This window comes from Engystomops pustulosus, chromosome 3 (genome assembly GCF_040894005.1).
Source record: "Engystomops pustulosus chromosome 3, aEngPut4.maternal, whole genome shotgun sequence".
Lineage (NCBI taxonomy): Eukaryota > Metazoa > Chordata > Amphibia > Anura > Leptodactylidae > Engystomops > Engystomops pustulosus.
Window position 1 is genome coordinate 150,136,085 of NC_092413.1, and position 144,179 is coordinate 150,280,263.

The 144,179-nt window shown below is 43.4% G+C and overlaps 1 protein-coding gene across 2 annotated transcripts; it reads left to right on the plus strand.

The window, feature by feature from the left end:
• The first annotated feature begins 23,573 nt into the window (after nucleotides 1–23,573).
• Nucleotides 23,574–77,852, plus strand: TPRG1 (tumor protein p63 regulated 1). 2 transcript variants are annotated; one of them, XM_072142556.1, is made up of 6 exons: nucleotides 23,574–23,728; nucleotides 28,996–29,157; nucleotides 30,549–30,640; nucleotides 41,493–41,669; nucleotides 75,970–76,123; nucleotides 77,295–77,852. In XM_072142556.1, exons 2-6 carry the CDS (start codon nucleotides 29,005–29,007, stop codon nucleotides 77,487–77,489), a joined length of 771 nt encoding a protein of 256 aa, XP_071998657.1. In that variant the 5' UTR covers nucleotides 23,574–23,728; nucleotides 28,996–29,004; the 3' UTR covers nucleotides 77,490–77,852. The 2 variants fall into 2 exon arrangements, with proteins under 2 accessions (XP_071998657.1, XP_071998658.1); XM_072142557.1 differs by lacking the exon at nucleotides 23,574–23,728 and adding an exon at nucleotides 24,199–24,222.
• The last annotated feature ends 66,327 nt before the right edge of the window (nucleotides 77,853–144,179 follow it).

Genomic DNA, 144,179 nt, shown 5'->3' on the forward strand with positions numbered 1-144,179 from the left:
CTTAGTCAACTGGCAGATCAGTCAGTATATAAAAAACTAGAAAGAGATCCAACCACTGAGTTTAAAATATATATTGATGGTGTACTGGAAGAAGCCCTGAATTCTGGAATAATCACGGATGACATATATAAAGCTTTGATTGTTGATCTTCCCAGGGTCCCAATCCTTTATTTGCTTCCGAAAATACATAAGGGGCTAAACCCCCCCCCGGGAAGACCGATCGTGTCAAGTGTCAGCTCTATTCTTCAGCCTTTGTCTGTTTATGTAGATTCGTTTCTGCAAAAAATCGTTACTAAATTGCCAAATTGCTTGAAAGATACGAACGGTTTCCTGATAAAGCTTGACACTGTGAATTGTTCAGAGGTTACATGGCTATGCACACTGGATATAAAAAGTCTATACACCAACATACCCTATGAAGAAGGGACTACAGCTGTTTTGGAAGCCTTGAAGAAAGAAAGCTCCCTGAATAATAGAGACATCAGATTCATCATGTCATTGCTAGACATTATCCTTAAGAAAAATTATTTTAGATTTGGCAGTGATTTTTACTTGCAGCTACAGGGATCCTCGATGGGGGCCCCTGTGGCTCCAAGTTACGCCAATATTTTTATGGCGTTTTTTGAAGAGAATTTTGTTCTACACAGTCAATGGTCCAGACATATTGCTTTATGGACCCGTTATGTGGACGACGTCTGCTTAATGTGGACAGGTCCCGAAGAAAGTCTAGATGAATTTATTTTATATTTGAACCAGTGTCATACTCTTATTAAGTTTGCAGCAGAAAAGAATAATAGTATATTGCATTACCTAGACGTGGAAATCAGGAGATCTCAGGACTGTTTCATTACTACACTTTACACAAAGGAGACCGATCGCAATAACTTACTTGCATTTGACAGTCATCATTCCCCACAGACCTTTAAGGGCATCCCCAAAAGCCAATTCACTAGGGCTCGTAGAATATGTAGCAATAATGAGGAATATGAAGTACAGAGAAAAAAACTCGTTAATAAATTTGTAGAACGGGGGTACCCACCGGAAGAAGTAGAACAAGTGGGATTAGAGGTGGCGAATATTCCACGTGATGAAGTTAGGGTATCCAAGACGAATAAAAAAGAATATGACGATCGCCCTGCCTTTATTTCAAAATACGACAAACATGCACAGTTAATTAAAAGATCAATTGTAAAAAATTGGAGCATTTTGACTCATGATCCCAAATATGGTAAATTGTTTAAGGACCCCCCTAAATTCATTTATAGGAAAGGTAAATCTATAGCTAATGAATTAATCAGATCGGATATCGTAGACAAAAAAACATCCCGTCAAACTTTTCTGGCCGCAAGGAGGAATGGTACTTTTCCATGCCTCTCCTGCCAGAACTGTACCGGCATCATTAAAGGTGATTCATTTTGTCATCCCAGCAAAGGGACCAAAATTCCGATAAAAGGTTTCTTTACGTGTAACACCTCCTCTGCCATATATATGCTTAAGTGCCCATGTGGGCTAGCGTATGTGGGCCAATCTTCTAGACCTATAAAGACTAGGCTTAATGAACACAAATCTGTCATTAGACAATTTTTGTCTTTTAGTGCTGAGGAGGTTAAGAAGAACGTTGAAAAAGCTAAACACGAAACGGGTGTAGCTAGGCACTGTTACGAATTTAAACATAAAGTATGTGACATAAGATGGTTAATCTTAGAAGAAATCCCACAGGGTAATGATATGAAAAAGAGGCTGCTACAACGAGAAGTATACTGGATTACTAGATTAGATACGTTACAACCTCGAGGTCTTAATGAGCAGTGTAGTTTTAATGTATTTTTGTAAAGAGTAAATGTTTTTTCTGTAAAGAATAATGTAGGTTTGTGCAATATGTATTTTTGTGCCTTTTGTACGGTATTGGTGATAGGGAAGAGGTTTGTATTGCCATGGGTTAATTGTGGAGTACTGAGGATTTAAAACCCACACCTAGGCGCTACCGCGCATGTCTGAGGAAGGAGGGTTCCCCTCCGAAACGTCACAGGACTCACCTGGCGCTCGTTGTCTCAGTGAAGCCATGGAAGTTTGAGTGTGGACTGTGCAATACTACTACGGCATACTACAACCGAAGAGGGGTGAAGTACTTATGCCAAATGTATTTGTATATATGCTGTTGAACGATAAAAAAGTTTTGTTCTGCAAAAGAATTTTCGTGGTCTAGAATGTAATTACTGAATGTCGACTGTTAGGAGGGTGAGAGACTCCGAACTTTAGACCAGTGTACACACTCAGGAGAAAAGAAGGAGCGTTACATGTTTTAAAAGTTTGTGACTATATGTTTCTCTCAAGAGTGCTCCAATATTAAAAGCTAAATATTAAAAGCCATAAATAATGGCAACATTTACGGAGATCTCAAAATTAACAGAGAATAAAGCAGAAACATTGGCTTTCACTGAGACCGAGCGCAATGCCATTTTACAACAGGCAGAAGAAGCAGGATTTTGTTTTGATGTTATTAAAGATAATGCAACCAAGAATTACGAAAAACTGCTAGAAGTTTTAAAGAAACGTGAAACAAGTTTAACACTGCATGCATCAACTCTAACTGAATATATTAAGACCCAGAGGATCCCGAGAGGGATGAGATGTAGCCTACGCCCTATGCTTCTTAAAGAAGATTTAACTTTTGTTCAAAAATGGTTTGCGTTATGCAATCGCCACTCCATCGACCTCATGTTGCTTACTGTTCAACACCTTCAATGCGCAATTGAAAAGACCAGGTGTGAATATGAGACATTGGATAATGAATTTAAAAAGTCTAGTAAATTGGACATATATAACAAAACACACGAAGAAATGAAATTAAATATGGATAAACTTAAAGACACGCTCCTACGAAACAAGCTCTCGAAGTTTGAGCGAGACATTAAAGACTACCAACTAAATCGTGTGTACACTTGGTCGGAAGAACGGAGAATACACCGCAATAAAAGAAGAGAACCACATGATTCAAATATGTCGGATAGTGATTACACAGATAACGAAAGGAGAGATAAAAGCAAAATGAGAAATAAAAGAAGTACGAAATCTGGTGATTTTTTAGCAACACGCGACGAAACGACCAACGACACGGAAACGTCAAGCGACGGAGCAACAGGAGGGACCCCAAAGGGGATGACGACCAGACAGAAACAAAAGAAGAAGTAAAGAATTTGGTTGTGAATATTTCTTCACGCACATTATCCAGAGAAGAACATCGAGTTATTAATAAAGGCTTAGGGTTCGTCCCTACGCAAAAGATGGACCCATTTGATTTTTCAGTTGACTTTTTTAAATTCTGTCGAAGTTTGAGAATTAAAATGTTTTTCCAAGGGGCTAATAAAAATGACAAGCCAGTTCCCACTAGATTGAAAAAGAAGAGTAAATTTGATCCGTGTATCTCCTCTCCTTTTTTGGATACATTTCAAAAAATTGTTAAAGATGATGTCATGAAGAATTGGGACGCGTGTAAAGAAGCTAGACGTAATAACCTATCGAGACAAGAACGTTGTGCATTATCTAATTTAAAAAAAGATCCATCGATCATTGTGAAAAAAGCCGATAAAGGCGGTGCCACCGTGGTTATGAATAAAGAAGACTATTGCAATGAAGCTCTTAGTCAACTGGCAGATCAGTCAGTATATAAAAAACTAGAAAGAGATCCAACCACTGAGTTTAAAATATATATTGATGGTGTACTGGAAGAAGCCCTGAATTCTGGAATAATCACGGATGACATATATAAAGCTTTGATTGTTGATCTTCCCAGGGTCCCAATCCTTTATTTGCTTCCGAAAATACATAAGGGGCTAAACCCCCCCCCGGGAAGACCGATCGTGTCAAGTGTCAGCTCTATTCTTCAGCCTTTGTCTGTTTATGTAGATTCGTTTCTGCAAAAAATCGTTACTAAATTGCCAAATTGCTTGAAAGATACGAACGGTTTCCTGATAAAGCTTGACACTGTGAATTGTTCAGAGGTTACATGGCTATGCACACTGGATATAAAAAGTCTATACACCAACATACCCTATGAAGAAGGGACTACAGCTGTTTTGGAAGCCTTGAAGAAAGAAAGCTCCCTGAATAATAGAGACATCAGATTCATCATGTCATTGCTAGACATTATCCTTAAGAAAAATTATTTTAGATTTGACAGTGATTTTTACTTGCAGCTACAGGGATCCTCGATGGGGGCCCCTGTGGCTCCAAGTTACGCCAATATTTTTATGGCGTTTTTTGAAGAGAATTTTGTTCTACACAGTCAATGGTCCAGACATATTGCTTTATGGACCCGTTATGTGGACGACGTCTGCTTAATGTGGACAGGTCCCGAAGAAAGTCTAGATGAATTTATTTTATATTTGAACCAGTGTCATACTCTTATTAAGTTTGCAGCAGAAAAGAATAATAGTATATTGCATTACCTAGACGTGGAAATCAGGAGATCTCAGGACTGTTTCATTACTACACTTTACACAAAGGAGACCGATCGCAATAACTTACTTGCATTTGACAGTCATCATTCCCCACAGACCTTTAAGGGCATCCCCAAAAGCCAATTCACTAGGGCTCGTAGAATATGTAGCAATAATGAGGAATATGAAGTACAGAGAAAAAAACTCGTTAATAAATTTGTAGAACGGGGGTACCCACCGGAAGAAGTAGAACAAGTGGGATTAGAGGTGGCGAATATTCCACGTGATGAAGTTAGGGTATCCAAGACGAATAAAAAAGAATATGACGATCGCCCTGCCTTTATTTCAAAATACGACAAACATGCACAGTTAATTAAAAGATCAATTGTAAAAAATTGGAGCATTTTGACTCATGATCCCAAATATGGTAAATTGTTTAAGGACCCCCCTAAATTCATTTATAGGAAAGGTAAATCTATAGCTAATGAATTAATCAGATCGGATATCGTAGACAAAAAAACATCCCGTCAAACTTTTCTGGCCGCAAGGAGGAATGGTACTTTTCCATGCCTCTCCTGCCAGAACTGTACCGGCATCATTAAAGGTGATTCATTTTGTCATCCCAGCAAAGGGACCAAAATTCCGATAAAAGGTTTCTTTACGTGTAACACCTCCTCTGCCATATATATGCTTAAGTGCCCATGTGGGCTAGCGTATGTGGGCCAATCTTCTAGACCTATAAAGACTAGGCTTAATGAACACAAATCTGTCATTAGACAATTTTTGTCTTTTAGTGCTGAGGAGGTTAAGAAGAACGTTGAAAAAGCTAAACACGAAACGGGTGTAGCTAGGCACTGTTACGAATTTAAACATAAAGTATGTGACATAAGATGGTTAATCTTAGAAGAAATCCCACAGGGTAATGATATGAAAAAGAGGCTGCTACAACGAGAAGTATACTGGATTACTAGATTAGATACGTTACAACCTCGAGGTCTTAATGAGCAGTGTAGTTTTAATGTATTTTTGTAAAGAGTAAATGTTTTTTCTGTAAAGAATAATGTAGGTTTGTGCAATATGTATTTTTGTGCCTTTTGTACGGTATTGGTGATAGGGAAGAGGTTTGTATTGCCATGGGTTAATTGTGGAGTACTGAGGATTTAAAACCCACACCTAGGCGCTACCGCGCATGTCTGAGGAAGGAGGGTTCCCCTCCGAAACGTCACAGGACTCACCTGGCGCTCGTTGTCTCAGTGAAGCCATGGAAGTTTGAGTGTGGACTGTGCAATACTACTACGGCATACTACAACCGAAGAGGGGTGAAGTACTTATGCCAAATGTATTTGTATATATGCTGTTGAACGATAAAAAAGTTTTGTTCTGCAAAAGAATTTTCGTGGTCTAGAATGTAATTACTGAATGTCGACTGTTAGGAGGGTGAGAGACTCCGAACTTTAGACCAGTGTACACACTCAGGAGAAAAGAAGGAGCGTTACATGTTTTAAAAGTTTGTTACTTTATTCTTTGTGTCAGTATGATCAGGGTGATAACAAATTTGTATAGGTTTTATAATGTTTTCATACATTTACAAAAATTAAAACCTCCTGTACAAATGTTTTTTTTTATTTTGCCATCTTCTGGCGCTAATAACTTTTTTATACTTTGTTGTACGGAGCTGTGGGTGCTGTCATTTTTTGTGACATTTTATAATATTTTCAATTATATCATTTGTAGGACTGTATGGCCTTTTTATCACTTTTTTCCAAAATGGCAAAAAAGTGCCATTTTTGACTTTGCACGCTTTTTTCCGTACCGGGGTTAAACGCACTGAAAAACCGTTAGTATATTTTGATAGATTGGGCATTTTCGGACACGTTGATACCTAATGTGTTTATGATTTTTACTGTTTATTTCTTTTTATATCAGTTCTAAGGAAAGGGGGGTGATTTGAATTTTTATTATAATGGCGAATACACGGCGGTCGGTCGTGAATCAGTTAAACAATATACTTTAACTCCTTAATGATGAGGCCTAAAAAGGCTGTCATTATTTTTCAGTTTTTTTTGTTTCAGTCATTCAATGGATGAGATTTATGTGCTTAGCTTGGATACTGTTCTTGAGTGTTTCATAACCACAAATATTTATAGCTGCTTAGATCCATGCGCCACCTTGTGGAACTTGAAGATATATGCAGGTGTGCTTTCAAAAGAATGGGGCACATTTACTTACGCAGTCAGTCGCGACCCAGCAGCGGGTTCTCTGGTGCTGATTCGGGTCTGGTCAGCATTCACTAAGGTCCGTGCGCCAATATCCACAAGGTGTCGCTGCTGCACCGAGGTTCACTTGATGTTCACCGGAGTCCACCTTCTAGTTCTTGGTGCAGGTAAGTGCGTGTCAAGTGACACTTTTTAAAAAAAATACAGTGTTTTTTCCGAATCCGCCGGGTTTTCCGAAGCCACGCCCCCCGATTTCCATTGCATGCAACCCGGCATGCCCATTGTAAAGCAAGCTGGTTAGAGGGTGCTTCCACCTGACCAGGGGAGTATAAAAACCCCTGGTGGTCAGGAGCACAAACTGTGCCATTTATGTTATGTTATATAAAAAAAACCCAGTCAAAAACTTGGCTATGTGGGACAATCTCTCCAAATAATTTGATGCCACTGCCTGACATCCTGGGCAAGTCAGGAGACTGAGCCCAAGAGTAGAGGTCCACCATACGGACTCGGTTCCATCTTTACCAGCCCAGCCTGAAGTTAGTACCAGGCTGCGATCAATCATTTCTGCAGACCAGTTATGTTTTTCCAGATTTCCAGATGGCTGATTCTGCTGCTAATGTTTGGTCGTTGCCTGCCTTTTGAAGTTGAACAAAGAACTGTTAGTGGTTTTTCACAACGTACCTCCATGTGATCCCTGGATCAGGCTGCTTCACCATCACAGGCTCCCCATCCTCCATCACCCAGGGATTCCTCAGGGGTTGCCCAGGGAGAAACCTCCTTCATCAGCCTCTCTACTTTGCTTGCACACACTGTCTGCTGGAAACCTGCCAGACTGTAGGCCCATCCTCTGGTCCTAGTATAAAAGCACAGTTACAGCGTGCCCAAGTCACTCCGGTATTCTGGCCCCTAGCTGTCTACAGGGGTTCAGGCCGTACAGTGATTTGCAAGGTTGTTATATATTCCTGTGCTGTAGAGTGCTGCTCCAGCACCTACGTAGTTAATTGTCAGTACTGCTACATCTGCTGAAAGAGCACTGCTGCAGTGCTGAAAGCATTAACCTCTGCAAGCTCTGCGCTATGCAACAGGAAATTCCAGCCCGCCAAAACTCACTGGCGGGAATCCATAGGCTGCACAGACCTAGGCCTGCCCCTGCGCAAGTGTCACAAACCCTGCACAAGGACTATTGCACAGGAGAAAATTCAGCCCGTCACAGCTCTGCCCTACTAGCGCAAGGTACCGCCGAGGAGAAGACCAGCACTGCATCCATCCAGCAGGGAAGAGGGTTAATCGGCCATCTTGGATTCCTCCTTGACATGCCATACAGCCACCGAAATGAGGAACCAAGTGTTGCATGGTCTGCCCAAGACCCTTGGGCACCTGCATCTGATGTACTGCTGGCTGCTGTATTCCGCACTCTGTCTATAATGGCGTATTCTCAACAGTGGCTATCTTCTCCGATTCCGCACCTCCAGAGAACCCCCTCTGATGTAAGAACAATGGCCCCCAGGGCCAGGCCCGGTGCCAGCACACGGCCAACCCGAGCAAGTGCCGGGCCCCGGGGTACTGGAGGGGCCCACTCGGGTCCCGGATCAATTGTACCAGTGTCGCTATAAAACTCACCTGTCCTGGTTCCCACAATGCTGCGCTCCGCAGGGTATGCGACGGCTCTGAAGCCGGCGCACATGATGACGTCATCGGATCACGTGTGCCGGCCTCAAAGCCGGCGCGTACGGGAGGCCCAGGCCGAAGACTGCTGCAGGCACTGCTCTGGGGGAACCGGGAAAGGTGAATTCTTTTTTCTTTCCCGGAGGCGGGGGGGTTCAGTGTGTGCAGGGAGAGGGGGGAGGGAGGGGGTCAGTGTGTCCGCAGGGGGAGGAGGGGGGTCAGTGTGTCCGCAGGGGGGTCATTGTGTCATCAGGGAGGGTTTAAGTGTGTCCGCAGGGGGAGGGGGGGGGTTCACTGTGTCCGCAGGGGGAGGGGGGATTCAGTGGTGTGTCCGCAGGGGGGTGAAGGGGTCAGTGTGTCCGCAGGGGGAGGTTGGGGGGGTCAGTGTGCCCGGAGGGGAAAGGGGGTGGTCAGTGTGTCCGCTGGTGGAAGGGGGGTAGTCAGTGTGTCCGCAGGGGGAGGGGGGGCAGTGTGGCCACTGGAGGGCGGCCCACGGTGGGGCCCACTAAGGCTCTGTCGCCCAGGGGCCCACTAAAACCTGGAGCCAGCCCTGCCCAGGGCCTATATCACAGTGACTGTTACCATTGATCCCTTAGCCCCGGCCTTTCTGCAGATGACCAACATCTCCCTTTAGGAGGCCTGACTACTAAAGGGACTTTTTTAAATGGGCATGATCCTATATTAAAAGACGCTGATCAGCCTGCGGAGTATCCAGGACCACCTGCCAAGAGGCCCATGCTGTTGGATGAGAATGCCCTGTCAGGTACAGTGGTCGGCTCCACATTCTCAACAGCACCCCCAACAGTCTGGGAATAACATTCCTTCAACTGACAGCAACGGAGAAGAATTTAAAGCTCCTGCAATCATCATTATGCGCTCTACAGCTCCCCCAGCAGCTGAAGGTCGGTCAGAGAAGTGCCTGCCTCCTTTCTTTGCTGAGATGCCTACTGTCGCAGATGATCTTCCCACCGTTCCAACTCCAGCTTCTGAGTGTCCCACGTCAGCAGTTCTAGAGCACACCAGTGTTCCTGAGGTTCCTGCTGAGTCGATCCTGTCAGCGGACTATCTCTAGGCAGTGAGAGCTTCTGTGTTACAGGTTGGCATGAGCCAGCCACTCCAGTACTCTGGGCCCCGGCTGTCTACAGCCACCAGTTTACTCTGGGTAGAAACACTGAAGAAAAGGCTAGGCCCCAGAGGGGGATGTTCCAGTTTCATCTGACAAACAGACCTACTGTTTTACAGGTTGATGCTCCAGCTGCATCGCGTTCCAGCGTAATCCTATCCAGCTACAGCCATAGCTGCCCCAGATGACATCCCAGCTGCTTCTGCATTTACCTCTGCAGTTCCAGTTTTCACCACCAGATGTCTTCAAGTGACAGGTCCAGCCACTTCTGTTTTCACCCAGGCTGATGATGTTCCTGCTCCAGCCCCAGCTGCGACAGACACGTCTCGACCGTGCCTGCAGTAACGGGTGTCTACAGCTGGCTGCTGCTACCAACACACCCCAGTCTACATGAACCACTCTTCAGCGTTCTGCCAATGACAATGTCCAGGCTGCTGTTGTTCCTGTGGAAGACCCTGTTGCTCTTAACTCCTTAAGGATGTAGCTAGTTTAAAGCTTAAAGGGGTTTTCCCATGTGGGCATTTACATTTAATTGAATTCATTTGCCATATGTAAACATTTCTTCAATTGGATGTTCCTGTGTGAAGATAATTTCTCATAAATGTAGTGATGTTGAAACGAGATGCCGTCCTCGGATACGACCACCTCTGCTGGAGTGATTGCACAAAGAAACATAAGGTTTTTGTATATGAAATGTATAGCAGTAACTGTATGTCCCACAGCCGTCCTGTGGTAATGATCACTGAAGCCAGGTGGTCAGACAGGGATCAATACTGCAGGTCTGGCCACTGCTGCCAAAATGTGAGGTCGTCGTATCAGAGGAAGCTATCTCGTTTCTAAGGGACAGAATGACTACATTTATGAGAAATTATCTTCACACATGAACATTTATTTTAATAACATCCAATTGAAGAAATGTTTACATATGGCACATGAATTAAATTAAATGTAAATGCTCAGATGGGAATACCCCTTTAAGGCTCAGCCCAATTTTTTGTATTCTGACGTGCGTCACTTTATATGGTTATAACTTTTGAACACTGCTACGTATCGAAACGATTCTGAGATTGTTTTTTCCTCACTTGTTGTACTTCATTTTAGTGGTAAATGTTGGATGATAAGTTTTGCATTTATTTACAAAAAAAAGAAAAAATGATGAATCTTTAGAAAAATTTGCCATTGTCGAAATTCGAAATTATTGCGTTTTCAGGCAGATCGATTTACCACCTAAATAACTTGCCGAATAACATTTCCCATATGTCTACTTTACATTTTCATAATTTTTGAAATGTCTGGATAATTTAATTTGATGTTACGCTGCTTACAAATCGAATAGCAGTTTTCCATATTTTCAGAATTTACTATTTTGGGGATAAATACCCTTTTTAATGAAATTTTACATATTTAGCATTAAAAAACCCCTATATAATCATTCCATTTTAAAATGTGCACCCCTCAAGCTATCAGAAACAGCTTTTAGGAAGATTGTTAGCCCCTTGAGATCTTCATAGTAATGAAATCAAAATGGAGGTGAAATTTAGAATGGTCAAATTGTGCCGGTTATACGTTCATTTAGCCCTAAAATTTACATATTTCCAAAAGGTAAAAAGAGAAAAACCACCATACACGAGTTCAGAGACCCCCCACATGTGGACGTTACTTGTTTTATGGGCGCACAGCGAGGCACAGAAGGGAATCGAGCACCCTGCAGCTGCCAGGATTTAAGTTTCCTCATTGGCCCCTTTTGTAGGCTATACAATTTTGGGGCCATGTGACGACATTTTTGCTGCGGGATGAGGTGCTTTTTCCAGCGTTACCATTTTGGGGTTGGTATCCCCTATTGTTGAAAATGTTGAAATTTTTTTTGAGGGAAGGAGTAGAAAAGAATCAATTCTGTACTGGATTTTTTCCTCTTTTTTTTTTTCGTGTTCACCGTATAGCCTAATAATCATGTTATCCTTATTCTATGGGTAAATGCGATTATGGGGATACCATACTTGAATATTTCTTCTTACGTTTTACTAAATATGCCAAATAAAACCCTAATGTGGGAAAAATCTATCATTTTTGCATTGCCTCCTTCCAAGTTTCATAACATATTCACTTTTTTGGCTACGGAGCTGGTTGATGGCTTGTTTTTTGCAAGAGATGTACTTTGCAACAGTATCATTCTGGAGTACATATGTTTTTTGATCACTTTTTATTGCATTGGGATTCAATAGGTAAAAATAATAATTTTTGTCAGGTTTTTAACTGTTTTTAACAGTTGGGTTGTTACGGACGTGGTGATACTATATATGTGGGGTTTGTGTTATGATTTAGACTTTTTTCAGCGTTATATGTCTCTTTATATGTTATGGGGCTTATGATAATACTCTGCAATACTGATGTATTGCAGGGTATAAGCAGTGTCAGTCTATGCACAAGCATAGGCTGACACTCTGCCTGTAAGATGACGTCATAGACGCCATCTTACTGGCAGTGAGTGCTGGGGACCAGATTGGACCCCAGCACTGCCATAGCAACGATCAACGGCCCCTCAAAAACGGCTCGAGGGTGCCGATCGTGGGAGAATGACCCCCCAAAGGCACGTTAAATGCTGCGGCCACGCTGACCGCGGCACTTAACGGGTTAAAAACCCCCGATCGGAGCTCACTCCGACCGCGGGTGTTTCACTGAGGTGTCGGCTGTCAGTCACAGCCGGCACCCCTTGTGTCCTGATCCCGGTTCGGCTCAGATCTTGAGCTGAACTGGCATCAGCTCAGCGTCCGATATATCAGACGCTGAGCCGCTGCCTCTTGATGTATCGGGGCTGATTGTAGCGCAGGAGATGAGCGGGCATGCAGGAGAGGAGCGGGGGCTGAAGTGGGGGCTGGAGCAGAGCGGGCTGGAGCAGGACCAACAGTCCGATCCAGTGAAGAACACATTACAGATGTTCCGAACATCTGCTAACTTATCGGAAGTCACGCGCACCGAACGGTGTTCTTCACAATAGTAAATGAAGAACATTATGTGTGAAGAACACATTGCAGATGTATGGAAACATCTGCAATGTATTCTTCATACATATTGTTCTTCATATACTATTGTGAAGAACACCATTCGGCGCGCGTCTTCCGATAAGTTAGCAGATGTTCGGAACATCTTCTTTCAATGTGTTTTTTCAGTGAAAACACCTGTAAACATCTGCAATGTGTTCTTCTTTAGTGTTCTTTCAATGTGTTCTTTCAGTGAAAAATTACTTCAATAGGGTTCCTTATTCGATACGAGCACTCGAGCATCGGGAAAAGTTCAACCCGAGTAACGAGCACTCGAGTATTTTAGTGCTCGCTCATCTCTAATAGTAACAAATACTATACATTAGAATGTTTAACCTTTGATAGGATTTGCAGCTATGTGGATAAGACTGTGTCAGACCTTCTTTCTGTACAGGCAGTCCCCAGGTTACATACAAGATAGGGTCTGTAGGTTTGTTCTTAAGTTGAATTTGTATGCAAGTCGGAACTGTATACTTTATCATTGTAACCCCCAGCCAAATGTTTTTTGGTCTCGGTGACAATTGGATTTTAAAAATATTGGATTGTCATTAGAACCAGGATTAACAATAAAGCTTTATTGTTGACACCAGTGATAACTGTTATAGCTGTTTATTGTACTCTAAGGCTAAAGTACAGTAAATTGCCAACATCCAGAGGTCCGTTTGTAACTAGGGGTCGTATGTAAGTCAGGTGTTCTTAAGTAGGGGACCGCCTGTATTTATGTCAGATCCTGACTACAGGCCTACTCCTCAAACCAAAGCTTTGTATTTGTGTGGCCTTTGTAAACCATGGGTCTTTAGGGGACCCAGGTCCAGTGTCACTACAAGGAAGAAGATGTGTCTCAGGCCACTGCCTCACACCCTGGGCAAGTCTGGAGACTGAGCCCCAGAGCAGAGGTCCACCATCCGGACTTGGCTCCATCTTTACCAGCCCAACCTGAAGTTACTACCAGGCTGCAAGCAATCTTTCCTGCAGACCAGCTATCCCCCGCCAGCTTTCCAGCCTGCTGATTTTGCTTCTAATGTTTGGTCGTTGCCTGCCGTTTGAAGTTGAATAAAGAACTGTAAGTTGATTTGCACAACATGTCTCCATGTGATCCCTGGATCAGGCTGCTTCACCATCACGGGCTCCCCATCCTCCATCAGCAGGAATCCCTCCATATAGGGATTCCTATATACACCTCAGGGGTTGCCCCAGGGAGAAACCTCCTTCATCAGCCTCTCCCTCTTCTTTTCTTGCACACACCGCCTGATGGAGACCTGCCAGGCTGTAGGTCCTCCGGTCCCAATACCAAGCACAGAGACCATAGTGTGCCCAAGGCTGCATAAGCCAGCTACTCCAGTATTCTGGGCTGTCTACAGCCACCGAAGAAAGGCTAGGCCCTGGTGGGGGATGTTCCAGTTTCATCTGACAAGAGCCCCTTCTTCTACATGTTTGGTTTGGTGGCTTGTGGCAAACATTAAATGAGACTTATGCATATCTTTGAGCAATGGCTTTCTTCTCGCCACTCTTCCATAAAGGGCAGATTTGTGCAGTATACAACTAATTCTTGTCCTATGGACTGACTCTCCCACCACAGCTGTAGATCTCTGCAGTTCATCTAGATTGTTTATGGGCCTCTTGGCTGCAACTCTGATCAGTCTTCTCCTTGTTTCAGATGAAAGTTTAGAGGGATGGCCGGGTCTTGGTAGAGTTGCAGTGGTCTGATACAATGGTCTAATACTCTTTCCATTTCAATATGTTCGCTTGCACCATGCTCCTTGGGATGATTAAAGTTTGTGAAATCATTTTGTATCCAAATATAGCTTTAAACTTCTACACACCAGGCAGGTCCGTGATACTGTTGTGGAGAAGTTTAAAGCTACAACAGTATCACGGACCTGCCTGGTGTGTAGAACCCTGAGACTATCACAGAGCAAGTGTATTTATACTGAGATTTGATTACACACAAGCGCATTATATTTATCATCATCCGTCATTTAGGATGACATTGAACTTCTGGAGGGAGTTTGCTGCACTAAAAGTAAAGGGGCCGAATATTACTACACGCCCCACTTTGCAGTTTATTATTTTTTACAAAAGTTTAAAATATCCAATAAATTTTGTTCCACTAGTCAATTGTGTCCCACATCTTTTTAGTCTTCACCAAAAAATTATAATTTTACATCTTTATGTTTGAAGCTTGAAATGTGGCAAAAGGTAGAAAATTTCATGGGGGACAAATACTTTTGAAAGGACCTGTATACATATGTGTGTATGTTTTTTACTTGATGTATCCCCTATGAGGTCACCAAAGACCCCTGAAAGCCAGAGACCCGGTTCTCCACATTTACCACAGGAGGCGGAGAAACTACATCGACATTGAAAAACGTTGCTGTAGACTTGAGCCCTAAACCAGTTCACGTCTTTTGTCAGTCGGATTAAGGTAGGTGGAGGCCCCTGTGCACAAAATCTGGTGGGGGCCCCCACTGAAAGCCCAGATAGTGGTACACATTACTATTCTATATTATTATTCTAAACTTTCTCTTATTTACATGTTAGCCTAGCTGTCACAGTGTCAGTTGTGTTAGACTAGCTACTGGTCTAGGAGGTACAAGGACAGTGACAGTAATACTAACTACTAGTCCTAGTCACTACACCAGTCGCATGAGTCACTGCTTCCCTGAGAGTTCTCTCTCCTCCTCTCACAGATCGGGATGAGTAATCTGTGAGGAAGTAAACCTAGGCCCCATGCACATTGCCGTTGTGGTGACTTACACCATGTTCCAAATTATTATGCAAATTGGATTTAAGTGTCGTAAAGATTAAATTTTTTGTTTTTCAATGAACCTCAAGCTGAAGGATCCTTCATGGACTTGCCGTGGTACATAGGCCCACAATTCAGCTACCCCTAACCAGTGCTCACAATCAGAAACATTTGCAGTGGGCCCAGACATACATGAAGACTAATTTTTCAAACAATACTAGGCGCCGTCCAAGGGAGAACAATGGCAGCGCCCGGCATGAAGTTAGTGAAGACAGAAGACGGGCGCCGAAGCCAGAAGAGGACCCGTGCAGACATCGGGGGAACAGCGCTGCAGGTCGGGGTCACCGGAGGGTGAGTATATAAGTTTATTATTTTCTTTTAATGCTGGGCTGGCTGTATACTACTGGGGACAGTGCTGTATACTACTGGGGGCAGTGCTGTATACTACTGGGGGCAGGGCTGTATACTACTGGGGGCATGGCTGTATACTACTGGGGGTAGGCTGTATACTACTGGGGGCAGGCTGTATACATACTGAGGGGGGTCTGTGACTAATGCATTTCCCACCCTCGGCTTATACTCGAGTCAATAGGTTTTCCCAGTTTTTGATGGTAAAATTGGGGGTCTCTGCTTATACTCTTATACTTATACTCGAGTACATTACTTTTAATGTGTACGCAGTTAATGTTCACTGTTAATTTTACATTGCGCTTCAACAAGCTTTACCTTTCTAAGCTTTTAGACATACTTGTATATTAACTTGATGCATATGACTTAATGCTTCCGGGCAAATAAGCTTGTCCAAATGTTTATTTTCTGTATTTGTGAAAATTATTGGAAAACAATAAAAAGATTTAAACAAAAAAAAAAAAAATTACCTTTATGAACAGTACAAGATTAAGGATATAGAGCAGGGGTCCCCAAACTTTTTACATAGGGGGCCGTTCACTGTCCCCCTCAAACAGTTGGAGGGCCGGACTAAAGTTTAAAAATAAATCGCGGTACATGTGACCGCATCCATAACACACTGTCCCCCCCCCCTCAATTAATTATTTAATATACAGTACTGCACCCCATTGTGAACTATTTTATATATTGGGCCAATTAATTATTAAATATACTGGGACCTCTCTCCATTAATTATTGAATATGCCTCCCTCCATTAATTACTAGACTACCCCTCATAATTAATTATTTCCTATTTCCCCACCATTAATTATTTCCTATGCTGCCCCTCCCCATTAATAATTTCCTATGCTTCCCCTCACCATTAATTATTTCCTATGACTCCCCCCACCATTAATTATTTCCTATGCTGCCCCCACCATTTATTATTTCCTATGGTGCCCCTCATAATGGTGCAGCTTTCCTATGGTGCCCGGTACTTACAGCTTACACCGACCATTCTAAATGGTAGGTTTCCTTTAATGATGAACTTCAAACATGCTCTTATATCCCATTTATATAGGAAAGCCAATCACATTCCTTAACTACATGAAACCATCCACCACAACTACTGCCCAGACCAGATCTCCCAGACAGTATAGGAGATCTGGACTACTACCTTTGACTGGCCCAGCGCTCTGCAGCTGAACTCCCCTTCATACTTTAAATACTCGTGTTTAAAGTATAACCGTCATTCTGAGCAAAAAAAAAAATAAAATACATAATTCTGCACCAGGTGTCCCTGGGAATTATTCCTAAAAGTATTTAGCCTCTCGGTCCTCATTTAGTACCTCTTTTGGCCCATAGCAACCAGGGTTTCCAGCTCTCAAAAAACTACAATCAGCAAGATGGAGGGGCGGAGCTTGCCTCCTGTCACCTCATCACAGGCACCCGCTGCTGACCAATGACACCAGATCTATCTATCTATCTTATCTATCTATCTATCTATCTATCTATCTATCTATCTATCTATCTATCTATCTATCTATGTGTCTATATCTATCTATATCCTATCCATATATCTATCTATCCATCTACCCCATATCTATCTGTGTATATCATATCTCTCATATCTATCTATGTCTATCTATCTATCTATCTATCTATCTAAGTAACACTCCAGGACAGCACATGAGGGCGCAGTACATGAGGGCACAGCACATGAGTTTCTGTCTGTGTGGATTATGTGTGTATACACAAGTGTAGGGAAAGCTGAGGGGAGATAAGTGTAGGTGTTTGGTCACTACATTAGTGATGGCTTCTCCCTGCACATGACTGAGTGCTGGGGCAGTGAGACATGAGGTAAGCAGCTGATTGAAGGGAGAGAGATGGGGGAGTGTCTCTCCCTCCGTAGTCTCAGCTTCTTTCGGAAGACGGGATGAGCTTAGCAACAGACATATGTGAGATTGCTGACATCTAGGGGAAGTCTGCAGAATACAAAAGAAAGGAGCAATATTCGGGTAACTAATCCAATTGCAAAAGTGCTTCAATTACCTGCCCTACAACATATCAAATGTTTTTTGAAATGACGGTTACACTTTAAGCAAAGGCTCCTAATTTTACCTAATTTTCTAATTATATAATTTAAAAATGGAAAAAGCTATTGACTTGAGTATAAGCCCTAGCGTAGGGAATAAGCCTTTACTCTAATAAGACGTCCACCAGCAGCCACACTTCAATAATGAAATGTCCACAGCAGAGCTCCCCTTTAATCAAAGGTTCCCAGCAGATGCCCCCTTTTTTTAAATTGTATTTTTATTGAAGGAATTTTTGTAATACAAAACATAAAATCCACAGTATGTATTTGGGTATGATTATACATGCAACATCTTAAGAAACTGTACCTGAAGATCATTTAAAATCACATACATTATGTCACATATATCACATATATATATACCACAAATTGGGAGCCGATGTAGTTAGTTTCCAATAGCATTGCTGTGATGTGGGTACAGGCATACTATTCATACCTGGAGGGAGACGAAACTTGCCTCCAATGCATAGCAATGAGACACCTAGCAGCAGAGAGGAGGTTTAGGACTAAGGTAAAGGTGTACTTCCTAAAAAAAAGTGGAGAAATATATTCAGCATATACCTTTTAGAGCATAGAGGGAAGTCCAGAGAAAGTACCTGCTGAAGGATTTGTTGTACGTCTACCCAGGTGGGTGCGAGAATGGGACAGTCCCAAAAATGTGAAAAGTAGAGGCATTAGGTCTGCCACACATCCAGCAGTTATTTGGCAAAGTAGGGGGAGTGTGGGGGAGTTGAGGAGTATGGTACCAGTGCATGAGCATTTTGTACTGAATTTCTCTGTTTATTACACGTTGCATTTTTTGGTGCACGCCTCCAGATCAGTGACCAGCAACCACCAGAAAGAGTTTCGCCTATATAAGTGCCCTGCTTAGACGTGTAAGGGTTCCTTGGAAATTGATCAGGAAAGGGGTCAGTCAAAATAGCATATAAAGAGGAGATGAGACCCGACTTGGAAGTAGAAAGCTTGCAGAGATGCTCGAAAGGGGTAGAGACAGAGGCCAGGGCTGACTGGTAGAGAGAGGTCACATTGTGTTTAATCTGATGGAATTGGAAGAGGGACAAAGGGGGGTAGATCGTGTTTAGTCTGGAGTTCCGGAAAGGGGATCAGCTTCCTTGTTCCAGGATCCACCAGGTCTGCAATGTGGAAAAAACCAGCATGGTGCCAGACTGCGGAACCAGCCACTGGCAGACTAACTAGTAGATTAGGATGAAACAAGAAAGAGGTCATCGCAGACCTGAGGGAGGCCAGGGGGAAACACTAACTATACAGAGTTAGCTATACAGGGCCCAGTAGGTCATGGGAGGGAGGGGCATAAGGAGCAGACCACAGAAAGGAATTGGGATGGGCCGGAGCAAGCCATTCTCCACTTCCATCCATTTGGATTATGCAGATAATGTAGATCAGGCTGGTATTCTATGAAGGTGAGTGACACAGTAGTAGAGCAAACTTATCTGAAAAAAATTACGTTAAAGTCTCCCCTCAGCTGAAAAATCAGCTGAGGGGAGCGGCCACCCGGGTCCAGATAGGAAGACACCTCAATGAAGGGACAGGAGTGTGAGAATAGTATGGCCACTCCCGCTCTTTTGTAATCCAAAGGAGCTGAATAGGTAAGAGGAAAGTGTCTGCACGCAAAATTGAAAGATTAGGAACTGTCAAAATGAGTTTCCTAAAGAAAAGCCACTTTTGCACGGAGAGTCTTAATCTCATTAGTAAGTCGTCTCTTGGCATTGGAGTTGAGGACTTTAACGTTTAAAGTAATGCACTTAACCATGGGGCATCTTTATAGAAGTGTTGTCGCTTATGTAGTGTAGGCTAGGCTGGGGCTTGGGAAGAAACCAGCATCTCTGGTGACTCACTTCGCCATACAGTGATGGATTGCTAAATTAGGGGGGGAAGGGGGGACCAAGGGTTCCCAGTCAGGTAGATCAGGGGATAGTAGGTCCAGGCATTCGCAGAATCCCCACAGGTCTTCCATTGTGCGGAGGGTGGCTGTCTTCCCATTCTTTCTGGCTGTAAGGGCAAAGGGGAATCCCGAGCGGTACAGGATGTGATTGTCCTCGAGCAGTTGAAGGAGAGCATGTAGTGCTCGCTTTTTCTGAAGGGTTATCCAAGAGAGGTCCAGGTATAGCTGGAAAGGCACACCATCACAATTAAAGTGCTTTAAGGTACAAGCTTTAGCCAGGTTTCCTTAAGTTTGTAGTCTTGTAGACAGCAGATGACATCCTTGGACCTTGCAATGGAGCCCTTAGGCTTCAGGGCTCTGTGAGCCCTAACAAACTTGATGTTGTGATTAGGCCATCATGTTGAAAATTGCTTCAAGGGTTACTTTGAGGTCCTCCTCCCCAGGTACCTCACGGAGACTAATGTTCTGCGACGGCCCCTATTGTCAAGGTCCTCCAGGTGCCTTTTGTGCTCCCTTGTGCTCCCTTAGAGCAAAAGATTGCTTCACCACAGTTTCCTGCACGCAAGCGATGTATTGGCAAGTGACATCAGGTTCCCCTTCTGCAGCGTCTACATGTTCCCCCAGTTGCTTAAGATCTTGCTGAGCCACAAAAATGCTGGCTTCACAGGTCTGTTTCTCCTCCAGTACCTTGTTATAAAAAGTCCTGCTTGGTAGGGAGTTGCATAAGTAAGGCATGCCACTGGGCATTGTCCTGTATAGCAGCTGGAGGTGTTGGACAGTTTAGAGAAGAAAAGTTCTCAGGGTGAGAGCTTGGAGCTTCTGCGGCAGATGACAATTGAGATAAAGCCTGCTGCAACGGGGGGGGAGGGGGGTGCGTTTTTGCGCAGCCCCTTGGAGGGGGATGGCGGAGGCCTTTGAGGTTTTGTTGGCATAGTTGAGAGGCCTACTGCTGGGGACAGTATATGTGCCCGGGTGGACTGCAGGGGCACCTAGTGAGGAGAGGTCTTGTGGGCAGGTAGACTGACCTGAAGCAACTGGAGAGTGGTAGGCCCAGGAGGAGGGAGAATGCCGATGCTGCTGGTTTGAGGCTGGAGGAACAGGGGTGCTGCACTGTCAGTAGAGGCGCTATCAGCACACTTGACTTCCCAGATGGCAGGAGAGTAGTCAGCCAGGCCTCAGGAGCTGCATCCGGCCTTAAGATGGCGGTCTCTCCTCACGTGGCTGCAGGGGCCTTGGAGAAGAGAGCAGGCAGCTTGGTACGCTCCTCTCACTCTGACGACTGTGAGGGAGTCCATATTATGTCCGGAGGGGGCCCAGATGGACGTGACCCCTGAGGAGACTGGGGTCCAGGCGGCACAATATCGGATCTGTGCTGGTGCGCAGGGGCCAAGATGGAAGCGGCCCGCGGGTCAGAGATGGCGGACCCCTGGCAGAGCGGTGGACAAAGAAGTCCAGAGCCGGTAAGGCGGCAAGTGGCCGACGGGATCCTCGGGATGGTTTCCCAATCGATTTCTTCCCAATGCAGGCCAGGATGTGTTCGATTTTGAGTGCCCGGGAGGCGCCCCCCAGACCCTCCTCATTCTTATTGAATTGTTTTTCTAAACTCAATTGAGGCTGTGGTCACACATGGAGGTTGTGCTGCGTTTACAAACAGAATGAAAGCGTATGGGGGCGAGTCTTGGCCCCGGTCAAATATACCTTTAAATGCAGGGTTGCCTCAGGTAGCACATACCCGGTGCCCTGAGGGGGACGGCAGATTGACCGAAGTATGGACCTGCCAAAAGCTGGCAAGTCTGTACTATGAGAAAAAAAATTGCCTCAGCACCTTTAAGACACAGATGCAAATTATGTACAGAGCGATGTAGCACTGACAGGTCAATATGCAGTGCTGTGTATAACACAGGCCAGTGTGTCTGCACTGAAGACGATATTTATATGATTACTATGGGGGCATGTATATGAAGGGAGCTGTAGATTATTAAACTATGAGTGAGCTATATATTAATAAACCTAGGAGGGCTATTTCTTCTTAAGGGGATCTGTATTTAAGTAAACGATGGTAGCTGTACATACTTTAACTATAATGTATGGGGTACTATATTATTTTATTTTGTTTTACATTGTTAATATTACTAATGTTAAAGGCCAAACTACATGTGTGTGATATTGTTGTCCATGTGACATTGCATTTTAAGTAGCTGTGAGATTTTATGGGGCACATTGTGGAGGGGGGTGGGTGTGATATTTGAATTTTCGCCTCAGGCAGCAAAAAAGCTAGAATCAGCTCTGTTTCCATGGATACACATGCGATCAGTAACCAGCACCCAGTGTCTTGCATTGTTTTAATGCAATGCACCAGGTTCTGGTTACCGATTGCATAGGTTTCCATAAGCGCCACGTGTGACCGCACCCTCAACTTTAATGTGAGCACACAGCCTAAGGTGCCACTTGCACTACCATATTGGCACCAACTAGCGCATGGGTTCTGATATTAGTGTACTCGGGAGAAATCAGGTATGAAACTTTGTGGAGCCTTTCTTCATTTAATCCATCATGAATGTTTAATTTTTCGTCCAAAATTAATGTACAGGCGGTCCCCTACTTAAGAACACTCGACTTGCATACGACCCATAGTTACAAACGGACCTCTGGATATTGGTAATTTATTGTACTTTAGTCTTAGGCTACAATAAGCAGCTGTAACAGTTATCAAATGTGTCTGTAATGAAGCTTTAGTGTTAATATTGATTCTTATGACAACCCAACATTTTTAAAATCCAATTGTCACAGAGACCAAAAAAGTTCTGGCTGGGATTACAATGATAAAATATACAGTTCCGACTTACATACAAATTCAACTTAAGAACAAACCTACAGACCCTATCTTGTATGTAACCCGGGGACTGCCTGTATTGTCCAAAAATATTACAATTTGTAGACGGCAACTCCATTTTGTTTTAAGCTTTATAAAACGCCTAAAGGGTTAACAAACTGCATACGTTGAGGTGTGTAGTTTCCATAATTTACTAGTCTTGCTATTATTTAGGCCTCTCACAGTCATATGACTGTCTGCTTCAAAAGTAGAGAATTTAGAATTTCAAGTTTTTTTTCATAACTAAAAGATGCTATTCAAATTTTTAAACTAATTTGAAGTAAGTGGGGGACATGTATTATCGTATCTGCGCCTAAAAAATGCCGGGATCTTTGGGTTTTTTTGGGCGCAGAATTGTTGCGGATCATTTATAATGAGTTGCGCCAGAAAGAACAGATGTTTCCAACTATCCCGACTCCTCCGTCTTTTTTTGGCGCAAGTGGGAATGGCCTAACTTTTCCACATTATCTGTCACATTTATGTGTATTTTGTCTGCATTTTTAGGTGCAATTTTTGGCGCACAATAGACCAGAAAAAAATGGTCAGAGAGCAAAATTAAGGCGCAGTCCATGTAAGATTTTGGCGCACATCTCATTTTTATGGCCCACGACTGATTAGTTCCTTCTACCCATTAATTACTTACAGTCGTTTTAATACATCGGGCTGTGCTTTCAGGAGACTGATATCCAATGCCGACAATCGTGCTTGCGCCAGTATTAGTAAATCCCCCCCAATGTGTCATGAAAACAATCACAAAATCCCCTGGTTATCTTATAGCGTTCCAAAGCTGTAACCATTTAGTGACACAGGGCAGATTTGAAAAATGGGACCGCGTCCTAGAGGGGAAAATAGACTGGGGGTTAAAGAAGAGCGGCCACAGCTCCTGACACTTATGTTTTAGGAACTTCTCAGGCCTGATGTATTTTTATCATAACTCTTCTGAATTCTCATGTTTTAGGGACCACAAGTATCTCCTACAGATATGTCAGACGTCTTAATCCGGAGAAGTGAGCACAGAATGGTGACTGTCGCTTTGGAGTGTGACACAGCAGTGACACTATGGCCATTGTCATGTGTGCACAGCTGCTGACAACACCACAGGCTTCTGTCTGTCTCTAAGGAGAGAACCAGAACTACCACTTTAACGGCAGAGCCGGTCACTTCCTACTAGCACAGATCACAAGGGCGGCTGGGAGGTGTCACCACATCATCTGCCTGCAGTCACAGAGTTCCTCCACACACTGGTAAGACTCTCCTTTATAGCATATACACTGGGGGGCAATACAGGAGGTGCATATAACATGTATGACCTGGGCTGGATGTAGTCATAGCCCAGCGTCCTGTTCTGTGGAAGTAAGAGAAGTCAGAAAACAACTTCATGATGCCCCACCCTCCTCCAGCACAGCCATCTAGCTATACTACTACAGCTTCACCCAGTGCCCTGACCCTCCGCCAGCTGCTGGAACAGTCGAGTGTGACCTCTGACTTGTAGGGATCCTGTATGTAACTATGTCTTACCAGATGATATATGTACATGTATGATGTAATACAGTCCTTCCACACATGCTGCTAAGATAAAATGTATAGAAGTGCTGTCAGTCCTGTGACAGAATAATACTACTACTCATGGCTAATGCTGTAGTCACCACCTTGATCCTATGCCTTATACTGGCACGGAGTGGCCTGTCATACTGTGGTGAAGAGTCTGGAAATCTGGCATTGTTTACAAGCAGCCTAGGTATGTCGGTATTCACATTTGTCTTTGCACTTGGTAACTGCATTCAAAACTAATTGAGAAATATTAGAGTAAATATATAAAAACATATACTGTATATGTATATACTGTACAAATAAAATAAGATATTACAGTACTAACATGATTAGATGAAACAATAGGAGTGAGGGCCCTGCTCACAATTGCTTACAATCTATAAATATTGACACTGGAGCTAGATGGGTAAAAATTGTAGCAAGTGTGAGCCCTCTCCGTACAGACGGGTATTGGATGCTTAATGCAGAAAATACACAGTGTTAAAACCTGCAAGTGTTGCTGGTACCAGGTGTTAAAATTTGCATGCCGCCAACAGTTTTGCATGGATGTTGCCATCTTGGCTATGATGGTCATTCCCCAAAAATGCAATTTACCGTTTTACTCTAGTATGGTAGTATATGGAAGGATGGATAAGATCCCTTTGTGATAAAGTACCCTAGGGGGGGCTAAAAAATAGACAATACAAATCAACCTGGTTTCCCTATAACTGAAATAAAATCATAAACATATTAGGTATCACCATGTCCCTAAAGTCCCACTCTTTCAATATATAAATATGGCTGTTCCAGACGGTAAACCCTGAGTCTGAAATACCAATTTTTTATCATTTTGCAGCTCATAAAAATTTATATAAAAAGTGATGAAAATATTGTACAGTCCCACAAATGGCAACAATGTAAACGTCATCACCACCTGCAAAAAATTACATCTTCGGCTACATTCACACGAACGTATGGGGGACAAATATACGGTCGACGTATATATGGCATTTATACGTCCCCCATAAACTTCTATGGGCTCACTGCCCTCTACGGGAGATGTATGGTGCAGCACAAGTGCGGAACTGTACCGCTCTGTAGCCCGTAGAAAAATAGGACTTGCCCTATCTTTCTACGTAATACGGCGCCGAGCGCTGTATATTCCCAGGAGAGGGACTGGGGTGAGTTGCGTTTATCCCCTGCTCCTCCCCGCAGTGCCGATGTATGCCTGCCATACTAAGGTATGGCGGGCGTACATTATGTAAATGTAGCCTTACACAGCTCCATAAGCTAAGTATGAAAAAGGTATTAGTGTCAGAATCTGGCAAAACGACAAAATCTCATTTTTAAAACATTATAAAACCTATGTCAATTTAGAATAACATAACTCCACCGACCCAAAGAATAAAGTGAAGGTGTAATTTAGAGTGCACTGTAAGAAGTCATAAAAACAGAGTTTACAAGAAATGTGGAATAAAATACCCACAGGACTTGGCTCATGGTTTTAACCAGAGCAGAAAAATATTTGACTTTGGCTGCATTTGGTTATTTATTTCGACCGTGTGGCTCTGGCTCTATTAGATTCTAGCTACCAGTCTTTTGGTCTGAATGGATAGTCCTGTCGCAGACCTCAAATCTGTGCTGGCCCCCCTAAAAGCAATTCATATCAGCCCCCCTCTCCCTAGAGAACACATAAAGGGCAATTTATCACATTTTTTAAAATCTTTTTTGCTCTTCTCTTTGTAAATTTTTGGGTGTATTTGAACTTTTCCACCCGGCCAATAAAGTTTGCCACAACCTAGTGATCCGTCTGTTTTATCTTTGTGATGCAAAAGTTGATGTTCAAAGAGGTTGCTATTTTTTTCTGCAATGGTTGCAAAGAAACCTACAGACTCAGATACAAGATTCATCACCCCATGGCTGAAATGCCGGCTTTTTCAAAATATAAAAATAATTACTCCATACAATGAACGAAAAAAACATCCAAATATCCAAATATGTTACGTTCATATTTGTTATTTTTGGACACTCTCAGCATGTATGCCCGCAATGCTCCAGATGTACACACTGAATATGTCCATAGACATATTGGGGCTTATTTGTCTTGGTGCGCCAAGCTATGATGTTCCCCCCACCCCTGCTACTTGGCAGATATATCAGCAGGCTCCGGCCCTGTTTGGCATAGCATAGCGCAGGATAAAGTTAATGAACAGGTGCGGGGGAAAGGACATCACTGGGGGAACACCCCATTTATTGGCAGCACCCAATCGCCGGCTGCTGCCAATGTCCACTCGCATTGTGTACAGGTCAGCGGTCAGAGCAGTAGCCACATCATCAGGGAAATTCCATGAACTGTCCATATTGTACAGATTGTCTGTAACAGATTTCTTTACTTTGCAATTCTGGTAAGAGACTCTGCGGCAGATTTACTTACCCGGTCCTGTCGCAATCCCCGCTGTGCGTTTTCCGACAAGGATTTGGGTCTGCCGTGTTTCACTAAGGTCGTGCGTCCAATTTCCTTCATATGTCACTTCCCCCCTGAGGTCCGCCGGAGTTCACCTTCTTCTTCCTGGTGCATGTAAGTGCTTGATCTTGTGACTCAATTTTGTTTTTCAATTCCACGGTTTGTCCAAATCAGTCGGGTTGTTCGATGCTACGCCCCCCGATTTCTGTCGCATGCAAGCCAGCACCGTTGTGCCACAATCCGATCGCATGCGGCAAAAACCTGGAGCAATTGGGCGCGAAAAGGAAATATTCGGGAAACCCGACAGTATCGCGGGTTCCCCTTTGTATCCAGCAATAAATTCTGAGTGAGGACATGTTTAAGTTTGTCTTTTACAAATTTCCAATTAACTGCCAATATCAACACATTTGCCAGTACATGGCATGGAATAATAAGTAACGTCGCTGACAAGTAAAATTTCTTACACAGCTCTGTACACGGAGAAATGAAAAAGTTATGGATTTTTGAAGGCCCATGCGTCATTAAGGGGATAAAAAAGGGCAAAAAATTGTTGTTGTATTTCCTAAATTTATTAGCTTCTTGGGTATGGACAAACTTTTAGCCCCTTCAGGTGGGTTATGAAATGACCTTTCTAGAATCCCCACTGTCGTGTGAAATCTCACCTGTTTACCTGTTACGCAAGTGAAAATGAGCAGAGAATAGTCATGTTTGCCATACATGAGTCAAGTTTAGAGACTACAGGGGGATTGTCTCTTCAGATGCCCCTTTCTTTGGCTCCAACTAAAAATATGCTTTTGGTGTCATATTAAAGATAAGTATCTCACCTTTTACATTGCATCAAAACCAGATACACAGTTAAATTCATAGATGTTAATGAAAGCTACAAATAAACATCCATTTCCCCTGTATCTTTAACTATCTGTACCTCTGGTTCTGTAGCTCATAAGAGCACATATATCATAAGTCTGAATTTTTCCATCTGTTTTTTTTTTTAACTTTTCTGCTGTTCAGATGTATCTTAGAGGGTTTTCCTTGCATTTGGTCTTTAGTGAATTTGAGATTTAAAAAAAAAAAGTTGCAACTTTCACAAATGAGTTCAGGTCATAACTCAGGAACACTTCAGAAAACTAAACAATGGTGAACTTTGACTGCCTTAGGTGCAAAAAAGTCACATATGAGCACATGCACCATGAAAAGTCACAAAAAAATTAAGAAAAAAGCTAGCAAACAGTCTGATACATGTGCCCCATAAAACCACAAGCCTGATTTGATTTAAAGATGAGATTATCTTTAATACTATAAATAACTCATGTTTATAGGTACTATAGCACAAAATAAAGGAGCATCTGAAGTGACGCTGCCCATGCAGCCACTAAACTTGACTCATCTCACGAAAATATGACTCTTCTCTGCTCTTTTTACATGACTTTGGAGGAGATTTTTTTTATAGGTGAAAGGGTGAGATTTCACATAAAAAGGACATTATAGAAATGACATTTCATACCGTACCTGAGGGGACTGATAGTTTAGAGCCCCTCTAAAAGGGTTTTTTCAGGGGGTGAAAAAAAGGGCAGTTCCATAAACAGCTCTACACCTGACCGTGGGTAGTGCAACTAAGTTCCATTCCATTTATACCACAGAGCTGCAATGACAGCACAAAGCATGGTCAGAAGTCGTACTTCTTTGGATGAAAGAAGAAATGTTTTTCAATCATCATGCAACCACTTTAGATATTCTCCTAGCTGCCAGTTGTAAATAGATCATTTGAAGGATTGTTCCAAACGAAATCATTTTGCGTACAATCCATTGCATCTGTAGTAGGAGCATTCTGTTTCTTCTTACTGGAAAATTGTCACATCTTGGCATTCCCATATTTTGAGCAACATTTGGCTTTATGTTTACTGTATAAAAGAAATGAAAAACAAATGGGTATATATATACAGAGCTTTATTTTGAAAATATTTTTGGGTCCCCGTGAATGCAAATACCATTTTAATAGACATAAGTGCATGGGAGCCCTACAGTAATCTTCACCTCTAAAAATAACAGTGTATTCTATTTAGCATCTGTATTATAGATACTAAGTTTAATAGCTGCAGGCATGTGTCATGTTTTGTAGATTTATTGTATGTTAAAAATGAATAATTCAGTATCTCGGAGGACAGAACTAAACAATGTAAGGCTGCAACAAAGCTGTGACTGTGACACTGTGCACATTCAATTATACTTAAAATAGACCTTTTCCCAAGGTGAACACCTTCAGTACACAAGTACACGGTGGCTTTTATAGTTTCTCTGTGGCCTGGGTGTGGCCTGGGTGTGACAGGTAAACAATGCTGCATTGTTCCATGCAGCACTGTTCTCTACTACCATGGGTAAGTGAGAATAATAGAGCTACAGTAGTTAATGATTTGATAATGCATGTGACTACCATGTATCTTCTTCATGCCATGACCAGCTTCTGCATCCAGTCTTTATAAAATGTTTCAATGTTGAGCTGATTTTTTATCTTCTCAGTCTTTGGAAATGGCCCAGCAAGGGGGAGACCTGCGTCCGGTAGCACTTGGAGAACAAGATCATCCAGCATCGGAAACCAAGCAGGACACCAGGAGTAAACAAGAGGAGGCAGAAACTCGCTCCGGCCAGCAATATATCATGAGAAAGTTCTTTGTTGCCAGGGTAAAACAAATGTGTAGCTTCTTTAGAGTGCATAGACTATGTACTTAACTGTTGCCAATGTTCATACAGTCAGGCTTAGATTAAAAGCAGACATTTTGCCTGTAATGTCATCCTCTTCTTGTGAATTAACGCACATGTACTGTGAGGCTGCAATGAAATTTGTGCCTTATTTAGATATTTTTGACATTATTTTTCATCAGAAAGAGACCTTGACTAAAGAAAATACAGACATTTATCAATCTGGGCACCCTGATTCCAGCAGTGAGTTATACTGGTGTATTAGGTCCAAATCCAATGGTTGATTTCTTTGAGCCTTTTCCTTTTCTGAAAGGAGACATTTACAACATTTTCAAAATTGTATTAAAGGAAACCTACCATCAAATATCTTCCTATTAAAGGGAACCTGTCACCACATTTTTCACAAATACAGGTAGTGACAGGTTCCCATAGAGCATTAGTAACTAACTGACACCTTTATTTTAGTTAAAAATGATTCCCCTGAGATTCCCATATTCAACTTTATAGTTTTACCTGGTATTTAAGCATGGCTATAGCGAGTCGAGGTGGGCGTGGTCTCCTCCAGCTTTAATCCAGAAGTTCCTTTCCATCCTATCTCTGTATGAAGCAGTAATGTCATGTGACCAGGGTGATGTCATCGCAGGTCCTTTAAATTTTTAGCATTAGAAAACTGTACACCAAGCATATATATCTAGAGGAGAGGCGATTCTACCATCAATATAGACAAAGGTTCTTCACTGTAAGAGCAGTGAGACTATGGAACTTTCTGCCGCAGGAGGTGGTTATGGCAGACGAATGAAAGTGTGTCTGCGGACCCTTAGTAAATAAGCCCCTTTGGATGTTATTGTGTGTGCTCCATAGATTTGATAAGAATAGTCTTGGTCTTTTTAAATTCACACTTTATTATACTGTACTAAAGTATAGCCTCTGCTTTGTAACATGCCAGTGAAGAACATAAGTATTCTTTATATTTATCCACATAACATACAATGCATGCTAGTGTTAGAGATAAACCGTGACTTTCCATCACAAGATAATTTTCCAAACCAACAACATTCCTTTTATTTCTGAGACAGGAATCACTTTATAAATTACTTGTGGGACAAATTCTAAGGATCATGGATGTCTATTGAAGAAGGACTCTGTTATTTGTATATTCAGATGCAAATATTATTTCATATATTTTAGCACTTTTGTAATGTTTAGCACAATTTCATATCTCCAGGAGTGAATTCGGAATTTTGGCAACAACGTTACTTGCGAAAAAAGTGAACTGAAATATTGGGTTGTTTGAAGAATGTTATAAATAATCTAGTCCTTGATATAACTAGGGCAATCCCAGTCATTCAAATATTTCTGCATTTCTCTCTTAGCCGGGAGCCTTTGATCAAGCCGTTGAAGATCTGAAAAACCAGCTGTTATCAAAGGAGAAAGAAACTGTTAATAGTGCCTGGCTGCTAACAGAGTAAGTGCAGAAGTCAGTCATTATATGAGGCTTGACTCTATACATATAAGTAAATATGCAGCCAGACGCCTTTAAGATGATTCTGCTTTGATACAACAAGTGCTCATTTCTGTTTGCTACTGAGAATCTATTTGCTGTTAATGGTCTGGCACAATAAGTATTGTGTGCCAGCTCTGCACTGGCACTGGAATCATGTTTTCTCTTTGTTTCTACTTAAACATATCCCCAGTAGGTTGCTGTTGAAGAAACAGAATGACAAAAACATTGAACCACCATAGCTGACACCATAGTCTAGAATGGAGATACATCTTGTAATTAAAGCTCTGAGCAGGTGGCAGGGAACAGCTTGTTGAAGGATAGACTGTACACAATATATCCAGGGAAGCTTTTTACTTTTCTTAAAGGAGCAGAGCATGCTATATCTAGTTAGCACAAATTTTTAAATCTTAAAAATGGTTATACAAGTAATATGACTTATTTGGTATCCTGGTCTGTGATCCTGAATGGTGAGCTGCTCTAATTGAACTTGGCATGTCTATGCAATAATCTGCCTGTTGTCATGTAGTAGCACTAAAATAAGACAACTAAAATCATGATCAGCCAGAGATCTCATGTTGTCACCCCATATTCTTAGGTGAGTGGGCAGCCGTAGTTTTTTTTGCCACGCAAGTTAACTTGTGTGATCACCACTACAACCAGAATTAATCTATAATATGCTTGGGATTCATTTCCAATTTATCTCTGATTTGGAACTGAATGGAGGAAGTAGATTAGTGCCAGGCGCAGGCTTATTTTAGCCTTTGTACTTATTTTGCACAGTCATATGACCACAGGGAGGCACATAGGTCACATGACCACTATGTATATGAGTGGTAACCTTCCCCTAGTAATAGATGGGTTCTTTTAAATACCGTATGTTTGTTTTACACATGGCTGATAGATCATGATTAAGATGTTGGAGCATTTAAACACATAGATCTTTTTATTGCATCTCCACCACTGTATAACAATACACCTGCATCTCCACCACTGTATAACCATTCCCCTTGAATAAGGGAAGACCTGTTTCATCTTCAGAGGCATCCTGAATATGCCGGGCTTTCATCTTTGATTCTATCTTTATGGTGCGGGCTTTAGGAGGCTATTTAATTGAAGTGTTGGATCCCCTGCTGTAAGCAAACACAGCTCTGGAGAGAAGTCATAAGCAGTATTTACAGCCACTGGTTGTGACTATTTACTGAAGTGTTAAGCTAGAATGCCCCCAGTTCCGGGTTGTGACTCCTCATAGTAGTGCTCAGCCAGCATGCCCCCAGTCCCTGGTTGTGACTTCTCACTGTGGTGTTCAGCCATCATCGCCCCGGTCCATGGATGTAACTCGACGCTGTACTGTTCAGCCAGCATGTCCCCAGTCCCTAGTTGTGACTCCACACTGTAGTGCTCAGCCAGCATGCCCCCAGTCCCTGGTTGTGATTGCTGGGTGTAGTGTTCAGCCAGCATGCTCCCAGTCCCTTGTTGTGACTCCTCACAGTAGTGTTCAGCCATCATCCCCCCGGTCCATGGATGTAACTCCTCACTGTAGTGCCCAGCCAGCATGCCCCCAGTCCCGTGTTGTGACTCCTCACTGTACTGTTCAGCCAGCATGCCCCCGGTCCATGGTTGTGACTCCTCACTGTAGTACTCAGCCAGCATGCCCCCAGTCCATAGTTGGGACTCCTGACTGTAGTGTTCAGCCACCATGCCCCATTTCCTGGTTGTGACTCCTGACTGTATTGTTCAGCCAGCATGCCCCCAGTTCCTGGTTGTGACTCCTGACTGTAGTGTTCAACCAGTATACCTACACTCCCTGGTTGTGACTCCTGATTGTAGTGTTCAGCCAGCATGCCTACACTCCCTGGTTGTGACTGCTGGGTGTAGTGTTAAGCCAGCATGTTCCCAGTCCCTGGTTGTGACTGTTTACTGTAGTGTTCAGCCAGCATTTCCCCAGTCCCTGGTTGTGACTTCTCATTGAAGTACTCAGCCAGCATGCCCCCATTTCCTGGTTATGACTCCACACTGTAGTGCTCAGCCAGCATGCCCCCAGTCCCTGGTTGTGATTGCTGGGTGTAGTGTTCAGCCAGCATGCTCCCAGTCCCTGGTTGTGACTCCTCACTGTAGTGCTCAGCTAGCATCCCCCCAGTCCCTAGTTGTGACTTCTCACTGTAGTGTTCAGCCATCATCCCCCCAGTCCATGGATGTAACTCCTCACTGTAGTGCTCAGCCAGCATGCCCTCAGTCCTGTGTTGTGACTCCTTATTGTACTGTTCAGCCAGCATGCCCCCGGTCCATGGTTGTGATTGCTGGGTGTAGTGTTCAGCCAGCATGCTCCCAGTCCCTTGTTGTGACTCTTCACAGTAGTGTTCAGCCATCATCCCCCCGGTCCATGGATGTAACTCCTCACTGTAGTGCTCAGCCAGCATGCCCCCAGTCCCGTGTTGTGACTCCTTATTGTACTGTTCAGCCAGCATGCCCCCGGTCCATGGTTGTGACTCCTCACTGTAGTACTCAGCCAGCATGCCCCCAGTCCCTAGTTGGGACCCCTGACTGTAGTGTTCAGCCAGCATGCCCCAGTCCCGTGTTGTGACTCCTCACTGTACTGTTCAGAAAGCATGCCCCCATTTCCTGGTTGTGACTCCTGACTGTAGTGTTCAGCCAGCATGCCTACACTCCCTGATTGTGACTGCTGGGTGTAGTGCTCAGCCAGCATGCCCCCAGTCCCTGGTTGTGACTCCTGACTGTAGTGCTCAGCCAGCATGCCCCCAGTTCCGTGTTGTGACTCCTGACTGTAGTGCTCAGCCAGCATTTCCCCAGTCCCTAGTTGTGACTTCTCATTGAAGTACTCAGCCAGCATGCCCCCATTTCCTGGTAGAGTTAAAGTGGTCACACAGCCCCATCCTTGTAGCTATACAGGATGTGCAGACCAGAGGCATCAGCAGAAGAGGGGGAGACATGGCTCCACCAACCTTGACCCAACAGCAATTTGTCTGGGGGAAGTCAGGGAGGAGATATTTCCTGCACTGCTCATGTTACAGCCACTGCTAGTAAAGGGAAGTAAAAAGACTCCTTTGCCATTTAACCCCTTCCCGGTGAGGCCATTTTTTGTTTTGGCGTTTTCCAATTTTTGCTCCCCTATTTTTGCTTTCTAAGGGCTTGTTTTCTTCCTATTGGTGGCATTTTATTTTTCATCCCTTGTACTGGAAACATGGGGAAAAAATCCAAATGCAGTGACCTTGACAAGAAAAAACGCTTTTGCACCATTATTCTTCTGGGCCCTGGTTAAATTTTTTTTCAGTTTTTTAGACCACCAAGGATAATGATGACATCACTGGGAGTGATTATCACAGTCAAGATGGCGATGCCCAGCTTTGTCGGTGGCATGATAACACTCATGTTCAGTGACAGAAATATTAGGCAGTATGAAGCACACACCCAGTCGGTATGGAGAAGGCTCAACCTGTGAGCCCTCTCCATACACCCCTTGCCACATGAAGACATACCATTAAGGCCACTTCTGCAGGTTTGTGGAGAAATAGAGCAATGTAAGTAAGCCCCCTTAACATCAAACATGACTTTTTCACAAACCTGAATAATCCTCCATAATGTCATTAGGATTTCTAAAAAAGTCATGGTTGCTAAGAGGCAATGTTTTCCTTGTCCCATCATGGAAAACATATTTGCATAACTGCTAGAGTATACAGAGAGCATTCAGAGCGTGTCAGTCGCAGCCTCCACATCAAAGCCTTCTCTCTACTAACTGTTTGTGAGCCGCACCAGTAGTCCTGCAGAGTCATGCCGCATGCATTTCTTCCCAGCTACATGCAAAAGTGTATGGGGCACCATGTTCAGTTTGCCTGTGTAGTGTACAGAGAGCGCCATGACTTGGGGTACCCGTTCTTCATGAATCTGGCGCTCCCTGCACTGCCCCAACCGAGTACACCAACTTTTTTTTTGGTGCACATAGTCCACACAGGGTGTCCGATACACTGTCGTGCTTTGAATGATAAATTCCTGTACACAGGAACGCCCCCTTCAATGACAAAATTTGTGTTGCATGAAGAATAGTGCAGCCACGACACAAAAGGGTCCCGCACAACACATATGTGGGGTGGACACTTCTTAAATATATGTGCAAGCAGTTTGCACATGAAAGAACATGCAAAGTTCGACATTAAACTGGCACGTGGTCCTTAGTAAATGTGCCCCTATGTGTTTTTAAACTCAAAAGGCATTTATCCTTGTAATGGAGCTAATGTGACCTCTATCCTATAGAAAACCCTTTTTCAAGCAATGTGTGCATACAAAAGAGCAAACTTATATACCCCCTTGGTGGGAGGGTTCACAAAGTGACATCATAAACAAATGTGCAATTACAGCATTATTGAGATAGCAGCAGTGATATAAAGTGTCAGTGCATAATTAATAAATATCATATACATATCACATCGTGTACTGTGTATAAAAGAGGTCATGTGCGACTGATTACCGGTGTCCGGCGTCTCCATGTGTGTACAGTGGCGATCCAGCGCCTGATCGCGTCTACATATCTCTACTGCGCATGACCGGAAGTCAAAACAGGCGCATGTGTAGAGAAAAGAATAGAGTGAACGGTGGCCATCTTGGGTAAGGGAATCGCAACCTCTGTGTACTATTAAACGACTGGCAATAACGGGTCAGTAAAATGAGAATGTATCAATTAGAAAAGTCTTATAGACACAAGTGTGTGGTGATATATGTACATTAAGAGACCACGTCACCCATCACGGGCCGGACTGGCAAAAGAGCTTGGCATAAATGCCGGCTAATGCCAGAACCCACGCATAGGTGTGTATGGTGCACATGAACCCAAAAAATTGGGGTCGGGCACCTACACCGTGCAGGAAAGGCCCGCAATGTTGGTGACATTTCGGTCCCATACACAGTGAATACCCCACATACAAATGACCCAGTGCCGATTTAGATGTACACAATGCAGAATCCACGAAATGGCCAAGAGGAGACGTCAGTGCATGAATCAGTTCTTCGAGTGCAAGTGACAGTGCATATAATGTGACAATGATCTAGGAGATAAAAGATAAAAGTATTAAAATCACATAAAGAAGAGAGGTTTTTTGAATATGCAAATAACAAAGTCATTCAGAGGAGGGAAACATAGGTACCACAAGGCGGAGGATATATTCACATAATGGATCCCAGGTTAAAGTCCACATTCAAGCCATGTGGTCTCAGAGTATTTAGCCTATATATCCATTGTAATTCTTTTTTACGCAAGAGTTTCTCCCTGTTGCCCCCACGTCGTAATGCAGGTACGTGATCAATAAGTGTAAACTTAAGTTGTGTTTCAGTGTGTCCACAGTCAAAGAAATGTTTAGAGACTGGAAGGTCTTGTTTGGCTTTTCTAATGGTGTACCTGTGTTGGGTAAAACGGATTTTAAACTCTAATGTTGTTTCTCCAACATATGCCTTGCCACAAGGGCACTTAAGTAAATATATGACATGGTCACTGTTGCAGTTTAAGTAATGCCTAATTCGGAAGGTTTTACCATTGTGATCAAAGGTCTCCCCCTTCAGCATGTGGGAGCAATTCACACAGGATCGGCAGGGAAAACTACCCTTGCGTATCATCCCCCATAGACCAGACTGAGTCGATTTTTTTAGGGATCCAACATCCGCTCTAACTAGTCTGTCCCTTAAATTCCTAGATCTCCTATAGGAGATCTAGGAACAACATTAGAGTTTTAAACAACATTAGAGTTTAAAATCCGTTTTACCCAACACAGGTACACCATTAGAAAAGCCAAACAAGACCTTCCAGTCTCTAAACATTTCTTTGACTGTGGACACACTGAAACACAACTTAAGTTTACACTTATTGATCACGTACCTGCATTACGACGTGGGGGCAACAGGGAGAAACTCTTGCGTAAAAAAGAATTACAATGGATATATAGGCTAAATACTCTGAGACCACATGGCTTGAATGTGGACTTTAACCTGGGATCCATTATGTGAATATATCCTCCGCCTTGTGGTACCTATGTTTCCCTCCTCTGAATGACTTTGTTATTTGCATATTCAAAAAACCTCTCTTCTTTATGTGATTTTAATACTTTTATCTTTTATCTCCTAGATCATTGTCACATTATATGCACTGTCACTTGCACTCGAAGAACTGATTCATGCACTGACGTCTCCTCTTGGCCATTTCGTGGATTCTGCATTGTGTACATCTAAATCGGCACTGGGTCATTTGTATGTGGGGTATTCACTGTGTATGGGACCGAAATGTCACCAACATTGCGGGCCTTTCCTGCACGGTGTAGGTGCCCGACCCCAATTTTTTGGGTTCATGTGCACCATACACACCTATGCGTGGGTTCTGGCATTAGCCGGCATTTATGCCAAGCTCTTTTGCCAGTCCGGCCCGTGATGGGTGACGTGGTCTCTTAATGTACATATATCACCACACACTTGTGTCTATAAGACTTTTCTAATTGATACATTCTCATTTTACTGACCCGTTATTGCCAGTCGTTTAATAGTACACAGAGGTTGCGATTCCCTTACCCAAGATGGCCACCGTTCACTCTATTCTTCTCTCTACACATGCGCCTGTTTTGACTTCCGGTCATGCGCAGTAGAGATATGTAGACGCGATCAGGCGCTGGATCGCCACTGTACACACATGGAGACGCCGGACACCGGTAATCAGTCGCACATGACCTCTTTTATACACAGTACACGATGTGATATGTATATGATATTTATTAATTATGCACTGACACTTTATATCACTGCTGCTATCTCAATAATGCTGTAATTGCACATTTGTTTATGATGTCACTTTGTGAACCCTCCCACCAAGGGGGTATATAAGTTTGCTCTTTTGTATGCACACATTGCTTGAAAAAGGTGATACACACCGAAACGTCGCCGGTTTTGGAATAAACCCTTCCGTTTTTCCATTCATTTTTTGGAGTGCTGCCTCATTTTTTGGGATTTATACACTTGTTAGTCCTCTACCAGGACTGCTGAGTCTTTGCACCCCCCCTTACTAGGGGTTCCTTCTTGACGCTGTGCTGCTGTGAACTTTTTTCTTTTCTATAGAAAACCCTGCTACCATAAAAAAGATGTGATATAATGTGGTATAAATTGCCAAACACAAATAAAATATCTCCTGTAGGATAACACTATATTACTGTCAGACAAAAATAGCAAAATGTAAAAACTTTTTTTTACTTTTGTTTCATCTTTTAAACATAACATTTTGCATTTAAAAAAAATCTTATCAAAAAAGGGTTTGAGCAGGTCTGCACCGGCAGAGTTTCCGCCCATATTTGCTAAGAGGCTGGAGCCTCTTAGTGGATACAGGTACTGGTCGTACTGGTGCTGGCCGGGGGGATTTTAAAACTGAGGTTCAAAACGCCAGTCTCAATGAATTCCCCCCATTATGCCTGGTTAAAAGAACATATTTCTTTATTAAAGTAAAATACAAAGCCCACCCAAGCATAAGCCGTGGAAAACCTACTGGCTAGAGTATAAGCCAAATGCAATGGTCACAGCCTCCCAGTATATAGCCTGCACCCCCCCGGATATAGCCTGCCAGCTGCTGTAGTATATAGCCTGCCAGTCCCTGTAGTATATAGGCAGCCTGCCCCCTGTAGTATATAGCCTGCCAGCCCCCTGTAGTATATAGGCTGCCCATCCCCCTGTAGTATATAGGCTGCCCACCCCCCTGTAGTATATAGCCTGCCAGCCCCCTAGTATATAGCCTGCCTGCCTCCTGTAGTATATAGCCTGCCTGCCTCCTGTAGTATATAGCCTGCCAACTCCATAGTATATAGCCTGCCATGGCCCTGTAGTATATAGTCTGCCAGCCCCCTGTAGTATATAGCCTGCTAGCCCCATAGTATATAGCCAGCCAGCCCCTGTACTTTATAGCCTGCCAGCCCCCTGTAGTATATAGGCTGCCAGCCCCCTAGTGTATAGTCTGCCAGCCACTGTAGTATATAGCCTGATAGCCCCATAGTATATAGCCAGCCAGCCCCTGTACTATATAGCCTGCCAGCCCCCTGTAGTATATAGGCTGCCAGCCCCCTAGTATATGGCCTGCCAGCCCCATAGTATAGAGCTTGCCAGCCCCATAGTATAGAACTAGCCTGCCCCCCTGTAGTAAAAAAAAAGTTAACACTCTACTCACCTCTCCAATATCCCTTGTAGGTTCTCTTCTGTTTCCGATGCTCGGGTACCTCTTTGGGTGCATCCGCTCCTTTTCGGGTCGTTCCGCTCCTCTTTGGGTGTACGAGCCCGGCCAGCACACAGACTGACACCAGCTGCTTGAGGACATCATTGTTTGTGAACCACCGGCATCATGAGGAGACCCGAAGAGGAGCAGAACGACAACCGAAGAGGAGCCAAAGAGGAATGGAAGAACCCAAAGAGGACTCAAAGGACCCGAGAAGACACCGGAGCATCAGAGGCAGAAGAGAACCTATGGGGGATGTTGGAAAGGTGAGTACATTGTTAACTTTTTTTTTACTACAGGGGGCAGGCTAGCTCTATACTATGGGGCTGGCAGGCTATATACTACAGAGGGGGAAGTTGGAAAGGGGAGTACAGTGTTAATTTTTTATATAGACTCGAGTATAAGCCGACACAAATTTGTTGCTGAAAAACTCGGCTTATACTCGACTATATACTGTATTTACAGTATTGATTTATACAAATTTGTTAAAAGTAGGTTTGTCCTTTTTTTCTTTTTTTTAAAAAAAAGTATAATTTATCCACAGGAATTTTTTGCAGTTTCTTCATCAGCTCCAGTGAAATAAGTTGTCAGAGTGTGTGTCTCTGTGTAAGCCAACTATAGAGAATTTATACTCTAAGCAAAATGTTTGAGAGATCTTCATTGGGCATTACAAGAGAAACACCAGGTGACACCTGATAGCCAAATATAAGGGCTTGATTGGGCACTATGCCCTTTGGAGTTTATTGTGTTTTTGTTGATATAAAGTCTGTCTATAGCACGAAACTAACTAGAAGAGTTGGCAAACTGGGCTTCTAATTCATGAATATGTCATTGGGAATCACCCTGGCCTGCTCTTCCTTTATTTGCCTATAAAGTGCAGTATTGCCTCTATCAATAGTGGATTGTGAATCTATGTGGCTACATCATGTTTCTGAGCTGTGTTCTCAACAGGCATAATGGTGGACAAGGTGCTTGCCGAGTGATTGTACATAGGTGTATTGATGATGATTACATTTCCTTCTTTCTTTTTATGATTTCAGTCAGTTAAAAAGGGGTGATGAAACAGTGTTGGGGAAATGTTTACATTTTCTTGTGCGCTGTTTTGTTATATATATATTTTTTAATTTTTGTGGTTGATCCAAACTTCTTCCTTTTAAGGATTATGGAGGGCCCAGTGCTCTTAAGAACATTGAGTTCTGCAGAAATTTTTATGTAACCTTGGCCATATGTGTGCCTTGCCACAATTCTGTCTCTAAGCTCCTTGGGCAGTTCCCTAGACCTCATGATTCTCATGTGTTCTGACATGTACTGTAAGCTGTGAGGTCTAATAGAGACATGTTTTTGCCTTTCCTAATCAAGACCAATCAGTTTACTTAAACACAACAGGACTCCAATGAAGAAGTAGAACTATCTCAATCAGGTTCAGAAGGAAATGCACAGCATAAGATATAAATATGAGCTTTTCGGCAAAATGTCTTAATACTTCTGGCCATGTCATATTTCTATCAGATATTTACATTTCTTTTTTTTCTGTCATATGGGGTGGAGAGTGTACATTAATGAGCAAATAAAGAACTTTTTTGATCAATTGGATACAATGAAAAAAAGATTTAAAAATGTAACGTGGTCTGAATACTGTCTGTATCCACTGTAAGGCTACAGCGGCCCCTCCCCTCTCCACAGCGATGCATGGCGTACGGTGCCATAACACAGGGAAATATAGGACATATCCTAACTTTTCCCCATGTACGGAGCTTCTGAAGATCTTTCTAGTATCCTTGTGCTTTGGAATCAGTGACCCACATTTATTAAATTATCTGCACCAGTTTTTTGTCTGACTTTGCACTGTAAAGAATGAAAACTTCTTGCACACATATTTATAAAATGTCTGCGCCAGTTTTGTGTCGCGGCTGCACTGTGTCCGACAAGACAGAAAAAAATGTGCACCTTAAGGTGCTTTCTGTCAGTGTTTTCTGATTTTCGCCACAATTGTGTCTGCACCACAATTCTGCAGCATGGACAGAGTGCAACAAAAAAATGGTGCCCACTTCCAGAGCAGTGCAGGGGGCGCCAGTTTACTGAAGACTGTGAACCAGTTTTGATTAATCAGGCACACTCTACAGGCTGCACTAGTTTTGATAAATGTGGGCCAGTGTGTCTGCTTTACATACAGGGTTTTCTAGACTCATTTAAAGTCTGGATTTCAGTTGGATTTTTACATTTTTCTTCCGAGTTGAAAAGCTGCTTGCATGATATTTTTTTTCTTATTTTCACATTCTCTAGGGCTGTCAGAATCTTTCTAAATGAAGACAGCCACTCACAGAAACTTGTGAGGTTTTACAGTTTTGTTCGTAATCCAGATGGGAGATATTTTTTAACAAGATTTCAGAATGAATAATCACCATAATGTCAAATTAAAGAGCTGGCATGCAGTTTCTATCCCTCCGGTTATTTAGCTTGACAAAATGCTGCCACCTTGAGGTTAAACTCCAAAATGCATGTATAATATAATTGATACATGCTGTCCTTTACTAAAGTGCTACATCTGATACATTTTTGTTTAATTTCTGGCAGAATTGATCATTGGAACAATGAAAAGGAACGTGTGGTTCTATTAACAGCCAATAATATTTTTATCTGCAAGTACGACTTCATCATGCTGTGCTGCCAACAAATCCAGAAGGTTCCTTTGAACTTCGTAGACCGGATATGTCGTGGACCATTCGTATTTCCGCAGAAATCCTTAGACAAGTAGGTGTGAAAATACATGCTTTGTGCTCACCATTATATTTGTTGCCGTATTGAATATTGGAGTTGAATTGGGCTCTAATTGTGCCCAGCCAGGACTTACTATTATTCACTGGGAGGGCATTAAAGTCCATGTTAGCAATTTTCCTACCAGATTTTATAGAAATCTACATTGCTATTATTACCCAGAAAGCTGTAATTTATAGGTACGCTGTGCACCTGACAGATAATGCTGTTCAAATAACAGATCTAGGTAATAATATTAATAATTCCTTTATTTATATTGTGCAGACAGATTATGCAGCGTTGCACAGAGCTTGCCAGATCAGTTTCTGTCCCCAATAGGGCTCACAATCTAATCAACCTATGTTTTCGAGTGTGGGAGGAAACCGGAGGAAACTCACACACACACACACACACACACAGAACATGCAAACTCTGTGCAGTTATGTCACACGACCTGTACAAGTGGTGCCTGCTGTGCTGCCTTGCAGCACTGGGTCAACACCTCACATTCAAAAAAGCTTGAAAACACACACATTCTGTGACAAACAAAGAACTTTGTCAAGCTAAAAAAAATTGAATCATAGTTAACGGGAACCTGTCACCTCCGACCAACTAAAAAAAACTTGGACCGTACCTTAGAGAACACTGTAAAGTCGTCTCAATGCGTCTAATACACTTAATCTGCGTTGCTTCTGTGGGATAAAAACGACTTTAATTCCTCTTGTCTTCTTTCATTTATCCAGTCAAGGAGGCGGGAGAGCCTTCTGATGCAGTCGAGCTTCCCCTGCCTCCTGATGGCAGCTCTGGCTCGCACCCAGACACCTCGGCACTGCCCCCAGCATTATGTCACTACACTTCAGTGTACTCAAGGGCCCAGAAGCAATACAGTACAGGCCGACACCTGGGACCGGAATCTAAGTGGCACCCGGTCTTCACCAGAGCCCGCCACAGGCATTACTCGTCGGGACGGGCAGCACGGGATGTAGTTAGGGATGTAGCAATAGGAGGAGGCTGCAAAGGAGCATAGTCAGGAATGGAACTGGGGTCACAACGAGAAATCGCAGTAACAGCGCAGGGCTTCAGACAAAGCTTTCTCTAAGGCACAAGGCACGAAGATCCGTCAGGGAAGATGGGAAGGGGTCTGTATTATCAGCTATTGGTTGGTCTATGGTCTGCGTTATCAACCAGTGTCTGGTCTGGGGACTGCGGTATTAGCCATAGTTTGGTCTAGGGATTGCGGTAACAGCCATTTTCTGGCCTGGGGTCTGCTGTATCAGCCATTTTCTGGCCTGGGGTCTGCTGTATCAGTCATTGTCTGTTCTGGAGACTGCAGTATCAGACATTTCTGGATCTGGATACTGCGGTATCAGCCATTGTCTGGTCTGGGGAGAAGTGATATATTAGCCATTGTCTAGTCTGGGATCTGTGGTACCAGCCATTGTGTAATCTGGTGACTGTGGTAGCAGCCATTGTCTGGTCTGGAATCTGCAGTATCAGCCATTGCCAGATCTGGGGATCTCAGTATTAGCCATTGTATGTCCTGGGGTCTGCAGTATCATCCATTGTCTGGTCTCGGGAGTGTAATCTTGGGATTGCGTTATCAGCAATGGCTGGATCTGGGGAGTGTAATCTTGGGATTGCGTTATCAGCAATGTCTGGATCTGGTATCAGCCATAGCTGGATCTGGGGTCTGCGGTATCAGGCATTGCTGGATCTGGGGTCTGCGGTATCAGCAATTGCTGGATTTAGGAACAGTTTCAGCTATTGCCGGTTCTTGGGAGTGAGTTATAAACCATAGTCTGGACTGGGGTCTGCGGTATCAGCCATGGCTGGATCTTGGGAGTGCATTATCAGCCACTGCTTGGTCTGGGTTCTGCAGTATCAGTCATATGCTACTATTGAGTCTGCTGTATCAGCCTTTGCCTTGTGTGGCACCTGCAGTATCAGCCGTTTCCTGATCTGGGGATTGTGGTATAAGCCATTGCCTGATCGGTGGTTGGTATTTTTTGTCATTTCTGGGGTGGTATTTGTAGTTTCTGAGGAAGTATTTTGTGTTTCACTGAGGTATTTGATGCTTTTGTGGTTGTTAGAGAATTGTACGGTGGCCCTTAGATAAAAAAAAGGTTGTACACCCCTTCTTCATGCAAGATTACAGTTGCCTAAATTACCTTTTATGCTTTGAAAACAGTGTCCATAATGATTTTTTTTGCATAAATAACTATCATAACAATTACACACGCCAATAGTTTATTTATTGGTATCACTGAAAATGGTTGGAGGATTGTTTTTACTCTTCAGGAATAAATGTACAGCGATGAGTACAGGTTGAGTATCACTCCTTGTAAACTGTCACAATAAAGTCCAACTATTTAAAAAAATTTGCAGGTGGGCTAGGGAGGGCTGCTAAAAAAATTAACCTTTACATACCTCCTCCAGTGCTCATAGTCTCCCACACCATGGTCCGTCGGAGTCATGTCCCTGTTTGTTTAGAGAAGCACAGCACAGGAGACTGGGAACACTGGAGGAGGTAAGTAAAGGTTTCTTTTTTTTAAACAGCCCTCTGCTAACAGGGAGCCAGATCGGGGAATACGGCAGCAATTTATAACGTAATTCATGCAGTTTAGCAGCGACAACTCCGGATGAATGTTCCGGTGCGTTATCGTGCTGAAACAGCACCTTGTTTTTGGCCAAATGCGGCCGTGTCTCCTTCAACTTTTTGTCAAAGCGGTCCAATAACTCAATGTAGAATTGTCCAGTGATCGTTCTTCCTTTTTTCTAAAAAATCCATAAGGATCACGCCATTCACATCCCAAAAAATTGTCGCCATGACCTTTGCAGCCGATGGGACCATCTTTGCTTTCTTTGGAGCAGATTTACCAGGAGAAATCCATTGTTTTGATTGTTGCTTAGTTTCTGGTGTGTTATGATGAATCCAGGTTTCATCAACGGTGACAACTTGACGCAAAAACTCCTTTGGATCTCGCTTAAATTGCTCCAAACACTGCTTCCGTTAAGTTAACAGCCACTTCCGCATGTTGTCCATCGTGAGCAATCGCGGCACGCATTGGGCCGACAATTTTTTCATTGCCAAATTATCATATAAAATATTAATTTCCATTCTGGTAGACACACCTATAGCCTCTGCCACTTCGCGAACTTTCGTTCGTCGATCAGCGAGTATCATGTTGTGGACTTTTTGAATGATTTCCTCGTTAACCACGTCTCCCGGGCGTCCTGGTCGCTCCTCATCAAAAACGGATGTTCATCCACGTTTAAATTCGTTAAAATAAAATCTAACTGTGGTCATAGATGGTGAAGTGTCCCCATAAACAGCATCCAACTTTGCTTTTATCTCCTCGCAGGTAAACATACCCCCTTAGTATAATATCTCCTATTGGCTCGGATCCATATTGTGGGTGGTCCACTAGGTATATATACCTTTCATTTGCCACACTGCAGCACACCCACTTGAGGAATCGACGGCGAAACGTACGTCGGGGTGCTGCGGTGGCGGTCAGGGAGCTCTTACACTTTTTGGTAGGCACCTATGTACATAACGCCCCCTTCTTTTGGGGGGGGGGGCAATAATACTGTCTGGGTCCTGTACATATATATACATTGTGCTCTCTTAATATTTGCTTACATGTCCATTGGGATGGCTGACTGTATTATCAATTAACCACCATCGCTTTTTGTATGTTTGTTGTGTGTTTTACGTGATATTTTTTACAATTTTTGTCTTTTTGATTGCTATGTGGAAATAAAGATAAAAGACTTTTTACCTGGCTTTGACTTCTAACCTATCAATCAGTCTGCAATTTGTTTTGCCGTCGTTTGATAAATGGCAGCACACAATGGTAACACCAACTTCCCTCAGGAACGTCCTCTGTCGTCAAACACGGGTACTTATTGAACCGCCCGCGTAATTAGCTATCTGCAGGCTTATCTCCTTTTGCCATTCTTCCTGGCAACCATGGGAATCGCTAGATGGCTAGATACGAGAGGAGGCTTGTTGGGCCTTGAGTGATGTCACAAACATATGACTCATTACATGCTTCAGGTTGGCCTATTATAAACATGTTGTCCTGATTCATATGAATGCCCTCAGTGCTCTGGCCTTAGTGCCCTTAGATAATGTCACAACAGGATGTCCCACGCACTTCAGGAATAGCTGATGATGATTTTATAAGAAGAGATGATAGATAGCCAGAAGCATGATATAGGTATTGTTGGAATTGTTGTCAAAGGCTCGCTGTGATAAAAAAAACTTTTGACATTACCTTTACAGTTATACTTTAAATTAATAAAATAGAAGTTATACTTCATCTTTTTCCAAACTTCATATATTATAATGTACTTCTCCCTCTGCTCTGTAAAATGATGCCCTTGCTCTACATTACATTCTGCATGGGATAGACTTGCTTAAAAAAAGATATATTACTTTTCTGAGCCCATTGTATGACAACCACCAAGTAATATGAATAGGGATTAGTATAACAGGTGGCTGGAATGAGGGCAAGGTAAAATAAGGGTGCATACCTGATTCCAGACCCCATCCAATGCAAGTTCCCTCTGGTCCTCTGTTGACATCTCTAGCTGGACCTGACATGCAGTTACAGGAGGGGAACAGTGACATTAAGCACTAGAGTAGACATTCTCCCTTCTGCAACTGCTCAGGCCACTGACTTGTCATTGCTGCAACCCACTCATACAGATTCATCAGCAATGGACCTTATTTTTCCTTGCTCCAACTTCAGCTGCCCTGGGTGTTTTAGTAAAACTGTAAAATAAAACAAATCGTGTATTATCTATACGATTGGTGTATTATCTTTCTTTCCCAGCAGAGGTCCCTTCAACTCCAAAAATTATCTGGAGCATTATTTTGTGCGCTAGTACAATCCACTGCAGATTGTTCAGGTGATTGTTATGCTGCATCCTCATAAAAAGCCTTTGGAATGTGCAAGAATGTAATTAGAAGCCTGGTTCAGGCACATGGAACCTTCTCTAGTGCAGACCCTCCGATTCTTTAATTGTCATACATGCTTCCAATAGTTGCTGGTGTTTTTATATGATTAAGTGAAGACAATTTATAAGGTGGTAAAAAAAACATTTTGGGATGTAAATGGCTGAGGTTGTAACTTTTTCAGAAATTAAGGGATCACACAGTTATTCAGCTGCAAGCAATATGTTCTTTGGAGTGCAGTAGGGTACTTTGACTTCTAGTATTTTACAAAGTTGTGCTTTGCTTTTTTTCAGCTAGACATCATTTTATATTGGTTTGAAACTCCTCCTAGGTTTATATATACATTATATTGGTGCAACCCAGCCCTGACACCAACATCGGGGATCAAACCAATTAGATATTGCAGTCAATCATGGACCGCTGTGTTTAAGCAACTGCAAGCTCCATCTGCCACCCATCAACAGCATGCAGTTGGATTCACAGGGTGCCGATAATATTGTATTAACTATCTATTATCCCAGAAGATATAATGGTTCAGTGCATATAGTTCCAAATATTACTGCCATTTAGTGACTGAGCTCCATAAAGACTATGACAAACCAGTGCCATGTACATGGAAATGAATTTGACAAAACAATGTTCATGTGCATAGTGCACAATAATAGACTTAAAGGGATTTGGGACACTAAAAAACTACATTGATAGATGCAGTGATGGATCAGTGTCGACAGCTGTTATTTTATGTACCGTGTGACTGTTCCCTAAGGGTCAGAACTCTCTTTATTTACTGATTATTTATAGACTATAGTTTTTGAAGTTCTATGAAAAACTTTGACAGACTGTTGCCTATTGAACACCCTATATGATAAAGGCCACACATCCTTTTTCCCAATGGATACATCAAGAGGCTTTGGTCTTGAAAGTTTGCAGGTTTTAAAGAGTGCGCAGGCACAGGACAGAAATGCTGTGCCCCTTCATGCCCCCTCCACGCTCACATGGCCTGGAGATGGCGTAATCACAAAAATAATCACAAATTCTTGCACACTGCAAAATCTGGGGTAGAAGCACTGATAAAACTCTTCTACAATGTTCTGTTTGACCCTCTACTACCCAATATGTGCTGATAGGGAACATATCTCCACCTGCAGGTTCATCTTGCAACAGTGGTGCAACAGGGCAGAAATGGGTCAGCTTTTATGGTGTTCTGGAAGCTGCTAACTTTGAAGTCAGCATATCAGATTTTCTTAGCATTTCTCCCTGAGCTAAGGTGGGGGAGGCAGAGTGCACTGCAGGCAAGAGGTAATTTCAATTTAAATAGCTGACTCTTCCAAGTTCTGTAATTGTGCAGTGAAGACTAGGATAACTCCAGGCACCCTGTTGTTAGGGCTGTGTTATTTTTTATGGGGCGTGGGGTCTGAGGGATGTGCTTTTATCGTGTAATTATATCTTGTTATTATACTGTGCCACTGGCTCAGTACAACCTCCCCAAAGGAAGATAATTACGATGAAGCTAGTGAATGAATACATGTGTATATATGACGGAGGATCTGCATGTCTCTGCCTGTCCCACATTCCTTCCACTAACGCAATCACAAGGTTTCCTGTACCTGGCAGATATGATATCTGGCTTTAAAGAGAACCTACCACCCCGATTTTACCTATAAAGGTAGAAGGGGTGGTAGGTGGATGAATGGGACGTGAGGATAGCCCTTTTTTGGGCTAATCCTCACGTCCCGGGTGTCTTTTAGAAAACTTTATTGGAGGCATATGTAAATTTTTGTATGCGGCTACTGGGGGGTGGAGTAGCTGGACATGAGGCTACGCATGCGCAGTAGCTCCGGCCCTGGAGCCGCGGCCGCGCAGCCAAAGACCTGCGTTCTGCGCATGGGCAGAACACAGGGGACCAGAACGAGGGTGCGCAGCTACGAGGAACTGCGCGCCGAAGATTAAATGGTAGGCGGAGTAATGTGGCTGCTGGGGCGTGGAGTAGCCACGACTAGTAGCCTCATGTCCGGCTACTCCGCGCCCCAGTAGCCGCTTAAAAAATTTTACATATGCCTCCAATAAAGTTTTCTAAAAGACACCCGGGACATGAGGATTAGCCCAAAAAAGGGCTATCCTCACGTCCCATTCATCCACCTACCACCCCTTCTACCTTTATAGGTAGAATCGGGGTGGTAGGTTCCCTTTAAAGGAAATTTACCTGGTGTATTTTAGGTACCTGGAGAATATGTATTGATGTATATTTTTTGTGACTGAGTTTCATAGTATTGACAATATCTCTACATTTTGATTATAAGCCACTAATGCTCTTTTAAAACAGTAGGCTGTCAGTCAATGAACAGGACAACCCACTGGATGGTTGAATCCTGAGTAAGCATTTATAATGAGTATTTTCCCCAGAAACTATATATTGTATACTAGTATATAAAGTATAGTGTATTAAGATACTTGGGCACATTTACTTACCCGGTCCTGCGCGATCCCCGCTGTGCCTTGTCCGACGAGAATGAACTTTGCAGCGATTCTTAAAGATTGTGTGCCCGATTTCCTTCATCTGTCTCTTCCCTGCCAGGTCCGCCGGAGTTCACCTTCTTCTTCCAGGTGCATATAAGTGCATGTCTTGCGACACGATTTTAAAGTTAAATCCCGCGCTCGGTCCAAATCTGTTGGATCGTCCTGCACCCCCTCCCATTTCTGCCGCATGAAAGTCGGCGCCAAAATCCTAAAAATTTCTAAAAGCCAACAAAAGTGCGATCATAGGGTTCATAGTTATGTGTTGGTCCTGTTAGAATAGTACACAAATATTGTATCATGTATCTAACTAAAAAGAGAACAGTCTATTATCTATAATATGTCACCCTAAAGTAGTTGTTGCTGTTCAGCAAAGTATAAAAAAGTTATTAGCGTCAGAATATGGTAAAACAGCTAGTTTTTTTTTACAAAAGATTATTAGTTTTTAAAACTATACTAAAACATATTAAACTTATATCTGGTATTTCCATCATCATAACTACCTAAATAATAAAGGAGTGTAGCACACAGTGAAAGCTGTAAAAAGATGGCCCTCAAGAAAATGCCACAAATGCATTTTTGTCAATTTCACCTCATTTGGAATTTTTTTCCAGTTTTCCAGTACACTGCATAAAATATTTAATAGCACAATTTGTCCAGCAGGTAATAAACTCTTATAGGTATCTGTAAATGGAAACATCAAAATATTATGGCTTTTGGAACAAGGGGAATAAAAAAACAAATGCAAAATTGAAACAGGGCTGAGTCACGTAAGAGTGAAATCTAGCTATATTAAAGGAAATCTACCATCAAAATCAAGAACAATCAAAACCAGGGACACTTACTCATAGACACAGGCACTGTGACTGTGGTAATCTTCTTATATTTGTTATCCATGACCTCCTTCTGTCACGGTTGCACCCGCGATCCTCGGTATGGATTGAGGGTGTACCCGTGCCTGATGCCGCGGTCCCCGCTCCCCCAGCTCTCACTTACCTCTCCTGGCTCCGGCCTGCACTCTTGCTCCCAGCATGCATGCCGCATGCTTCTTCCATGCAGTCGCATGCTCCTGCCACTAGAGGGGGCGCGCGCTGACTTCTACCTTAAAGGACCAGCCTCCTCCTTATTGGCTCTGGCATTCCTGGCTAGGCTATATAGCCTGGCGACTCCCAGCATCCCCTGCTGGATCTTCAGGTCATTCTACTGGAGTGAAAGCCTTCCTGAGCGTTTCCATACGCCTCCGTGTTCCTGTGGTGATTCCCATGTTCCTGTGGTGATTCCCGTGTTCCTGTGGTGATTCCCGTGTTCCTGTGGCGGTCCTGCATTCCTGTGGCGGTCCTGCATTCCTGTGGCGGTCCTGCATTCCTGTGGCGGTCCTGCATTCCTGTGGCGGTCCTGCAATCCTGTGGCGGTCCTGCAATCCTGTGGCGGTCCTGCAATCCTGTTGGCGGTCCTGCATCCTAGCTGTCCTTCAGAGGTCCTTCCAGCCGTCCTTCATAGGTCCTGCCAGCCGTCCTTCAGAGGTCCTGCCTGCCATCCTGAGGTCCTGCCTGCCTTCCCGTCGCCCCGTGTCCCTACTTTGGCTGCTGCCGCGGGCCTAGTCGCACCCGCGGAGCGACCTGGTGACTCCCGCCGCAGCAAGACCATCCTGCTTTGCGGCGGGCTCTGGCGAAGACCAGGAGTTCACTTAGACTCCGCTCCCGGGGGCGGCTATGGTTGTTATCTCCCGCGGTGGTCCAGGGAGTCCAGAGACTTAGTCCTAAGGGACTAATCCCCATTGACTGTGACAGTAAGATCCGGCCATGGACTCCTCCAAGGTCATGATCTCTGCCAAAGTCATGGACAGTGTCAAGGATCCGTACCAGCTTCTGGGTGACCTTCCCAGCACTATCGCCCACAAGTCCCAAGAGATTGCTGCGCAAAAAGAACTCTTGGACAAACTCGCTGCCACCCTGCGGATTATTGCCTCCCAGCAGCAGGCTCCTGTGACTCCTCCTGTTGCTTTTGTCCCCCAGCCATGTTTTTCGGCAGCGAACTCTGGACCAGATTTTTTTAAGCCAAACAAATTTGATGGCAACCCCAATTTTTTCCCAGAGCTGCACCAGCGGCGCCCAAGCCTCCGCAGCTTCCCAGAGCTGCTGCAGCGGCGCCAAGCCTCCGCAGCTTCCCAGAGCTGCTCCAGCGGCGCCAAGCCTCCGCAGCTTCCCAGAGCTGCTCCAGCAGCGCCCAAGCCTCCGCAGCTTCCCAGAGATGCTCCAGCGGCACCCAAGCCTCCGCAGCTTCCCAGAGCTGCTCCAGCGGCGCCCAAGCCTCCGCAACTTCCCACAGCTGCTCCAGTGGCGCCCAAGCCTCCGCAGCTTCCCACAGCTGCTCCAGTGGTCCCGCAGCTCCCCAGAGCTGCTCCAGAGACTCTCCAGCCTCCGCAGCTTGCCAGAGCTGCTCCAGAGACTCCAGCCTCCGCAGCTTGCCAGAGCTGCTCCAGAGGCTCTCCTGCCTCCGCAGATTGCCAGAGCTGCTCCAGAGACTCTCCAGCCTCCGCAGCTTGCCAGAGCTGCTCCAGAGACTCCAGCCTCCGCAGCTTGCCAGAGCTGCTCCAGAGGCTCTCCTGCCTCCGCAGCTTGCCAGAGCTGCTCCAGAGACTCTCCAGCCTCCGCAGCTTGCCAGAGCTGCTCCAGAGATTCTCCAACCTCCGCAGCTTGCCAGAGCTGCTCCAGAAACTCTCCAACCTCCGCAGCTTCCCAGTGCTAATCCAGTGGCTCCTCAGCTTCCCGTAGCTGCTCCAGTGGCTCCGCAGCTCCCCGCAGCTGCTCCAGTGGCTCTGCAGCTCCCCGCAGCTGCTCCAGTAGCTCCGCAGCCTCTGCAGCTTGTCAGTGCTGCTCCAGAGACTCCACTGCGCCCCATAGCTGCTCCAGAGACTCGCTAGCCTCCGCAGCTTCCCATTGCTGCTCCAGAGACTCTCCAGCCTCCGCAGCTCCCCGCAGCTGCTCCAGTGGCTCCGCAGCTCCCCGCATCTGCTCCAGTGGCTCCGCAGCTCCCCGCAGCTGCTCCAGTGGCTCCACAGGCTCTGCAGCTTGCCAGTGCTGCTCCAGAGACTCCACTGCGCCCCAGAGCTGCTCCAGAGACTCTCCAGCCTCCGCAGCTTCCCATTGCTGCTCCAGAGACTCTCCAGCCTCCGCAGCTTCCCGCAGCTGCTCCCGTGGCTCTGCAGCTTCCCGCGGCTGCTCCCGTGGCTCCGCAGCTTCCCGCGGCTGCTCCCGTGGCTCCCCAGCTTCCCGCGGCTGCTCCAGTGGTGCCACAGACTTCCATGCAGTCGCGTGCTCCTGCCACTAGAGGGGGCACGCGCTGACTTCTCCCAGCCTTAAAGGGCCAGCGTCCTCCTTATTGGCTCTGGCATTCCTGGCTCGGTTATATAGCCTGGCGACTCCCAGCATCCCCTGCCAGATCTTCAGGTCATTCTACTGGAGTGAAAGCCTTCCTGAGCGTTTCCATACGCCTCCGTGTTCCTGTGGTGATTCCCGTGTTCCAGTGGTGATTCCTGTGTTCCTGTGGTGATTCCCGTGTTCCTGTGGTGATTCTCGTGTTCCTGTGGCGGTCCTGCAATCCTGTGGCGGTCCTGCAAACCTGTGGCGGTCCAGTACCTAGCCGTCCTTCAGAGGTCCTGCCAGCCGTCCTTCAGAGGTCCTGCCAGCCATCCTTCAGAGGTCCTGCCTGCCATCCTGAGGTCCTGCCTGCCTTCCCGTGGTCCCCGTGTCCCTACCTTGGCTGCTGCCGGGGGCCTAGTCGCACCCACGTAGCGACCTTGTGACTCCCGCCGCAGCAAGACCATCCCGCTTTGCGGCGGGCTCTGGCGAAGACTAGGAGTTCACTTAGACTCCGCTCCCGGGTGCGGCTAAGGTTGTCATCTCCCGCAGTGGTCCAGGGAGTCCACAGATTTAGTCCTAAGGGACTAATCCCCATTACCTGTGATACCTTCCTTCTAAATTCAACTTTTAAAATTATACTAAGGAGCCTTAGGGGCCCTTATGTGATCTTGTTTACAGTCTGTTACATTGTCGCTCCCTCGCACGTATCGGTAATACATAGGATTACTGAGCATCAATTTGTTTGGAATTCGATGGAAAAGCATACATTATATTAAATAGAAGGAAGTCTTTGCTTTTTTACTGCAGACTGCACTTAGTTCCCACGTTCCCTAAAGATGTATTCTGCTCATTTTAATGTATCCCCTCTTAAACACTTGCTGATTACAATAATGCAGGTACTTTGTACCCCTGTCTGAATGGCTGTAACAACCTATACAATGCTTTGCTATCTGTAACAGTCCAAGAGAGAATGAATACAGCAGTATCATATAGAGGTACAAAGAGACCCCTTCCTTGTGACCCTGGGTGGCATTCAGTTTGACACCTATGATCAGGTATCTGCTTTCCACTGGAGAAGGGATCGCTTAAAATTACTGGATTACACCTTTAACATTTTTTGTACAGAGTTTTCTAGTTTGGGCAACCCCTGATTAAATAACATTTCTGTTATAGCCAGAGTGAGCAGTCGGCTATCCCTGATACTGCTTCAGGTGAGGGTATGGCCACACGCTGTTTTAGCGCTGCCCTAGGAAACACAGCACAATGCGGGCATGCTTTTCGCTGGAAACGCAGTTCTAGCGTAGCGTGTGACTGTACCCTGAGACACAGCACTGCAAAGGGCCAACCAGGGCAAGTAGACACCCAGAGCTGCTATTATATGCAAGTTTAAAACATAACAAAAGGTGATTCTGTAATAAACACGTTTTCTGTTCCATTGCTGATTCAGGATACTGTAGGCGTATTGATGCCACAGAGGTAAAACATATAAATAATGTGTCTGTTATCATTGGGTTTAGAGTCAAGTATAAATATATGACCCACTCCTGCTGTATTTATGGAAGTTCCAGGCTTGCCATAAGAAAATGGGAGGAGAACTGGCAATTTCAATACAATGATACATAGAGAAGGACATAAAGGCAGCTTTTGTATAATGTGTTAGCACTTCGTATGACTAGCTTTAATAAGAGACAACAAACACAATTAAAGCTAAAGTTATTATTGTTAATTAATAGATGTGTTTATGACTATACTTATTATTTATAGTCATAGGAGGAGGCCTGTGGTGCATAAAATGTGCAACAGGAAACTAAAAGTGATGTTTTATCATTAAGTTGTTTTATATTCTCTTATTTCTTTATCTTCCCTGTTCGCCAACTTAGAGTATACAGAGATATAATAACATTCTTTTGTTTTAAGGAATGCCTGTATAGTGCCTAAAGACAGTCGAGTCAAATATATTCTGACCAACCAGTTGCTAATGTGGGCCTACAGGAAGTTTTAAAGGGGGTTTCCTGTGGAATAACATTTTAGAGCAGTGGTCCTTAACCGGGGTTCGGTGAGTCGGTCTCAGGGCTTTGGTGGAGCCTCAGCCACGGAGGTCAAGACACACACATATTTGGTTTATCACTAAAGAAGGGTTCAGTGAATGTGCGTATGAAACTGGTGGCTTCGGTACCTCAACCAAGGTTAAGAACTGTTTTAGACAAAAGATGCATAAGAGGCTAACAAATAATTAAAACCATTACTCAGTTCACTCGCAGCAGTTTAGGCCCTAAGAGGCCTTTATTATCTGGTTCCACTTCAAGACAGCAAAAAAAGTTGTCACTATGTGACACTGCAAGTTAAACTTGCTTAATTTTATTGCCACTTGTGGTTACCCACACAAAAGAAGGACACGGGCAGTGACAAGAATGGCACACTTGTGGTGTCATTAGACAGTCTGACCAAAAATAATGGCAGTGCCTTATTGAACTACCTCTATGATAGAAGTGTTCCCACATTTTTGTGGGTGGTAACTGTTTTCTTACCTTTTTCATATTATTCTGCAATATGCTGCCATATTTTATTTTCATAGTGTGCTTGCTTTTTGTTGTGCTAAGATCATGTACCAAAGACTATTTGTTTTTACTATGTGTCTTTTAATTGTCTTCCAATAACACTACTCGCTATGACAATGACTGTTCTGTGTGAACTATACAGGCTATATTATGCTTTCTAACAAAAATATTATTTTGTGGTCTTATGCTTGTGATCAATGTACTTTGCCTCTGAGCCGCTTAGTGTCATCAAAGAGGCAGTTCTGCAATCGGCACATACTAGCATACAGAGCTACACAGGACATCACTGTGTTAATGTGAACCATATCTAGTAAATGTATCATAAATGCTAAAAGAAAGGTGGTGGAAAATTATTACTATCAAACTCATCATATAGACGGCAGTAAGATAAATGTATTTTCCACATATAATTTCTTTTATTATGATGTATGAATGTGTCAGGTACGCAGGGGAGAACACTGGGGCTGCTTAGACCTCGCACTGCTTAGGGGTTGTGTTCTGGACTGCTGGAAGTTGTGGCACCTCTACATGGAGTCTGCGATTGTGCTTTGTTGTTCTGCACCATGACGGGTTAATTCCCAGAAGTTGTCCAGCTCCTATCAGGTTCTGGAGGTGGGGTTCTGGCTGCATAAATTGCAGCTTCACTAGTCACCTGTGCCAGTGTTTGAAATCCCTTTATCACTTGCTCCTTGCTATAGGTTTGACCTGCTCTATGTTCTGCATTGCTGTGATCTCGGCTAGTTTTTGACGTTGACCCTTTTGCTTACTGATTTTGCCCTCTCATTGTGACTCCGGCTAGTTTACTACTCTTTTGTGTTTTATGTTTGTTAGTCTGTTCGTGTTGTTCCCTTCCTTCACTTTTCTAGTGTATTTCGATTCTTCAAGTAGTCGCCCCGCAGTTTAGCGTGGGGGGCTATAGGAAGGGACAGAGGTTGGGGAAAGCTCAGGGCACACTATCCCCTGTCTTCTGTGTTACCCAACCCTAACAGTATGTGGGTATTTCTAGATACTTCTGACAATTTCTGCCATTTTACATGTATTGAAGGGAAAATGTCAAGCAAGGGTGCAGACTAGGTTAAAATATAAAAATATACATTACTGACATCACCAATATGCCCCCTATCCTAACATTCGGCACAGTTTTAAACATTCGGCACAGTTTTAAACATTTGGCACAGTTTTAAACATTTGGCACAGTTTTAAACATTTTTTCCCGATAGAAACGTACTTAAAAATGACCGGTTCAATCCCTGACGCTCCTAGCAGACGGACCCCATTTTGGATTTTCACAGATTAATATTTCTAGGTTTTCCTCTTTAAAGTGATCTAGTTAGGGCAATGTGGGACATTAATCCACCCAAGTCCATACACACTTGTGGTTTGGGATTCCAAACCACCCTATATGATCACCGTCCGAAATTGCAATGACAAAACACATCAAACAGTTGCACTTGCCTGAGACTGAAACTCGAACCCAAGGGTAGATACATGTGTATAATACCACAAAAGAAAATGAAAGTGATCGTCGTTATATATGGTAAAATATGCAAACATATCATTTATCATGACAATAGCTTCATATAAGTTTACTGTATGTAAGATTACTTCTAAAATTGCTTCAAGCTGAAATTTCGGAATGTAGTCGGGTACAAGGGTACAAACACTTGTCATAGTAATCAAACTGAAGGCTTATCTCTGTTGAAGGGGGATTCACTTATTCCCAATCTGTCCCATGAAAAGCAGTACAGAAAGACTTTGTTTAGCAGTTTGGTCAGGCGCAGCTTTGCAAGTTATTTGTTATGGCATTCTGTTATGGCATTCATGGCATTGGATTATCGCTATTATATTTTGATAGATTCAGACATTTTAATATTTAGATTTCTCTTAAATTTTTTTGCTATTAAAATCTTATTAATTTATTCTTCCTATAATTTCAATCCACCCCTAGGGTATTTTAACCCTAGGAGGTCTGATCACTCCTTAAATATACCGCAATACTCCGGTCTCTCTCTGCCAGACTTACCGCCGCTGTTTAAGTGCCACTGTTGGGTGCGACCACTACACTTAATTAACTGTAGCAATTGGTGCCAGCACTAATTGCAGCAGTTAATCGCAGGTGTTAGCTATATAATACACCTGATGCTTGCCCTGTATGGAGAGAGCTCAGACATGAAAGAAGCGTTCTGCTGGTAATCCTTCTATACCATACTTGTTCATTGTTCTGATTGCAATACCTTGAACATATAACATTAATGTGAACATATAACATACTTACTGAGGCTAATATAGAATCTGAGCTGTAGATACTTGGGTTTTTTTGCAATTCTCTGAACATTGCATGTTTCGTCCTTCGGAGTAAATTTACTGGGAACTGCTGGGAAGATTGTTAACTTTCTTCATTGACTTCAGATTGCCTCATAACCCTGCACAAATTGATGAGCAGCCACAAGTGCGTTTCTAAGATCATTGCTAATTTGTTTCCTCCATGGCGTTGTGTTAACATACAAACTACTACAAACATGTACTTTCATAGAGTGGTCACACTTCTCAGTAATCAATCTGTTAATGAAAGTCATTCCCAGCACTTGGATGCTGCTAACACTAGTTTGACCTAGTTTTTATTAATTGAATAATGGCTTGGTGGAATCAGTTGAGTGCTGTTATTCAACTTATTTTTTATTTGACTAATTTTAAGATCTTTGAATGACAGATCTTTGAAAGTATATCTTTATAAAGGTCTGACCCATTATGAAGCTGGAGCCAGCAGCGTAACTTGAAGCTGAAGGGCCCCAGTGCAAAGTCTGTGCCAGGCCCCCGGCTATAATGTATGTTTTATAGTACTAGTCTTCTCATATGGGAAAGGGAGACCTTATGGGCACCTTATGAGCCTCCAGGGCCCGGTTGCGACCACACAATCTGCACCCCCTCAAGTTACCCCCCCTGCTGGAGCAGTACCCCCCAGATTCATTATGCAAGCAATGTACCAACAGCACATGCACAGTAAAGGCCGGGTGAAGTATGCTGGCTTCACTGTGTGACTGTGCAGCTGTGGGGAGTGCTGAACTGAGATAAGTAGAAGCGTTTTTTTTTTTAAAGCAGGGGCAGAGGGACTACCTAAAGGGCGATTTGAGACACTAAAACCACTGGCCCATGTAACGGGTCACACGGACAACAGAACTAAAAGTCTCTATGGTAAGAGTCTAAGGGAGGAGTCTGTGGACCAGTGGACCCTCTGGACCACCGCAGGAGATGGTATGAGGCCCGCGGTGGCAGCCAAGGTACAGGGATGTGCAGGAAACAGTCCAAGCCTGGGATGACAGCAGCAACACAGAGCAACACTGGTAACTGGCACGGACTGCAGACACCGCTAGACTGGAACCCTGGGAGGCACAGCAGGAAGCACAGAGGCAAACTGAAGACTTGACACAGGATGGAAGGAGCACACGGCAGTACCCTGGTAACGCTGGAGACAGGAACACGGAGGAACAATGGTAATGCTGGAGACAGGAACACTAGGAGCGTATGGGAACGCTGGAGACACACAGGAACATAGGAAAGCGTCTGGAAACGCTAATGGGCTTACTCTTCCACAGGAACGGCTTAGGGAAGCCTGGCATGGAAACCAAAGGAGATCCTAGGAGAAGATCCGTCGGGGAGTGAAAGGAGGTGCCGGATTATAAGGGCGAGCCTGATTAGTGAACTCCAATCAGGAGGATGCTGGCCCTTTAAGGCTGGGAGAAGTCCGCGCGCACCCCCTAGTGGTGAGAGTGCGCGACTGCAGGCAAGGAGGCATGCGGCCTACACGCCGGGAGCTGGAGCACAGACTGGAGCCAGGAGAGGTAAGTGAGGGCAGGGGGACGGGGACCAGCAGGTAGCGGACCACGGGTGTATCCGCGATCCGCGACATGGATCGCGGGAGCACCCGTGACAGCCCATATGGACCTGTGAGTTTTTAGTGTCCCAAATTGCCCTGACAGGTGTCCTTTAAATAAAGTGTATTTTTCTCATGACTGTATGTATCAAGATAACACAAAAAATGTATATATTCCTAGACATTTTATTGATGCAGTCATTAATCAACTTGGTTCTCTTTCAGTTTTGTAAATGAGCACATTACACACATTATTATTGAGATATTAAATCACTGTTTGTATGAGGTGCAATTTAAGTCTAATTAAAGTTATGCATTTCTATCCTAAAATGATAAATAATGCTTATCTAATTGAATTCTCCATGTCAAGTTTGCATAATTTTCTGAAAAGGATAATACAGAATAAATGAACTACTGCTTGATCATCCAAATGAGTTTATTATTCTAACAATTTTGTTTACCATGCTGAGGAATTAAATAAAATGATGTTTTAGGGTTTCTTCACAAAAGGGTTTTTTCATTTAAAGAAATCTACCACATGGATTAAGTATTGTACACCGAGCACACTTACACACTGGCGTGTGTAAGCAGGATCCGTTCTTACTATATCTTCTAATGGCCTCATTTTTGGAGAAAATTGTCTTTTAAAATTATGCAAATGAGCATCAGAGGCTCCTATTTACATCAGAGAAGTCCGTTCTGTCTGGCGTCACTGGCTTTCTGGTTTGGAAGGGGAGGGAGGAAACCTAAATTCCATTAAGAATCTGAGGCTTGACTTAAAAATTGCAGTTCACAACAAATGGCCCAGACAGTTTTGGCTGTGACAGTTTCCTTTCTGACTTTGCACAGAAAAGAAGGCCTTTGGAGCTTGCATATGTATTTAGGAAGCGTCTCCGCCAGTGTTGCGGGTGCACTGTGCCGACAAGACAGAAAAAATGTGCTCCTAAAGGGCTTGTTAGTGCGTAGTCAGAGTTTACAACATATTTAATACAGCGATTTGACAGATTTGCACGCAGTATATTAAAGGTGCACCAAAAAAGAGTGCACCAGGTGATTAAAAACTGTGCACTAGTATTCAGTAATCTGGCGCACACTGCACATTTGTGAGGCTCTTGGTGCAGTTTGCCTTACTTTTAACAAATCTGAGCCAATGGGGGTCATTTACTAAGGGCCCGATTTGCGTTTTCCCGACGTGTTACCCGAATATTTCTGATTTGCGCCGATTTCCCCTGAATTGCACGCGCCGGAAATCGGGGGGCGTGGCCGAACGAAAACCCGACGGATTCGGAATATGTTGATGATATAGCTATGCTGCAAAGGAGGATGGTTAAAAAACATGGTAAAACATACTCCAACAGCTTAAATGCTGTCATTGCAGCTACTGCAAAATATTAACAAAATATTATAAATATAGGGGGGGGATAAATACATACTGTACACTTACCACACTTTTCAGGAGTTTTAATTTGCAAATGCAGGTGTCATTTTCTTTTTACTTCACAAATACTTAATTCCAATGACGCCCTTTATCATGCTGCTTGCTTCTTCCTATCTTGAAAACAAAAGCCTCCTATATCTATCAGCCCTTCTTATAAAATCATATTCAGCTATTCCAGAAGTGGTACTGAAGCCAGAGCACTGAGGGCATTTACATGAATCAGGACAGCATGTTTGTAATTGGATGACCTGAAGCATGTGATGTGTCCAGGTCCTGTATTTTTGTACTCATCTCCTACAGCCCCTCTCAACAAGCCTTCTCTCTTCTCCAGCTGTCCTATACGGTTTCCCACGGTTACCAAAAAGCATAACAAAAGTAGAGTAGTCTAAAGGGACAAAGTTAAAACTCTGAAGGTATCTAATTAGAGAGTAAATTAGAGAATTGCTTATTTATGCAGAGTTAGGCAAACGTTTTATACTTTACAGTTGTTCTTTAAGTTTACTTCTGCAAACCACATGTTCTTCTGAAAAATAACACAGCTGAAGCATTTATTTTATATCTCTGAAATGATCTACCTGGTTATTCCCCAGAAATGTATGACAGAATTGGCAACTGGGAGGTAGCATTTCACTTGTCACTTTACATTATGACATTGGCAGCACTGGCTAGAAGGTGTAAACTTATTCTTTGCTATGTAGAATGAATAACTAAGCAATAGCACAGTTCTGTGTTCTAAAAATACCCCAGAATTGTTATCTTATAAGTACTGTAGTCATAGTTAGTCAATGCATCCTATTGTTTATAATGACACTAATTTTGATGAAAATAGTTTTTACCTCCAGTATTTTTAATGAAACAGGTACCTATACAGTATATGCACATGAGGTCTTTTAAAAGAATAAAGGTCATAAACTTGCTTGTTCTCGTTCCTCTAACTAACATTAAGTATGCTGTTTGTGTTGCGTGGTTGCTAAGAGGGATGTTGGGTAAAGCTGTCCACATAAGATCAGGTTCCAGATGCCACTATAGGGATTTCGAGCAACAAATTCCTTGCAATCCCTTATGACCATGCCTCTATGGCATAGCTCCAAGAATGTTTCTTCAGGGCGTGGTATGAGCACTAAAGCTCAGCGTAGCCTGCTGACAAGGGATCATCATCTACTGGATTGTTGGACATTTTATAACATTGCTTATGGGGCATAGCAAATACCAAAAACTTTCTCCCCCTATCAATTTGTTTTGACCAGTGTTTGAACCTGCCTAATAATCAGCAGTTATAATCTCCATCAGTTAAAGTTACGCTGCTATACTATTTGTAGAAGGTGTAATATAACAATAGGAATAAATTATTACATGGCTGAAGGTATAAGTGTATATGCATGTGTACTTACATTGCCATGCCGAAATTCTCAAGCAGACGCATGGCAAGAGGAAAAATGTGCTGTCTTTGCACATTGGGTAATTGCTATGTCAGTCTGTACTACAGTGTCAGTAGGGTTTATCACGGCTGTAGTGGTTTGGCAGACGATTAGATGAAAGAGTAGAGGCTGGGAAATATGTTTAGTGTGACTCGTGGTTCTATCGCCCTGAATGTGCCAGCTTAGTAAAGCTCTCCTGCCATGCTGAGCATGCATATACCTGACAAGAACGCTTTGAATATGCTGAATCATCACTTCATTGGGAGGGCCAATCGCCCTGCTGCCAGAGATACAACATGATATTTTCCCCCAGATGCAATGCATTTCTACATAATGTAACAACTTGAACATGCTATATTTTTTTCTGCAGTTGAAAAAAAGTTTCGATAAAATTAGAGGCCTTATAGCCTATATGGCAGGTCGTTACATAACCTATGTAAACACCTTACATGGTTCAGGTTGAAAAAAAGCTTTAAGTTTACACTTTACAATGTTATCCAAAGGATACATTTGCACTTCTATTCACCTCCATTTTGTTTTAGTTACTATGAAGGTCTCAGGGGGTTAACAAACTTCCTAAAAGCTGTTTCTGATGATTTGAGTGGTGCAGATTTGAAAATGGGTTGATATATAGGGGTTTCTAATATTATATATGTAACAATGATGGTCCCCAATAAAGTGAATTCTGAAATCTCCTTAAAAATATAGAAAACCAATGTTTGATTTGTAAGCTGCGTGACATCAAAATAAATTATCCAATAAATCCAGTTAAAAAATATGAAAACTTAAAGCACACATACCGTATATACTCGTGTATAAGCCGAGTTTTTCAGCACAAAAAATGTGCTGGAAAACGTCCCCTCGACTTATACACGAGTCATACAGTCATAAAAAATCTTTAAAAAATTATAAACAATGGCGGCGCCCGGCACGAAGTTAGTGAAGACAGAAGACGGGCGCCGAAGCCAGAAGAGGACCCGCACGGACATCGGGGGAGCAGCGCTGCAGGTCGGGGCCACCGGAGGGTGAGTATGTAAGTGTATTATTTTCTTTTAATGCTGGGCTGGCTGTATATTACTGGGGGGCAGTGCTGTATACTACTGGGGGCAGTGCTGTATACTACTGGGGGCAGGCTGTATACTACTGGGGGCAGGCTGTATACTACTGGGGGCAAGCTGTATACTCCTGGGGACAGGCTGTATACTACTGGGGACAGGCTGTATACTACTGGGGACTGGCTGTATACTACTGGGGACTGGCTGTATACTACTGGGGGCAGGCTGTATACTACTGGGGGCAAGCTGTATACTACTGGGGGCAGGCTGTATACTACTGGGGGCAGGCTGTATACTACTGGGGCTGCTGTATACTACTGGGGGCAGTGCTGTATACTACTGGGGGCAGTGCTGTATACTACTGGGGGCAGTGCTGTATACTACTGGGGGCAGTGCAGTATACTACTGGGGATTGGCTGTATACTACTGGGGGCTGCTGTATACTACTGGGGGCAGGCTGTATACTAACTGGGGGGGTCTGTGACTAATGCATTTCCCACCCTCGGCTTATACTCGAGTCAGTAGGTTTTCCCAGTTTTTGATGGTAAAATTAGGGGGCAGGCTGTATACTACTGGGGGCTTGCTGTATACTACTGGGGGCAGTGCTGTATACTACTGGGGGCAGTGCTGTATACTACTGGGGGCTGGCTGTATACTACTGGGGACTGGCTGTATACTACTGGGGGCAAGCTGTGTACTCCTGGGGACAGGCTGTATACTACTGGGGACTGGCTGTATACTACTGGGGGCAAGCTGTATACTACTGGGGGCAAGCTGTATACTACTGGGGACTGGCTGTATACTACTGGGGGCAAGCTGTATACTACTGGGGGCAGGCTGTATACTACTAGGGGCAGGCTGTATACTACTGGGTGCAGGCTGTATACTACTGGGGCTGCTGTATACTACTGGGGGCAGTGCTGTATACTACTGGGGGCAAGCTGTATACTACTGGGGGCAAGCTGTATACTACTGGGGGCAGGCTGTATACTACTGGGGGCAGGCTGTATACTACTGGGGGCAGTGCTGTATACTACTGGGGGCAAGCTGTATACTACTGGGGGCAAGCTGTATACTACTGGGGGCAGGCTGTATACTACTGGGGGCTGCTGTATACTACTGGGGGCAGGCTGTATACTAACTGGGGGGGTCTGTGACTAATGCATTTCCCACCCTCGGCTTATACTCGAGTCAGTAGGTTTTCCCAGTTTTTGATGGTAAAATTAGGGGTCTCGGCTTATACTCGGGTCGGCTTATACTCGAGTATATACGGTATGTGAAATATTATTTAGCAACTATTTTAGGTGGTAAAACCATCTGCCTGAAAGTGAGATAATTTTGAATTTTGAAAATGGCAAATTTTTCAGCCATATTTTACTACCAAAGCAACATGTAATGAAAAAACTCTCAAAATCATTTTGATCAGTAAAAGTGTTCAAACGTTTTAACTATATAAAGTGACACTTGTCAGAATACAAAAAATGGGGCTGAGCCTAAAGCCATAAACTGGCTGTGTCCAGAAGGGGTTAGTTTGTAAAGAAATAGACTGCAAAGTGCCCCTAAGTAACAATGTTATTTCTATGTTTCTATGGCAAATCTGTCTACCAGACTGAAGCTGGTTCTCTCTCTCTCATCTTCTGTTTGTTACACAGCTGTTAGTGTTAACCCTTTCTGCTCTGTCCCTGGCTGTAGTATGCTATGAGCAATATTTTAAAAGATCAGTCTGAAAGTGAGAGGGTTATTTCTCTCTTCTCAGACCTGTTTAATCAAATGGAGATTAGATGATGCAGCTTCCATATACACACATGGGAATTAAGTGCTGGCATATGATAGAGACCCCACCGCTCTCTGCCCAGCCTGGAGGACCGTCCAACCTGGCACAATTTTGCACAAAAACCTGCGAACCTGAAAAAGTCTGCCAGTGACTGTGCCCCTCCAAATCCCCCTCCTCCACGACCACATGTCGCAGAAGAGGCGTAGTCACGTAATAATCACTAATTTTTGCAGTGCACAAGAAATCGAGATTATTTCACTGCTTCTAAGACAAAAAAAAACTGGTGTAGAAGGATTGATAAATTGACAATGTACATGCTGGAATACGGGTCTCCATTGATATTCTTAAGAAACTAAGCAGGATTTGTTAATATAGTATATTAGAAAAATGTTCTTCACATCCCTCCTACTTACATTATAAAAAATTTACTCATATGAAGGTGGTCGCTTTATGTAATAAAACAGATATGGCTCTAGTCTAGTGGATTCACAAATGCTTCAGTTTTCTTGATGTGTTTTCTGTGCTTGACAAGATTAGGGTAATTTCTTTTCCCCATTGTAAATGCAAATTCTGCTCATGAACTTTCTATGATATTCAATAGTTCCTTTAACTGCAGAGTTCATGTGAAAGGTAAATATGAGCCATGTATGTGGAGTCTATTCAGCTAAAACATACCATAGACCTGTATTGGTTTTCCACTTGCTGACAAGTAAAGGAAATCATGTCATGTTAGCTAATGACCATTTTCCAGCTAAGAAAAGAAGTGCATTCTGAGGAAAGACCATGTGCTGTAAACACAACATGTTAAGACTAGTCCACCTATGACACCTTGTCTTTGGAATTCTGTGGGTTTTTATTATAATACGTAACTAAACTGAAAAAATAATAATAATGGAAGCTACAATATTTACACACCCTAGCTAAATCCAGAAGCTTGCATTTCTCTATAGCATCTGTCATTATCCAAGCAAATACCACTTTAACCCGCTAATGCCATTGATGTGTTTGTTACAGTGTAAAGGAGCAGTTCTAATATTATTGTGTTAGTTTAATTTGTCCCAAATTGAGATAAAATGAAGCCTACTGTAAATCATATTAATATAACAAAAATCCTGCAGAGCTATTACAGCAAAAATACAGCAGAGCTATTCTTTCCTATACCATGAATCGGAAGCTGCAGCTACAGTCAGCAATACTGTCACCTAGTCAGTCCATACACATATAGAAAGTCTATTCTTTGACCTATCCACCTCTTCTTTTTCCCATGTAGCTCCCTAAACTAATACTCATGTGTCTTTTTATGAATTCATGGGGAAGCAGTTCTACACTGATACATTATATAGCTTAATGGGGTAGTCCCACGAAGACAAGATTCTTAAATATACTTACAATAAAAAAATAACACATTCTCAAACCTGCCTCTATCGGTCCTGATGTACACAATTTCGGTTGCCCTGGGATCCAACCGTTAATCTTCTGGCTTAGGGTCGGGAATGATAGATTTTTCTCATTAATAGATTCTCCTGTCTCACATTGCAGTCTCTGCATCTCCCCTCCCCCCTGTATCCCAAGACAAGCGCATACACAGACTTCCCAACAGCAGGTGAGGAGAGTAAATCTAAAAGCTACAGACAAGATAAGATTTTTATATCAGGAGAAGGAGGTACAGCAGAGCTGACTGTGTGTCAGCTCTGCTTATTCATCTGTTGTAGCTTAGATGTAGCAGAATTGGACAGTGTCATTGTGTGTTATATGCATCTTATGCCTCTCTCTGATCTGTCTAATCTCACTTTTTATCTGTGTCAGATACTAGTGAATGTTCAGAAGCTAAATAAAAGTGTAGATAAACCTGGACCATGATAATGTAACCAGATTGTCAGCACACAGGGATCATAATGTGTCTGCCTATAGAGTCTCGGCCCACACTCTGGACATCTTACACTGACCATCACTGAGTTATAGGAGTTAAAACAGCAATAAAACTGAGTAAAATTGTAAAATAGGCGATAAAAATTATGTTTATGTGAACATCACTAAGGGATTAAAAATTAAGAGCCCTTTTAACTGGGCCTTACATAAAAAGCAAATGTCAGAAGCAGGGCCGGATCAAGGTTTTGGTAGGCCCCTGGGTGACAGAGCCTTTGTGGGCCCCTTCGTGGGCCTCCCTCTAGTAGCCACAATGTCTCCACCCTATGTAGCCACACTGTCCTACTCCACATAGCCACACTGTCCTACCCCACGTAGCCACACTGTATCTCCCTTACTTAGCCACCCTGCCCCCTCCCCCTTTAGCCACACTACCCCCCTCCACCCCTTCCCCCTGTAGCCATAATAGCATGAGTAGAACAGGAGTACATAGGGTACAGTACTGCTCTAATGTCATCTGCTTAAGAAAGGATGAAACAAAATGTTTCTTACAAAAATTAAAAAAAAGTTATGAAGAATATGTTAAAATACAGTATAATCTCTAGTAGGACCTCTTCTCCTGTTAATGTATAAAGTAGAGTCTTCTCCTGATCATGTATGAAATATTTGGTAATCTTCAATGCAGTAGACTACTGATGAATAATTCACTTTATTGCGCCACATGATACTTATCTCTAGAAAATAAACCTAAGATTGTAAGCCGGAAGGTATTTCACAGCTCAGTTATGATAATCATCACATGTATTCATAAGCAGGTCTGGAAACTACAAAGCGTTGTACAATTTCTTTAAAAATGACTGACCTTCCTCTAGATATTTATCCATTCTCTGTACATTTAGGTTAAACAATGAAAATACTGGAGGAAGCAGTGAAGTCTGATTTATAGGATTAGCAATGCAGTGTGCTACAAGCCTGCGGTATGTCCTAAAAAGAATTCTTCATCCTGATACTAATAGCCTATCTGCAGGATTAACACTTGGTCCATTGCCCAGTTAGAGCTGAACTGGAAACACTGTGTGCTCTACCTGATGTACTAACAGGGTGTCCTTGTCTGCAAAGTTTAATTTTATAAAAAGACAACCAGGTATAATTCTGATTGCATCTTGCCTGTTGTGTAAATCTCTTTTAACCTACCTTACCATACACTGGAGTAGTGTAGGCACAGTGGTAAAAACTTCAAGCCATCATGACAACTTCTGTTACCAACATATCCTTTCCCAAAGCAGTAATGCCCACCTAAGGGCCCACAGGATTTTTTCCTATAATAATTATACAGGTGAGCTGCTTTACTGGGTCAGGGTAGGAATGGGTGTAATTTCTACAAACCCACAAACAATAATAAAAAAATAAAAAACATTTTTGCTTCTTGATGCCCGTAATTTATAATACCCCTTTCAATAGTGTCCATTCTCAGTTTTTAATACCCCACTTCTCAATTAATAATGTCCTTCATTCCCACATAATGAATAGTTCCCTCTTTTACTCCCTCAGGATCCAACGCTGTATGTCCATAACCACAGGTTTAAACGTAGTTTCGAAGGTGGGGATTGTCTATGTGGTTTCTAAAATTCCAATTAAGGGATGCCTCCTGCTAACACTTCCTAATCCCCCATGACCCCTCCTCATTACACTCTGTTAGTATTACAGAAAGTAATCAGAGCTGTGTGTTACGGCTTGTGCACCTGTGTGACATCACATGACCAAGGACAGATTTCTATCCACTGGATGTAAACATAGGAGCTTTCTATAGAATGACAGCAAACAGAGATCTTGAAAACCTTGAGGATTGATACAGAAAGTATTACACAAACAATATCAATTATTTGCTGAACGTGGACAACCCCTCTAACATAAATCCTCTTTAGACCTTTTGTGAATAAGTCAATTATTTATATTTTTGTTGTCACCACAAAAAATATACTTAATTTTTTCCATCAATGCCAGCGTACAAGGGCTTTTTTGTGGAACAAAATGGACTAGGGATGGTATATAGTTGGACTCTTGTGGCTATTACTGAATATCACAAGTGTTTTCCTTTGCTGCATTAAACAGAAGATAAGCCTATTGCTCCAGGTTAGTGTTTTTGGCACTAGGGCATTCTGTTTGAGCCAGATCTTACAGCCTCGGGCTACCCACTCCACTTAATAATTCACTTCCTTGCTGGCCAAAACTAACAAACAGTTAATGGAGAAGAGGTGAGGTCTTGGGAGCATGCTGGTTAACAGCCAGGTGAGCAAAGAGCAGATAAAGGAGCACCTGCCTTAAAGGTTTGTAAGAGCCTAAGGGCATGGATAGACTCGAGACACTGAGCAATCTTAGTGTCTGACACCGTGCCAGCGTCTTTTATTCTCGTCATGGAAAATATTTCATTTTGAGGTCATTCAGTCAGCAAAACAGCTTTTAATACCCTCAGAGATGCCAGCTCTGTTCCTTTCTTTGTCTTCTTAATGTACACAAGGAGTCATATTTCTTTAGGTGGAGGTGGAAGACCTTATTTTTTACAGCTGGGCAGGGTTACAGATGCTGGTCATCCCTTCATAGCACTTTATCCCAGCGTCTATCCGCCTGCATACTTTCCTGTACACACCCAGCACCTTTGTCATAAACCTAGCTCTTTATTTGCCTTTTGGCTATGAGTTTATTTAATGCCTTCTGGTGAATGCTTTAGAAACCTAAAATCAGCTGTACATGTAATTATTCTTTCTCCTAAATTATGCAGGTATTTTATCCAGTTTTAACTGACAAAACATTTGGTGCAGACAAGATTTGATGTGGCATAGAAAATTAAAACAGTCTCGTTTTTCAATGTTAAAATCCCTAAAATTCCCTGTGTACCCATAATATGTAGCAAAAATGATTAAAACCTGAAAAACTTTTTAGTCACTTCTTCCATAAGCTGTTACTTTCTACACCACCTTCCAACAGTGCTAGTGAGATTGCAAAACCTTTTTTTAATTGGTTTAAAAATATAAAAAGTCGTAGAATTTATTTGCAACTAATCTCAGAAAGTAGCGAATCCCCTTTTTTGACTTTTTAATACGAGGAATCTGAAGTGCAAGTTTTCGAGAGATTGGTAGACAATGCAATGTAAATTCTTGATGAAAACCTCTGTTTGCTTGTATTGGAAGTAAAATAGACTCTTGGCAATCTATGGAACCTTAATCCATACATCACAGATCCTATACTGTTTTGTCATTCTTTTACTATGTAAAGGAAACTATCCACCTATGTTTGGAACACCAACAGGTCCTTAAAACAGTGGTGTAGTGCCCCGCATACTCTGAAAACAAAATTTTGCATTAAGATTTCTCTTCACACTGCTCATCAGCTTCCTTGTACATGCGCTTGGCATCTACGAGCGGCATTGTGTGGCCAGTGTGTACTTCACTCGCTGCAGTAGTCATTAGTATACATCTCTCTTTTAATTAAGGACAATTATATTAGGGTTATTTTGAATATAGAAATCATCCAGTTCATGATATGTAGGAATATTTGGGACATTAAAACATAAGACCCTGCTAACAGGGTCCTAAATATAATTAGCGAACAACATTTGGGACACTCAAATAGATCTTTATGTTGTGTAATGTGTGTACATTATTGGCATTGTAATGCATAAATAAGCTTGCCACTCTATTACATCTATGGAAACAGTACAGGAATACAGTTCCTAGATGTTTTAACCCTTTAATTTACATCTGCTAACCCTGTATGGAGAGGGCTGATGGGCTTTATACATCACAAACCTGACTGCTGTGATTGTTAACCTTATAAATAGAGTGGTTGATTTGTGAAGCAGTACCGTATATAAAGAATATACAGGCAGTCCCCGGGTTACATACAAGATAGGGTCTGTAGGTTTGTTCTTAAGTTGAATTTGTATGTAAGTCGGAACTGTATATTTTATCATTGTAACCCCAGCCAGAACTTTTTTGGTCTCTGTGACAATTGGATTTTAAAAATGTTGGATTGTCATAAGAACCAGGATTAACAATAAAGCTTCATTACAGACACCTCTGATACAACTGTTACAGCTGTTTATTGTAGCCTAGGACTAAAGTACAGTAAATTACCAATATCCAATGGTCCGTTTTTAACTAGGGGTCATATGAAGGTCGAGTATTAAGTAGGGGACCGCCTGTACTGTAATTATCCCATATCTGAACCCCATAATAGAAAAAAAAATGAATTTACAAACCATTTTACCACGCATATAATTTGAACACAAAGGGATCAAGGTCCCAAAATATTATCAATGTAAATGCCAGCTTATCCCACAAAATTGGACACCTTACACAACTCCATACTCTGAAGTTTAAAAAGGTTCTAGTTCAAAAATGACGATGCAGAGAAATGTATTGAATTATAGCTATATAAAAAGTTTAGTATTTCCAAGATCATACTGACCTTATGAATAAAGGGGATGTGTCATTTAGACCGCACAGTAAAAGCTGTAAAAACAAAGCTTATAAGAAAATGTTACAGCTGACCTTTGGCTCCGTAAACAGAAAAAGTAAAAAGGTATAGCGTTTAAAATGTTTGAGTACATAATGGAAACACAGAAATGGAAATTTAACATATTTCTAAGAAAAAATCTCTGTATCTCCCAAGGTTCTGCTGTGTGCAATATCAGTAAAGGACCAGTCTTTTCCCTATCTAGCAACTGATGGTCGTCCTGCTTGTGGAAAGAATGACTGAGCATAAGTGCCCCCCTCCCCAGCAAATACATTGGTCTCTCTCCACATTTGTATTCACGTTAAAAAGAAAATGTCCTCACTCCCAATGGATATAAGCTATTAGTTTAATAACCAAATTCAGTAAACATTAATTAAAAGAATACATATTTCCATTTACTGTAACATTCAGCAAATCTCTGCAAAGAGTCCATCAGTTTGCATGTCTGAAACACAATTTAGAGATACACTATTTACATTGAGTTTTACAACACTCATTTTCCTCTTTCTGGATGTCTGACAATGGAAGGGTGTGTCCTACAGCTGATATTTTTTTATTTTTTTCCCACTGGAGTTTGATGATAAAATGTAATAAAGGGTTTAATAAAGTGTACTATAAATAAGCTTCAAGAACACCAAGCTGAACCCAGTGTTTTAAACTGAAGGTTACTTATCCATACCCAATATGGTCTCATTCTTGGGTCATTTCCTCTAGCGGAGATGTGGGGAAGTGGACATCCCCCTACCAATCTGTCTGCAGGATATTATAGACCTGTAGTCTGTCACTGAACTTTAGAAAAGAGGATGTTGAAGAATAGTCTGTGCTAATGAATTTGCAGTTCTGAGGTTTGGGACTTGAAATAGCCTGCATCCATCTGTAATATGGAAACACTGCTATGGGAAGCAATTGCAGAAATAACCACTATTCCATGCTGCTGGTGAAGCTTCACATTAAACCTCTGCACAGCTTTTTGCAATTCCGTGCATTTCATTGAGATATAGCAGTGGCTTTTTCATAGGATAACATGTAAACTTACTACATCTTTCTGCCCCAGGAGTTATTATCGCTCAATGACCAATTCCTGTCGGTTTTACTGGACAGACATGCAGTGATATCACAGAAGAAATGACATGACAAATTGGTGTACGGTACAGACCAAAAGTTTAGACCAAAAGTTTGGGCATTCAAAGAGTTTTCTGTATTTTCTATAAAAATTGTAGATTCACACTGAAGGCATCAAAACTGTTAATTAATACACATGGAATTATATACTTAACAAAAAAGCTGGTGACACTGTTGGGGATTTGTTCAAAATTGAAGGTATACTGAACCAGCATGGTTACCACAGCATCTTGCAGCGGCTGCTATTCCATCTGGTTTGCGTTTAGTTGGACCATCATTTATTTTTTAACAGGACAATGACCCCAACCACACACCTCCAAGCTTGACAAGAAGGAGAGTGATGGGGTGCTACACCAGATGACTTAGTCTTAGGGTTGGGTAACACTTTAGACAGGGGAAGTGTGGGGCCCCCCGTGGGGCTAAACCGTGGGGCTACTACTTGAATACTCGGAATACACTAGCTAAGTGCAGGAAGGGAACAACACAAACAGACTAACAAACATAAAACACAAAAGAGTAGTATACTAGCCAGAGTCACAATGAGAGGGTGCGTCAAGAGCAAAAACAGGAAGCAAAAGGGTCAATGTCAAAAACTAGCCGAGATGCCAAAAATTCTGAACAAGTCAAACCTATAGCAGAGAGCAAGCAATGAAGGGATTTAAAACACTGGCCCAGGTGACTAGTGAAGCTGCAATTTATTCAGCCAGAACCCCACCTCAGGAACCTGATTGGAGCTGGATAACTTCTGGGAATTAACCCCTCATGGTGCGGAACAACAAAGCACAATCGCAGACTCCATGCAAAGGTACCACAACTCCCAGCAGTCCAGAACACAACCCCTAAACAGCGCAAGGTCTTAGCAGCCGCTGCCCAGAGCGCGCGCCAGAGACCGCTGGTAGCGGATGAGAGGTGGAGTCTGTGTGTAGATGCACAGGAGGTCGGAGAACACTGCTAGCACCACCAGAAGCATCAGAAGAAGGACCAGGAGTCTGAGCGTTCTCCCCTGTAAACCTGACACCTAGCCTCCACAGGCACCAGACCTGAACCCAATCAATATGGTTTGGGGTGAGCTGGACTGCATAGTTAAGACAAAGAGGCCAACAAATGCTAAGCATCTCTGGGAACTCCTTCAAGACTGTTGGAAGACCATTTCACGTGACTACCTCTTGAAGCTCATCAAGAGAATGCCAAGATTCTGCAAAGCAGTAATCAAAGCAAAAGGTGACTACTTTTAAGAACCTAGAATATAAGACATATTTTCAGTTGTTTAACACTTTTTTGTTAAGTATATAATTCCATATGTGTTAATTCATAGTTTTGATGCCTTCAGTGTGATTATACAATTTTTATAGTCAGGGCAATACAGAAAACTCTTTGAATGAGAAGGTGTGTCCATACTTTTGGTCTGTACTATATATCTGACATATAACGGAAACTACTGCTATACCCCTTATTTCATCACGTTCATTTGATGTTCACAGCCAGTGGTGTTGCAGTTTATTAAAGTTTTAACTTTATGAGAATGAATCTTTCTGTAGCAGAAATTGAGACGAGCCCCGTAACATTCCAAGATGGAGAAATTCCATGTGTCAAGTGTCTTATAATGAAGCTTGATAATTTGGTCCTTGCCAGCAAAATTTCTTTAACATTACTGGTAATGGAAAGCTGTGTAACTTAACACATGCCTGTACTTCAGGACAGATGGTCAAATACTGAAGAGTGTGGCGGTAAGTAAATTTGTACAATGGCGTACTTGCACACAAAGCTGCTGACTCCCCATTGTGTGTATTGTTTCAGTGGACTGCTGCCAAGAGTTTCCATTAACCGCACATACCGCGTTTTCACTAAGCTGGGGTTCTGTTACCAGATGCAAAGAAAACACAGTGATGTTGAAATAAAACTGTTGTGTTGTAGAGAGGGAATGGCATGCATCGCAATTCATCTTTTTTTTCAGCAAGATATCTAATCTTTTAAAGAGGATTACGCGCAAGAGTTATTGGGTTTCGGATCTCATACAATGCAAATATATTTTATTATAGCTAATGTATTCTAAATATGTCGATAGATAGTATAATGTGTCTCTGAGGTAAGGAGGGAACTTGATATTTTTTGCACAGAAGCAGCAGTTAACTTTGGTAACACGTTGGGTGGTTGTGACCACAGCATCATGATAAGAAACATACCGTCACTTTCTTGCAATTGTGCTGACTTGGTATTGTCTACAAAGGATAATATGTATGTGTCTACACACACTAGACACATGTAGGATGCACCACATGTGGAACAATGCATGATCATGTAATTGTGTACTTTTTTTTCAAGGAAGGCACCCAGTTTCACCTTGAACTAAGATCTAGTGTATCATCCATCAGGACATCCTGTGACAGAGGCTTCCATTGTATAATTGCTCTTTCAGTAAAGAATCTCTTTATGATGATGGGGAAATCATATTTCCTCTAAGCAAGTTTTCCTTCACATCCTTACTGGCCTAGGGTTAAACAAATCATTGTATATAATACTTTATGTGAGGTCTGACTCTCTCTTAATACATGCCATAATTTTATTTGCTTTAGGCACAGCTCCCCGGCACTGGTCATGAAGTTTACTCACTTCCAATACCCCTCCATCTTTTTTGCTGCAGGTTTACCTAGTGTTTTATCAATTGATACATAATTGAGTGATACATAACTTTTTGTTTCCTCGGCCCAAGTGAATAATCATACATTTATTATTAGTAAAAGCCATTTCTCCAACCCAATCCTCCAGCTTCCACAAATCCCTCTGTAATATTATTCTATCCTCCTCTGTATTATTTACTTTATAAAGTTTAGTATCAACTATAATTATCAAAATTTTGATATATAAACCCTCAATACTGACTCCTGTGGAACCCCACTGGTAACTTCAATCCAATGTGAGAACGGACTGTTAATGACAACATGTTTTCTATCACTAAAACAACTGTTATATTGTAGAATATCTAATACCATGGAAGTGTAGATATACAGCATCCACAGCCTCCCCAGGTTCAGTCTGGAATTTACCACCTCAGAGAAACTGAACAGATTAGTCTGACAGGACCGATCCCTCATAAATCCATGCTGATTCTGGGTTATAAGGTTATGTACTGTGAGATAGTCCAGAAAAGCATCTATTTTTTATCAAATAGTAGGAAACCATCTCTAAGAAACCCTTTGAATATTTTTCCATAAGAGAGGATACATTCAGGTTCATGTCAGCACCCTTGATATGCATCAGTTCTTGCAATGCACCAAACCTTGTTGTTATAGAACCCTGAAATATTAAAAATAAAGGTTTATCTATCACAGTAGCTAACTTTTACAGTACCCAGGGTGTATGTTATCTGGACTTAGCTTTTAATAGATTTCCTTTTCTCATCTTGATCTTGGAAACTTCCTGCTTGGGAGGCTCCAAACCCCTATCCCCTTATCCATCTTTCCCTTCTTCTCTCCTTCCTTTCTCACTGATGTATCCATTTTGTGATTACTGTGAGTATCATTCTTTGTCTTTTTCTAGAAGTGTATTGTTATACACTTACCTTCTTATTTGTTACTGTGACTATTGCGATTGTAATTTTCTTTTACTTCTGCCTGGAGCATTAAATGTACTTATATTCTTTGTTATATATGAAAATCTTTAATAAATCTTAAATATGAAAAACAACAGAATCCAACATTGTATTAGTTAATTATATTTGCATATATATATCAATTAATATATAACCAATATCATATATTATTTTTAGCATCACTATTTCTGAGAATCCTTTTCTTTTACTCATTTCATTCATATTCAGAAATATCTGTAATTTCATTTTTAGGAGAGAAGGAGAAGGTCTGCGTATCCACTGGGATAAGTTGCGAGAGGCCTCCTTTTTAACTCGCTGGAACCCTATGACTAGTGATCTACCGTACACTACCTTCATCGATCATCCTCTAAGCACCTATTCTGAAAAGTTCTCTGCCATCAGCCAGGTAAACAATACTGGCATCACAGATTACATAATGGGGGTCATTTACTAAGGGCCCGATTCACGTTTTCCTGACGTGTTACCCGAATATTTCCAATTTGCGCCGATTTTCCCCGGGATTTTGGCGCACACGATCGGATTGTGGCGCATCGGCGCTGGCATGCACGCGACGGAAATCGGGGGGCATGGCTGAACAAAAACACGACGGATTCGGAAAACCCGCCGCAGTTTTAAAAAAAAATGTGTCGCGGAGCTTGCACTTACCTTCACTCAGCCCGGCTCGGTGTATTCCAGTGCATTCCAGGGAACTTCAGCGCAGCAGCGCCAAGTGGAAGTCGGAGGAACTGCCTTAATAAATCCCGGCCGGACCCGAATCCAGCGCAGAGAACGCGCCGCTGGATCGCGAATGGACCGGGTAAGTAAATCTGCCCCAATTACTCCTATTGTAAACTTTAAAGGGGGAGATGATACAAACTGCAGCTGCTGACTAATATGTATAATGTTGTCACATAGCCACAGATCAGTCAGTATGGATGATATTTTTGACATATTTATATTACAGCACATGCACATTCTTCTCAATCTATGAGGTAGCCCCCTTAGTGAATTATTAGGGTGGCGTTCTCCAGGACAGTAAATCTCTTAAGTTGCTGAGTAGGTGAAAGGGAGGCTTGTATAAGTTTCTTCCAATGAAGTCACATATTTGGTATACAGCAGTGCTACTCATATGACAGGTGCTGTGTGGAATTTGGTTATGTGGGCTGGAAAACTCTGTTTGGAGTGTGCACCCACTGTACTCTGGAGGAGGATGACATTTTTTCCTGAAACATGAACTGCACAGCGTTTGCAAATAGTAACAAGCACATATTTTTGATCAGGTCTTTTCAGGGTCAAAATAGAGCAATGATTGTCATGATTACAGATTTTTTAATAAGTTGAAGGTAGTTTAACTTATCTTTATGAAGTTTAAGCATAATATTGTATGGTTTCATCTGTCCACTAGAGGGCACCATGTGCTTTCCTAGCATGTTCCAGAGCTCAGGTAAATGTAATATTCGCTCCACCATGTATAGATCCTAAAATTAACCAGAGAACAATCAGGTGAAATTTCAGTGTGGAAACTTTAATTTGTAGCTTTTAACGTCTAATATTCAACTGTCCTCTTGTATCTTCAGATTTCATTGTTTAATGAAGAATTGGTAAAAGCTGTCCAAGAATCACACAGGACTAACCCTGTGCCTGGTCGAGCCAATGGAGCCTTAATCCTAAATCAGCCACTTCTGATTGAGACATACGTCGGAATAATGTCCTTCATCGGAAACCGCAACAAACTTGGTTATTCCCTTGCAAGAGGCAGTGTTGGGTTTTAAGTAAAGCTGATATTGTTAAGGTGTCAAGTATTTCACAGATGTTTTCTTTGCTGTACACATAGAAGTACGCCACATTATCTTGTTATGTGTTAGTGTATGGAAGAGATCTGTCTGGGACCCTGACGCTTCGCACAACTCCTTCTATTGTTCAGCTGCAGTAGAACCATTAAAGGATTAAAACCAGGGATGACTGGTTGAATGTTAGGGGACCACTGAAGGGTGTGTGCGTCGCCATTGAAAATCTTTTCACCACTTTGCTTAATATCATGTTAAGTGTACTTTTAATAGCGATAGTTTATATATCTTCATACGATAAAAGCTTTTTACAACACAATCCAGATCAATAAAACTAAATTATATTTACTGATGGCTGTATGTGTATTCTGTTTTCTAATGTTGTATAATTGTTTTTATTTCTTGCCATAATCCATGTAAACATTCCTTTTCCATTAGTGATATCTGTAAATAAGCCCAAGTAATCCAAAATAAGGACCACTGGGCAATTTACAAAAAAGATGCACAAATGTGACACATGTGTCATGAGTTTCAACAATCTAACTATTCTACATTAACCAGAATTAGAAATGTGTTCTTCTTGCCCTTTTTCCTGGCTGGACCTAAAAACCTTTGTGCACCCCACTATATTTTATTGCAAAATGATATTGTATAAATATAGTTGCATAAGAATTTGGACACCTTAACCAAATTTAAGCTAAATAAAGGGTGGACATATTTGCATTAGCGCCACAAAGAAGTGCTCTCCGGAACTTCCACCAAGAAATTATTCCTAAACACTCACACCCAACATTGGTTTGTGCCTTATTTGGACTCCTGCTTATAGTGTTGAGCTCCTTTATAACCGGCCACGTCATTCTCTACTGAAATTTGTAACTAAGATTAATTCCAAATTATTAGGCTTTTTAAAATGTTTATTATTCCAATTGGTCCTGGTTTATAAGTGATTTAATGCAAAAGTCCTGTGACCATTATTCTCCAATTTATAATCTATATAAATAACTTAGTTTATGGATGTCTCCTTTCTATGCAGTATAATATAAATACATATTTACAATATATCAGTGTATACCCCTATTCCAAGACACAAACAAGTCCCTCATGTTGGTCCTTTCAATCTGAGCAAGTAGGAAAGAGAGAGTTGTAACCTGGTATTGCAAACCAGTTTACACTATCCTTATATTTAATACTTGTCTACGGGAGAAACAACATTCAAAAATTCCAAAACAGTCCAAGGGAGAAACATATTCACACTTCCCCTAGACATTTGAAAAATTCAATTAGACTTTACTTTACCAATCCTATTTAATTGCATTTCACCTACTCATTCTCTAAAACTTCCCACTAAATATACGTACAACTTTGAATTATACTATCATGATACCAGGGGACACCAGCTAATAATAATAATATTAATGGCCAATAAAAAAAATATAGGCATGTGGTCTTATCCATGGGTAAGGACACGTGTGTTAACTGACGATGTTTAACACATCCTATATATCTGTGGGCATCGATTACAGCACCCATAAGAATGTAGTTTGATGTATATCTGTTTGGTTCCCCCCATGGGTATACAAAATATGTACAATTGTTTTTTTCATTCTAATGATATATCTTAGCACATCTGACTTTAACCCACGTCGTGTTTAGCCAGGCATATTGTCTCCTGAGCATATTGTTGTCTAATTGAAAAATGTTTCGTTTTAAGAATGGATTTACAATAAATTTGACCTTTTTAAACTTACATATGATTCCCATTGTAGTGAATGTGGGCATGTGTTATGCGTATGAAGAAGGAACGGTACAGGTAGCACACAGCCTTTTAATGTGTTTTTCTGAAAGGGGCCTTGCAGTAAGTGCTCTGAAATTTCCATGTCAGAAATTTGTTTCCTAGTCATTGCTGATTGCTTCATAAAGACAACACTTGAGTGAATATTGATTCAGAATGACTGCCATTCCAGAACAGTTAACCCTCCACCATTAACTTACCTCCTCGGTCGCTCCCGGTGTCCCATGACACGGTCTCTCCATGTTTTTTTTTACAGGGGCACGTAAGCTGCACTCAGACATACCCACCCATTCCCTGTCCCAGTGCATGTGGACTTGCCTGGGTATCCAGATATCTGAGCACATTTTACATGTAAACAAACAGTGGCACGGAGAGACCGTGGCACGGGACACCAGGAGGGACTCAAAAGGTTAGTGCATGTTAATTTTTTAATGCAGCCCTCCACATTGTTTTTTCATATTTCTCAGACAACAAATTTCTAGAAAGCTCATCTTAACCTTTCTCTGAACCAACATAATGTACTACATTGTCTCTACAGCACACTGGATGAACGCATAAGTCTATCGAGTTTGTATTCTATTTTATTGGGTTCAACATTGCAAAAAGGAAAAACAGAAAAAAATTCTGGTTATAGAAATAATGTAAGTGTGTACTGAGCTATGGTTGTAGCCAATATTTTTGTTAAATGTGTGTGGCTTAGTAAGTGGTATAGATGGCTGAAATGCAAATTCCTTAGTTCTGATCTGATAAAAGGTAGTGTGCAAACTTGCCTGTTGAGTAACTGATTCTTGGACATCTCGTGGCATAGACTTTATAAGCTATTGCGTTTGTCCTTCCTGAATGTAGAAATATTTTTGAGTAATGTTGATTTATAATGACTGATGCAATTCCTGTTTATTATGATTATTTCACAGGAAAAATCTTCCCTGCCCTCGGGTGTCAATGGCACAATACATACGTAAAGCTTTTGGCACTTTGCATATGGATGAATCATCCTACTGTTTTATCTATTGTACATTTAATCTCAGGGGTTTCTCTAAGCATAAGAAGATTGCGTTACCATTACCATTGTTATTAGGAGATCGAATAGGTGTTTCTGCATAAGTTGTTACGTACATGTATTACAAGTTTTTACTATGAGAAAATACATCATTGTGAAGGCCACATCAGATGCCTTTAATGAGTAAATTATTGGTGTTTTCACTGAATATTGACAGTCTTGAAGCGTTTCTGTCACGGGTGCCTCTGTGACCCCCCCCCTCCCGGGTCGCAGGGGCACCCGTGCCGCGGTCCATGGCTGCCCCGGTCCCCCGGCACCTTACTCACCCCGTCCCGTTCCCATGCCGACTCCGGCAGCACGGCGCGCGCGTCCCCGCCTCCTAGGGCGCGCGCGCGCCACCTTTGGCAAATTTAAAGGGCCAGTGCGCCACTAATTGGCGCTGGCCATTTTCACCAAATTTACTTAAGCCTGCCTCTTCCTGTATCTCTTGCCGGATCTTTGTGCCTCACAGCCTGAGAGAAAGCTTTACTGCGATTTGCCTGCGTTCCTGTGTATCCTGCGTTCCTGTGTCTCCTGTGTCCCTCCGTGTTCCTGTGTTACCTGAGCTCCTCTGTGTTTCCGTGTTCCTGTGTTCCTCCGTGCTGCTGTTCTGTGTTCCCGTACCCCTCTGCTTGGACCTCCTGTTGCTGACCCCGGATTGAACCCTGACGTTGCATCTCTGCCGCCTACCCTGACTCTGTGCTTGGACTTTGACCACGAGATTGACTGCCGTTCTTGTACCTCAACCTTAGCCGCCACTGCAGACAAGTAACGCCTGAGGAACGACCTGGTGGTACCACGCCGCAGCTTGTCTAACCCGCTTTGCGGCGGGCTCTGGTGAAAACCGGGTACCACTTAGACTCCGGTCCCAGGTAGTGACTTGAGTCATCGTCTGCAGTGGTCCAGTGGATCCACCACCCGCAAACCTGACAGTTTCCTGAATGGCAAAAAAATACTTCTTTAGCTAGTAAAAAAATCCCCAAAAATATGTCAATTTAGGGAGGTGGAATTCTGATCTGGGTGTCGTGTGTGTATATAAAGCTGAAAGGAAGAAAATTAAATTTACATTTTGGGATTTATGGTTGCTGGATATCCTATCTATTTTTTTCCTTTTTAATTTATCAATGATTGTACGCAACTGAGTAAACCCTGAGTGCAGTCTAACACCCTGTGAATCTGCAGAATGGAGGAAACAACCCCAGTAGCCCTTCAGGATCATTATAATTATAAAAGTTCTTTTTTGAAGAAAGGAATTTATACATAGCAAGTATAAGAAGATCACCACTGTAACAGTGCCTGGATCTATGACCAAGTGTCCCAAGATTATGATGCTTGATTTTGATGGTAGACTTCCTTTAAAGGGGTTTGTCCATGAAAAAATTCTTAAATTTTAATACCCTAGTGATAAAGATCATATTTAACCATACTTTACAATTCTAATTAGTTTAATTGCTATTTTAGCTCTTCTAACTCAGTGATGGTCAGTGTGGGCGTGGACTTCCTAAGCAGACACTTCATGATTCCTCTGCTATAAATATATTCTTTTTAGCTTCTGAACATTCAAGTATTCTATCTGACAGATAAGAGTCATGAGATGGATATAAAACACAATGACAGACTCCAGCTCTGCTACCTCACCTATAACACACACAGTCAACTCTGCTATGCCTCCCTCCCCTCGGATAAAGATCTATTCTTTTTCTGTAGTTTGTATAGTAAACTCTGTACAATGCTCGCCAGAAGGAAGTGCCTACGTCTGAGCTGGGGCAGGAGGCAGAGAGCACTGCAGCATGCAGACAAGAGACGCTATTCATGAGAAAAATCTGTGCATAGTTAGAAGATTTACTGTTAAATGAAATGTTAAATCCAGGAGTGATAGAGAAAGGTTGGAATTATATCTGTGAAATTCTGTATTTTTGTTAATAACAGTGAATTAGAGAATGTGTTATTTTGTTATCCTGAGTTTATTGAAAGGAAATCTACCAGCATGAAGGATTGTAAACCAAGCAGACATACATGCTACCTCTGGCAGGAACTGATCTTCTTTTAGCTACTAATGGCCTTGGGTTTTTTTTTGTTTTTTTTTTTATAGGCTTTATTAATTATGCAAATGAACCTGAGGTGCTCCAGGCTCCATTAAAGGACATCTATCACCAGATCAAGGATTGTAAACCAAACATAAAGACATACTGGTGTGTGCCCCCTCTGACAGGATCTGCTGTTCTTTTAGCTTCTTATGCTCTGTTTTGAAGAAAAAAGGGCATAGGAGTTAATGGAGCCCAGAGCCCTTTGGGCTCATTTGCATATTTTTTAAAGCCTTTTTTTGTAAAAACAAGGGGATAAGAAGTTAATGCAGTAGTGGATCCTGCCGGAGTGCGCACACACCAGCATGTAACTGTGCTTGTTTTACAATCCTTTATATCCCTTTAAGGGTGAGTTCACACGTTGCAGTTATAGCTGCATCACAAATGCAGTGTGAAGAACTACATTCAGATTTAGTGCTTTTTTTGATACAGGTTCTGATTATGCTATTGAAACCTGTTACTTAGAGGTGCCTCCCCTATTCCATAAAATACGCTTATAAAGATATCAGCAATAATTGGCATCTGAATGATAACTATCACAGCACATATTTAGCATGATAAAAAGTATTTAGTCAACCTTCTTGGTACAATGTGTATCAGGGATATCCAACTACACCTATCTGAAACACAATCTAACAAATTGATTTACTTAATTTTTCTGTTCCATAAATTAATTTTTTTAGTCAGCGTTTTTTTTATTTCAGAAGCAAAAAAGGGGAGCTACAAGGACACAGCATTAGGGTCTGCAGACGTGGTGCAGGGATATCAAACAATTCTCTAGAAGAAAAACAGAAGGGTGCAAACCTCTACTGCTAGGTGCAGACAATTGGCAATGCCCTTAGCAGGGAATGTATGTGCACAGTCATATGGGAGTACTGCATGGCTGTTTATGCACATCATTTATATTGGCTGGTTCATAGTGGTTCATAGTCTCTGTGCCTGTTTTTGACCGCGTCTTTCTGGCTGCTTCAATACTTTGCTGTGATTTGCTGAGATTCTGATCTTTTCCTCAACCCTGACTACTCTTCTGCCTTACAGTTTTAGAACCTTGCCATCATCTTGGTTTTGGACCTAGTTTGTCTGACTTTGCCTTGATGTGTGTATTGTGTCCGTTTGTTTTTCTGTCCTGTCTTACTGTTTACTGTGCACTTATCTAGGGCAGAGACTGCCACCCAGTTGTTATTTGTGGGCAGGGTCAGAGGTTGTGTGGTACACTCAGGGATCACACTTCTTCCCTTCTTTAGGCTTTATTTCTGTAAAACATTCTATAATTACATGTGATTGTTTTTCTATTTAGTCTTCTAATTTAGTATAGTTACTTGTTAAAGTTGACCTTTTGGGATATTATCTATGCAGGGGCAGAAATGGCACCTCCCATATTCTATTGTTTTTTCTTAAAAATAACTTTATAGTATAAACAGATTTTTCTTCTATGTAGTTGTCTAAATACAAAAAAAAACATTTTTTTAAATTTATCTATTTCTTTGGTGAACCTTTCAATTACAGCGGTTTCAGAAAGTATTCAGACCCCTTTAAATTTTTCATTCTTTGCTTCATTGCTGCCAATTGGTAAGTTTTTTTGGTAAGGTTTTTTTCTTTTACTCTGCACTCTATTTTCACTACATAGTGTAGTAGGAAGAAATCTTTCTATTTGGACAATAGACTTATGAGCTGGGAAATGCCCCAAACTATTAGACACCCAGGGGAGGGGGGGGTTCACAATTTTTTAAAACCTAGGGCAAATCCAAATTGTCACTGTGACAATTGGATTTTAAAAATGTTGGATTATCATAAGAACCAAGTTTAACAATAAAGCTTAACTGCAGACACCTTTAACTGTTATGGCTGTTTTTTGTAGCCTAAGGCTAAAGTACAGAAAATTACCAAATACCAGAGGTCCGTTTGTAACTAGGGGTCGTCTGTAAGTCGGGTGTTCTTAAGTAGGGGACTGCCTGTATAGGGTATGCTTCCAATGCTAATTTTCCTGGTGGGCTGTGATCTGATCTCATGATACTCTTTGGAGTATTGTTTAAAGGACTATTCCTCTCAGGGTATCGCTTATCTAGTAACTACATTTCACTATAGTATGTTTCATCCAGTGTATGTGTTGTATCTGAATGCCACACTCAAAATCTCCAGCAAATTAATCGTTTTCTCTTTCATGGGACTGGGTTTCATACGCTTCCATTTGCTGCATTAATTACATTTGCTATTTAACCATGTTTGCTAGGGAATCACTGCTTGGAGATTGTGGATAAATGTTTCTAGTTCTGGTTCTCTTCATAGAATCTCTACATAGAATCTCTAAAAGGTTATCGATATCTGTAAAAATATACTCAACTTCATGGGTACGATTTACATTTGTTCTACTAGAAAGCTCTGTGGTAAGCCAACCCGACCAGGAATAGGAAGTTACTCTTATTTTAGGTCTGTATTAGATCCTCACAAAGAGAAACCCATGAAGTTGCTTTACTTCAATGGGACAAGCCCCAATGTTAGGCAATAATAATGATATTAACATTGACTATGATAGTGTATAATTATATACTTCAAATGAACTATTATATATGGAAAAAGTAACCTGTGCAGACCCTATGTATAACCTACAGGTGAGTTAAAGTAATGACGTGAACTGTACATGGTATAATATAGAATATAGCATGTAATAATTACTTCTTTTTATTTATCCACCCTACAGATTGAGATCAAAAGATGGTGACATCATGTGGCGGATTAGCATAGCTATGACAGGGAAGCTTCCTAGTTACTGAGAATTTTTTTACCTCATTGATGATATAATTGCCATGATTATCTCCAAACCAGAATCTATCTAGTGAAGAACATGCGTCAAGGTTTCTGGTTTATCACTAAGAATCCCACAATCTGGTTACTGTCTTCACTATGGTGTTTGTCCTGAATAATAACTAGCATGAACAGAGCATAACAATGTTGGTGCGGGACGCAATATAAAAACGTTTATGTGGTGATATGTTAATGATTCATGCCAGCTGTTTTCTAAGCATTCAAACAATGGGCACATTCTAAAATAGGACTTCATATCAGGGACTATGCTAAGTCCCAATGTGCCAGATATGAAATGCTGAGAATGTCAGTGTGGATCGTAGGCCTTTCACGCCTCATGCCAATTAAACTCAACAACTAAGTCTTACAAGCACATTCCTCAAATCTGTCCCAATGCACCATGGGGATGTAATCAGTTTAGCAGCGCAAATTCTGCATAAGTTCAAAGCTTCATTACAGCATGTTATAAACAGGATGTAGTAAGTTTAATGTAAAAACATATATTCATAGTATCATAGTGTATACGGTTGAAAAAAGACACTTGTCCATCAAGTTCAACCTATAAGTTTAAGAACACATATAAATATGTAAATACTTATTCTACAATATGTATTCTGTATGGAGATTCCACTTTTCCTGAATTTATTATGAAAAGGAAGTTTGTAAAATAAAGGTTATGAAATCTTGTACCAATGGGGCAGGTGCAGCGTCATTTTTAAGGGGTTGCTTTGAAATCCCTGAGATTAAACAACATCTGCATGGAGTCATTTATCAACTTGCATTCAACTTTTTGGGGCACCTTTAACATGGGGCGTTCAACACACTTCTGTCGGACCCTGCATGATGAATGTGTCGCACAGTCCGACCAGAACGCCCCTTTATGTAAATCGCATCAGGTATTGTGACACGGCGGGTTTAAATGAGTAGCGCCACATAAATTGTTAAATACACGTGCATGTAGTTTGCCCAAGAAAGTTAGACAGAAAACTAGCGCATGCTCCTGTATGTTATCTTTGTGCTCATACAAGATCATGTATACTATTATACTATACAGATGTGTCCTAGGCTGGATTCAGGGTCAAAATCTGGTGGGGGCCTACACTGAATGTAGCCCATACAGTGGAACATGTTACTATTCCAAATTATCATTAGTTTTCTAAACGTTATCCTAATTACATGTTAGCTTAGCGTACACAGTGGCAGTAGTGATAGCCTAGCTGCTGGCCTGGCTGGTACAAAGATAGTAGTACTAACTATTAGTCATAGTCACCATGCCAGTTCCATACCCTACTGCTTCTCTGAGAGTTCTCTCTCCTTCTCACAAATCCGACCGAGTGATCTGTCAGGACTCAGGAAGTAAACCTAACACTTATGAAGACAGGAGGAAGAGGAAGGAAGGAACAGGAGGAGATCAGGTATCACACTGCATGCAGCGCAGCTCCTGAAAAACAATGCTGCATGCAGAATTATATTGAGTATGGCTGGACAGGCACTTTCTCACTGGCAGAGCCAGTCACCTATGCTGCTTGTGTTGCATTGGCAGCGATTCCACACATCACTCCTAGAGACATTGTCGGAATTTGCTGGGGGGGGACCCTTATGAGTAAAGTGGTGGGGGTCCTGGGGCGCATGTCCCTAGAGGCCTCCCTATAATCCGGGGGGTGGTGCAACACATTCCTATTCTGAAGCCAGAATAAGAACCATTTTTAGTGGCCAGAAATACCTGTTTCTCTATACCTACGAGAGCAATTCAGCTGTGTTGGAATATGGAGCAGAATGCTTCATGTAATGCACAATTTGGGAGTTTTTTCTTCCTTTCTTTCCTTCTTACTTGTTTTCTTGTGGTAGATGATTTTAATGTGTTTGTATTCTCATTATAATGCTTTGTATCATTTAATTCTTCACTTAAACGAGTTAAAAATGAATATTCCAACATGTGTAAGTCCAGGGCATCTTGCTAGTATTTCACAGTATTGTATTGAATTTGTTTGATAAGAAATTGGAGTTCTTAATCCAATCCTAGTGCAACATCCCCCACCGGGGCCTAGCCTTAAAGGGGAGGCCTGGAGTCAGCCGGGGCCCGCGGTACCGGAGTGGCTGGCGGTTGCGGCCTAAGCACGCTATTGTCACGGTGCTTGGTACGGGGGAACCGGAGGGCTGTCCTACAGCCTGGCAGGTCTCCAGCAGGGTGGTGTTGGCAAGAAATGATGAGGGAGAGGCTGCTATAGCGGATCTCCCTGGGGCAACCCCTTAATGTCCCGAGTGTGAGTCTCTGGGTGATGGACAGGGTGCCGGTGATGAAGGCAGGGGTAGTAGCAGGGACCAGACGGAGGCAGAAGTTGAAGAAAACAACTTACAGTTCTTTATTGGAACCGCAGGAACATCAGCAATGTGCCTTTAACAAGATGGTGGAGTACTGGAGAGGTATTTGGAGGGAGCCACAGGATGTATTTCACCAGCCTGGATGTATAGGGCAGGCTGGGAGGCAGCTGGGTCCTTAGAGGAGGCTTCAGCTCGGTCCTGGATCTCTTCAGGTATCACCCTTGAAGGTAGGATGATACCCCTTTCCTCACTACACTAACTCTAGTCTTATCTTCCACTTCAGGCAGGGGCTAGGCTCTTCCTGCACTGGTCTGGTGTGCTAGAGACTCTGAGCTGTTGCTCAGCTAACTACTCTCTGCTTGTGTCCTGCAGACCCAGAGGGCCTGACTAGGACCGGTCTCTTCTCCCTTCTGGGAGAGACTGCTCTCTTCTCTCTCTGGGGAGAGACTTCTCTAGAACATTCCTGGCCAGAGGTTTTATTACCTCCCTTTGGTCAGGTGGTGGCTGCTCCTCCAATTACCTCTCAGTGCACAAAGACAGGATGTAACACAGACATTGGTTGACATAATTACATCACAGATTAACATCTGCCTTGCCAGGCAGGATTAACCACTGCAATTTCCCCTTGATCCTATAAGGACCATGTAGTGTAATGTGGTGTTACCTACAGGTGGGACGTATTCGCAAGCACTACCTCGCCATTGCATCGGCGAGGGTGTTGCATACCCCGGGGGCAATTGAAAGAGCCGCCCTCGGCTCGACTACAGATGGTTTGGGGCACAGAGGGGGCTAAGGGCACTTCTAGGAAGTGCAGGCTATGTGAGGTGTAGGGACAAACCGCCCATGGTCCTGGAGACAGGCACCTGGGTTGGTGTCGGACTAAGACAAAAATATAGCTGTATGACAGTTGGTCGCTGACGCCATTAAACCGAACTGTACAGTAGGAAAGGTGTGGTGTCATGTCCTGTAATCCACTCCTTGCACCAAGGCCTGTATATTTGTTTGATCAACGCTTCTTCCCTGGCGGCAATTATATAAGGTGTCTATCTGCATTGCGTTAGCATATGCGACACGAGTACCTCCTGACTGACAACCTTACCCATGTATGAGTGGCATCCAGGTGCTATCTGTGTAACACCCCCGGTCCCCTAAAGACCCGCAGTTTACGGACTACCCCCATGTGCAAACCTCAGTTTGAGGGATCAGGTAGCGGTCAGTGTTTTACATAGAAAGACGGTCCGACACAGCCACACTACAACCTGAAAAGCCTATTAAAGGGTTAATGCAGACTACTGGCAGATATGACAGTGTGCAACAAGTTAGCAAAATCACATTGGCTTAGCAGCCTAATGGGTACACATCTTATAACATAACGTTACAGAGGTAGATAGGCTACGCAGGGTAGCAAGATAGCAAATGTCTCTTTTCCTGCAAAGAAAAGGCATAAAAAGTGCAAACAGAATGTCCATACCTAAAAAGGAAGGCATTAAGTGCAAAATAATAGTCAATAGCAATAGCAAACTTTTCCCTGGAGTATCTGGCAAAAGTCTCACAGAAGGTCTCTACTGACAAAGTCCATCTTCTGGGTACAGCCCTTGATGTGGGGAAAAGTGCAATGAAGAAGCAAAGGGTCTCCTCTATTTGGAGAGGGACAGAGTCCTTTGATGACATCTCTGCTGTGGCAGAGGAAGGGTGCTATCATAGCACATAATCTCTTGACTGAGATAAATAAGGGTAAGAGTCTCAGGAAAGTCTCTGGCTCTTTGGGGAAAGTGGAAAAATATACACAATATGCACAAAGTGCAGTACCTGAAGCGGGCTACAGCCCTTCAGGGATTAGTCAGTATCGCTGGGTTCAGCAAAGACAGGATCCAGCTCCTGCAGGGAATCCTGTGCATCCTCAGCGGGAGTAGGTACCGGCTGGGGACACCCGGTGGCAGCAGTGGGTACTGCAGGTGCAGCAACATCCTCCGGACCTTCAGGGGGAGGAGCGCTGTTGCCCGGGGTGTCGGCTGTTCCAGCCGGGGGCTCAACTGAGCCAGGGACCACAGAGGGGTCCAGGAAAAAATAAACGGAGTCCAGCGGCCGCGCCGCGGCTCCTTCCAGCTCCGGTTCTTCCGGGGCCGGGTCATCACCCCATTGGTAACCGGCAAGGGGAGATGCGGGCCTAGATGGAACCTCCGGACAAGGTTCGCTAGCCGGGATGTCTTCTCCCACAGAAGAGCCGCGGGACCTGGCAATGCTCCCGGCAGGGGAGCCGGTGGGGGTGGCGCCCTGTATCATGCCCGGCCCATGGATGGCAATGGGACCCGTACTCACAATTACTGTGGATGGGGCATTCACGTGGGTCACCGCCCGGGGACTTGCACCCGAGGAGGAAGAGGTGTTCGGAGACTCCGGCCACTCGTCGTCCTCATACCAGTCGTCCTGCGGGAAGTAGCGGTCCTCGTCGGAATCGGGGATCCGGATCACGCCAGCCGCCCAGGGTCCTCGAGGTCCTTCCTGCAGGGAGAACTCGATGCACTCTCCCGGCTTCAGGTTGTGCAGGCTCTCCGGCAGATCAGGTCTCTTGACGGACCGGCGGGGTATAAATACTTCCCGTCCGGTGTAGTCCTGGGTGGCGAAGCCATAGCCCTTCCGCTTGTCGAAGAACCGGACCATGCCGGTGGTGCGGTCCTTCTCGACCCAAGCTCCAGCTGTAGATCGACCGGCCATGTACCGCTGGGCCTCCTTCTCTCTGCGTCGCTGGTCCGAGACAGCGTCTCGGAGTCGCCGGCGGGCGGCCTCACCTCGGCCTTGAGGCTGCGGAGGTTTCGGTGCTGGGGCTCGTGGCTCCGGTTCAGGCTCGGATCTCCTTGGACGACAGGTCGGTGCCGGAACAGGAGCAGGAACCACCGGAGGGTCAGGAGCCACTACAGCGGGGCTAGCAGGCCGCGCAGCAGGAGTAGTAGGCCTCGGAGCAGGTGGAGCGGCCACACTAGGCCCAGGCGTTGGCTCAGCAGGAGTCGGGGCCTCCCCACGTGGCGCCTCCACGTGGACCCGCGGTACCGGGATGGTAGCCGGGATAGGGACGAGGAACCGCCCGGGTGGGATTTGGTACTGTGTCACCGTTTGGTAGCATGTCCTGGTGACGAAGGCCCGAGTCAATCCTCGGTGCAGCCGATGTCCAGCAGAGGGTCTTCGGACGGGCTGCGCAGAGACCACCACCATAGTCTCTAAGACCTCATAAAACTCCGGACGCTCCACAGGAGGGAAAGGCGGAGGACCACACATGGCATTGTCCTCTCTGTCCAAAGTCCACTCCAGTTCTGGCGCTTCTCTGAGGCAGGGCAGGAAGTCCACCTCGAGCCAGTGGGAGGAGTCCGAGTCCTTCCCGCCAAGAGCTGTGGCGGGCTCTAATTTTTCCTGCGCCACAGGAGGCGGGGTTCGCGCGCTTCGCGCGTGGGTGGAGCTTGATGCGTCATCTGGGTTTCCCGCCAGTGAAGGTTTTGGCGGGCTGGAATTATTTGCTGCGCCACAGTTTCTGAGGTAAAAATCTTCGGGCGCGGCAGCGCCGAATGTAGCAGAGCTGGTACAGTTCTTGCCAGGATTAACCTCTGGAGTGCGGGAGCGGCGCTCGACCGCACGTGGCAGCAGTATAACACAGTTCATTCCAGAAACGTACAAGTCCTTAGGCCTAAACCCGGATGGCAGCAGGGTTAGGCAGCACAGTCTTTTAATAAAGGAAAGTCTTTAATGCCGTAATAAGGCACAGAAGTCTATATCCTGTTCGTGACGCCACTTGCAACATCCCCCACCGGGGCCTAGCCTTAAAGGGGAGGCCTGGAGTCAGCCGGGGCCCGCGGTACCGGAGTGGCTGGCGGTTGCGGCCTAAGCACGCTATTGTCACGGTGCTTGGTACGGGGGAACCGGAGGGCTGTCCTACAGCCTGGCAGGTCTCCAGCAGGGTGGTGTTGGCAAGAAATGATGAGGGAGAGGCTGCTATAGCGGATCTCCCTGGGGCAACCCCTTAATGTCCCGAGTGTGAGTCTCTGGGTGATGGACAGGGTGCCGGTGATGAAGGCAGGGGTAGTAGCAGGGACCAGACGGAGGCAGAAGTTGAAGAAAACAACTTACAGTTCTTTATTGGAACCGCAGGAACATCAGCAACGTGCCTTTAACAAGATGGTGGAGTACTGGAGAGGTATTTGGAGGGAGCCACAGGATGTATTTCACCAGCCTGGATGTATAGGGCAGGCTGGGAGGCAGCTGGGTCCTTAGAGGAGGCTTCAGCTCGGTCCTGGATCTCTTCAGGTATCACCCTTGAAGGTAGGATGATACCCCTTTCCTCACTACACTAACTCTAGTCTTATCTTCCACTTCAGGCAGGGGCTAGGCTCTTCCTGCACAGGTCTGGTGTGCTAGAGACTCTGAGCTGTTGCTCAGCTAACTACTCTCTGCTTGTGTCCTGCAGACCCAGAGGGCCTGACTAGGACCGGTCTCTTCTCCCTTCTGGGAGAGACTGCTCTCTTCTCTCTCTGGGGAGAGACTTCTCTAGAACATTCCTGGCCAGAGGTTTTATTACCTCCCTTTGGTCAGGTGGTGGCTGCTCCTCCAATTACCTCTCAGTGCACAAAGACAGGATGTAACACAGACATTGGTTGACATAATTACATCACAGATTAACATCTGCCTTGCCAGGCAGGATTAACCACTGCAATTTCCCCTTGATCCTATAAGGACCATGTAGTGTAATGTGGTGTTACCTACAGGTGGGACGTATTCGCAAGCACTACCTCGCCATTGCATCGGCGAGGGTGTTGCACTAGCACATTATACATTGGAATAATGTAACTAAAAACTAACTCTGTGGATCTCTTTGGTCTGATGAAGAAGCCAAAAGGTTGTTAAAACATATCCATAATAAAGGTTCTCTAAAAGCTCCTTTTTTCCACATTGTAGGCGTAATGCAGGGCCTGGGGACAGACAGATAACACAAACAGTGAGTCCTGATGCTGAGCCCAGTTCCCAGCTACCAAGGGCGTAACAAGGAGAACCAGGGCCCCATAAAAGACTTCTGAATGGAGCCCCCGACCGCCTAATAAAATATACATATTTGTATATCCACACATTTATACACTTATGCTTACACTCATGTGCACACATTTATGCACATACACACATTTTATGCTCATGTCCACACATTTATGCACTGATATATACATTTATACAGATCTGTCCCAGTAGCTGCTGACTACATGAGAGAAGTACACAGTAAGAATTTGAGATGAGAGATCCCTAATCCTGTCATTTTCTGTCCCCTCCCTTTCCCCTGACATTTCTTTTCTGCGGCTGATTCATTCTGTGTACTGTGGAAGATGTGCACTGTTATATACATATTATGATGTACAAAGTGCAGCTTAACATGTATATAATAGCACACATCCTCCATTCTTTATTGTTTCTGGTCTGATGCCAGGGCCCCCTGACAGTGTGGGCCCCATAGCGACTGCTATGTCTGCTACCGCTGTAGTTACACCCCTGCCAGCTGTCCCTTCCTATTGCCCAAATTCCCCTAGGTTAAAGATAATCCCTCCTTACGTCTCAGTGCACACACAGAACATGAAAAACAAACAAGAAACACAATAAGGCAAGGTAGACAAACCACACTGGCAACAGTGGGAGCAAATTGAAATCAGTGACCAGATTGAAATCCAAATAGAGAAGTCAGAAATACAGGCAGAGATCAGATACCACAAGATTAGAGAAATACAAGAGCAAAGCTATCCTAAATAAGTTTTGACAGCGGTTTGACCAGCAAGGAGTGCAGTCTATGATGGACACTTACTGTATAGGGAGGCTAGGCCCTGCTGCAGGTGGAAGGATCCTGCAATCATAGACAGTGATATTAATACCCTGGATCAGGAAAATTAAATTGAAAACAAAATTGTCTTGAATTTGTCTGAAATTGAAAACAAAAACTGTCAACTTTTTAAATTTACCACTTATTCACCCAAAACAACATATCATCATTATTTGAATTAAAATAACATTATGTTCCACTGTGTTCTCATCAATGGAATAAATATAATTATGTGTCTATCTTAGCATCTTAGTCGATCTTTGTCCGGGTAACACTTAGCGAAAGAGTCTAAATGCTAATGGTTTGGGCCAAATATATTTCCTGTTGACCAAATGAAATGATTCATGGGTCATGTGAAAGTGAGTCATGTAGAGAAAGCTACTAAATTACGTATTCTAAAAGGATGCAGCTACCAGTGGATATCGATGAATAAATACTTTTTGGGTAGAATACAAAAATTCCCTGCCTTAATTTTAACATATAGAATAAAAAATGTAAATAGAAAAATTACATTATTGAGTGTTAGGGATCTCCTTGCCTGTTTCCAGAACTTCCGGGATACAGAAAGGGCTTCTGAAATAGGTAAATCCTTGCAGTTTATCAAATAAAATATATAAGTATATTACTGGGAGGGGCTGGTGAGGAACCAGCGGCCATAGTCCACATTGGCACTAATGACAAAGTAAGAGGTAGGTAGGTAAATAAGTGGCTCAAAATTTGGTGCAGGGAGGAGGGCTTTGGGTTCATGGAGAACTAGGCTGACTTTTCTGTCAGCTACAGGCTCTACAGTAGGGATGGGCTGCACCTCAATGGGGAGGGTGCAGCTGTTTTGGGGGAAAAATGGCTAGAAGGTTGGAGGAGTGTAAACTAGAGACCTGGGGGGAGGGCAACTACATTTGTGCAGGGCAAAAAGACAGTGTAGATAGAGAGCTGGCAAGAGTCATAGTTCATGGGGGAGGAAGCGGGGCTGGAATGAGATTGGGGAATAAGAACAAAAGGAATAGGGACAGGGAAAACCATATAAACTGCATGTACACAAATGCCAGAAGCCTCACAAACAAAATGGAGGAACTGGAACTCTTAATGTTTGAGTGCAAATATGATATAGTGGGTATCAGCGAGACATGGCTGGACAGTAGCTATGACTGGGCTGTTACTATAGAAGGTTATAGTCTTTTTAGAAATGATTGTATAGATAAAAAAGGGGGAGGGGTTTGTTTATATGTGAATTCTTGCCTAAAGCCTGTCCTGCGAGATGAGATCGTTGACGCAAATGAAAATGTGGAGACCCTATGGGTGGATATAAGGGGAGGGAAAAAGAATAATAAAATATTACTATCAGAGGAAATGCTGATAAGTGAAATGGATGCGGCTTCAAAGCATGGTGAAGTACTTATCATGGGGGACTTCAATTACCCAAAAATTGACTTAGGGTAGAAACCTGCAGGTCCATCAAAGGTAGCAGGTTTTTGTCGACAACAAAAAGTAATTACCTGTCGGAACTAATCCTGGGGCCGATAAGAGGGGGGGCACTGCTGGACCTTATCCTAACCAACAGACCTGATAGGGTATCAAAATTACAGGTTGGGGGGAACCTGGGTAATAGTGATCATAATATCATTGATTTTGTCTTACGCTTTACTAAGAGCAATAGTGGAGGGGCAACCAACAAACTGTAGAAGGGCGAATTTTCAGCAACAAAGGGTAGACCTTATAGGCATAAACTGGGACAATGTTCTCAAAGACAAAAGTCCCCCCCAAAAATGGGACTTTTTCACAAATATTCTAAAAAAGACCTGTGAGAAACACATACTATATGGGAAAAAGCATAAGAGGAACAAAAACAAGCCAATGTGGCTAACTAGTCTTGTAAGGAAAGCAATAAGCGAGAAAGATAAGGCGTTTAAGGTAAGGATGGTGTTATGGCGGACTCTATGTACATGTTCAAGAGGGGCCTGGATGACTTTCTGGAGAGAAAAAATAAGTTATGGGGACAAAACATTTATTTAATTTTTAAAGGTTGCACTTGATTGACTTGTGTCTTTTTCCGGCCTTATATACTATGATACTATGATAAGTATTATTAATATTATCATTTATCAAATCAATAGCTCATGGGATGTAAAACAGCTTTGCCTATTATATTTGTTACCTATATCCAGCATTTTCTTTGCTATACCCCTCAGGTACCCCTGCTTCATCTGCCTGTGCTGATAAGCCCTAGAGTCTGTAGTATAAACAAATCTACAAATTCTATGGAGGGGAGGAGCTGCTGCTCCCTGCTGATAGAGGAGATCATGTGACAGAGCTCTCTCTCTCTGTGTATGCAGCAGAGCTGGATGTGTTCGAGAAATTGGATAGAGATGTCTCCTGCACTAATAGTGAGGTACAAGATTTCCCCTGTTCCCTATGAATCTCTCCATCTCAGTCTGTGAATCTACAGAGCTTTCTATGCCTCTCTCTGCACCTCTGCTCCCCTCCCACACCTTGCAGTCGGCACTTTGTGCTCTGTGCAGATAAGCTATTAACCCTTAGTGGTCACACAGCACAGGCTATAGACTTCATGTAACTGGTTAACTTGTGATTTCTTCCACTTATTCCCTGCTACTCCATATGATGGAAGCTGATGAAATGATGGAATCCTGTGTGTGCAGTGGTAAGAAAGATTTTTGCCGTACATTTTCAGAACAGAAAATGCATTCATTTGGAAAGAAAAGAAAGAAAATTTGGAAAGAAAGGGGTGAGCACCACAAAGTAGGCATTGTTCTGTTTATTTTTAAAGGGGGAATAACAATAATCATTATCAGTTAAAATCATTATAACTTTACAATTATGTTTTAAATACAAAATCCTTCCACTCGGCAACCAGTTTAAAGCATTAGAATTATTGAGATGATCTCCATATTTATGCTTGACAAGTCCTCGCTAAAGATAAGATGAAATACAGTTGTCTTAGCAGAAGAGTTAAACTGTGACTATAGGATACACGAGAAGTCTCAGCCTTTTAAACTCTTCTATGACAGACAAGGGATTGAGCAACAGACCTGGCATCAGGATCACTGGCACAGCAACAATGCCATGTTGTCCTATTAGATGTCACATTGTCAACAGCATCTGCTAGTGATAGTAATACTCACACTTACAGGCACCATCTGAGCAAGGATCATATATTTGAACCTGCCATCGTCAAAAAATCATGTACACTTTCTTTTCTTTGGATACTATTAAATCTATTGACTGCATTGCATATGTAGTAATGGAAGATGAAAGGTACAACTCCAAAAATCAAACTTTACCAAAACAGAAACGTGTAAATATTTAACCGAAATGAGATACATTGCATAAATAGCCCTGTCTGGAACGTAGTATGGTATTTTGCATGTGGTTGGTGTCCATCATAAGTGGTATGCTTGACCTGACCATAGCAACACCCTCTGAGTCATGCTGGGACACAGGTAATATGATTACTCTCTTTGATTGGTTTCCTACTCCAGGGTAAACACCAAACACCTGTCCCCGATACATGTACCAGACATGGAAGTTTTCACCATTGCTTACATAACTGTTCCATCACAGCTGTGCTTTCCTTTTCTGTCTGAATTTTCCACAAGCAAAAATACTCTGTTTTTCTTTAAGTGTTTGCTTATCAGCTGTTAATGTGCTGTCTAGGTCTCTAACGTCAAAAAAGAGACTCTTATTTTAACTTTTATTATTTAATGTTATATTTGTACTAAAATGTGATTAGCTTTTACTACAAACGTGCTTTACATGGCTTGACATATTCTGAAATGAGCATTACAAGATAACCATCTTCGAAAAGAGACACAATTTGGTGCCATTCTGGGGAATAGAATTTACAGAAAACTTTGATAAAAATCTAGCAGACTTTTTAGACCTCGGAGTCACTCATAGTGGAGGATGCATTGTGACCAAACCCACTTCAAGAAAGTCAATAGTAATGGTTTTTTGGACTATAAAAGTGGCCATTACCCAAAATGGCTAAAAAATGTGCCGTTTAGTCAATTTCACCGAATATGGAAAAAGCACTTATGTGGGTGAGTCCATAATAAATCATGCACATACCCTGAACCTGAATCGTCTTTTTCTTTATTCTTCCTAGCTACCTTTGATAAAGGTAATGGTCAAATAAGAAAAGTTCTTAATAAACGTTGGGGCATATTGTTAAAAGATCCTTATCTAAGGGAGATAGTGCCCAAACAGGCAAAAATTACCTGTAGGAGGGCAACTACTGTAACAAATATAATTGCTCCCAGCAAATTAAGTAAATTAGAGAATAAGGGTGATGAGAACCCAGGAACACCAGGTATTAAAAACGTTAACACAAGAAATGCTTGTGAATTTATTAATAATGGATAAACCTCCTTTAAATCTAATACCACAGGGGAGAGTTTTAACATTAAGCAGAACCTGTCTTGTGCATCGGATTATGTAATGCACAAAGCCAAAGTAGGATTTTTAAAACAGAGCTTCTCAAAGAATTTACTCCTAGAGCATGAAAAAAACTTTGGGGCCATTACGGTGACCCCGATTGAACAAATTCCAACAGATGTAAAGAACAGGGTTAAAACTCTGAATAGGACAGAGTCCTATTGGATTTCCAAGCTGAACACTCTCCATCCCTTCAGTCTGAATGAGATTATCGAATCAGTCTGATAAACCAGGGTGGAGGGAAACCCCTCATCCCCAGGGGAATCAGAACGCTCACAGAATATATCAAAACATCCAGACCAATAGAATAATCAGTCACCATCACCTTTACATATAGAGGACCAACTTACTCCTTTGGGAAAAGAAAATGTAGTAATCTCCATTGTTGATCTTAGTATCTTCATTCGGGTAGGCCCGACACTCTAGACTTTTTAGACTGTCCAGGCTTCTGTAGTGTTAGAAATTGATTGACAACAGCAACTATGTTATTGGTTGCAATAACAACAACATACCTGCAACCGATACTTGAGAGATACTTGAATCTTGATAGCAAGCATGCGCCATCCGGGAACGCGGGAGCAATATAAGAACAAAAGAATCATAGGCTTATGGACAAAATGCCAGGTAGCAATTGGTTAGTAACCCTATAGTGTATCTGTATAAATATATGAATTTATGATATACAATTGTATATATTTTCTTATGATTATTATTATTAATCCTTCAATGCATTGATCTAATCTCATAATTGTAATATGATGGAGTTGTATACATATTTGTCCCTCTATAATCTCCCCTCGCTCTGCCGTACCGGAAGTTGTTATGGTCTCTGGTAATCAAAATTACTATGTTACAGACAACCAAGCTAACAAAAAGTAACACTACATATGTTTGAACTCTGAGATAGAACTCCTTCTATTAATTTTATTCATTTTGTGCATTGATTTAAAATTTTCTATGATACTGGGCTCCGGTAATTACGTGAACCGGATGTGATTCATGGTTACCGACAAATACATACTTCCGTTGCCTATGTATTCATGTGTGATATGGAAATGAAATGTATATGTATTGCCTGAGTTCTGCACCGAAATGCGTCACTATTTTATAAATAAAATCCGATATTGATTTTAAATGGAAATATTGGAAATATTAAATTTTTCACTGACCTAACTCTGACTGGAAACTGTGAAAATTTCTGCAACGTGGCTACGCGCAAGCAAGTCTGATAAGTCAAACTCACTGCATGTGCTTCCCGGATTGTTTGGCCCTAGCGCTGAGAAGCAGGAACTGAAGTCAGTATTCAGGCCAGTCATTCTAGACAGCATTCGCTTGCGTGTAACATGCACACGTCACAGTTTCGAGTCAGAGTTAGGTCAGTGAAAAATTGACTAATTCTATCAAAATGCAAATTCTTTTCAAGTCTGTTTATTGCCTGTCTAATAAACAGACTTTGTGTGAAGCCGGCTTTCACACATTGCAGAAATTGTCAAAGATTTTGAATCAGATTTCAATCGTTTTCAAGTGTTTCTATTGCAAAAGTAGAGCGTGTTAGTAGAGTATGACGCATGTTAAAAACTTGGGTTCATGTGGATAGAAACTCCAGTAATGCATTTTGAACACAACAGCGTTCTTAGTCATAATTTTATTGTAATTTTATCATATTCATGACTAATAACGCTGTTGCACTTGATACACATTAATAGAGTACATACTTCCCGCACCAGGACATTCTATTATGCCCAGCTTCTGGCACCGAGTCGGCACCAGAAGCAGCGGGTGTCAGTTGTATATCACAGCTGACCCCGCCCACTAATACCCACGTGTTAACCCCTTAGACATTCATGCTTGACCGTGGCCTATAAGGGCCTTCCCCCTAGGGATCGGATCCCCCATTACATGCTTACCAGGAGGTCTGACTGTAAACGCATGACCAGAAAGTTATTATTGTAGTGCAGTGTCTTAGACTTGAACCAGCAATCGGTGCATCGTTGGTTTATGTTTAAGTTTGTTAAAAAGTTAAAAAAAAAAAAAAAAAATAAGTTTAAAACATTTTAAAAAATTAGATTCTGAGTGGATAAAACACCAAAACGCTCCACAAAGTTTGATACCCAATTTCTCTTGACTATAACATTACCCCATATGTGGTGGTAGCCTGCTGTATGGGCACATATCAGGGAAGGCGTTGCTTGAGTTTAGAAATTGTTATAGGCCTCAAAAGACGGGTATTCAGAGCATGTTTGTAACTTTAGTTGAGAATTGGTCTGTTATTCCAGAATTATATTTTAGACATTATAATGACTGGGATTTTTTTAGGGACAGAGTGTGGAGATGTTATCCAGAACCCACAGTCACCCATGTGGGAAATTCTGCGGGGATACGTCATGATTGGAAGAAGTTGCCATGATGTTCTCTACCTGATGGAGAAGGGTTACCAACAATGAGGAGACTACAGGAAGAAGAGCCAGACCACCACAGACATAGAAGTGATATCTGTGCCAGAGTGCGTCCCAGATGTGCAGTACATTTAATGCTGATAAATATTGATGTGTGTAGTAAATACATTTTTGGTCTTTATTTATGTGTACAGGGCATTATTATGTGCTGTTTATTCATTGCTGGTAAATATTTATTTTGTGCAGTACAGTCATTGATATCTATGAGTGGTATATTCATTGCTGTAATATATTTACGTGTTTGGTACATTCTTTGCAGGTATATATTTTTGGTGCAAGCATCGCATGTATTTTCATTGGAGGGACATATTTTTCTATTTTACTCTATATTTACTGCTGGGAGGCCTTATTGTAGATGTTTTTAATGGGGGGGGGGGGCATTTCATTTTTCTCTTTGGGATCGGCCCTTACTCTGTATTTTCTGGGAAGGGGAAGCACAATTTTGCTTGTCTGCCTAGAGCACCAAAATGTCTCATGTTGGCCCTTAGTACATGTTTTTTCCTTATTAATAAATATTGTATAGCAATAAACAACGTATGATTTATCTGATTACAACTTTAACATTTAGCAGTAAGAATTCCAAATGCTGTATGTGACTTCTAGTAAGCAACACTGAAAAGTAGAAGCAAGATGTACCTTCAAAACTGGAATTGAAATATACAAGGATTTTAGATATTACACAGTCTAGATAGAGGGGCAGCTTAGTGATGAAGATTAGGCTTAGTGTACTATTACAAAAGGAAAAGTGCCAGATGGCAAGCAACGCACATTTAACACATAGTTATCAAGAATACAGTAAAGACGTAGAAACATAATCTGTGATGGTCTTGTTAAAGGTTTAAACCATGAATGGTGGTGACCAAAAGTCCAAACAGGTATATAGTATAATCCCCAATTCTCTAATACTACCAACTCACACATTTTCATTGTATCACTTTGCAATAATGCTAGAAAATTGACCCCACTTTGATGATATTGAAACATCTGATGATATTGAGGCATCTTGATGATATTGAGGCATCTTGTCATTTGTTGACAACTCCACTGCACTGAATATAAAAATTGCATTTTCATCTTGTGTTTGAATTGTAAGTGGAGGTCACAAGGGGCCTTACAAAGTAGAAGAGTACTTTGCTTCAAGTCAATGAACTACAAGCAGGCCCTGGGTTACATACAAGAGAGGTTCTTTAGGTTTGTTCTTAAGTTAAATTTGTATGTAAGTTGGACCAGGTATATTTTGTAAAGCATCTACAGAGCTTCACGAGAGGTCACAGTGGGCACAGAGATGTAATGAGGGGTCATCTGTTAGTAAGAAGTCCTTAAAGGGGTGTTCCCATTTCAGCAAATAAATGTTATTGTTTGAATAATGAAAGGTTCTACAATTTTCCAATATACTTCCTGCATCAATTCCTCCTGGTTTTCTAGATCTCTGCTTGCTATCATACTAAATGTCATTGTTTATTTCCAGTGGACAGAAATCTGACCATGGTCACACAGGTGCACGGCTCATTATAACCAACAGCTCTGATTACTCTCTGTGATATAATGAGCCGTGCACCTGTGTGACCATGGTCAGATTTCTGTCCACTGGAAATAAACAATGACATTTAGTATGATAGCAAGCAGAGATCTAGAAAACCAGGAGGAATTGATGCAGGAAGTATATTGGAAAATTGTAGAACCTTTCATTATTCAAACAATAACATTTATTTGCTGAAATGGGAACACCCCTTTAAGGACTTCTTACTAACAGATGACCCCTCATTACATCTCTGTGCCCACTGTGACCTCTCGTGAAGCTCTGTAGATGCTTTACAAAATATACCTGGTCCAACTTACATACAAATTTAACTTAAGAACAAACCTAAAGAACCTCTCTTGTATGTAACCCAGGGCCTGCTTGTAGTTCATTGACTTGAAGCAAAGTACTCTTCTACTTTGTAAGGCCCCTTGTGACCTCCACTTACAAACAATAAAATTAATTTGCCGAAATGGGAACACCCCTTTAAGTTGGGGGTCGCCTGTATTTAGTACACCTGTATTTGTCCTTTTATGAGAAGTGCAAAGTATTATGAGACACTAACGACAAGGGCAGGTGTGCCCAAGTAATGTTAGCAGTCCATGCCGCTGCTGCGCTACATTTCTTGGGGGGCATAGCCGCAGGCATGCTAGTGTCAAGTAAACAAGCTACAAATTCACAGAGATGCTGATGTGATAGGCTACAATGAGGATGATAGCAGAAGAATGCCATTAATAATGACAATAATAATAGCTGTCTTACACAACAAAAGCTATTTATCTTGAAAAAAAATATCTCTAGTGGGAAGCTTTAAATCATTGTACAATCATTTAAACATATCATCTAACTTAAAAGAAATCTACCATGAAAATGATAAGAATGATAAGCCAAGGACAGTAACTCATAGATACAGGCACTGTGACTGTGGTAATCTTCTTATATTTGTTATCCATGGTCTTCTTCCTTCTACAATCAAAATTATTCTAATGACCCAGAGAGACTCTGGGGGGGCATAATCAGAGCTCCTCCATGCTGCAGCTTCACAAGCTGTTACACTGTGCAGGAGTTCATCCCCCTACCACTGTCTGCTGAAACTTCCTGGTAGGACCAGGTGTGGAAATAAACTATGCAAAGCCGGCCACTAGATACATCAAGAGGCCAGGTTGCGCAGGAGGGGCTGCAACTTTATCATACACCGGCACACTATAAATAACCCCAAATAGGTTTTATAAAGTGGCCGACACTTCTGTGAGGCACTTAATTTATGCCGCTTCCATCGTTCAATATAAAAATAAATGCCATTTATCATGTGACATTTTGGAGCACATTTACTTACCAGGTCACCAGAGTTCACAGAAAGTGCATTGTCCGACTATAATGCACTGCGTCATGATTCACTAAGATCTTTTTAGTGGTGCATCTAAGTGCTTGGGCTTGTGACACAATTTGAAAGTTAAATCCTGCGCTCAGTCCGGATCAGTCAGATCGTCCAACTGCACGGCCTTTAAATTGTGTCGCACGGAAGCCAGCGCAGCTGCGCCACAAATAGGGTTGCATGCGACACAATCGCAGCGCACCCACTACTTAAATACCTGTGCAAGCCATTTCACCAGTGGAGAATGGGCACAGTCCGACTAAAGTGTGTTGCAAAGTGGCGCAAAGCCCTTAGTAAATGTGGCCCTTCATGCAAATTTTAACAAAATTTTTCCCAGTTCATTTAACAACAAGGTAGAGAAAGCCTTCAATGCTGTCTTATTTTGTGGGTTAGTTTGCATTTAGCAATATATTCTTTAACTGCTTGACAATGCAGGACGAATATGCTTGTCCCGAATTGCAGTGACTTTGCACATCAGGAAGAGCATACACACTGTTCCAGCTGCATCTACCCTAATCAGAAAAATCTAAGGATGCCCATTGTGCCCTGCCGGGGTTGGGACTAATGGACTGTCTGTCAGTGTAAAACTGAAGTAAGGAAGTTCTATAAAAAAGATCAAGGCATTGGGGCACATTTACCAAACATCTGCTGAAATTCACTAAGATGGTGTGCTAGAGATCCTGCATGTGTCTCTTCCCCGCTCAGGTCCCATTGAGTTCACCTTCTTCTTACTGGTGCATGTAAGTGCATTGTCTTGTGTCATTTGAAAGTTAAAATCAGTCTGATCCCGCACGCCCCCCCAATTTGTGCACCTTGGAAGCCAGATGCGCCAAAAACAGTCGCGCGTGACACAATCCCAGCGCAGACAGCTGTTAAATACATTTCCAAGCCGTGCAATGGTGAACAGTCCGAAGAAAGTTCATTCCCCGACCCTTAGTAAATGAGCCCCCATTGTGTGCGTAAGTTCCCTAGTGGAACATAAAAAAAGTAAGTAAAATTGTATAAAACAAAAATCTTTAAGAAACAGGTGCGATTTACATGCAGAGCGGCGCAGCGCCTTTACGGCTGCTGGCGTCGCTCCGTACAGTGCAGTGACACAGGCGGTGGATGATGACGTCATGCGCCTGTGTCACTCAGCGGAGCTGCGGCTGCCAGAAGAGCCGCGTGAATATGGGAGCCGCGCGCCGTGGGAGCACCCTGCCGTGAGGTAAGTACAAGTTTTATTATTTTTATTGTCCAATTATTAATTAAATGTGGCCATATATATATTAGGGGGCGATTACTGCTGTTAAGGGGGGGGGGTGTCTTCTATATATACTTTTTTTACTGGGGAGGCTGTGTACAGTTATAAGGGGCCAGATTCCTGTGGGGGGGGGGGGGGAGTTTGTATATATTTATATGAGGGCCCAAATTCTTATTACACTGGGGGGGCTGTATATATTTATATGGGGGGCCAAATTCTTATTACACTGGGGGGGGGGGGCTGTATATATTTATATGGGGGGCCAAATTCTTATTACACTGGGGGGGTGTATATATTTATATGGGGGGCCAAATTCTTATTACACTGGGGGGGGGGGCTGTATATATTTATATGGGGGGCCAGATTCTGTTTATTCTGGGGGGCTGTATATATTTATATGGGGGACCAGATTCTGTTTATTCTGGGGGGCTGTATATATTTATATGGGGGACCAGATTCTGTTTATTCTGGGGGGCTGTATATATTTATATGGGGGTCTAGATTCTGTATATACTGGGGGGCTGCATATATTTATATGGGGGGCCAGATTCTGTTTATTCTGGGGGGCTGTATATATTTATATGGGGGCCAGATTCTGTTTATTCTGGGGGGGGGGCTGTTTATATTTATATGGCGAGCCATACTCTGTTTATTCTGGGGGGCTGTATATATTTATATGGGGGGACCATACTCTGTTTATTCTGGAGGCGCTGTATATATTTATATGGGGGGCCTGATTCTGTTTATTCTGGGGGGCTGTATATATTTATATAGGGGGCCATACTCTGTTTATTCTGGGGGGCTGTATATATTTATATGGGGGGCCATACTCTGTTTATTCTGGGGGGCTGTGTATATATTTATATGGGGGGTCATATTTTGATTATACTGGGGGGGCTGTATATATTTATATGGGGGGCCAGATTCTGTTTATTTTGGGGGGGCTGTATATATTTATATGGGACCAGATTCTGTTTATTCTGGGGGGGGGGCTGTATATATTTATATGGGGCCAGATTCTGTTTATTCTGGGGGGGGTATATATTTATATGGGGCTGGATACTGTTTATACTGGGGGGCCTATAAAAATAAATTATATATATATTCATTAGGAGGTGCTATATATTTACATTAATCAGGGTAGTACTCTATATAAATTCACGTGTAACATAATAACTGGGTGGGATATATTATTCATAAGATACAATAGATTACTTTGCATCATGTAAAACAAATGTTTGGGGGGGGGGGTCTGTATTAATAAATAGGGGGTGTTGTATATTGATTGGTGCTGTGCATGCTATAATTCCAGTAGAATATTTATATATAATGAAGGGATGTTTTATATGTGTGGAGCGTGCGGACAGTTGTGTTATGAGGAGTATATATTATTTAGGCGCGCAGTGTTGTTATCCAGGAGACTTTATACTGTAAGTGACTGTGGTATTTTTAGGGACGCCGGGTGGAGATGCTGCGCGGAGCTGAAGATATCCGGCTGTGAATTCACCTTTGATACGTCATGGATTGGAGAACCCGGAATAAAGTCCTCCTGATGGAAGAAATTGTCACCTCTAAGGTACTAGATGCCACTAATGCCTCTCAGAACCTGTAGTCAGTCACACAGTGTCAGGGAGCTGCCTGTGGGGATGTTAATTGTTAGTAAAGTTTTCAGCATTTTCTGAACAGGGAGCGGGGGGGGGCGGAGGGGGTTGGGCAGCATTTTAATATTCGCCTCAGGCAGCAAATATGCTAGAATCGGCCCTGGTTCTCCATCATCCTATTTTGCTGAAAAATCCTTGGAATATGGTTCAAACTTATTTTATATTAAGTTTAAACTGGAGATGGCAAAGCATTAGTACCATGATGACCCTCTAAGAAGTAGGGGTCCGAATGTGAAGTTAAGGCGAGGGATCTGGGTGTTTTGCAACATCACTGTCTAGTTATACGTACAGTAGCAGACTCTCAGTTGCTGTATTGCTTTCTAAACTTTGCAACTCTGCTGTGTTTGTGACAAGCAGATAGCAGATGTGTGTAAGAAGAGATACATCTGACCCAAGGAGATGTCATTTCTGAAACAGCTGAGGCTTCTGTTTCACCAGATGTCAACATTTTAACCCATTCACTTCATATGTACATTACCTATGTTAAGTTTACTGCTATGTAACTAATCATCTAGTGTTTGTTTACACCACTCATCTGGTTACATTAGACTCCACAATAGCGATACAATTTACTCCCATGTGTCTCATACTGGAGTGGTGCTTTAGTTTGCCACAGGTAAGGACAATAGATTATGATTAGAGATGAGCGAACATGCTCGTCCGAGCTTGATGCTCGGTCGAGCATTAGGGTACTCGAAACTGCTCGTTGCTCGGACGAATACTTTGCCCGCTCGAGAAAATGGCAGCTCCCGCCGTTTTGCTTTTTGGCGGCCAGAAACAGAGCCAATCACAAGCCAGGAGACTCTGCACTCCACCCAGCATGACGTGGTACCCTTACACGTCGATAGCAGTGGTTGGCTGGCCAGATCAGGTGACCCTGGGATAGACTAGCCGCTGGCCGCGCTGCTCGGATCATTCTGTCTCTGGATGCCGCTAGGGAGAGAGCTGCTGCTGGTCAGGGAAAGCGTTAGGGTGTTCTATTAGCTTACTGTTAGGCAGGAGTGATTCTCAAAGAACCCAACAGCCCTTCTTAGGGCTACAATAACGTTCTACTTTTTTTATTTTAATTTGCATCTTTTACCATTTTGTGAGGAATTAGCAGGGGGACTTGCTACCGTTGTGTTTAGCTCTTAGTGGCACACATATCCATAGCAAAGACCGAAGTGGGAAAATTCAGTAGGGGTTGGATTTCTATTAGGCAATAACTCAGTGTCATCTCATCTGGCATAGTAGTGTGCTTCCTTTGATACTTGGCTAGAAAATAGCCATAGGAGAATACAAATAGCTTCTTGAAGCCTACAGTAGCGTTCTATATATTTGATTTCTGGTTGATCTGCTGGTGGCTGTAGTTTCTGCAGTGCATGTACTTGCCAATTCTGAGCAATTTGTAGTGAGACTTGCGACCGCTGTGTTCTGCGCTTAGTGGCGCACATATCCATAGCAAAGGCTGAAGTGGGAAAATTCAGTAGGGGTTGGATTTCTATTAGGCAATAACTCAGTGTCATCTCATCTGGCATAGTAGTGTGCTTCCTTTGATACTTGGCTAGAAAATAGCCATAGGAGAATACAAATAGCTTCTTGAAGCCTACAGTAGCGTTCTATATATTTGATTTCTGGTTGATCTGCTGGTGGCTGTAGTTTCTGCAGTGCATGTACTTGCCAATTCTGAGCAATTTGTAGTGAGACTTGCGACCGCTGTGTTCTGCGCTTAGTGGCGCACATATCCATAGCAAAGGCTGAAGTGGGAAAATTCAGTAGGGGTTGGATTTCTATTAGGCAATAACTCAGTGTCATCTCATCTGGCATAGTAGTGTGCTTCCTTTGATACTTGGCTAGAAAATAGCCATAGGAGAATACAAATAGCTTCTTGAAGCCTACAGTAGCGTTCTATATATTTGATTTCTGGTTGATCTGCTGGTGGCTGTAGTTTCTGCAGTGCATGTACTTGCCAATTCTGAGCAATTTGTAGTGAGACTTGCGACCGCTGTGTTCTGCGCTTAGTGGCGCACATATCCATAGCAAAGGCTGAAGTGGCAAAATTCAGTAGGGGTTGGATTTCTATTAGGCAATAACTCAGTGTCATCTCATCTGGCATAGTAGTGTGCTTCCTTTGATACTTGGCTAGAAAATAGCCATAGGAGAATACAAATAGCTTCTTGAAGCCTACAGTAGCGTTCTATATATTTGATTTCTGGTTGATCTGCTGGTGGCTGTAGTTTCTGCAGTGCATGTACTTGCCAATTCTGAGCAATTTGTAGTGAGACTTGCGACCGCTGTGTTCTGCGCTTAGTGGCGCACATATCCATAGCAAAGGCTGAAGTGGGAAAATTCAGTAGGGGTTGGATTTCTATTAGGCAATAACTCAGTGTCATCTCATCTGGCATAGTAGTGTGCTTCCTTTGATACTTGGCTAGAAAATAGCCATAGCAATAGGATAGGATTGTTTGGTTCTAAAAACTCAAAAAAAAACAAAAAACACAAAAAAAAACAAAAAACACAAAAAAAACACACAAAAAAAAAAAAAAAAAGTAAAAAAAAAAAAAAGTTATAACTCTCATTTTAAAAATGTTTAACCCCAGGGCTAGGGGTAGAGGACGAGGGCGGGGACGTGGGCGTCCAACTACTGCAGGGGTCAGAGGCCGTGGTCCTGGGCGGGGTGAGACACCACCTGCTGATGAGGGAGCAGGGGAACGCCGCAGAGCTACACTCCCTAGGTTCATGTCTGAAGTTACTGGGACTCGTGGTAGAGCACTGTTGAGGCCAGAACAGTGCGAACAGGTGATGTCGTGGATTGCTGACAATGCTTCGAGCAATTTGTCCACCACCAGTCAGTCTTCCACGCAGTCCACCCATGTCACCGAAATCCCCACTCCTCCAGCTCCTGCACCTCAGCCTCCTCCCCCCCAGTCTGCCCCCTCCCAGGAAAATTTGCCATTTGAACCGGCATACTCTGAGGAACTGTTTTCTGGACCCTTCCCACAGTCACAAACCACTTGTCCGGTTGCTGCTGAGCAATTTTCCGATGCCCAGGTTTTCCACCAGTCACAGTCTGTGGGTGATGATGACCTTCTTGACGTAGTGGAAGTGTGTAAAGAGGTGTCCGACGATGAGGAGACACGGTTGTCAGACAGTGGGGAAGTTGTTGTCAGGGCAGGAAGTCCGAGGGGGGAGCAGACTGAGGGATCGGAGGATGATGAGGTGACAGACCCAAGCTGGGTTGAGAGGCCGGGTGAACACAGTGCTTCTGAGACGGAGGAGAGTCCTCGACCTGAACAGGTTGGAAGAGGCAGTGGTGGGGCCAGACGGAGAGGCAGGGCCAGAGCTGGTGCATCAGCGCCACTGTCAACTAGTGAAGCTCCCGTGGTGAGGGCTCTTGCGGCGAGGGCTAGATCTTCAGAAGTGTGGAGGTTCTTTAAGGAAACACCGGATGACCGACGGACTGTGGTGTGCAACATTTGCCAAACCAGGCTCAGCAGGGGTTCCACCACTACTAGCTTAACTACCACCAGTATGCGCAGGCATATGAATGCTAAGCACCCCACTCAGTGGCAACAAGCCCGTTCACCTCCGGCCGTGCACACCACTGCTCCTTCCCCTGTGTCAGCTGCTAGTCAGCCCCCTGCCCAGGACCCTGGCCCAAAAACCCCATCGTCGCCTCCACGATCCTCCACAGCATCCACCAGCGTTCAGCTCTCCATACCCCAGACGCTGGAGCGGAAACGCAAATATAGTGCAACCCACCCGCACGCCCAAGCCCTTAATGTGCACATCTCCAGATTGCTTAGCCTGGAGATGCTGCCCTATAGGCTAGTAGAGACCGAGGCCTTTCGCAACCTCATGGCGGCGGCCGCCCCTCGGTATTCGGTCCCCAGCCGCCACTACTTTTCCCGATGTGCCGTCCCAGCCCTGCACCAGCACGTGTCAGACAACATCATCCGTGCCCTGACCAACGCCGTTTCTGACAAGGTCCACCTGACCACGGACACGTGGACGAGTGCTGCCGGGCAGGGCCACTATATATCGCTGACGGCACATTGGGTTAACTTGGTGGAGGCTGGGACCGAGACTGACCCTGGGGCTGCTCATATACTGCCGACGCCGAGGATTGCGGGGCCTACCTCGGTCCAGGTGTTTCAGGCCTACTATGCCTCCTCCTCCTCCCACCCCTCCTCCACCTCCTCCTCCGAACTACCATCCGTGGGCACGGCGCCATCAGTCGGTAGCTCTAGGCACAGCAGCAGTGCCGTCGCTAAGCGACAGCAGGCGGTGCTCAAACTGCTGAGCCTAGGCGACAAAAGGCACACCGCCCAAGAGCTATTACAGGGCATCACGGCGCAGACTGATCTGTGGCTGGCACCGCTGAACCTCAAGCCGGGAATGGTTGTGTGTGACAACGGCCGTAACCTGGTGGCGGCTCTGCAACTCGGCAGACTGACACATGTGCCATGCCTGGCCCATGTGTTAAATCTGATAGTGCAGCGTTTCCTCAAGACATACCCCAATCTGTCTGATTTGCTCACGAAGGTGCGCCGCATCTGTGCGCATTTCAGGAAGTCCAGCCCAGATGCTGCCACTCTCAGGGCAGCGCAGCGCCGCCTCCAACTGCCCGCTCACCGACTGTTGTGCGACGTGCCCACGAGGTGGAATTCAACACTGACCATGTTATCCAGAGTTTACCAGCAGCGCAGAGCGATTGTAGACTGCCAGATGTCAACTTCCACCAGAACTGGTAGTCAGGTCAGTCAGCTTCCTCAAGTCTACAATGAGGAGTGGACGTGGATGTCTGATATCTGTCAGGTGCTGAGTAACTTTGAGGAGTCAACACAGATGGTCAGTGGCGATGCCGCCATCATCAGCCTCACCATCCCGCTGCTTGGCCTGTTGAAAAACTCTCTGGTCAGCATGAAGTCGGAAGCTTTGCGCTCGTCACAAGAGACGGGGGAAGAATATTCCCTTGTTGATAGCCAAAGCACCCTGAGGTCTGTTTCTCAGCGCATATCGGAGGAGGTGGAGGTGGAGGAGGATGAGGAGGAAGAGGAGGAGAATGTTGGCGAGACACAAGAGGGGACCATTGTTGAGTCCTTCACTGTTCAGCGTGTATGGGCAGAAGAAGAGGAGTTGGAGGAGTTGGAGGAGGAGGAAATGGACAGTCAGGCCAGTGAGGGGAGTGAATTCTTACGCGTTGGTACTCTGGCGCATATGGCAGATTTCATGCTAGGCTGCCTATCCCGTGACCCTCGCGTTCAAAGAATTTATTCCAGCACCGATTACTGGGTGTTCACTCTCCTGGACCCACGGTACAAGCAAAATCTTGCCACTCTCATCCCTGCAGAGGAAAGGAGTGTGAGAATGCATGAATACCAGCAGGCCCTGGTGCACAAGCTGAAACAGTATTTCCCTTCTGACAGCGCTAGCGGCAGAGTGCGTAGTTCTGCGGGACAAGTAGCGAGGGAGAGTAGGCGAGCAGGCAGCTTGTCCAGCACTGGCAAGGGTACGCTTTACAAGGCTTTTGCCAGCTTTATGTCACCCCAGCAAGACACTGTCACCTGTCCCCAGTCTCGGCAGAGTAGGGCTGATCTTTACAGAAAGATGGTGAGGGAGTACGTAGCTGACCATACCATCGTCCTAAATGATCACACAGCTCCCTACAACTACTGGGTTTCAAAGCTGGACATGTGGCACGAACTGGCGCTGTACGCCTTGGAGGTTCTTGCCTGCCCTGCCGCTAGCGTCTTGTCCGAGCGGGTTTTCAGTGCAGCTGGTGGCATCATCACCGATAAGCGTACACGCCTGTCGACTGACAGCGCTGACAGGCTGACGCTTATTAAAATGAATAAAGGCTGGATTTCTCAGAATTTCCAATCTCCACCAGGTGAAGGAAGCTCAACCTGAATAATTGATCCACTCCTCCTCCTCCTCCTCATTTTCCTCCTTCTCCTCCTCTTTGTACAGTAAAGCAGAGGAAAATGGCTATTTTTTGACAGGGCCCACTGGCTCTTGCTATACTTCATGCATTTAATTTTTCTGGAGGGCCACCTACCCGGTCCTCTGTTTGAAACAATTTTTGTGAGTGCCACATACAGGCACTCAATCTATTCCATTTTTCTGGAGGGCCACCTACCCGGTCCTCTGGTTTGAACAATTTTTGGGACTGCCACATACAGGCACTCAATCTATTCCATTTTACTGGAGGGCCACCTACCTGCTCCTCTGGTTTGAAGAATTTTTGGGACTGCCACATACAGGCACTCAATCTATTCCATTTTACTGGAGGGCCACCTACCTGCTCCTCTGGTTTGAAACATTTTTGGGACTGCCACATACAGGCACTCAATCTATCCCATTTTACTGGAGGGCCACCTACCTGCTCCTCTGGTTTGAAGAATTTTTGGGACTGCCACATACAGGCACTCAATCTATTCCATTTTACTGGAGGGCCACCTACCTGCTCCTCTGGTTTGAAACATTTTTGGGACTGCCACATACAGGCACTCAATCTATCCCATTTTACTGGAGGGCCACCTACCTGCTCCTCTGGTTTGAAACATTTTTGGGACTGCCACATACAGGCACTCAATCTATCCCATTTTACTGGAGGGCCACCTACCTGCTCCTCTGGTTTGAAACATTTTTGGGACTGCCACATACAGGCACTCAATCTATTCCATTTTACTGCAGGGCCACCTACCTGCTCCTCTGGTTTGAACAATTTTTGGGACTGCCACATACAGGCACTCAATCTATTCCATTTTACTGGAGGGCCACCTACCTGCTCCTCTGGTTTGAACAATTTTTGGGACTGCCACATACAGGCACTCAATCTATCCCATTTTACTGGAGGGCCACCTACCTGCTCCTCTGGTTTGAAAAATGTTTGGGACTGCCACATACAGGCACTATCCAAATTAAATTGTCTCCATAGCAGCCTCCACACGTTGTCTCCATTCCTACCTCCAAAAGTCGTCCATATAGCTGCCTCCATACATCGTCCCTTTATCAAACGAGGTGTGTCAGGCAGAAATTTGGGTTGTTTTCATGGATTCCACATCAAAGTTGTTAACTTTGTCGCCACCCTGCTGTGTAATCCACAAAATATACTTGCAAACTTTTACCATTTAGGGATATTATTTCAGCGCTTCTTGCGCATCTGTTTACATTCCCCTCACCCGCCATATCCTAAACTTATAAGAACGCTACTACACTTGATCTTATACAAAAGTGCTGTTTGGGGAGTAGCCTAGAGACAGGGGCTTGGATTTGCGAAAGCTCGCCTGGCAGCGGAGCGCCAGCTCCATGCGCATCATGCGCTTCTTGCGCATCTGTTTACATTCCCCTCACCCGGCATATCCTAAACTTATAAGAACGCTACTACACTTGATCTTATACAAAAGGTTCTTAGAAGTGCTGTTTGGGGAGTAGCCTAGAGACAGGGGCTTGGATTGGCGAAAGCTCGCCTGGCAGCGGAGCGCCAGCTCCATGCCAAGATCCAACTAACATAGTTTTAACTGCAGCACCTTTAATCTACTACTAGTTCACTGCCTCCATACATGGTCCCCTTATCAAACGAGCTGTGTCAGGCAGAATTTTGGGTTGTTTTCATGGCTTCCATGTTAACTTTGTCGCCACCCTGCTGTGTAATCCACAAAATATACTGGCAAACTTTTATCATGTACCGATATTATTTGAGCACTTCTTGCTCACCTCCTTTGGTTCCTCTCTGCCACCCATTGGTTTGAAGCCTGAGTCCATTTAGGGTATGTCGCCATGACACTCTCTAGCCTGCCGCTGCTGCCGCTGCCTCTGCATGCCGTCCCCTATAGTGTCAGGGTCAATTATTGCATGTTTTAGATGCTATCTAGCTTCATTCTGTCACTCTGTCATGGCCATGCTGTTGCCCATAATTTTGGCATAATGGTGCGTTTAAGCAGCCTCAGAGGCATCCATGCATGCTGCCCCTGCTGTTTCCTGTCCATTTCCGTGGTGTTTCCATCCTTTTCTGAGGTTCCCAGGTGTTTGGCCAAGCTTCCCTGTGCAGAGCCTTGGTCCCCTTGAAAAATGCTCGAGTCTCCCATTGACTTCAATGGGGTTCGTTATTCGAGACGAGCACTCGAGCATCGGGAAAAGTTCGTCTCGAATAACGAGTACCCGAGCATTTTAGTGTTCGCTCATCTCTAATTATGATGTAAAACCTTACAAGTGTTAGTACTATTTTGTTTTGCTTACTTTTGAGATTAGTTTAATAAAAGTAATTGGAGATGCAATTACATTGTTTACAAATATTACAAACACACTAGCAAAATTCAAAATGCTTTTTCGTCCTAAATCTGCTGAGTTCTGTGACAAAGTCACTATTGAATTGGAGAGAAAATGAGTGTTCATTTGTATTACAGCGACCACAGTGTGAATTAGGACAAAAAGGAAGCTGTTTTTCATGTGTTGGTCTCTTGGAAGACCTGGTACAGGACTCTAATTGCTGGAGTGGAGACAGAAGTCTGATCATTGCTCCAGACCAAAGGATCCAGTTTCTAATGAGTCTAACAATGCACCAGGTGTGCAATCCCTTAAAGAAGGGTGTGGAGCAGTCAGAAGTGGCTCTCTACCTGGAGACACAGAGGCTGGACTGTGTGAGAGCCACACGTGAGTGACACTGGGTTACTGAACGTATGTTTCATGCTGGCAGGGAGAAGCCCTCCAGTGGCTAGTGAGGGCCGCCAAGTGTTTAGTTAGAGCCGGACAGGCAAGGATTTTTATTTGATGTTTTGTTTTTTACTGCTGTTTTTGCTGGAATAAATGCACAGTTTCAACTTTAATCCTGCTTTCCAAGAGAGCTTTGTCTTTGCCGACCCCCACGTTTGAGCTGAACCCCTACAATTGGTGGAGGATGCAATGGGCAGGTTGCTAGCGGCAACTGCATGACAAAAGCTGCGGATGAACTTTAACTTTGTGAAAATTTAAAGGGCCAGAAGTCTATGTCCTGTGTGAAAGCAGCTGCGGTGCTGCAGGGTCCAGACAAGACAATGGAGGAGCTGATGGAGCAGCTGAGACAGTCTAACCTGAGACATGAGCAAGTTATGGCTGATGTGCTACAAGCCCAACAAGAAGTACAACGGCAGCAAAGCATGGAAAGCTTGAGTGCACGTCTGAGAGCAGAAATTGCTTTACTGGCAGCTAAACCGGCTGCAATAAAAATGGCTGTGACGTCTGAAGGTCCAGATGCAAGGAGTAAGAGTACTGTTGCTATGGGCAACCAACAGGAGCCATGTTGGGGATGTCTGCAGGTGGATCACTGCATGAAAGGATGTCCTGTTGCTAAGAGGCCCAGTGTTTTGTTGGAGGTGCCATATAGGAGGAGCAATACTGTTGCTACAACCAACCTCAAAAACGCATGGACACATGGGATCAATTTTCTGCAACAGAGGAATTGCTACTTACAACCCAGCACCGATACCAAACCCCTGGTAAAGTGAAATATCCAGGAGTTCCTGGTAAGACTGTTTGGGGTTATAAGGGAGCTGGGAGAAGTGTGAACACTGTGAAAAATAATGTAAGGGCGCGGTTCCACGGTGCGTTTGCAAACGCAGACGCAGACCAAACCACGCCCACCGGGGCGGTCCGCGGTCCGATCGCATCGGCGTTTTCCATAGAAACATAGAGAAACGCCGATGCGATCGGACCGCGGACCGCCCCGGTGGGCGTGGTTTGGTCTGCGTTTGCAAACGCACCGTGGGACCGCGCCCTTACAGTGGGCTTGGGAAAGCCAGAGGTAAATAATTATGGACCAACTAAAGGGCTGGTGAAGTGTGCGTGTTGCCAGAAGCTTGGGCACGTTCCCATTGACTGTCAATTAATTGCTAAACCCTCTGCTGGTTCTGATCAGAAGTATGGTGTGGTCAGAGGGAACCAAACTCCTGGACCTGTGATGACACAACAGGTGCAACTTCCAAGGAAGACATTTGAATGTACTGTGGGTGGAATCCCATTAGGGGTTTGTTTGGTTCCAGACCAAAAGATGTCTAAAATCATGCCAGAACTATTACTGTTTCTGGATGTTGTTCATGAGACCCACAAGACTGTGACTTTAAACTTTGAGACTGAGTTTGGAACAGTGGAACATGAACTTGTTAAATCTGATGATATTGATGTGGAGATTGTGCTAGGCCGAGATTTCAAGTTCTGTGGGGAAATTCTGGGAAAAAAATATGTCCTTGCTAACCCTGATGTTTATCCGCAGGAGACAAATTCCCCAGAAAATGCTGTGATCTCTCAGAAAGAACCTGCATCCATAGAGCCTTTACCTGATGATAATAATGTGTGTAATGACATGCTATGTGATAACAATGTCACCCAGTATTCCTCTGGTGTACACCTGCAACCTCACAGTGCAGAGTCTGTAGACTTGGTGGTAGGTGCTCCAGAGTTTGTGGAAACAGAGGCGTCTAAGTGCTCAAGGGCACCCGCAGAAGTTGTGGCTGGTAATAGTGTAAATTCCCTGTGTGAGGAAAATGTACCATTACATGATGTCAATGTTGTTACCAATGCTAACACAGAAAATGTTATGACTATGCCAGTATTAAGCCCTAATAACGACCAATTCTTTCCTACACTGACAGGGAACAATGATAAGATGGACATTTCTGAGGGGGAAGAAAATGTAGTGGTAAATGTGCTTTCCAATGTGACCACACAAGACAGGGAGGTACATAATGGTGGGGAGATTTGTACTGATATTTTAACCCTCCACTCACATAACACGTGTGCAAGTGATGGAAGTGATGCTGAGTGCTGTGTGGAGATGACTGATTGTGCTGTGGACTCCTCAGGTTTGACTGAACTGAGTAAATCAAGCAGCAGAGATCTGTCATTGCATTCAGAGAAGTGCCCTGGTGTGAATGAAGCCATAAGTGAGGCAGGTGCGTTACCAGTTGGAAGAGTGAGGTGGGTGCACTTGTGGTGGCTATGGCACCTGTCAGTGAGGTGGGTGCACTTGTGGTGGCTATGGCACCTGTCAGTGAGGTGGGTGCACTTGTGGTGGCTATGGCACCTGTCAGTGCGGAAACGCTCAGTACTAATCCAGATAAATATGGACTAACTTCCCTAGAAGTAATTATTACTGATGTTATGGAGTTTGACACAGACAGGGGCAATTGTGATAGAAATAGTGTGCAAGAGGACAAGATTTCACCCCTAGAAATTGTGCCCCCCGCAGGCAGTTATAATGAAAGAGATAGTGACTGCTGTGTAGCGCTTGATCATGTCAAAGGGATGAAGGGAGCCATGGATATGGATTTCAGCCCTGTTTCGCTGCAGAGCAGGATGAGGGTCCTGACAGCTTTGTAGAAAGGACCTCTACCTTGAGTGAGATACACAAACTGAGTGTGCCTGAGAAGTGTAATGGGAAAGTGATCTTTGCTGACCCGATGGAACATTCAGGTGATAAAACAGAGGCAGATTCCTTGGTTTCCAATGTGGAGGGAAGTGTAACAGATGTAGTGGTGTCTACTACAATGACTTCTCTTGATTTTCAGATGGCTATAAATGCTGGGAATGGTAAGGATTACAGTACAGAGGATAGTAGTGATGCATGTATGTCTGCCATGGACACTGGCTGTTCTCATACACAACTGATGGGTGTGAGTGGTGATCAGAACACTAGCAGTTTGAAACAAATACTTCAGAAGATGTTGGGTTGATTGTATTGTCCTCAGGCCATGAATATAAGATACATGAGGAACATATGGAGTGTGTGCATGTATCCTGTGCGTTTAATGTGGCAAGCTTTTGGAAGCTTGAAGTGTGGTGTGACTGATTCTAAAAACTGTTTGCCCATAAAATACCTGTGTGTGCAAGAAGTGGCGGCTGAGAACTGCTTTATCCAGGCAACATTATACATGGACGACATCCCACGCAAGAAACCTTATTACAAGGGGGTGAGCATGTTACAAAAGAAAGATGTCCATTTAAAATTTGGAAAATTTGACCCTGGAGGTTGTAGTCAGGTGATCCCACCTATGGTTGTGATCAAAGGGGGGGGGGGGGATATGTGACAAAGTCACTATTGAATTGGAGAGAAAATGAGTGTTCATTTGTATTACAGCGACCACAGTGTGAATTAGGACAAAAAGGAAGCTGTTTTTCATGTGTTGGTCTCTTGGAAGACCTGGTACAGGACTCTAATTGCTGGAGTGGAGACAGAAGTGTGATCACTGCTCCAGACCAAAGGATCCAGTTTCTAATGAGTCTAACAATGCACCAGGTGTGCAATCCCTTAAAGAAGGGTGTGGAGCAGTCAGAAGTGGCTCTCTACCTGGAGACACAGAGGCTGGACTGTGTGAGAGCCACACGTGAGTGACACTGGGTTACTGAACGTATGTTTCATGCTGGCAGGGAGAAGCCCTCCAGTGGCTAGTGAGGGCCGCCAAGTGTTTAGTTAGAGCCGGACAGGCAAGGATTTTTATTTGATGTTTTGTTTGTTACTGCTGTTTTTGCTGGAATAAATGCACAGTTTCAACTTTAATCCTGCTGTCCAAGAGAGCTTTGTCTTTGCCGACCCCCACGTTTGAGCTGAACCCCTACAGTTCATATTTGCTTTCCTGTATAAAGCGGATGTCAGTCTCCCCTGTAAGATGTAAAATGGGAGAGAGAAAAAAGCACCTCATGTAACATTCATTCAGTGATATACAGTATAAGTGGGCAATAGTTAGGTTGGTTCTCACCTTGCTTCATTGTGCTATCTATCTGTGCTTGTTATAAGTCATATAATGTTTTCCGTTGCTCATGTGGGTTTCCTCCATACTGAATGTCCACAGTACGTTGTTGAATAGATTACAGATACTAGGATTCCCCTATCATGGTGGTTCCCCTGTGGCTCAGTGACAGCGACAGTAGGTACTGAGACTAAACCCCCTGTCCCAGCTGTCTGTCAGGCTTTGGGGTTGTGGATACTCTGAACCACTGCGTTCCGAAGGCGTGACTTGTCCGCAGTGGCAGCCAAGGTTGAGGTACAGAAACGGCAGGCAATCTCGTAGTCGGGGACAGACAGGAGGTCAGGACAGGCAGCACAGGATCGGAGTCAGAGACATAGCAACAGGTCAGGGCAGGCAGCAAAGGAGCGATGTCAGAAACGGAACCAGGGTCACAACGGCAATTCACAAGAAGAGCAAAAGGCATCAGAAAAGCTTTGTCTAGGGCGCTAGGCACGAAGATCCGGCAGGGGCTTGCAGGAAGAGGCAGGGTTAAATAGATTCTGCAAAATAGCCAGCGCCTGTTAATGGTGCGCTGGCCCTTTAAATTTTGAGAAGTGACTGTGCGCCCTAGCATTCGGGGCCACGCGCGCACGGCGGAAGGGAGCGAGCCGGGAGCCGGGGAAGGTAAGCAGCGCTGGCGGGGGCAGAGAAGCACGGGTGAGCCCGCGACCCACGATATGGGTCGCGGGACCACCCGTGACACTGTCTCTGCCCAATTAGCTCACATTACCCTAGACAGTAAAGGAAAACTAGTCGACATTCCCACAAAGATGAAGACAAGACAATGCAAATACAGAAGAACTGTTTCCTGAACTGCGTCAAAACGGAGAGGATAATCACAGTATAAATCAGTGTAAATCCAGTCACACTGATAGATTCAAAATATGTTCCCCACACCGGAGAACTGCTGCCTTTCTATTACGCTCCAGCGCCTAAAGCAAACTGTCTGAAGAAGGTCTATAACAGACTAAAACTTCACTCTTTCGTTTGCTGTGAATTTCACGGTTAAAACTTTTTATTAAGAGTGCAGCGAAATTCTACAAAAACACAAACACAGTATAAAATGAGAAGGCAAAATAATATTCTGAATTTATAGCAGGCCCTGAGTTATAACTAGGAAGAGCTTATAACAGAATCACGGTCCCGGTCCAGAAGGTGATTGGGTAAACTACTGGATAACCAGAGTATAACAGCTGAGGCTATCAGGTTTGGTGCAAAATCAATCAAGGTAGCTAGCATGGATAAACCAGTGTTCACACCACAATTTCACAATCAGTCCATCCTCAGCTGTACTTTATGGACAGAGGATAATGCTGGTATATATGTTACATTTATATTTATTTGTCTTACAGTACTGGACAATGTAGAAAATAAGAGAGTGATAGGTAGATATGGAAAAATTATGATCCTCTTGAAACTGTGGCCAAAAGGAGGTAGGCCTTGACCAGTAATTGTCAAGTTTCCACGCTCAAGGGATGAAAATTCTTGGATACGAAATAAAATAAATAAAAGAGAATAAATTATGTCCCTATGGGGGCGTGCTCTCACCACGGAGAGGAATGGCCACAGAGAGGAACTTTTTATACCTACAGTGACCTGCAAAATGCCCAACAAAGCTCCCCAAAGCCTGGGGTTAACACAGTGGAAAAAGAGGGGCCAGAGACGCATCAGAAAAGCCTTTTTTCGGATCGGCGAGGCAAGGAGAATAGATGGAGCCGCACTGCACATGGCAAGCAACAGACATCGGAGCCTGGAACAACTCTCATTTAGCAAGGTTTCAGGAAAGAGCACAGCATCCCCATCACCATTGGTCTTTGAGGTCCCTAAAAGATGGAGTGTGGGATCACAACACACCACAATGCCGGGTGCACTAGCAGCTATGGCGGGAGAAGATATCAGCAGTCCTCAGCTCCTTTCACGTCATAAAGGCAGCCCTGGGAGCTCTGCCTCTCCAACCTCCAGCAGATTGGGGAACACAGGATCTCCCACAGAAAGACCTGTGAAGCAAAAGCAGAAATACCCAGAAGGTACATCTCAGTCAGAGGTAAGTGTCTCTGTTAACACAGACACCGCAAGAGCTGCAGAAGCTGATATGTTTGCCATATTTCAAGCATCAGACAAAAATGTCTCCAAAGACATGTTTAATGCAAAGCTAGAGGCTCTTCAATCCTCATTACAAAAAGACATATTCACACTGATTAAACCGATGCAAAGCACCATAGACGATATATCACACGTGGAGGATAAAATGGTGTATTTTGCTAAAGCATTTAACGATTTAATGATCTAGCGGACTTCCACAATTCATTAGACAACACTATAAAAGCTATCCAAGCTAAAATCATAGTCACTGAAGACCGAGACAGATGTAATAACGTCAATATCAGAGGTGTGCTGGAGACAATTCCTAACTCACAACTCAGGTCTTATGTGCAACAATTGACCAAAGCGTTGTTACCTAAGCTGGCAGAATATGGACTTCATCAAGGTCCAAAACCAAGCAAACTCCCGGAGACTGTCCCTCGTGATGTCCTTGCCAGGTTCACATTTTACCAGACAAAGAAACAATTACTGAACAGGTCCAGAAACCTGAAAACTCTGATAGATTCGTATGGGGCAGGCAAACTGTATGTGGACTTTTCACCAACTTCTTTGCAGGCAAGAAGAAACTTTTCACCAATCACGTTCCTGCTGCGAGACCATGAAACCCAGTATAGGTTTCCCCACCAAAATTTGGGTAAGAGACAAAATTCTGTCACTCCAATTAAATCTCTAGAAGAAGGATTTGAATATTTGGAGTCAAGGGGTATCCCGAAAGAAGAGATAGGAAAGTAAAGGCACGTTTGAAAGCCCCTCCTAGGGTGGATCCTGAATGGCGGACTGTGCACAACCAACAAAATAGTTGCAGCACTCAACAGGTGGCCAGTGGAGGAATTCTCTGGTAACTCCCGTTTCCACTTGACTGTTTCATATTTTGTTTTTTCTCTCTTTTTATTTCACAGTAGTTATACTGCCCCTCACGTGTACTATTGAGAAACTATTAGTACCATTCTGTTTTTGTTATCACTATACTATACTATTTTTTAAAATGCGACGGTTTTTCCGAATCCGTCGGGTTTTCGCCCTCAGATTTCCGTTGCGTGCATGCCAGCGCCGATGCGCCACAATCCAATCGCGTGCTCCAAAATCCCGGGGCAATTCAGGGGAAATCGCTCCAAATCGGAAATATTCGGGTAACACGTCGGGAAAACGCGAATCGGGCCCTTAGTAAATGACCCCCAATGAGTGTAAAAATGGGTATCCTTAAATGTTAAGGGGTTATATAGTCCCATAGCTAGTAAATGAGACATTATATGTATTCAAGAGACATATATCAATGGGAAAAATCCCCCCAAGATAATGCACCCGAAATTCTATAATTTATGTCCACTTTAAACAAGAAAAAAAGGAGAGTACTAATAGCATTGAAAGACACCTTAGCAGTCTTAATACATAACACAGCGGCAGACCCATAAAGTCGATACATGATAGTGAACTGTTCTATAAATAATCTAGAATACACCTTAGTGAACATATATGCTCCAAACAAGTAACAGAGACCCTTTCCTAAAACAATATTGCGGAAAGATGTCAAGAAAGGAGCCTTTCTGTTAAGTGGTGACTTCAACTCCATAGGTAGCGCAGATATAGACTCTACCTCGAAGTCCCTTCATAGAAACTTTACATTCAACCCATTTATTTGGGAGAACAAACTGTTTGATATTTTGAGAATCCATCACACCACAGAAAGGGACTACACATATTTTTCTCCCAGACATAAATCATAATCCCCGATAAATATGGTACTGACAGATAAGTTCCCTGGTAGCCAAGATGTTATCCTCTTCTATTGAAAGTATACATCAGTTGGACCATGCTCCAGTAGAAGACGAGTTTTCAGATTCATGTTCAGGAAATATTGATTATATATGGAGGGCATATATGTCTACTATATCCTCACCACAAAACCACAGCATCTTGGAAAAAGGCCTTAGAGAGTTTCTTTCACATAATGACAATGATTTTTCTTTATGGATGACTTAAAGTGTTCGCTTTAAGAGATTTAACCTGAATAAGTTCTAAATTGCGCAGAGAAAGGAAAAGGGAGATCACTTCCATGATGCTCCATATAGCATATATTAAAATAATACATCCCTTTCATTGCCATGTGCCCTTAGCAAAGCTAGAAAGCCTATAAAAAACCTACTGTACAAATTTTACTCCCAAGACAAGAAAGCAGGAAAATTACTGGCCAGTAGAGATGAGCGAACACTAAAATGCTCGAGTGCTCGTTATTCGAGACAAACTTTTCCTGATGCTTGAGTGTTCGTCTCGAATAACGAGCCCCGTTGAAGTCAATGGGAGACTCGAGCATTTTTCAAAGGGACCATGGTTCGGGAATAAAATGTGTTATTTAATTGAAAAAGATTGTCTTCTGATAAGTTATCAGGTGTATGCAAACATCTGCAATCTATTCTTCACTGTTCCGCGCGTATATTATCTCCCGACAAGTTAGCAGATGTGAAGAACAGTGAAGAATAGAATAAAAACAGTGAACACAGTGAACACAGGATCATTTAAGAGAAAAACACAGTGCAGAACACAGTGCAGAATAGATTACAGATGTTCTGCACATCTGCTTGCTTGTCGGAGATACGCTGTCCCGGGATCCGCTCCTCTACTTCCACTGAAGTCTCCCCGATCTCTTTGCGCTTCTCCCATTGCCTCTGCGCTGCTCCCTGATGCCTCTGTGCTGCTCCCCGATGCCTCTGCGCTACTCCCCAATGCCTCTGCGGTGCCCCCCGATGCCTCTGCACTGCTCCCCGATGCCTCTGCGCTGCTCCCCAGTGCCTCTGCGCTGCTCCCCGATGTCACTGTCCTGCTTCCCGATGTCTCTGTCCTGCTCCCCGGTGTCTCTGTCCTGTTCCCCGATGTCTCTGTCCTGCTCACTGTGTTTTATAATGTGTTCTTCACACATATATATTGTTCTTCACATACTATTTTGTTCGCACCGTTTCGCGCGTATCTTCTGACAAGTAAGCAGATGTGCCGAACATCTGTAATCTATTCTTCACTGTGTTTTTCACTGTGTTTTTTTAATTAAATGCTCGATCTCGAGCAGGGGAAATACTCGTCCGAGCAACGAGCCGTTTCTAGTACCTTAATACTCGAATGAGCATCAAGCTCGGACGAGTATACTCGCTCATCTCTACTGGCCAGTCATATTAAACAAAGGGCTCAAAAAGCCAGGGTCCCATTTGTTTACCACCCTAGCACTGGGACCAAAGTAATGATGCCAAGGGAGATAGCTAACACGTTTCATGGACTATTATGTTGGCCTCTATAACCTAGCAAAAGATAAGACAGTATCAACCCCCACTCCAGAAATAATAGAACACTTTTTAGCCAAAAGTGACTACTCAACAACTGGCTGATCTAAAACCCCCCCTTGACAATAGAAGACATTACAAACACAAAAAAATTACTGTAGAAAAACAGGAAACAGCGGCACTCACCCGGAAAGGTGTTGTCTTCTTTTTATTTCATGCAAGATAAAAGTACATTCGGCATGTATGCCAACATGGGGTAGAGAGGGGAGCAGGGGTACAAACAAAGGCGACAGCCGTTTCGCGCTGTACGGCGCTTTCTCTAGCCTACTAGAGAAAGCGCCGGACGGTGCGAAATGGCTGTCGCCTTTGTTTGTACCCCTGCTCTCCTCTCTACCCCATTTTGGCATACATGCCGAATGTACTTTTATCTTGCATGAAATAAAAAGAAGACAACACCTTTCCGGGTGAGTGCCGCTGTTTCCTGTTTTTCTACTGTGCTAACTAGAGATGAGCGAGCACTAAAATGCTCGGGTACTCGTTATTCGAGACGAACTTTTCCCGATGCTCGAGTGCTCGTCTCGAATAACGAGCCCCATTGAAGTCAATGGGAGACTCGAGCATTTTTCAAGGGGACCAAGGCTCTGCACAGGGAAGCTTGGCCAAACACCTGGGAACCTCAGAAAAGGATGGAAACACCACGGAAATGGACAGGAAACAGCAGGGGCAGCATGCATGGATGCCTCTGAGGCTGCTTAATCGCACCATTATGCCAAAATTATGGGCAACAGCATGGCCATGACAGAGTGACAGAATGAAGCTAGATAGCATCTAAAACATCCAATAATTGACCCTGACACTATAGGGGACTTCATGCAGAGGCAGCGGCAGCAGCGGCAGCGGCAGGCTAGAGAGTGGCATGGCGACATACCCTAAATGGACTCAGGCTTCAAACCAATGGGTGGCAGAGAGGAACCAAAGGAGGTGAGCAAGAAGCGCTCAAATAATATCGGTACATGATAAAAGTTTGCCAGTATATTTTGTGGATTACACAGCAGGGTGGCGACAAAGTTAACATGGAAGCCATGAAAACAACCCAAAATTCTGCCTGACACAGCTCGTTTGTTAAGGGGACCATGTATGGAGGCAGTGAACTAGTAGTAGATTAAAGGTGCTGCAGTTAAAACTATGTTAGTTGGATCTTGGCATGGAGCTGGCGCTCCGCTGCCAGGCGAGCTTTCGCCAATCCAAGCCCCTGTCTCTAGGCTACTCCCCAAACAGCACTTCTAAGAACCTTTTGTATAAGATCAAGTGTAATAGCGTTCTTATAAGTTTAGGATATGGCGGGTGAGGGGAATGTAAACAGATGCGCAAGAAGCGCTGAAATAATATTGGTAAATGATAAAAGTTTGCCAGTATATTTTGTGGATTACACAGCAGGGTGGCGACAAAGTTAACAAGTTTGTTGTGGAAGCCATGAAAACAACCCAAAATTCTGCCTGACACAGCTCGTTTGATAAGGGGACCATGTATGCCTACAGTTCATGCCAGTCGCTGCTCTGGCTGCCAGTCTCCTTTCGAATACAGTTTAAAATAATAACCCTCATCCATAAAGCTCTGTATAATGCTGCACCCCCCTACCTCTCCTCTCTTATCTCAGTCTATCGCCCAACCCGTGCTCTTAGATCCGCCAGTGATCTTAGATTAACCTCTACCCTAGTGCGGACCTCCCACTCGCGTCTCCAAGACTTCTCTAGAGCTGCACCAATTCTATGGAATGCTCTGCCCCGGACTATCAGACTAATACCTAACCTCCAAAGTTTCAAACGTGCTCTTAAAACCCATTTCTTTAGGCAAGCCTATAACACTCATTAACTGCATGAAGTTTTAACTCTTCTACTAACCCGTCCTGTGTCGTCCTCCCATCTGTTATCCAGCAACCAACAGGCACCAGACTTCTATGCAGTCCCATTCACCCTGGACCTGGTGACGGCTGAGTGGTTCAAGCGACAGCAATTCCATTTATTATATTTTGTTCTATTCCCTAAGAAGAATGGCTTGACCATTAAAAATTCTTTTACCTCGTGTTACCCCATCATCTTCATAAACCGTAAGCTCTGGCGAGCAGGGACCTCACTCCTGTTGTTCCATACAAATGTTGTGCTCTGTTACATTACATTTGTATTTGTTTCCTATGATTTGTAAAGCTCTACGGAATATGATGGCGCTATATAAATAAAGATTATTATTATTATTATTATTATGGAGGCAGTGAACTAGTAGTAGATTAAAGGTGCTGCACTTAAAACTATGTTAGTTGTATCTTGGGATGGAGCTGGCGCTCCGCTTCCAGGCGAGCTTTCGCCAATCCAAGCCCCTGTCTCTAGGCTACTCCCGAAACAGCACTTCTAAGAACCTTTTGTATAAGATCAAGTGTAGTAGCGTTCTTATAAGTTTGGGATATGGCGAGAGAGGGGAATGTAAACAGATGCGCAAGAAGCGCTGAAATAATATCGGTAAATGATAAAAGTTTGCCAGTATCTTTTGTGGATTACACAGCAGGGTGGCGAGAAAGTTAACAAGTTTGATGTGGAATGCCCTGTAATAGCTCTTGGGCGGTGTGCCTTTTATCGGCTAGGCTCAGCAGTTTGAGCACCGCCTGCTGTCGCTTAGCGACGGCACTGCTGCTGTGCCTAGAGCTACCGACTGATGGCGCCATGGCCACGGATGGTAATTCGGAGGAGGAGGAGGTGGAGGAGGGGTGGGAGGAGGAGGAGGTATAGTAGGCCTTTGAGACCTGGACCGAGGTAGGCCCCGCAATCCTTTGCGTCGGCAGTATATCACCAGCCCCAGGGTCAGACTGGGTCCCAGCGTGCACCAAGTTAAGTGTAGTAGCGTTCTTATAAGTTTGGGATATGGCGGGTGAGGGGAATGTAAACAGATGCGCAAGAAGCGCTGAAATAATATTGGTAAATGATAAAAGTTTGCCAGTATATTTTGTGGATAACACAGCTGGGTGGCGACAAAGTTAACAACTTTGATGTGGAATCCATGAAAACAACCCAAATTTCTGCCTGACACACCTCGTTTGATAAAGGGACGATGTATGGAGGCAGCTATATGGACGACTTTTGGAGGTAGCAATGGAGACAACGTGTGGAGGCTGCTATGGAGACAATTTAATTTGGATAGTGCCTGTATGTGGCAGTCCAAAAAAGTTTTCAAACCAGAGGAGCAGGTAGGTGGCCCTCCAGAAAAATGGAATAGATTGAGTGCCTGTATGTGGCAGTCCAAAAAAGTTTTCAAACCAGAGGAGCAGGTAGGTGGCCCTCCAGAAAAATGGAATAGATTGAGTGCCTGTATGTGGCACTCCCAAAAATTGTTTAAAACAGAGGACCGGGTCGGTGGCCCTCCAGAAAAATTAAATGCATAAAGTACTATAGCTAGAGCCAGTGGGCCCTGTCAAAAAATAGCCAGTTTCCTCTGCTTTACTGTACAAAGAGGAGGAGAAGGAGGAAAATGAGGAGGAGGAGTGGATAAATTATTCAGGTTGAGCTTCCTTCACCTGGTGGAGATTGGAAATTATGAGAAATCCAGGCTTTATTCATCTTAATAAGCGTCAGCCTGTCAGCGCTGTCAGTCGACAGGCGTGTACGCTTATCGGTGATGATGCCACCAGCTGCACTGAAAACCCGCTCGGACAAGACGCTAGCGGCAGGGCAGGCAAGAACCTCCAAGGCGTACAGCGCCAGTTCGTGCCACATGTCCAGCTTTGAAACCCAGTAGTTGTAGGGAGCTGTGTGATCATTTAGGACGATGGTATGGTCAGCTACGTACTCCCTCACCATCTTTCTGTAAAGATCAGCCCTACTCTGCCGAGACTGGGGACAGGTGACAGTGTCTTGCTGGGGTGACATAAAGCTGGCAAAAGCCTTGTAAAGCGTACCCTTGCCAGTGCTGGACAAGCTGCCTGCTCGCCTACTCTCCCTCGCTACTTGTCCCGCAGAACTACGCACTCTGCCGCTAGCGCTGTCAGAAGGGAAATACTGTTTCAGCTTGTGCACCAGGGCCTGCTGGTATTCATGCATTCTCACACTCCTTTCCTCTCCAGGGATGAGAGTGGAAAGATTTTGCTTGTACCGTGGGTCCAGGAGACTGAACACCCAGTAATTGGTGCTGGAATAAATTCTTTGAACACGAGGGTCACGGGATAGGCAGCCTAGCATGAAATCTGCCATATGCGCCAGAGTACCAACGCGTAAGAATTCACTCCCCTCACTGGCCTGACTGTCCATTTCCTCCTCCTCCAACTCCTCCAACTCCTCTTCTTCTGGCCATGCACGCTGAACAGTGAAGGACTCAACAATGGTCCCCTCTTGTGTCTCGCCAACATTCTCCTCCTCTTCCTCCTCATCCTCCTCCACCTCCACCTCCTCCGATATGCGCTGAGAAACAGACCTAAGGGTGCTTTGGCTATCAACAAGGGAATCTTCTTCCCCCGTCTCTTGTGACGAGCGCAAAGCTTCCGACTTCATGCTGATCAGAGATTTTTTCAACAGGCCAAGCAGCGGAATGGTGAGGCTGATGATGGCGGCATCGCCACTGACCATCTGTGTTGACTCCTCAAAGTTACTCAGCACCTGACAAATCTCAGACATCCACGTCCACTCCTCATTGTAGACTTGAGGAAGCTGACTGACCTGACTACCAGTTCTGGTGGAAGTTGACATCTGGCAGTCTACAATCGCTCGGCGCTGCTGGTAAACTCTGGATAACATGGTCAGTGTTGAATTCCACCTCGTGGGCACGTCGCACAACAGTCGGTGAGCGGGCAGTTGGAGGCGGCGCTGCGCTGCCCTGAGAGTGGCAGCATCTGTGCTGGACTTCCTGAAATGCGCACAGATGCGGCGCACCTTCGTGAGCAAATCAGACAGATTGGGGTATGTCTTGAGGAAACGCTGAACTATCAGATTTAACACATGGGCCAGGCATGGCACATGTGTCAGTCTGCCGAGTTGCAGAGCCGCCACCAGGTTACGGCCGTTGTCACACACAACCATGCCTGGCTTCAGGTTCAGCGGTGCCAGCCACAGATCAGTCTGCGCCGTGATGCCCTGTAATAGTTCTTGGGCGGTGTGCCTTTTATCGCCTAGGCTCAGCAGTTTGAGCACCGCCTGCTGTCGCTTAGCGACGGCACTGCTGCTGTGCCTAGAGCTACCGACTGATGGCGCCATGCCTACGGATGGTAGTTCGGAGGAGGAGGTGGAGGAGGGGTGGGAGGAGGAGGAGGCATAGTAGGCCTGAAACACCTGGACCGAGGTAGGCCCCGCAATCCTTGGCGTCGGCAGTATATGACCAGCCGCAGGGTCAAACTCGGTCCCAGCCTCCACCAAGTTAACCCAATGTGCCGTCAGCGATATATAGTGGCCCTGCCGGCAGCACTCGTCCACGTGTCCGTGGTCAGGTGGACCTTGTCAGAAACGGCGTTGGTCAGGGCACGGATGATGTTGTCTGACACGTGCTGGTGCAGGGCTGGGACGGCACATCGGGAAAAGTAGTGGTGGCTGGGGACCGAATACCGAGGGGTGGCCGCCGCCATGAGGTTGCGAAAGGCCTCGGTCTCTACTAGCCTATAGGGCAGCATCTCCAGGCTGAGCAATCTGGAGATGTGGACATTAAGGGCTTGGGCGTGCGGGTGGGTTGCACTATATTTGCGTTTCCGCTCCAGCGTCTGGGGTATGGAGAGTTGAACGCTGGTGGATGCTGTGGAGGATCGTGGAGGCGACGATGGGGTTTTTGTGCCAGGGTCCTGGGCAGGGGGCTGACTATCAGCTGACACAGGGGAAGGAGCAGTGGTGTGCACGGCCGGAGGTGAACGGGCTTGTTGCCACTGAGTGGGGTGTTTAGCATTCATATGCCTGCGCATACTGGTGGTAGTTAAGCTATTAGTGGTGGAACCCCTGCTGATCCTGGTTTGGCAAATGTTGCACACCACAGTCCGTCGGTCATCCGGTGTTTCTTTAAAGAACCTCCAGACTTCTGAAAATCTAGCCCTCGCCGCAGGAGCCCTCGCCACGGGAGCTTCACTAGTTGACACATTTGGCGCTGATGCACCAGGTCTGGCCCTGCCTCTCCGTCTGGCCCCACCACTGCCTCTTCCAACCTGTTCTGGTCGAGGACTCTCCTCCGTCTCAGAAGCACTGTGTTCACCCGGCCTATCAACCCAGCTTGGGTCTGTCACCTCATCATCCTCCGATCCCTCAGTCTGCTCCCCCCTCGGACTTCCTGCCCTGACAACAACTTCCCCACTGTCTGACAACCATGTCTCCTCATCGTCGGACACCTCTTTACACACTTCTTCCACTACGTCAAGAAGGTCATCATCACCCACAGACTGCGACTGGTGGAAAACCTGGGCATCGGAAAATTGCTCAGCAGCAACCGGACAAGTGGTTTGTGACTGTGGGAAGGGTCCAGAAAACAGTTCCTCAGAGTATGCCGGTTCAAATGCCAAATTTTCCTGGGAGGGGGCAGACTGGGGGGGAGGAGGCTGAGGTGCAGGAGCTGGAGGAGTGCCGATTTCGGTGACATGGGTGGACTGCGTGGAAGACTGACTGGTGGAAAAATTGCTCGAAGCATTGTCGGCAATCCACGACAACACCTGTTCGCACTGTTCTGGCCTCAACAGTGCTCTACCACGAGTCCCAGTAACTTCAGACATGAACCTAGGGAGTGTAGCTCTGCGGCGTTCCCCTGCTCCCTCATAAGCAGGTGGTGTCTCACCCCGCCCAGGACCACGGCCTCTGACCCCTGCAGTAGTTGGACGCCCACGTCCCCGCCCTCGTCCTCTACCCCTAGCCCTCGGGTTAAACATTTTGAAAATGAGAGTTATAACTTTAATTTTTTTTTTAACTTTTTTTTTGTGTTTTTTGTTTTTTTTTTGTGTTTTTTAGTTTTTAAAACCAAACGATGCTATCCTATTGCTATGGCTATTTTCTAGCCAAGTATGAAAGCACACTGCTATGCCAGATGAGATGACGCTGAGTTATTAAAAAAATAAACGTAAAATAAAAAAGGAAATGGCAGACTGTGCCTAATTGAAATCCAACCCCTAATAAATTTTCCCACTTCGGTCTTTGCGATGGATATGTGCGTCACTAAGCGCAAAACACAGCGGTCGCAACTCTCACTACAAATTGCTCACAATTTGCTAGTAGATGCACTGCAGCAAGGACAGCCACCAGCAGATCAACCAGAAATCAAATATATATAACGCTACTGTAGGCGTAAGTAAGCCGTTTGGATTCTCCTATGGCTATTTTCTAGCCAAGTATGAAAGCACACTGATGAGATGACGCTGAGTTATGAAAAAATAAACGTAAAATAAAAAGTAAATGGCAGACTGTGCCTAATTGAAATCAAACCCCTAATAAATTTTCCCACTTTGGTGTTTGAGGTGGATATGTGTGTCACTAAGAGCTAAACACAACGGTAGCAAGTCCCCCTGCAAATTCCTCACAATATGGTACTAGCTGCACTACTAGTGCCAGCAAGCCCAGCCACAAGCAAACAAAAAAAAAAAGTATAACGTTATTGTAGCCCTAAGAAGGGCTGTTGGGTTCTTGTTGAATCACTCCTGCCTAACACTATTCTAATAGAACACCCTAACGCTTTCCCTGACCAGCAGCAGCTCTCTCCCTAGCGGCATCCAGACACAGAATGATCCGAGCAGCGCGGGCAGCGGCTAGTCTATCCCAGGATCACCTGATCTGGCCAGCTAACCACTGCTATCGACGTGTAAGGGTACCACGTCATGCTGGGTGGAGTGCAGAGTCTCCTGGCTTGTGATTGGCTCTGTTTCTGGCCGCCAAAAAGTAAAACGGCGGGAGCTGCCATTTTCTCGAGCGGGCGAAGTATTCGTCCGAGCAACGAGCAGTTTCGAGTACGCTTATGCTCGAACGAGCATCAAGCTCGGACGAGTATGTTCGCTCATCTCTAGTGCTAACGTCTATGTTCTTGAATGCTGAGCACCACCCATTTTATTGTCTCTTATTAAGTCATCTCTGAATCAGCGGTTGCACCAGAAGAGTTTTGACAGTCCCCCTTTTTTATTCACATCTCCGTTTTTGAAACAAAAAAATTACTACCAATGAATGAATCTCCAGGCCTAGATGGGCTCACAGGTGCCTACTATAAAAAATGTTCACATATACTTTCCCACCTACTTACTTTGAACGTTTTCCCTGGCAGCTAGAATGGGAGAACTCCCAAAGGAGGCAGTGGTGGTGACTCTCCCCAAACCAAGGAAGACCCCCGACCATCCTGCTAACTTTCATCCAATATCCCTACTAAATGTTGATAAAAACTATATGCAAAATTCTTAGCCAACAGACTAAAGAAGGTGCTGCCTATACTAATTACATCCGACCAAGCAGGCGTCACCCCCTCCAGGCAGGCCTCCGATAACACCAGACGATTAGTGGATTTATTGCAGCATTGTGAAATCCCCAACTTAACAGCGGCTTTTGTAACTGTCAGTGACGAAAAGGCATTCAACAGAGTGAATTGGGTGTATGCATTCTCCACTCTCAGCAAATTCAGAATAGGAAGGCACATACTTTTGGAGATTAAGGCACTCTACGCCTTCCCAACAGCGCAGTCTTTGTAAATGGGGCAAGAACCCACAAATTTGCTTTGATGAATGGAACTCGATGAGGCTGCCCCCTGTGCCTTATCATATTCATATAAGCCATAGAACCTCTGGCCATAGCGATACGCTCACATCTGGAAATCTCTGGAATTAGCATTGGCAATACAGACCATAGACTTGCGTTATTCGCAGACAATATATTAATCGCCTCAGATGTTGAAAGGTCTTAGGCACACATTCGAGATAATGGATACTTATTGCAAGGTGGCCTACTACAAAACAAATCAGACAAAATCACAAGTACTGCCGATCAATATTCCCAATAAGCTTCTAGCTGCATCAAAAATGGAATATAAGATGGACTGGAGGGAATAGAGCATAGAATACTTAGGTATACTTTTGACATATCCCATAAGCAAATTATACCACACAAACTAAATGGGGTTATTCCAAAGTAAGTTTATTCCAAAGGACTGGGATTTCCAGACCTTAAGGATTACCATGGAGCAGCGATAGTCAACCAATCACAACCGAGTGGTTAAACACGGTTATTAAACCATGGTGTAATATAGAGAGGGAATACGAAAAAGGGCTTTTACCTCAGGAATAGAATATTGACTCTTCTATGGCGGGTCAAACTCCCTTCTCCTCAACTATTAACGGTTAAAGCACAAGATGAAGCCTGGGATACTCTAACAGCCCAGCTGAACGAGTTAGAGGAAATATCCCCACAACAAATACCACTAAATATATTTGACAAAACATACACACCACTTCCTGGTATCTAAATGGAGTTCATTCCCTAGCAGACCTTGTGTCCACACAAGACATCTACAAATACCTCAGAATAAGATCTTTTATTCAAGATAAACCTAACCCACTGTAAAAAACTAACAAAAACCTCCTGCAGTTCATCTCGTCAGCTTCAGACCTGACAAAGGGAATCTCTTAGTTCTATAACATGCTAGAGATGCTAAATAACATGCTAAAAAAAAAGCTTCACAAAAACACCCTATATGGAAATGGGAAGGGGACCTCTTTCTCTGAGGCACAATGAGTAAAGGCCATTAACCAATGTTACTATGCGTTGCTCAGCCCACCAAGAAGCTATAATGAAAATACATGAGATGGTACTTCACCCCATCACGGCTGAGCTAAATTTTTCCATCCGTAAATCCGTTGGGGGTCATTTACTAAGGGCCCGAATCGCATTTTTCCTATGGGTTACCCGAATTTTACCTTCTTGCACCAATTATCCCTGAATTGCCCCGGGTTTTTGGCGCACTCGATCGGATTGTGGCGCATTAGCGCCGGTATGCATGCGACTGAGGTTGGGGGCGTGGCCGTAAGAGAACCCTACAGATTCGGAAAAACCGACGTATTTTTAAATAAAAGTGTCGCTTGACACGCACTTACCTGCACCCAGGATAGCATTCTATTGCATGCAACACAATCCCCTGCTAAATACCTGTCACAGCTGCACAATCCCCTAAAATGTCAAAAAAATCTGACGAAAGTGCGGCCGCAGACCCTTAGTAAATAAGCCCCAATGTATCAAGTGTGGCAGAAACTGAGTCATACAATAATACAATATTATCTGCACATCTATAATCTAAAACATGCAATAGCACAGTAAAAGTCAGACTCCAAGCATACCACTCAAACAGGGTTTTGTTTCCTAAAACTTTAGGAGTGAATATTTAAATATATAAAATGCTGAGTCTTCACCTAATAAAACCAAATGTCCTAAAATAATCAAATATCAAAGATGCAAAACAGCAATCAGTGAATGTCTTTATTGCTCTTCTGGCTGCGGAGTCAAAACCATTTATACTAAAAAAATAAATAAAGAATAACTACAGAAAATATTGAAAGAGAATTGAGAAGGTATTGGGTCTAATTTATCATAAAACCGGCTCCTAACAAAAGTTCTATGGGGCATATTTATCAGGACCTGATGTTAGCTTATTGCTAGCACTTGCGATTATTTGCCCCAATCCGTCATTATTTGCCCCCAATCCGCGGCCGTCCGAGCAGAGGGCGCGGTCAACCAGTATCAGGCTGGTGCGGGGCGTTACTGTTCCCGCGCTGGCGCACCTGCTGCTGGCGACTTTTCACGCTGTAGAGCCTTCCGCCCTGATACATCAAGAGGCTTCCGCTTCTTGATGTATGCCGCTGTGAATATGCAAATATCCCCAATGACTGTCTTTGGAGGTCTTCTACAGTCAAATTAATTAAAAAGGCTTTGACCGTTGATAAATCTGCTGCCAGTGTCTTATGCTATGTAGGTTGTTTGCGACAGTCGAAAGAACAGTCACAAAAAAACATTAAAAGTCGCAACATAGACCAAGGTGGTGACTGGCGTAAATTTGTGCCAAATGTGCCATTTGTGCAAGTGATGAATTTGGCACAAGCAGGGTCTATGTCAGGGGTCCCCAAACTACGGCCCGCAGGCCACTTGCGGCCAGCGGACCGTTTCTAACCGACCCCTGACGCTTGGAGCACCAACACCGGGCCTTGCGGCCTTCGACAGTCGGGCAGGGGTTTCCGTCCGTCCGGACAGGAAGCTCCTGCCCGTCAATGTATAGTGCTCGATGCGGCCGGAAACGGCCGCTCGAACACTATTACAGGAGCGATGTGGCCGGAAGACAACCGTGGCACACATCACTCCGTGAACTAGGATGCGCGGCCGCGTGATTACGTCATCACCGCGCACCCCTTCCTGCCCGGACGCAGCAAAACGATAGAAGAAGCGCGGAGATTGATGTGAGTACGCCTAAAATGGTAGGAGAAAGATTGTGGCGGCCGGGGGCCCTAATATATAACATTAATTATCAACATTAACATAGGAAATAATTAGTTATGAGGGGCATAATAGGAAATAATTATGAGGGCAGAATAGGAAATAATTAATTATGAGGGGCAACATAGGAAATAATTAGTTATGAGGGCAGAATAGGAAATAATTAATTATGAGGGGCAGAATAAGAAATAATTAATCATGAGGGGCAACATAGGAAATAATTAATTATGAGGGGCTGCATAGGAAATAATTAATTATGAGGGGCAGCTTAGTAATTAATGGTGCGGGGGGCATAAGAAATAATTAAATATGAGGGTCAGTCTAGTTATTAATGGGGAGAGCATTATTCAATAATTAATGGAGAGGGGTCCCAGTATATTTAATACTTAATTGACACATTAATTAATTAATTGGGCCAATATATAAAAATAGTTCACAAGGGGGTGGAGTATATTAAATAATTAATTGAGGGGGGCCCAGTGTATTACGGATGCGGTCACATGTACCGCTATTTATTTTTAGACTTTAGTCCGGCTCTACAACGGTCTCAGAGGGACAGTAAACGGCCCCCTATGTAAAAAGTTTGGGAACCCCTGGTCTATGTCAAACTGACATTGTGCTGTTCATATCTACGCGTTTCGGACTAAATTGTTAAGTCCTTAGTCATGATCTACGTGTATCCACTAAACACACTTCTTAAAAGGAACATAGACAGGTGTAACAGCAAACAGGTAATTATCACATGCGCATAGAATTTCAACAGAGAAGCCAGATAGCATGTAACAATCAGTGTACAAAAGAACGGAAACACATACTAATATATAATCTTATGACCTGAATAAACAAGTATTACTCATGTATAGTAATAGTATATATGTATTGTACTAAAAGATTATTTATATATATGTGTGGGCATATTAAGAGAAAGCTAAACCGCATAGATTAGATGCCTATTCACACTACATGCTTTGAACAGGATGACCGTGAAAAAATAAATAAAAATCTCAGAGAGCAGTGGTAATCTTAATAAAGATACATAGTATCCGTCTTGTGATTTAAGCCCAGTGTGCCCTGTGACTATAAGAGAAGAAAAATATCCCTTGTGGACATTATAAAAGTGTTTGGACAAATTGGTTATGTTCTTATCCGTATGTTTGGATCCATCTGTTATATGTTCAGCTATCCTTCTTTTCAGAGGGCGTACAGTACTGCCAATGTATTGTATATTGCATGCAGTGCAGCAGGCGTGATAAACAACAAACTTGGTGTTACAATTTATGTATGTTTTTATATTTCTTTGTATATTATCATGTGTAGAGACAAAAGATTTTTTTTGTTTTGCATACAGCAACAGATGTTGCACCTAGTACCTCCGCATGCATAAGACCCCTTTGTGCTTAACCACGTTTCAGTGTTTGTCTGTCTGTTGCTAAAATCAGAAGGTGAATAACTATTGTGCGTGCTCTGCGAGAAATAAATTGACAGCCTGACTGTAAGATGTTCCTAAGTTTGGTATCAGCATACAGTACTGGGAAAAATATTTCCTAATAATGTTCGTAATCTCTTTATAATCTTCACTGTATGTAGTAGAGAACACTACTACTATTTTCTTGCGATATAATACAGAGTCAATGACACCAGTATCAGGATTTCCTTGTAACGTGACATCTAAAAATGTGATGTTGTTGGTTCCGACATTATATGTAAATTCCAAGTTATAGTCATTACAATTTATGAAATTAATGAAATCTCTGATGGTTGTGGGCGGACCTCTCCATATCAACAACCCATCATCTATGTATCTGCCATAATAATAAATATATTGCTGATGTTCGTTATGGTTGGAATAGATATATTCCTGTTCCCACCACGAGACATAAATATTCGCTAATGACGGAGAAAAACACGAGCCCATAGGGCAGTGATGGCGAACCTTTTGGAGACAGAGCGCCCAAACTAGAACCAAAATCCACTTATTTTCCCGTGAAGTGCCAACATGGTATTTTAAGCAGTAAATTATTGATACCTGTTCTTCCACATCTTTCAATTGTATCGCCCCCCTGAGGCAACAAATACGGTTGAAAGAAGGAAGGCAAATTCAAACTCTTGTTGTAGCTTCTCTCCAGGGTCTCTCTGTAGAGGAAGAATGGTTGGTCCAGCAGGAGGATCTCCAAAGACATTGCAGTTCTGTCACCACCTCTCACTTTTCCCGCAGTTCCTAACAGCCAATGAAGTGTTTCTCAGCGCATCTCTTTAGTTGCCTGGGACTTGGTGAATTTGGTCCTATTTGGTGAACTCTGTCCTGGGGTGATGGTCTGAGTGCCCACAGAAATGGCTCAGAGTGCCACCTCTGGCACCCGTGCCATAGGTTCGCCACCACTGCCATAGGGCATCCCTGAGTTTGTAAAAAATAATTTTTGTTAAAAGAGAAAAAATAATTTTTGAGAAGGAAATTAGTGACCGTTATTATGTATTGTTGTAAATCTTCGGAATAATCTGTATACAACTGTATATGATGTTTTAACGCCACTAGAGCCTACTCATGTGGTATGCTTGTATACAAGGCTGTTATATCACACGTAACCCACATGCAATCTTTATGCCAAATAATTTTAGACATTGTTCTGAGAACTTGTTTTCTGTCTTGAAGATATGACGGTGTCTGTTTTACTATTGGTTGTAAATGTCGATCAAGCCATATGCTAAGGCGTTCAAATACTGAATCTTCCCCTGATATAATGGGGCGTAAGGTAGGGGGGAACACTTCTTTATGTAATTTTGGTAGGGCATGAAATAAGGGGCATAGGCGGTGTTCTGGGATAAGAAGAGCTGCTTCTTTCTCAGTGTGGATGTTTAAAGTAGTGACTCATTTTATGGTGTCTACTAACAGCGTTCTCACTTTTTGTGTGGGATCGGTACTGAGGTGTGTGTAGATCGTGTTATCACTTAGCATATTCATAATGGATGCCTCATACAACCCACTATCTAGAATAGTAACAGACCCCCCTTTATCTGCCATGCGTATACAGATATAATTATTATTCTGTAACTGTATTAATGCTTCTCTTTGTACACGGGTTAAATTATGTTTGGAATATCTGTTAGAATGGTGTAACTGTTGTAGCTCCCTTTCCACCAATGTTTGGAATAAGTCCATTTCTGGAGTTCTTGATTTTAAGGGATAGATATTCTGTGCTTGTATTTTGTCCTTCGTTGCCAGTCCATATAAATCCAGTAGGACACATTGATCATTGAAATCTAAATTCTCGAATTAGTTCAGTATGGCAGTACTGTGTTGAACATTAGACCCCTGTGAAGAGTTGTCCAGCACATGATTTTAGAAAGATTCTGCGAGTGCTGGAATATTTCCCTATCCTTTGACATTGTGCTGCCCTGTGTGAATGAATGCTGTTTTGCAATGAAAAGTAGCAAAACAGCATTTGCAGCACAACTGCCCCCAAACATAGACAAAAAAAATCAATTATAAAATTACCCACATTGGGGCTGATTTACTAAGGGTCACAAGCGCACTTTCATCAGACTGTTCGCCGTTTTTGGGATTTGCGCAGCTTTGACAGATATTTAATAGGTGTCTACTATGGGATTGTGTCGCATGTGATTGGTATTTGGCGCAGCTGCGCTGGCTTCCATGGGACACAAATTGGGGGGCGTGCCATCGGACGTTCCGACTGATTCGAACTGAGCACGGGATTTAACTTTCAAATTGTGTCACAAGCCATGCACTTACATGCATCAGGAAAAAGAAGGTGAACTCTGGCGGACCTGAGCTGGGGAGCGACACATGCAGGATATCGGCTGCACAATCTTAGTGAATCGCAGCAGAGTGCATTGTCGACGGACAATGCACTTTCAGTGAACTCTGTAGACTGGAGTATGTAGCTCTTTATGTTAATATATTATTTATTTGGGTGGTTTTATATATATATATCTATAAACCCACACATATAAAGAAGTATTTATTATAAAAACAATTCCATTATAGAAAATATACAGATTATAGATATAGATATTTAACTTTACCAAAACTATTTCTGCAAGGATTTTGATACTGTATTTGTTTTATTGCCCTTTTTCCAATGGGCCTTAGTAATATTTTAAGTCAGTAGAGTCCCAGTATAATTTACAAGTTATCAGTAGTTTTGGTACAGCATAATGACATTTTCCAAGTGTACCACGTTCACCCTTAACATATAAGGAAAAGAAATGATGGCCTTGAAAAGCAATGGGTGTGGAAATTAGAGTAAGTGTGAACAGATTTAAACTTCTATTGCAGAATGCTTTGTAGGTGTTGTAAACTCTTATAACAACCTCACTGGAAGTGAGGACATCCTCCGAAAAGAGCATTTGACTCACACGTAAATAAATATGAATAAGGAGGAGGACTAAAAGGCAGAGGTAGGGACACGCTTGGTACATAACATCATATGTTTCTTTAATTAACCACTAAATAATACAATATCTTGTTACCATTTGACATTGAGCTACAATATTTATAGTCCAAGATATAATAACATCATTTATGATAAATGTGAATGTCATATAATAGGATAATGACAAGTAGATAATTAATAATTGTATAAATAATAGTAACCTCTAAGTAAAAATAAAACATTGAAGTGTTTCTCTATTTTGCAAGCTTTCTATTTTTTATCTTGTACAATTATATTTCTACATTAAAAAGCACATTTACCATAATATGTTTTAAAGGGTTGGTTGGTTTTAAACTGTGGTGATTTTGGAAAGATTTGTATGTAGATGTTGTAAACCAAAGCCAAAAGTGAACTTAGACTTTTTTTCCCTGCAAGATGTATTTCCAGCTTTAACTGAAAAGACTAGATAGCTTAGTTTGAGTATTATATATTTCTTTGTTGTGAAATTTTAGCTTAAAGACGAGCAGTCATATTGATTCGGGACCCTAAACCACTAACAGTACCTACAGCACTTGCGCAGCGAAGCAGGGGTGTATGACGCCGGATTCACTAGCAGCAACATGCAGGTGCGCTGAGCTGCGGACGCAGGTAAATATTAATGTTTGAGATTTTTTAATGTGACCATGTAAGGGGCAATTTGGGACTCTAAACTACCAGTCCATATTGACCTTTGGGTGGTTTCGAGTCTCCAAATCGTCCGACAGGTTCCATTTCACAGATTTATTCCTGGATAAAATGTTCTTCCTTGTCACTCTTTGCAATAATTTACTTTTCTGGTATACACACATTATAGTATAAATACTTATAATACTCATTAACCCATTAATATTAATGTATTTTAGTAACATACAATTTGTAGTTTGTAAGTCCATTTTCTCCTGGACTCTATTTTAATGCTGGTACAACATCTAAGTAGACTGTGTAACCTACTAAAATTATCATTGGGATGCTACTGTTGCCAAAAAAGCGAAATCATATAGTGAATTTTGGGGGATGCTGAGGAGTGCTAAGCTTCACCACTTATGTCATCCCTTTTGGAAATCCCCTATGTTAACAGGCTAGAAAAGGTGCCCATCTATAAATATGTATATGACTGTTCTGACATGTTGAAGGTCAGAAGGAAATAAAAACGATGTTTAGGGCTTCCTTCACAATCACATTTTGCAGGATATTTTTAGCTTGAATTAGACAATTGGATTTGTTTTTTTATGGCTTTTCTTATTTCCATATGCTAACATGCAAGTTTTCATGCTTTTCATTCCCTGCTGTGAAGACTATGCAAGAGTTGCAGAAAAAAAACAAATAACTGATGGCATCCTGCACAGACCCAAAAAATGCTAAGTCCCACATTTGACCTGCTTTTAATAATTAATACTGACAAAAGCAGAAAGAATGGGAAGAGAGAGGAGAAATAGATGCAGAAAAAAAGATGGCGAGAGGGCCAGAGGGAGAGGGTATGGATAAACAAGAAAGAGAAATATTATGGTATAAGGAGAACTATAAAGTACAGGCAGTCCCCTACTTAAGAACACCTGACTTACAGACGACCCCTAGTTACAAACGGGCCTCTGGTAATTGGTAATTTACTGTACTTTAGCTCCAGGCTACAATGATCAGCTGTAAGAGTTATCACAGGTGTCTGTAATGAAGATTTATTATTAATCCTGGTTTTCGCGAGAATCCAACATTTGTAAAATCAAATTGTCACAGGCTGGGGTTACAATTATAAAGTATATGGTTCCAAATTCAACTTAAGAACAATCCTACAGAACCTATCTTGTACTTAACCCGGGGACTGCCTGTAGTGGTTTATTATTATCACTGTAATCCATATTTATTTTAATTGCTTGTAACAGGCCAATTTCTTCTTTAATTGCTATTGAGACTTTTGCTATAACTTTACAATCATTGGTCATCCTCACCAGATAAGCGGAAAATAATCGTGCTTATCTTGTGAAATCTTGTTTTAATTTTGTATCACATATCCACAGAATGTATTAAAGGGGTTGGCCATGTTAGCTCATGGTTTTGTAATGTGTGTGTAAATGTGCCGGGCAGGATAATAGGTAATGTACCAATATACATCTACAATGACATCACAAGGAGCAAAGATCTTAGGGAAAATGGCGGTGTGCCTCCGTAATTTAAATGACAAATGACAACCAACCACTTTGCCGGCAGCAATAAAATGCAGCCCACAGCACTCAAAAGGTTAACAACCACGATTGGTGTCTGTACCAATGGGTCTTAGCTATGGGTCTGCTCATCCCTAATATCTAACCTTTTAACAAACCTCAGTAGCCAAGTCACTTGTAATGTGCATTTTATTATAACCTTCCCATCTGCTGTATCGGTCTGCAAAGTTGTTGCTGTCTCAAAATTGCTAGGAGAAGTTACTGGGGTAAGTCAGTGCCCCCTCTGCCTCTGCATACAGATTCTATGTCCGTTCCAGCAAGACCGTGACCAATCAGGAATTCAGTCCTGATTTTAGAATAAAAGCATAGGGAAGTAAGGAGGATTGCTGCAATGTAATATATTACAAAGTTTCTTGTATTGACTTCTATTTGCGACCAATGTCACCATTGTCACCACTAAGGCTGCTGATTGGGTGCAGGGGTCAGGGGATTCCTGGCTATGGTCAGGAGAGTATACAAAGAGGTATGTGGTTTGGGATATATATAAATTACTTTCATCAGTCCTGACCCTCCACAAAATTTTATTGCATTGACTTTTCCGTCTATTCTTCACATTTTCTTTTAAGGTCATGTTAATGGTCATATTCGCCTTCATCTTTTTTCCAATTTTTCATTTTACTTATCTCTATTTTAACCTTTCTGGTCAGGACTTTTTGCAGGTCAAGTAACATATTTTGTGGAGGTAAAACATACAATTTACGACTATAAGTGCGGCTTTTTCATGATGTATGCCAAGTAGTAGATCCCTTAAAATTCCCTATGCTCTTCAAATTATCTGTGTGGTTCTTATTACTTATATTGAGAATGGCATAGTGAAAGTAAAAAGAAGACAGATTACATAATCTGAACCAGATAATTGCTCATCCGAATTAAGTTTCATAACTGTTTAATTATCATTATTGCTAAGTCTGCGACTTCAATTTAGCATCACGTAGGGAATGTGAGGTTATATCAGTCAGTGAAAGAAGAGAAGAAAAGGGAGGATGTCCAGGCTCCTGGATAGTGATGTCATCCATCAATCAAGTAAGCAGCTGCCAGACCCCAGAGTAAAGTGAAGGCTGCACTGCTAATCCATCTGTTTTGCTTTCACCACATTCCCCAGGCTGGGTGTCATTCTTCCAATATTGAGATACTTTGTCATACTTGCTCGGCTCATTCACAAACATCATTACAAACCTGGGCTAAGAAGTGGGAGTCCCAATTTATACAGCTAACCACTATGTAAATGAGATAATCCTCACCACTCATGACCTTCTAAAACCAAAGGCATGCACCACAAGGACCACATGTTCATGTAGGACAATGGCATGCCATCTATTCTATCTGTGCAATTAAAGGGACAAAGGAAAGAATTGCAAATACTGTACAAATATTCTACATCAGTACAGGTTCTGAGCATTCTAACATATATGTTTTTACTTTGTTTCCTGAGTTTAGCACTTAACTTAAAGTAAGCTCATATAACATTCACTCTCTGTGTATGTATTAGGTTATAAAATGCTAGTAATTATTTCTCTGTGGAATTGTAAAATTACTATAAAATATATGTAATGTAGCTGACAATTAAATGAACTTGTACTCCTATTATAAATATATATTTAATACACATATACAGTAGGGTCTAGATTTACTCACATTCAATAACATCACTGTCACGGATGCACCCACGATCCTTGTCACAGATCATGGCCACAGCCGTGCCTCCCCGTGTGGCATGGTGCCCCCCGGCCCGGACTTACCTTTCCACAAGCCTGCTTCCCATCCGACTAGTCCGCATGTGTCCACGCTCCTAGGATGCGAGCACGCCGGCTCTCCTGGACTTAAAGGGCCAGCGTCCTCCTTATTGGCACTGGCTAATCCAGCTCATCCGGCCAATTCGTTCT

Excerpts from the sequence above, each read along its gene's own strand:
- TPRG1 (XM_072142556.1), top strand. The coding sequence starts at position 29,005 with ATGGCCCAGCAAGGGGGAGACCTGCGTCCGGTAGCACTTGGAGAACAA. Across the intron at positions 29,158-30,548 it reads GAAAGTTCTTTGTTGCCAGG|CCGGGAGCCTTTGATCAAGC; the intron begins GTAAAACAAATG and ends TTTCTCTCTTAG. Across the intron at positions 76,124-77,294 it reads AGTTCTCTGCCATCAGCCAG|ATTTCATTGTTTAATGAAGA; the intron begins GTAAACAATACT and ends TTGTATCTTCAG.